Source organism: Oryza glaberrima, chromosome 1, assembly GCF_000147395.1.
Source record: "Oryza glaberrima chromosome 1, OglaRS2, whole genome shotgun sequence".
NCBI lineage: Eukaryota > Viridiplantae > Streptophyta > Magnoliopsida > Poales > Poaceae > Oryza > Oryza glaberrima.
Window position 1 is genome coordinate 16,815,865 of NC_068326.1, and position 144,179 is coordinate 16,960,043.

At 43.6% G+C, this 144,179-nt stretch overlaps 6 protein-coding genes and 2 pseudogenes across 6 annotated transcripts; 6 read left to right on the forward strand and 2 right to left on the reverse strand.

Annotated features, from left to right (window-relative positions):
• The first annotated feature begins 5,163 nt into the window (after positions 1-5,163).
• Positions 5,164-11,943, forward strand: LOC127753534 (kinesin-like protein KIN-7A). Its single transcript, XM_052279022.1, has 16 exons — positions 5,164-5,444; positions 6,487-6,801; positions 6,956-7,045; positions 7,131-7,231; positions 7,333-7,446; positions 7,540-7,621; positions 7,807-7,874; positions 7,962-8,021; positions 8,100-8,224; positions 8,878-9,076; positions 9,157-9,288; positions 9,367-9,459; positions 9,575-10,459; positions 10,554-10,879; positions 11,216-11,554; positions 11,642-11,943. Exons 2-16 carry the CDS (start codon positions 6,555-6,557, stop codon positions 11,643-11,645), a joined length of 2,865 nt encoding a protein of 954 aa, XP_052134982.1. The 5' UTR covers positions 5,164-5,444; positions 6,487-6,554; the 3' UTR covers positions 11,646-11,943.
• A 1,306-nt stretch (positions 11,944-13,249) lies between these two features.
• On the reverse strand, positions 13,250-17,875 carry LOC127760768 (probable ribosome biogenesis protein RLP24). Its single transcript, XM_052285066.1, has 5 exons — positions 17,809-17,875; positions 17,578-17,715; positions 13,847-13,960; positions 13,605-13,741; positions 13,250-13,523 (listed from the first exon to the last, which is right to left on the reverse strand). The coding sequence occupies exons 2-5, from the start codon at positions 17,656-17,658 to the stop codon at positions 13,361-13,363; spliced, it is 495 nt and encodes a 164-aa protein (XP_052141026.1). The 5' UTR covers positions 17,659-17,715; positions 17,809-17,875; the 3' UTR covers positions 13,250-13,360.
• Positions 17,876-18,069: 194 nt separating this feature from the next.
• Positions 18,070-27,937, forward strand: LOC127781026 (uncharacterized). Its single transcript, XM_052307958.1, has 20 exons — positions 18,070-18,476; positions 19,051-19,209; positions 20,291-20,454; positions 21,013-21,120; positions 21,930-22,100; positions 22,180-22,713; positions 22,809-22,883; positions 22,959-23,087; positions 23,210-23,284; positions 23,364-23,573; positions 23,764-23,916; positions 23,998-24,221; positions 24,536-24,653; positions 24,749-24,887; positions 24,976-25,177; positions 25,275-25,380; positions 25,499-25,639; positions 25,714-25,837; positions 25,934-26,050; positions 27,255-27,937. Exons 1-20 carry the CDS (start codon positions 18,251-18,253, stop codon positions 27,629-27,631), a joined length of 3,552 nt encoding a protein of 1,183 aa, XP_052163918.1. The 5' UTR covers positions 18,070-18,250; the 3' UTR covers positions 27,632-27,937.
• Positions 27,938-30,837: 2,900 nt separating this feature from the next.
• LOC127760263 (pentatricopeptide repeat-containing protein At5g66500, mitochondrial-like) lies at positions 30,838-33,322 on the forward strand (annotated as a pseudogene).
• Positions 33,323-41,492: 8,170 nt separating this feature from the next.
• On the forward strand, positions 41,493-47,835 carry LOC127759893 (fimbrin-2-like). Its single transcript, XM_052284111.1, has 13 exons — positions 41,493-41,681; positions 41,796-42,307; positions 42,419-42,590; positions 43,329-43,367; positions 43,462-43,530; positions 43,627-43,743; positions 44,188-44,402; positions 45,422-45,577; positions 45,665-45,864; positions 46,264-46,421; positions 46,658-46,754; positions 47,075-47,166; positions 47,355-47,835. Exons 1-13 carry the CDS (start codon positions 41,595-41,597, stop codon positions 47,526-47,528), a joined length of 2,088 nt encoding a protein of 695 aa, XP_052140071.1. The 5' UTR covers positions 41,493-41,594; the 3' UTR covers positions 47,529-47,835.
• An 11,328-nt stretch (positions 47,836-59,163) lies between these two features.
• Positions 59,164-62,163, forward strand: LOC127760598 (receptor protein kinase-like protein ZAR1). The gene is made up of 2 exons (XM_052284880.1): positions 59,164-60,785; positions 61,208-62,163. The coding sequence occupies exons 1-2, from the start codon at positions 59,318-59,320 to the stop codon at positions 61,855-61,857; spliced, it is 2,118 nt and encodes a 705-aa protein (XP_052140840.1). The 5' UTR covers positions 59,164-59,317; the 3' UTR covers positions 61,858-62,163.
• A 14,264-nt stretch (positions 62,164-76,427) lies between these two features.
• Positions 76,428-79,055, forward strand: LOC127774769 (receptor protein kinase-like protein At4g34220). The gene is made up of 2 exons (XM_052301096.1): positions 76,428-76,850; positions 78,958-79,055. Exons 1-2 carry the CDS (start codon positions 76,481-76,483, stop codon positions 79,053-79,055), a joined length of 468 nt encoding a protein of 155 aa, XP_052157056.1. The 5' UTR covers positions 76,428-76,480.
• Positions 79,056-94,525: 15,470 nt separating this feature from the next.
• LOC127774869 (uncharacterized) lies at positions 94,526-95,292 on the reverse strand (annotated as a pseudogene).
• Positions 95,293-144,179: the final 48,887 nt, after the last annotated feature.

Sequence of the window (144,179 nt, forward strand, 5' to 3'; positions counted from 1 at the left end):
AACGTACCGTTTAGCAATTTGAAAAGTGTGCCACGAATATCCAAAACTTTATCCACTCTTTCTAGTGGAAACAAATGGATGTCTCAAACAAAAATGTCACAAGAGTTTACATCTACTTGATGGGAAATCCATACAACAAACTGATAATGCACATAAAATTTCTAAATAGCAGAATAGTTTGAAAACAAATTTTGAAATAAAGAACTAACGACTCCAGAAAAGTATTTCATAGAAAATCTAGTGAATACAATTTCAGATAACTTCTTTGAAATAAAAAACTAAGGACTTCAAAAAAGTATTTCATAGAAAATCTAGCGAATACAATTTCATATTTTGTTTATGTAATCATTGTTTTCCTCTACAAAAAAAATAGCATAATCACTTGATAATTTTCATATTATAGGATAATACAATAGAAAGTCGAATTTATCTTCAACTTATGATTAGGTTTTTTGAAAAGTATGTTTAGCTTTCTTTTCAATTTGTTCATTACATGCTACTTGTGATTTTCGCACATCGTAGTATTTACGTGTATATCAGAATCTACAACCTTAGTTTCGGATCTTTTTCTATGTCAAACAAATCAGAGTAGAATGTTTTTTTAAATAATTACATAATATTTTATTCAATTCCAATAAACACATTAGAAAGATAAACTATATTCAGATTGAAAACACAAATGATTTAGATGTAAAACTAAACAATGCACAAAATTATTAATTTGTTCCAAATCTAGTGAAGAACAAGAGCGCTATTGACTAGCATAGAGCTACATAGAAACGGGAGAAAATATACAAACAAAAAGCATGATCATAATCGTAAATCACATATTGGTACACCATTCATAGATCTTCAAAATAGAGTTACACTATCAATTGATATATACTAGATCTTTTGTGTGGATACCACTTACTCTCTCACAAGCAAAATGATATAATATTAACTGAAGATCTATTGAAGATGGTGCAATAATAGATGAGCTAAGAAAATCATTTTTTGTGAATGATTCAATCCATGATATAGAATCTAGTCAAACGTCATTTCAAATAAAATAAGGGTGGCAACTCATAACAAAAATAACTACAAACAATTTTCAATATTTAGGAACATAAATACTCCAAGGGCCAGAATGGCACAGTGAGTCATGGATTTAACACTATCACTCATCTCATAAATTGAGAGTGCATCAATGAATGTATAAACAACAAGTTTATCAACAAGTAAATTATTTGGTTGCCACAACATAATTTTTGTGCCAGTTACTATAGGTATTCTCGTAAACTGACCATTTCTCACTATTAAACATGTACTAGTCTGTCCCAAAAAAAGGCAAACTCTAGCTACGAACCTGGATACATGCATGTCTAGGTTCGTAGTTAGGATTGGACTTATTTTTTGGGACGGAGGGGTACACAACAATCAACAAAATACTACACCAAGTATAGACAGATCCAAACCATAGAGCAAAACCACCCCAAAAGAGTACAGCAATAAATAGCTTGGTCCCCAAACTTAATAATAGTTTTGATTGAAATATATCATGGCTAAACATGTTGATCCAAAGCTAAATCTATAGTAGAATGACAAACCACTAGATCCATAATAGAACAACTACTTCATCTATCAAAATCAGTGTTGACGGTCATTAGCGATAAGTTTCGCCCGTTAATATTACCAAAATAGAGGATAACTAGTTATGCTTGCAATGCATATCCATGTTAGAATAATAATATTCCACTAGTGTCGACGTTTGATGTCGCAATTCTGGTATTTGCATAGTATGGGGATCGTCAGTGCTAGGATATATGCGAGACTGAGGTAAAAGAGATGGGGACAGGGATTTTTATACAGGTTCGGCCCCTGAATTGTCATGTAATAACCCTACATCATGTTGGCCGAAGCCGTTATTGCTCTTATTCATGATAATCACACCGGTACAATGTTTGGGGTAGCCTATCTAACTGTTGTCGACATGGCGGTCTGACGATCTGACTCGTAGTCGACAACAGGGTAGCCTTTCTCCTCGAATCCGTGCCCGGCGAGATCAGAGATAGCGCTTTCGTCTCTCCTGACAGTATCCGGAGACACCGTAGGGTACTAGCCGTGCTTATCCCTGAAGTCGATATCCGGCGGCGTGTCTTGGCGTATGTAGGCTTCTATGTTGATTGTGTTGGATGTTGATCCTCTGTGTATGTTGATTGAGGTGGTCATGTGTTGATTGTCCTCCCTCTCCTCCTAGGGGGCTTGTATTTATACCCATAGGTGTCCCCTTGTCCAAGTAGAACTAGGGAAACCAAAATGGATACAATCCAAGTAGTCCTTGTCGTTTCCATGTAGAACTCTGGTTGTCTTTTCTTATCCGGAACTCCTCCTATATCCGCAGGTTGTTTCCGTATAGGACATGGTATGTGGTGGATCCTGCTGAGATTTAGTCAACTGCTATTAGGTATGTGGTATCCATAACCCTGACAACTAGTATTTGGATCACTAACCTTTTGCGGAGAATAACCATAAAATGGAGAGGAATCAACATCAAACCAGACGATAAATCAATCGGACGATGTCGAGGATCGGACTTATGTATGAATGTGCCAAGAACTCAGAAATGGCATGACCAATTGGGCCAAAATTCACAAGTCTGCAGAGAGGAGAAGTCTAGGAGGCTGCCAGCCGAAAATTGGTTGGATTGGACCAGCCCATGGTTCGGCAGAACCAGGGGGTTTGGCCGAACCCCCATCTGCTCCGTTGGATGCAGGGTTTGGCGTGGACGTCCAGGATTGCTCCCCAATGATGGTTAGAAAGTATTTCCGACCATTCCAACTGCCATAACCGTCATTGGGAGTCTATAAAAAGACTTCACTTCCTCACTCTGTACATACACCTCAAGCAAGAGTTCTCTCATATTCTCTCAAGTTAGTTTAGTGTTCTCAAGCTAGTGGAATAGGAATAGAGTAGAAATCGGAGTCCAGAAGCCTTCGGAAGAGTTCGGGTATGGCTCTAGTAGCTCTTCTGTTCTCTTTTGTAAGCTTTGTACTTTTATTAGAATACTCTTCTTTATACATTTATGGTATTGGAATACTTTCCAAGTATATGAATGCCAAATTTACACTATGTTCATATTATACTAATTATGCTGCTAGCTTATCTAAGAGATGCTTTGGTATGTGTATAGTGTTTGCTTATGCAATTACTATATGTCATGACGATGATATTAGAGTAGTATCTGGTAGTTTAGGCGTGGTGTCTAGATTATGGGATATCATTATTTGGGGTTATATGCTACGGATGAGAGGTGGGCCATTGATGGTGACAGCTCAGTACGGTAATCCTCCGCGTATGTATATAGTCCTAAGTTAATTTCCTGGGGATGATACTCCTTCGTATTTAGCCCCAGTTGTATGGTCATGACGGGCTGTCGTAAGGAACTCGGAAGTCAGGGGTGGCTTCTCGAAGTCCCAGGAGGGCATCGTATATAGGGTATTAGCTAGTATGTCAGATAATTAGGATGTATGTAAACTATGTATATTAGAAGTATAGGAATAAATTCTCTTTCTATTTTCTTTCCACTTAGTTTAGATATTATAGTATGAGAATGAGTAGCTTCCTACTTATGTGTCACTCTACCCTTGGATTTATCTTAACCCCTGCTTAGACTATGATTATTACAAGTAACATATAAATTATTAGTCAGGTTCTCTCTACTATGATCTTTCCACGGGATTAAATAAATATGATACCCTTGGAATACTCTCGGGTGAAATGCTACAATGGTATATCCGTGCGCTTGCGGATGAACTCTGTAATCATAATATACCAGGAGTATTTCTGCGCCATTACTAGGAATTATATTTCTGCTAATGTCGTTAAGAAATACCAATAATTAATCAGCAAATGCCTCTTAACTATAGCACACAGGCTACATCAGAACACTGAATCATCAACCACACCAGAACACCGTATCAATTCACAAGTCGTCTCTTAGTTTAACTTAGGTACATAGAGATATACCTAGAATAATGGATCAAACCACTTTAGACTTGATGAGTAAAAGTTAATCCTGTCAAACTCGCAGCTAACAATTCAAATCGATAAGGGAAAAGCGCAATTCGCTAAATACCAATCGATTCAAACTCCGAGAATCATCAACACGAGCACAACAATGCGAGCTCTTCCCATTACCTTCAAATCACACACAAAATAACATAGAAACACTAACTGGAGAAGTGCCGTAGATTGCCCTCTCATGAACCAATCACATGCTTGCAAATAGGCATATCTAGGAAAAAAGAACTTATAAGAGCAATACAAGAGAAAAATGCTCAAAAGGACCTACTCAACACTAGAAAGACAAGAAGTATGTCCTTTTTTTTCTCAACATCAACGAAACAAAAATATAGGCACGGAAATAGTGAAACATGAGCCTCATGTTGACTACGAGTCTCAGCACGGACCCTAAAGCAAAATCGAATGGCCATCGATCAACATAAAACCATTGACATAGGCCCACACCTAGTCAACTCAATCGAAATACAACCCACGAGCCCACATTGGCTAGGGATCTAGCTAGAGCCCACGAAAGCTAAATAAACTCGCCTGAGCACATGTGGCCCGATGTGTCACAAGCACAAATCACTGAACAAAACGGTGACAAATTCAAAATCCGAGTAATTATAGCCGTTGGAAATGAAAAGAAACGATTGAACCATTTAAAATAAAAAGAAACCGTCAAATTATTCAAAATATATAAGAAATCAGTACATTGATAGTAGTAGATATACAATCCAAAAGACTACAAACTTTATATGTCCATTGCATCTGATAACACTAGCCATGTATGCCAAAAAAAAACAATGCTAGTGAATTTAAACCAAGTCTAGTCCACTCTACTGTGTAACCCTACCGATGCCAGCTAGCAGCAAAACCCCCCCACAAAAACACCTGAAATCAAAGCATACCATAATACACCAGTCACCGACTGGTGGGTCCGACGACCGAACTCCGCCCCATGGCCCACCTGCCAGCCGCACGTCCCCCCGGAGAAACTGGCGCTTCGGATGCCCCTTTCCAAAACTAGCCGTTGCGGCCTCACTCGGCCTCTCCCCCACACATCGCACGGGTCACCCCGCTCGCTCCGCTCCCCCTCGATTTCTTTTTCTTTTTTATTTTCTCTCTCTATCTCTCTCTCCCCTACAAACGAACGCTGAAACGCACACCGAGCCGGAGAGAATTCAAACTGTACTACGTAGTAGTACTAGCGCTAGCACTAGCGAGCGGTGGTTGAGCGGCGCATCGCACGCGCCGCCCTTGACCAGCGACGGCGAGAAGCTCCTCCGCCTCCGCCTCCTCGTCGTCGGGCGCGCGCCCACCGCCGGCGGCGGCTGGCAGCGGCAGTGGCCTCGATCGGCGGGTTGCGCGGTCGGATTCCCAATCCCCGGGCTGCGCTGGTGAGTGGTTTTCCTCAGCTGCTTCTGCTTCTCCCCGTGCGTCTCCCTCTCTTCCGAGCCCCCTGGTTCTGCTCTGCCTGCGGCCGGCGCCGTTTTCCCGCCGGGCCCGACGGAGTAGCCGAGAGGTGGTGAGTCCGTAAGGAGGGGGGGTGCAGATGCTGGCGGCGGCGGAACCGGCCGATCTGCCGCTGTGGCCTCCCGTGCGTTGGCGCGGCGCGGCGGATGGAGAACGGAAGTTGGTCGGGTTTGCCGCTCGGAGGTTACAGGGCGGGTTCGTCCATGAAAGGAATGCTGTTTATTTTGGCGCTAACTCGTGGAATTTTTTGTTTGTGAACTCAGTTTACCAGATTGCAATTTCCATACATGAATATACTTGCTAGATTTTTTTTAAGATCGGTATCTACTTGCTAGATTGAGCTTTCCAAATATTAATACACTTCGTCTCCCTCTCATTTTATTTCTTACCAATTTTGCTTTGCGTGTTTTTCTCGGCCCATGGCCCTAATCTGAAATTGTGGGGTTTTTTTTGGAGGTGGGGAGAGGGGATCCGAAGTTTTTGAATTCGGTACCATTTCGTAATTTAGATTGGGGTGTATCTGAATGTGACCCGAGCGATGCAGATAACACATTTCTTCTTATGAAGATTACATCTTATTGGCACAGCTTTATGTATGAAATTGAGTAATTTTCGCCCCACGCTATAATTTTAGGAAAAAACACCCGCACATGTGCAGATGTGCTTGCCTTGTTTAGTGCCGTCCATTCATTTGTTTTTCATTTTAAAATTTAACATTAATGGTGGTAATAGATCTCCTTGTAATACTACTCATAATGGTGAAGTAAAGCATGCAATTTACTCCGTTTGTAATAAATGAAATATTTGTGTGTTGACTATGTAATTTATTTCCTTTGTAATAGTGAAATAGTTGTGTTGGCTAGGTCAGCACATTGTTGCTGCAGAGCTATCTTCCCGGAATTGTTTGCCAATATTATGTGCAACTGTGTGATAAATTGAATCTGACCATTTTTTGCCTTGTGCCAGCTTCGTGAGAAGGCTGGGTTCTTGCTGTTTTCCCCAGACTTCAAGGAATCTGCAATTTACTAGCGAAAATGGGTGTATCAAGACCTCCAAGCACCCCTGCATCAAAGATTGAGCGCACACCGATGTCGACCCCAACCCCTGGTGGCAGCACTAGGGTCAAGGAGGAGAAGATTTTTGTCACAGTGAGGGTGCGACCATTGAGCAAGAAAGAACTGGCCTTGAAGGATCAGGTGGCATGGGAGTGCGATGATAACCAGACAATTTTGTACAAGGGCCCCCCACAGGATCGGGCTGCACCCACCTCTTACACTTTCGGTAGGCTTTTCAGTGATCTATTCATGACTGCATATCTCAAGCAATTATGTTTGTAGTGACACTCTTGATCAATGACTCCATATCTCAATCCTATAAGTTTGAAGTTACCTCAGTAGCTAAATTGACTAATTTAAATTCCATCTTACCCTTCCAGACAAGGTGTTTGGACCAGCTTCCCAGACAGATGTGGTGTATGAAGAGGGAGCTAAGGATGTTGCTATGTCTGCATTGACAGGCATTAATGGTAAATTAATTCTCACTCAGTAGTTTGAATAAAGTTGAATGATCCTTTATCTACTCTTTATTCTTTACCTTCCTTTGTTTTGCAGCCACCATTTTTGCCTATGGTCAAACCAGCAGTGGTAAGACATTCACCATGAGAGGCGTCACAGAGAGTGCTGTAAATGATATATACAGGCACATAGAAAATGTGAGTTTTTTTATACATGGAGCAACAAAATCATGCTATCTATATTGCTTTCTAAAATGCACATAACACATAATTGTTTCTTGCTTTTGTTGATTGCATAGACTCCTGAGAGGGACTTTATCATCAAGATATCTGCTATGGAAATTTACAATGAGATTGTGAAGGATCTTCTACGACCTGAGTCTACCAATCTTCGCTTGTTAGATGATCCTGAGGTTTGTTTCCAGTTCGACAGAGTCTATGCACTGCCCCCACATATTCTCTTGCATGCCATGATTATCCTTTAATAAATTGTTATGGTTTGACAGAAAGGAACAATTGTAGAAAAACTGGAAGAAGAAATTGCCAAGGATAGCCAACATCTTAGGCATCTAATCAGTATTTGTGAAGGTAACTACTATCTGTATATATTGTCTTAACTTATTTTTTCAAGAAGAACCAGAAGAAATGGGTTGCCTTATTTACTTTTTTTTTAACTTATTTTTTCAAGAAGAACCAGAAGAAATGGGTTGCCTTATTTACTTTTTTTTTGTTGACGCGGTAGCCTATTGCTTATGATGTCTTTATGACTGCAGAACAAAGACAGGTTGGGGAGACTGCACTAAATGACACCAGTTCACGTTCCCACCAGATCATTAGGCTGGTATATATAAAAATAACCCTCCATGTTTATGTTAGATCTTTTTCATGAAAGTGAGAAAAATAATTATTGTGCATTATCTCTATCCAGACAGTTGAGAGTAGGCTCCGTGAAGTGTCAGGATGTGTTAAATCTTTTGTGGCTAATCTGGTAAGCATAACGTCCTCATTTTGCAATGGTGTACATGCTGTTTTTTTAATCTCAATAATATGTGTTGCTTTTTCACAGAATTTTGTTGATCTTGCTGGAAGTGAACGAGCTGCACAAACACATGCAGTTGGCGCAAGACTGAAAGAAGGCTGCCATATAAATCGCAGCTTACTGACTCTTACTACTGTCATCAGAAAGCTAAGGTATGATTTTCTAAAGAAAGAAAGAAAAAACTCTGGGTCTATTATCTCTTATCTGCACCAATCTTGAAAGTAGTCGCTGAGTTACCTCGATGCACTCATGGGTTAGTCTCAGTTCTAATGTTATCTGTTGATTTGTAATGATATCAGTATGTTAATGATGTATCTTATCTCCTAATGAATTTCTAAAACATGCTAATGAGATTCATCAGATCAAAATATTCCCAGGCCACTTTGTTTAAGTGGGAGGCAATTGCTCTGTACTCTGTCCTATTGCCACTATACTGTTTAATCATTCTGCATATTTAGAACTAAAGTGAGTTTTATTAAAATCTCATAGCTGCAACACAGTTAATTGTAAGTTCTTTAATGTGTTGGCTAAGTGACATTGGTATGGCAGGACTAATAAGCAGCATTGTGTATTTGCAGTGTCATGAACATGTTAAACTAGACAATTTATTTGCAGTGTCATGAACACGTTAAACTAGATAATTTATTTGCAGTGTCATGCTAATACACAGTTTGAGACCTCTTTTCTACTTAGATAATTTACTGCATATTTGTATTTTTACTGTTTCTTGGTTTGAACAGGAAACTATAATGAAGTATATCTTTATTGGGAATATTAGCAGACTGACTCTAAATTTTCAATGCAGCTCGGATAAAAGAAGTGGACACATACCCTATCGAGACTCGAAGTTGACACGCATTCTCCAGCTTTCTTTGGGTGGAAATGCAAGAACAGCCATCATCTGTACCATGAGTCCAGCGCAAACACATGTAGAACAATCTAGAAATACTCTATTCTTTGCAACCTGTGCCAAGGAGGTTACGAATAATGCAAAAGTTAATATGGTAAGATCTGTGACTGTGATGCATCATTTATTTACTTATGAGAATGCAAATCTTCATCCCTTGGGCCTTGGTACGTACAGGTGGTATCAGATAAGCAATTGGTGAAGCACCTACAGATGGAAGTTGCTAGACTCGAAGCTGAGCTGAGAACCCCTGATCGTGCCTCCTCTTCTGAGATCATTATAATGGAAAGGGACAGGAAGATTAGACAGGTAATGTCTATGCTCAAGGATGAAGTTCACTGGAATCATTTCCATTTTGTAACTGACCTAATTAAGTGAACACTGCAGATGGAAAAAGAAATGGAGGAACTCAAGAAGCAAAGAGACAATGCACAGTTGAAACTTGAAGAATTACAGAAGAAGATGGGTGATAATCAGCCAGTAAGTATTTGCCCTTTCCTTGCAAATTTACTTTTCTTTCAAAGGATATCAGCCAGTCAGAACCACATTCATTTACTGTCAACCTAATCTTTCCGAAACCCATGTTTTCTTTTAGGGATGGAATCCTTTTGACTCACCACAAAGGACACGGAAATGCCTCACATATTCTGGATCACTACAGCCAAGTAACAAAATGAAGATACGGAGCTCGATTAGACAATCAGCCACTGCTCCATTTATGTTAAAGCATGAAATTCGCAAGCTTGAGCAGCTACAACAGCAGCTTGAGGTTGAGGCTAACCGAGCTATTGAAGTACTGCACAAAGAAGTCGAATGCCATAAACATGGCAATCAAGATGCAGCAGAAACTATTGCTAAACTACAGGCTGAAATCAGGGGGATGCAATCTGTCAGATCTGACAGAGATGTTGACATGATCACAGATGAAGGAAATGGATCTGATTTGAAAGAAGAAATTAGTAGACTTCATATGCAAGACAATGATATTGCAAAACTTGAGGCTAAACTAGAAAATGTACAGAGGTCTATTGATAGATTGGTGATGTCACTTCCAAATGTTGGCACACAATGTAACGAGACTACACCAAAGTCCAACAGAGCAAAGAAGAAGAAGAGGATGCTTCTTCCACTGGGAGTGAGCAACATAAACAGACCAAATCTGATAAGAGCACCATGCTCTCCCCTCTCTTCTAGTAGGCCTTTAGAGCCAGAAGTTGAGAATAGGGCTCCAGAGGGTGACACTGTGTCTCATGAAGGTTCAGAAAGGGCTACTCCTACTAAGAGTGAAGACACTGGAGATGTATCATCGCGTGATGAAACCCCACGCTATAGGCGATCCAGTTCAGTGAACATGAAAAAGATGCAGAAGATGTTCCAAAATGCTGCTGAGGAGAATGTTAGAAATATCCGGGCTTATGTCACTGAACTGAAGGAGAGAGTTGCAAAACTTCAATACCAAAAGCAGCTGCTTGTCTGTCAGGTTATGATCGTTTATCTTGCACACATAAGTTTTGTTCATGCAAAGGTTACTTTGTTTCACCACTAAAATATGTTTTCTTGTAATCTTACTACAGGTCTTGGAGTTGGAATCGAATGAAGGCAAGGCAAATGACATGGAAGAAGATTCAGAGGAAAATGCAGGATCTCTACAGGATGGTCCTGATTCATGGGACAGATTATTTAAGGAGCAGATGCAGCACATTATCCAACTGTGGGATCTCTGTCATGTATCAATCATACACAGGACCCAGTTCTACTTATTATTCAGGGGGGATAGGGCTGATCAGATATATATTGAAGTCGAAGTTAGAAGACTGACATGGTTGCAACAGCATTTTGCTGAGGTGGGCGATGCAAGTCCTGCAGCTGGTGATGACTCCACAATTTCTTTAGCCTCAAGGTAAATATTAGCCTTTACCTCTTTGAGTTTTACGGGCTATGTTAGTTAATTCCAGAAAAAGAAAATAGTGTTGGAAGGTCTAAAAAAGAGTCATGTCCCCTAGGCCTTTAAAATGGATGTTGCTGGAAGCAAAACCTTGTAATCTGTTCTCACAGTAGTTTTATCCTCTGTAAAAGAACACTTACTGAGAAACCTTATATGTTGATAGTGAAGATGGAGCTTAGTTATCTGATAGAAAAGCCTTAACATGAATGTTTTTCCGAGTCAAATGTTTCATTAGTCATAACTGATATCGAATCGTGATATATAAACCAATTATCTGATTTCATGTTGCAGTATCAAGGCATTGAGGAATGAGCGAGAATTCCTCGCGAGAAGGATGGGCTCAAGGCTGACAGAAGAAGAGCGAGAGCGCCTCTTCATCAAATGGCAGGTGCCCCTGGAGGCGAAGCAGCGGAAGCTCCAGCTTGTGAACAGGCTCTGGACAGACCCCAATGACCAAGCTCACATTGATGAGAGCGCCGATATAGTGGCCAGGCTGGTTGGTTTCTGTGAGGGTGGTAACATCAGCAAGGAGATGTTTGAGCTCAATTTTGCAGTCCCTGCAAGTAGGAAGCCATGGCTGATGGGTTGGCAGCCCATTTCAAACATGATCAGGGAGAAGACACAACTTTGGTAAGCAGAGATATGCCCATCTTCCTTGTTAAGATAAGGTAGAAGGATCATATAATCTCATAAAAATTTTGGTGCTCTGGACCAAAGGTGAAGTGGCTGAGCTTCTGGGTTGGTCAAGGCCAGGATTGACAGGGGGTGAATTGATGCAAGCATGGTGCCAACATGCTTCAGTCTGTGTAGAATCTTCTCTTGAACCTGTATTCTTCTTTCATCACCAGTGTAGAGAGACTTGGATGTTCTCATATTCTTTATTAAGTAGTGTTAAGAAATGATTCCGTTCCAAATTTTGCCCCCAAATTGATGATCAAAAGTTCGTCTTGCCATGTGGTTAAAGGCTGAATCATTTAAAGAATGCATAGAGATAGTTCCACTCTTTCTCACAGGAACACATGGAGTTCAGGAACCAGGATCTCGCGGAGTTAGAAAATATTGTGGTTCTCGCTGTACAACGAGGACCTCTCCTTTTGGCTTGTGCTATTTGTTCCGCTTTCTGGATTGTTCTAGCGTCTTTCTAGTTCCAGATTCTTCTTTCTTGGCGAGTAACTTCTCGTCAGACATCTTCCTTTTAGTTTTGTTAGTCAACCTCGTCTGCATGAGTTATCAGTGATTTTGAACAACTTCATTGCTGAAGTTTTCTTCCATGTTCTCTTGGATGGTATAACGATCTTGGACTCCATATTTGAGTGATGATAACTCTTCCGTGTTGATGAAGGCTTTGGTGATTTTGGGAATAGTGCTATGGCACTCATTAAAGCATTGTATGAAGTCCCTAAGAGCAGGTACAATAGTAGCTTATAAGCCAGCTATAACCACGTATCGAGAAGAAAAGAGAAAAGAGAGAAGAAAGCGGGCTACAGATTTGTAGCCGGCTGCAACACGGACTCTAATACGTTACGAGTGTATGAGAGATAGGACCGGATATTAATGATGTCGTATATTTTTATAGGTAACTATTGTATGAATGGGCTATTAGATTGGCTATAGATGATTTGGAGCCAGCAGTTGGCTATACTATTGAACTTGCTCTAAGGGGTTCACCGTATCTCTGTCTTGTTGCATGGTGGTCATCCTCGATTTGGATGCCTCTTGTATGTGCCCTGGAAATTGGTGAAATTGGCAAAATTGGCCACAAATTGATAGAGCTTTGCCCATGATCCAATCGAAGATTTGGGAAGATGCATGAGCCATGAGCGGGCAGGGCCTTTCAATGTAGTGGATAGGTAGTTTACCAAAACGTTGTCGTTGTGCCAGCTGCATAGAGGATGGTAGAATAGATGTGAAGGAATTCCTCTAGATCTGATAAAAAAAAGGTTGAGTTCTTAGATTATTGATGACAACGGGCTACCTGATCTTCCATTAGGTGGGGATAAAAATCGATTTGGCAAACACTTACACACACAATCCAGCGATTGCAGCACCATGGTACATGACACCTCAATTGCAAATAAATGATTAGGCACTTGAAGTTGGGGTTATACAAATCGAATTAGCTGCGAAATTGCATTTGGCATAATAATCTAAGCAAAATCCAAGTCTAAACAATAATGGCTACTAAATAAATATGATTAGAGATATCCTAGGGTTAGCCCTAGGGTGCACACCATCTTGGGCTTAGCGCACGTCCGCACGACACCATTACTAGGCCCAAGGCTCAAATATAGATGGAAGTCACAAAGCACACAGGCACACAGTACGTGCAAAACTTGCTGGTAATCAGTCAAATACAACTTGCAAAGTAACACTTAGAAACACAAGTGTTGCATAAAGATGACAAAATGAGAGCGCATGCAACATGATTCCATTTCATTACTCTTCCATAAGATTTTCTTCGGTCTGCTGCTGAGAAACTTTGACCACGACCTTTGTCTTTTGTGTTGACAGCATGGTATCCTTCTTCGGGAGCATTTGAATATCCTGTTCCAACTCCTTAGCATCTCTCTCCCTTTGCTTTGTCTTACCCTGTTTTTGCCTGTTAAAAGTTCAGTGCATATGTTAAGCAAAGAGATAATTTCAAGAATTAACAGACTGAGCCAAAAGAACAGATGCCAACCTCTCTGTAATATGTTTCTTATGGCGTTCATGTCTAATCTTTGTAATAAGAGGGATAGCCTTAAGAGTTTGTGCAGTGACATTCCGGTCATAGCGCTCTGGTCTGTTCCTCTTCCTCTCAAACTCAAAGGTGGAGTCCTGATTTCAAACGATTCAGATGTGGTTCACAGCATAGAAAGTGGTTCACAGCATAGAAAATGTGCTCTCTACTTAATACTGAACGAAAATAGAACAAGCAAATACCTGCGTCATGTCCTTCCCATGCAAGCATCTGTATGCTTTTGTCCATTTAACCTTACGAGGATTCCTCTTCATCTTAAAATTTTTATGGCATTTTGACCGGCAAAAGCGGAAGATCTGCAAGGGAAAAAAAATGTTGTTACAGCATACCGACAAAATCCAGCTTGTTATAGGAATGCAAGGGAAGATCTGCAAGGGAAAAAAAATGTTACATTCCTATAACCGACAAAAAAAATGTTGTTACAGCATACCGACAAAATGTTTGTTACTGACATAATTAATTTAATTGATTTTACTTATATATTGTGTAAAAGAATTCATATGTTCTTGTGGCTTATTTTGAAAGAGAACAGTGTTGATATTCAGAAAGGCCCAGCTTTAGGCATCCATCACTATTCCAACCATAAAATATAAGAGAAAAGGACTGAATGAGAAACATAGGCATCAAATTTAACAATGGTTGTTCATGTCCACTTAAATTCATTGCTACTGGTGGAGCCAGAAAATCTTCATGCGTTCAGCTAACAGGAGCTCAAATATTATCACAAATTACAGAGCATTTTCATAAGATTATAATGGGGATTATGGAGCAAGGCATAGGGCTCAAGCCCTAACTACCCCTCTGCCCCCCTACTATGAAACACGAGAAATAAGGCAGCAATATTCATTTCTCTAGATCAAAATGAATGAAATAAAAAAAGTTCAACTAAAGGGACCTAAAGTGAACTTATTTCATACGGAGCGTAAACGCGGTCCATGAGGCGGCCCAATAGTGTGGGCGGCCTAGGAATAGAATCGGGACAACTTAAGGGACCTAAAGTGAACTTATTCCGTGTGGCGGCCTGGGAGTGGCATTCGGCCCGACGCGGGAGCTGTAGCCATACGATCTGATGGACGGTCCTGATTGATCCCGACCTATATAAAAGTTCAACAGCCCAACCCTAACCCTAAAAACATTTCCCCTCCCCCTTCTCTCTCAACGGTGGCGGCGGCGCCTCTCCCCCTCCGCCTCTCCTCCTCTCCCAACCCCACCGGCGGCACCGCTCTATCTCCCCCTCTTCCCTTCCGGCGGGAGATGGAGGCGGCAGGTAGGGGCTGCGCCCTCCCTTCCAGTGGGAGGGAGACGGCAGGCAGGGGCAGCTCCCTCCCCTCCACCGGATCTAACGGGAGGGGAGGCGGCTCTCCTTCCGCGGGCAGCGGCCCTCACCTCCTCTCCCTCGCCATGGGGCCGCAGGAGCGCTCGACGGTGGCGGGCGGCGCTTTCCCCTCCGACGGATCCAGGAGGGGAGGTGGTGGCGGCCCAGCGTCCCGGCGGCCCCCTCCACCGGATCCAGTGGGAGGGGAGCAGCCGGCGGCCCGACATCCCTGCAATGGCGGTGGCGGTTCGGCGGCACCCTCCCCTTTCGGCGTCAGCGTTTTCTTAGTGTTTTCTTGTGTTCTTGAATTTGATGCGGACTCATTTTTTGCCATCAGAGAAGGATTGAAGCGGGATCGATCGCACGTGCGTTGGAAAATTTTAGATAGATTGAATCGGACTTTCCTTTTTTTTTAATGTTTTTTTCGCCCTTTTCTCGCTATTGCGGATGACGGAAACGTTTTCAATTTTTTAAGTAGTAGAGATAGAGATATATATAGATAAGGACCTAAATTTTTTAATTTGGTATATAGGTATATTTGGGGGAGAAGAAATTGCAAAAATTGGACTGCGCTCTAAAATTAAAAGATGAGTGGTGCTTTTGCAAAATTTATGGCCTCACCAGTTGGTTCACTTATTCGGTTTTCATGTTTTTCTTTAAAATAGACCGGTCGGTTTTTTCATAGTAAAAAACTAAGTCCAGATAAGGTCACCAGATCGGATCAGATCGAGGGATCCCTCATATCGATCCCCTTTGTCGTTCTTTCTCTCCTATTCTCGTTTTCTCCGTCGTTCTCTCTCTTTCTCGCATCTTCCTCCCCCTTCTCAATCCGGCTCTTCCCTCCCCCTCCCTGCTACGTCCATCCTCCTACTCTCCGTTCATGCGCACCTCCTCCTCTCGAGAGGCTCGCCAACGACGGCGGCCACCATGGCCGGGAGAGGCGAGGATGTGCTCCACCGCGACCAATCCTCCCCAGTCACTTTGCCGCCGGCGCTAGGGCCAATAACGGCCGGGAGGGCTTCCTCCTTAGCTTCTTCACCTGCCGGCTTTGAGGTGGGGCGAGAAGCGGCTGCGGCCACAACTAGAGGTAGTGGGGGAGAGGGGGCGGGAGGTGGCAGGGGGAGTTGCTCCCCCACCAGCATCTCACCGCTCCCTTTCCTTCTCATTAGGGTGCCGCCGCCCCGCTCCTCGCCAGATCCGGCGGGTTGATGGCTCCCAGCGGCATGGCAGGTCGACGGCTGCCTGGCCGCTTGGCGGGTCAGCTGCTCCCCGGCACAGCGGCTGCGCGGTGGATCCTCAGTGGCGCAGCATCTTCCCGGTGGAGCGGTGGCTCAGGATCTGGCCCCGAGCTCGGGACCTCCACGGCAGCGAGGCGACGAGGGGCAGTGGTGGCCTCCGACTCGCTCCTTCCTCTCCTCTCAATCATCTCTTGTGTTGATATTTTGTCTCTTGAGTTGATATTTTGTGATGATTCCGATTTGAGAAAAATGACAAAGCATTTCAGTCCATTTGGGAGTGCAATAATTAATATAATGGAATCAGCAGGAGAATCTAGCGGCCCACATCTCTTTGATGACTGACATAATTAATGTAATTACTTTTACTATAATATGGTCTAAAAGATTCATATGTTCTAGCAGCTTATTTTGGACGAAAGCAGCGTTGTTATCCAACAGATCTCAGCTTTTAGCATCCACCACTATTAAAACCATAAAGCAGGAGAAAAATACTGAATGAGAAACATATGTGTCAAAGTAATAAATTTAACAACGATTATTTTGTCCACTACTCCAGTTAATTCATTGGTACTATGAAAAACAAGAAAAAAGACAGGAACATGACACAGTACATTGTTAAATTGGATGGATAAACATAGGTGTGGAAGAAAGTGAAGAAGTATATACCACCATTGGACTACTCTATTCATTGGGTGGAAATGGGACAACTAGCTCTCTGAGACTCTGAACAAAGCAAAAGAGATGGAGAGAGAGAGCCAGTGACACATGCAGTACGGCCACCATGGGTTGGAGAACCATATATTTGTTTATAAATACTATGGCAATGAAAACTGAGGTGTTTAGGTAACAACAAATCTTGTAGTTTGATAATCATATTTTTTGGGTTACATAAATCTGCATTCTGCCCTAACTCTTGTTCTTCTGAAAATTGAGCCCACAGCTGTTACATTCATCCCAACGTTTTACAAATTCTAAATTCCTTCTGTCTTTCTAGCTTCTATTCTTCAACCCTTCCAGACCAATATATCTTTGTTGGTTTGTGTAGTTTAGGCGTTAGTTTCAACGCTAATGACATGGGCAGGCAATGCGAGGTGTGACTACACAATGAGGGTCACATACTGCAAACAAAAAATGCTGCAAAGTACTACAAAACACACACAGATTGGTCTAAGCAAGTACAACCGTGGTACCTAAATCCCTTCAGGGACTGCTGTATTCAAATTCTGTAGCATCCTAGAAAGGATAATTTCTTCCTCAAGAAAACCCGAGCACAGAAGGGCGCGCTTCTCCACCGTAAAACGTAACATACTGTACATGAAAATGAGAAAGAAAGAGCAAAAGGCAGGATGACCGCGCGAACCTTGGCGTCGTTGCGGACGAACTGGATGCCGTGGCCGGGGTAGATGGTGGAGGAGCAGAACCAGCACTTCTCCAACCTCATCGCGCCCCGCCTCCTTCCTTGCCGCCGGACTACCGGCCCTCCGAAATCGCAGCGGCACTACACAAGAAACCACCGGTAAGACACACTCCGATCGGAGCTCGCACAATCCGGCCGCGGACCACGAGAGAGTAGGATGGGATCAAATCAAACCCTAGGGGGAGAGCAGGGCGGCGCCGCGGCGGGGACGAGAGCGAGAGAGAGAGACCGACGGCGCAAGGGTTCGTGAGATTACTAGCAGGTGGAAGGAAGGGCCGGGCTTTATATGGGCCGGCACCTGATGGGCCTTCGTCATTTCGGCCCATTTGAAATTTGCAACGTGTCCACATCAGACACACCAGCTGTCTGTAGCCGAGCTGACGTCAGCGCGCGCCTCGATCCTCTCCGTCGATCTCCTCCTCTTTCTTCCTCCTCTCTTCCCTTCCAAAAATCACACGCCTTCGCCTCTCTCGTCTCGTCCGAGTTTCCGACCCGACCCACCGGCCTCTCTCGAGATCCACCGACCACCGCATGCGGCGGGAGCGCGCCTCGTCGCCGGCGGCTGATTGACCGGGTGGGGCGCCGGCGACCGCCACCACCACCAGATCCCGAGGTGATGGAGGCGACGGGGGCGGGGGCGGGGGAGGAGCGGTGGGCGTCGCTGTGCAACTGCGTGGTGAACTTCCTGCTGGAGGAGAGGTACCACCTCACGGCGCTCGAGCTGTTGCAGGAGCTGCAGGAGGACGGCCGCCACGCTCACGCGCTCCGCCTCCGCTCCTTCTTCTCCGACCCCGCGCTGTTCCCGCCCGACCTCGTCGCCCGCGCGTCCTCCGCGCCGCCCGGTGAGCCCCTGCGTCCCCCGCATTTGCCCCCCCCCCCTTCCCCCCCAACCCTTTTCCTCAGCTGGCTGGATCTCGCGGCGTAGTGGCGCTCCCTGCTTCCTGTGTTGCCATTATGTTCATAATATCCCTGCATTACGTCCGAATTGGCGCTATTGAATTCATCTTGTTGTTGGTATGTTAGGTGTATGTGCCTTGGTGCTCGACTTACATTCTACAGACGATTTGGTTGGTTAGTTACTTCGCAGTTGAAGGGGCATTATTAATTTGAACAGTACAATTAAATTTACTTAGACCACACAAGGCGTGGCAGTTTCATTGTTTATGTCACCGTTTGCAACTACTTAATAATATCATTAAAATTGAGTAGCATATGGATTATGGGCCAAGCAATGCTATCAGAACGAATAAATTACAGGTAAATGTTTGGGTCTGTTCTTGGTATAACTCAACAATCTACTCACTTTTTTGTGCAAGCTTATCCATGTACACTAGATGCGGTGTTTGTGTTCAATCTAATGTTCTAACATCTGTCATTGAGTCTGTGAGGTGATTATCTCTATGTTTTTATTGACAGGTGCTGATCCACAGAGCTTGCTGGAAGAGAAAATAGCGGCAGAAGAAAAGTTGGCCCTCACTGATTATGATCTCCGGCTAGCCAGAGAAGATCTTTCCAGGTTGAAGCTTGAGTTACAAAAGCAGAAAGAATCTTCTCCTGATGGCTCAAATGCTACCGGTATGTAACCTTGAAATGACAAATATAGCGTGATATTGTGTTTCATGTGATGGCATGGAGCAAAAACTATTGTGTTCTGTTTTTACATTCTTTGATTGAAGTGGAATCAATAGTTAAAGCATTTGGTACTCAGATAAGTGCCAAAAGTGAAAATTATCTCATTATTCTGTGGCTTACATATTGAACTTTGAAAATTCCATCTCATGTGAGGATGAAATATGGCTGTGATACGCGAGAGGGTGTTTATCTCAGTGATCTTTGGGAATTGGGATTGTATTGAACAATATTGCCCTTGTTGTCATGGCATTTGCTTGTCAGCTGGAGGCTATATGGTTTAAAGGAAATAAGAAGAAGTACCATGGACATAAAGGGTAACGGGAAATAAACAAAAGACAGGTCTGATTTGAAGGTTATAAGCATTAATGTGGCTTATGCTGGGGGTATCTGTAGGAACTTTTACACTCAACAATTCAATTAGGTTGAACAGAACTGATGCATTGGCTTTGATCAGTTTTCCACAAACAAGCTTGAGATATTCTAGTTACTTTTAAGTAAAACACTTGCCTCTTCAAGGGCCACTAGCTTGCGGTGAGCGCTCTGCTGCAGATTTATTGGTGACATCTAATTATCTAGCTTTTACTAGATAATTCAAAGTGAGTCATCATTCATCGTGTTCATTGCTAACTGATAGACATACATATATAAGAGGGGAGGTCCTACTGATAGCGCGCATCATAGCTTTTAACTGGTTTTTGAGACAATAAATTGTACTTTTTAGCATTTTTTGCACTGTACCTTAATTATGAGGTAATGATCAATATCAGGGCACACATACCAGCTGGAGAGTGCACAGTTTGAGTTATGCTAGTAACTATGTACTGCTAAATGTAAATCTACTGGCACTGGAACATAGATCCTTGTATGATTTTTTGACCTACAATATGCATGTATTTATTTATGTTAATTTGTTGATTATGTGAGCTTAAGAAGCTGAAAAAGTTTCCATGAAAAAAAATCCATGCTAGACCTATCTTGTGCTTGTAAGATGATTTATCCATTTGGCATGCTGGGCCTCTTTCAGATGCTTTGACAAATGAAGGATCTAGCCATCATGACAAAAGGGATGCCAAAATTTCAACATTAGGTCCTCTTAAGGATAATGAACGGAAAGATCTGAACTGTGCTGTCAAAGAATACTTGCTTTTGGCTGGGTATCGACTTGCAGCCATGACTTTCATTGAGGAGGTCTGTATCATATTTTCTCTTAGAATTTATTATTCTTTCATGGCTTCCTCTTGTTGTTAAGTTTATTAGGGTTTGTTTATCTGTTTCTCATGCAAAAAGTCAAAATTATGGAACTTCACGTCAAAGTCACGTCCTTTTCTCAACAAAATAAATTCATGCAAATTCTGTTCATGGTTGATAGGATGTGTATCTAGTAGCATCACAAAAAATTCATGGGAATGTATGTACAGAAAGTTATCTTTTAAAAGAACATATATGGATGATCCTTTCCCAGCCTTATTTCATGGTTGTAAATTTTCAAATGAAGTTTGCATATCGCCAAATGTAATTTCTACAGATCTGTTCACACATACCTATCCCTTGAAAATTTGATAGGCATAATTAGTAGAAGCTTCATTCTGTGGAATGAACACTAGGTGGGTCCCATAAGTGCTTCAAAGTTCCAACAGTAAAAAGTGCTGGCAAATCAATTATGAATCAAACAAAACAGTAGAATGAACAGTTCAGCTTGTGTGCCTGACGACCTTCGTAAAGCTTACTAGATCATTCTGATTGCAGGTTCCTGATCAGGACCTTGATGTTTGGATTAACAGTTCAGCTTGTGTGCCTGATGCCCTTCGTCGTTACTACTATCAGTATCTTTCATCTACCACAGAGGCTGCAGAGGTGATTCCATGGAGTTGCTTAATGTTCCTACAAAAGCTGCTAATTGTTTACTGACTACAGCTTGATGCATTACAGTGTTACATGCGACAATATTAGATCCTGGTACATGTTTGTTTTTAATTCCATCAATGTGTGCTAAGAATACACATTATATTTACTCCAAATCATATTGGAATGAATCTTTTCCTTACCAACATACTTCAATCAAAAGGGCAGGAAATTTGTGGTAACTAGATCATATGCTTCATGCAATCCTTTGACAGAATCCAAGTAACGTGCTAATAGGAAGGGCCTACATCATATTCAAGTTTAGTAATAATTACATTCTATGGAGTATGCATATAGTTGACACATTCATCTTATTCATGAACAATGTGCAATCCAGTTATAGTGACACAAAATGAAATAAAACCGCTGCATAAGCCATGAGTCAATGTTCATTTCATAAAGTGCAGTGCAAGAGTATTTTAAAATTGATTTTCGAGAATCAATAAGTAGCAGGATTTAGCATTCGATGCATTTGATATGTTTAACATTTTTCTGTGACCATTTTGAGGTATCACAATATTTGACTAGCCCTAGATGTTATTGCAGTAACAATCATAAACCTGGGGGTTTCTAGTGCATTTTAGATTCTTATCCAAGACTTGTATCATGGTCCAACGTGATTAGGATCACTTGGCCATTCTTCGTAATTGGGAAAACAGGCACCACAGAAGTACATGACTGAGCATTAAAGACTCTGTTTTTCCTTGCAAGCCCATAACTTCCATATATTCTTAAGTCATCACTTTTATTACATATCACAGGAAAAGATTTCTATTCTCCGCGAAAATGAGACGCTACTGAAGGACAATGAAAGTCTTGGTGCTGAAAAGGACGCTTTGATAAAGAGCAGGGAAGTGGCTAATAGTCAGATTGCTGCTTTAAGAAAGTCTTTGGAAGCTGCACACAAGGACATAAAAGAGAAGGAGAAAACGGTAATGATCTCTCAGAAATAACCCAGTTATCTTATACTTCAATTCTTCTGAACATTGCTACACTGACATTTTAAGAAAGGTTCAAGACTTGAAGCAATCATTGGATGTCCAGAGGAAGGAGTTGAATGATTGTAGAGCTGAAATTACGTCCCTTAAGATGCATATTGAAGGGACTAGGTCAAGTAAACGATTATCTTCTGGAGATACTGATGGTTTAATTCCTGCCAATTCTATGGAAGAAATAGTAGTGCTGAGCAGTGAACATGACAATCTAAAAGGATCCGAATCCATAACAAGTAAGCTAGCATCGGAGGTGAGTCTAGCTGAGGGTAAAAAGAAAGATCATGAAAATATGGAAAGTAGCCTTGAAGGTTCCCCAGGTCCAGAAGCAGAAGTTTCCTGCTCAACTGCTGAGAACAGTGGCTATGGCACTTCAGGAGAAGATAAATCTGGCACAAACACTTGCTTTGAAGATTTATCTGTCAATGGCAATCTGCATGGATCTGGTAATAGCCAGGGGGATTCAGATAGCATATCTGTTTATCTAACTGACGATAAAGTTCATACCGAGAAAGTAGAGAGTCCTTATAAACAAAAATCATCAGATAAGATGGTTAGTGACTTGATATATATTCGGTCTGTATGAAGTTTTCACATTTATTTCTTTGCAAATTTCATTAAGCAAGCTATTTTTATCCAACCATGCAGGCTTTGGAGACTATCAAAATAGTTTCGGATGCTCTTCCAAAGATTGTTCCTTATGTGCTTATAAACCATCGTGAGGTTTACCTGTAACCCTTGTAGTTTGTTTCAATCTTTATATAAGTATAACTTATGTTACTTGCTGCACTGTTGTAGGAGCTTCTTCCGTTGATCATCTGTGCCATAGAAAAACATCCAGATAGTGATGTACGTGATTCCTTAACTCATACGTTGTTCAATCTAATCAAACGTCCTGATGGACAACAGAGACGCATCATAATGGATGTAAGTTCCTACAATTGCAATAATTGGTGCATGGCACATGCACTTCTCATGATGCAGCTTGCAAACTTATAGTAGTAGGTTAAATTGTGGTTATTCACATAACTGTTTTCCTCTTCACGCAGGCTTGTGTGGAGCTTGCTAAGAGTGTAGGTGAGATGAGGACAGAAACTGAGTTACTTCCACAATGTTGGGAACAGGTATTTGACAATTTGTGGCAGATATTTTAACCTTTTTAGGTATATAATATTACATAATGCTAAATTGGTTGATGTTTAGATAAATCACCAATATGAGGAGCGTAGGTTGCTTGTTGCCCAGTCCTGTGGAGAATTAGCAGTATATGTTCGTCCTGAGATACGTGATTCCCTTATCTTATCCATTGTGCAACAACTTGTTGAAGATTCTGCAACAGTTGTAAGGGAAGCTGCAACACATAACCTCACATTGCTGCTTCCTCTGTTTCCAAATCTGGATAAATATTATAAGGTAAGTCCTGCAAATGCTTAGAGCCAATAACTGGGAAATTTGGTTTCTTATAATTAGTTAAATTTAACCTGTCAGAACTTCCTTTTTTTAGTGGAGAATATATGTTTTGATTGAAAGCTTGCTGCGCTACAAATCAATGAAACATAATACTTATTTTGGAAGTCCTCTTAATTTCCTGTTTGTTTGGTAGGTTGAGGAGCTAATGTTCCAGTTGGTCTGTGACCCTTCGGGGGCTGTTGTGAATGTTGCTCTCAAGGAACTTGTTCCTGCTGTTGTAAGATGGGGAGATAAACTGGATCAGATATTGAGAATCTTACTGGCACATATCCTGGCATCTGCTCAGGTATACATGTTTGTAAATTTTGGGAACCTTATAGTTTCTTTGAAGTGCCACATGTGTTCTGACACAATTGTTATGCTTCAGCGCTGTCCGCCCGTTTCAGGGGTTGAAGGTGCAATAGACTCTCATCTCCGTGTTTTAGGAGAGCAAGAGCGTTGGAACATTGATGTCCTCCTCCGCATGTTGACCGAGTTGCTACCATTTATTCACCAGAAAGCTATATCTACTTGCCCGTTTGCTGCTGATCCTTCTACAGGCACTATGCCAGAAAGCTACTTCTCAAAATCCTGCCTAAAACTGTATGCAGCGTAAGTTGTCTTCCTCTGTAATATTGTGTGAAAACTTTACTACTCCCTCCTTAAATGTATGACGTTTTTGAAATTGAACGGTCTCCAAAGTGTATATTTGATCATTATTTTCAGCAGTTATGCACATGAAGGAACTTGTAAAAACATGATATCTTCAAAGTATATGCGGTGGCATCATTTTCGAATGGCTAATCTAGATAGGTTTAGTTATATCAGTGGTCAAAATTAGGATGTTTATTGCACGATCAATTTAATCGAACCATCAGAGTTTATTTATCTTCTATCAACTAATTGTGTCCTGGGACACTTGACAGAGGTGACACAGAGTGGTCAGCATTTGAATGGATGCACACTGAGTGTCTACCGGATTTGATCAAGCTTGCTTGCCTGTTGCCTGCTAAAGAGGATAACTTAAGAACGGTGATCAGGAAGGTAAATTCTACAGATCACATCAACACCTATGCATATCCTTCCATCATGGTATCATGTATAAAATTCTGACCAATCATTTCCTGAAACTTTTTTAGTACCTATTGGATGTATCGGGACGTTATGGCATAGATTATCTGGAACACGTTATGCTACCTGTATTTCTTGTAGCAGCGGGGGATATTGACAGCAGTGATTTCACCTATTTTCCTCTGGCAACCCAGTCTAGAGTTCGGGGTAAGTATCCTGTATTAATATGGCAAGGCTGTTTGGTTTAAATTTTCCTTTGTTCAACATTTGTATGTATTGTGTTTAAATCTTGCAGGTTTGCGTCCAAAAACTTCTATTGCCGAAAAACTTGGAATTGTGTGTGTCCTTCCATTGTTGTTATCTGGTATTTTGGGTTATCCTTCAAAACGTCAACAATTAGAAGAATATTTGAGAAAATTACTTATCCAGAACACGAAGGATGGTTCATTTTCTATGCATCACACTGCTGAGATCATTGACGCAGTTCGGTTCCTTTGGTTCGTGCTTTAACTAACTGAATCCATAATGCAGCCAGTGTCACGATGTTGTTGATATGCTCTATGTTAATGTGTCTCACTTATTATCATTATGTAGCATGTTTGAGGAGCACCATGTTGCTGTATTTAATATTGTGTGGGAGATGGTTGTGATCTCTGATGCCAACCTAAAAACCAATGCTGCAGCTCTACTGAAAGCACTTGTAAGCGTATCATTAATTCATTACAAGAATGCATTGGTAGTTTCTTAGAGGGTTGACCACCTTTGCCTTCTTGGTTCCATATGTTCCTCATGGTATCCTTGATTGTTTTAACACACAGGTACCCTACATCAGTGTGAAAGTAGCATCAACTCATGTTTTGCCAGCACTTATAACCCTTGGTTCTGATCAAAACTTGACGGTAAAATATGCTAGTATAGAAGCATTTGGAGCTGTTGCTCAGCATTTTAAAAATGACATGGTATGTATACATCTTCATTTATTTTCTTTGATACTTTATGTACTTCGTGCATTGCCTTAAAGACTTGCTGTCAGGTTGTTGACAAGATACGAATTCAAATGGATGCTTTTCTTGAAGATGGATCACACGAAGCTACTGTTTCTGTTATTCGTGCACTTGCAGTGGCAGTGCCACATACAACAGATAGACTACGTGAATATATCCTATCAACCGTATTTAATTTCTAAAGTCTTTACCATTTTTTCATGATTCATTAGATTGCTTGTGTGTTCTGTTTTCTTTGACATTACATACATCTTTTAACTAAGATATTTAAGCTAACGAGCGCCCCACCTACTGGAAATGATATTGAGCGGCGTCGTGAGATAGCAAATGTATTCTGTGAAGCACTGCGTGCTGTGGATGCTACAGGTTAGCCTTATCCAAAACTAGCTAATCCTTCCCTTATACCACAACCCTGTAACTTTGGTCAAGTCGGCATCTGCATGTATTTTCAGTATATTTTGTTTATATTTCAAGATGCGTTTGAAAAGTATTTAGCAATGACATATTATATCAGGAATTCCATTTACATTAGTTTGTTCACTTGCATATCCAACTTTGATCCCATATTAGCTTGTTACTGTCATATTCTGTCTTAAACTATCAAGTCATTTTTCAGTTTTTACAATGTCCAATGTTAGGTATAACTATGGGTTCTTACCATAGCATACTAGTAAAAATAAAACTATGTAACGGAAGTATTTGTGTGACAAACCCAAATACATTGGTTTCATATAGTTAATCCATACAATTTGGCATGTCTATTAATGGTGAATGTTTTGAAAGGTTGACTGTATCCTTGATTACCTAATATAGAGATGGAGTACCATCTTGTACATGGTAAATTGATGAAGCCAACAGAAGCTTTTGAACAATAGACTATGTTTTCATTTGCAAATCCATTCTAAATAATTTCAGTTTTCAACATCACAGGGCAGAATTAAGGCATAAACTTATAAGTAAATACAGCTGTGCTGTTGCTTGAGAGTGAAGCAATCATGCCCTTTCTGTGTTGTAGTTAAATCTTTACAAGCATATATTGTACCTTCGGTTTACTTCCATAAGACAATTTAGTTTGACACTCTTCAAAATTAAAATTTAACCATTGATGTCTCATAATATGTAGTTATAAAAGATGTAAAACTAGCGTTGTGTGAAAGCATTTTGAATATGATCCTTGCGGTGTATTTTTCATACTGAAAGTACTTATAATCTGGCTAATTGTTTGTCAAAGTCTAAAAGGTTGACCTTTTGAAATCAAAATACTACTTATAAAAGTGAACAAAATGAATGGAATGATTAATTAATTATATTTTCTTTTTTTTGAACAAAACTTAATTATATTTTGTTTAGAGGGGTAGAACATGTTACCAGTGTTGACAGAATCAACAACTCCTTTGGCTTTTGATTCACACCAGTTTATTAGTTGTTAGTAGAGCACTGCCCAGTCATGGTTTAACTAGGGACTTTAATTGATGATATTTAGTAAAACCCATAGTCATAAGTCTGTTTTGGCTTGGCCATATAGTTTAATCTCCCATTTCTTACATGTGTTTTCTCTTATTTGTTGCAGATCTTCCTGCTACAAGCGTACGTGATCTGCTTTTGCCGTCAATACAGAACTTGTTAAAAGATCTGGATGCTCTAGACCCTGCACACAAGGAAGCACTAGAAGTTATAGCCCGCGAAAGGTCGGGAGGTAAACTTGAGAGCCTTGGCAAGGTAATGGGAGCACATCTTGGGATTGCATCATCGATGAGCAGCTTCTTTGGTGAGAGCAGCCTCCTTGTGAAGAAAGAGAGCGGGGAACAACATGATACTGCTGCCACGACCCCCTCTCAGCCTACCCCACAAACTCAGCAAGAGAACACAAGGTTTGGTCGTATAATGCTGGGTGGTTTTGGAGATATGTTACGAGGCAAAGCAAAAGGCAGCGATGAGCCCAGTTAAAATTTAACAAATACATGCCCAGTTGTTAATTCTTCATATTTTTTTTCCAGCTCCATTTTCTCTGGTAACATGTGCTTTTTCACAACCATCAAGGTGGAAATTCTTTTTATTCATTGTTGGTAAGGCGGGGAGGTCACGGTAGACAGAAAATACATTTTCCGTTGCTGAGAGTAAAGCATACATATTTTTGTTGTAATCCTAGGTCAAACTTTCTGTATAGAAAACAGGTAAATCATGTTGTACATTCTGATCAGAGTACAGTTTTAGTAATGCAAACTTTACACTGAGTTACTCGTTTATGGTTCATGACTTCAAATTAGCGTCCAAATATCTGATGTGATAGGAACTAAACTGGATCCAAATACCACCTTTGTCAGCGGTTGTCTTCTTTGAGAGTGCCGCTGTCATAGACTTGTTCAGATTTATCCGTGCCAAACAATGTTCTTTGTAACCTGTGAATCTGCATGTTAAGTTCATGGATTCATGAACCTTGAGTTCAGCACTTAGGGCATCTACAACCAAAGCTACTTTATTGGTACTCTCACTAACTGAAACCACTTCATCCCAATGGAGGATACTTGTGCTGGACTCTTCAAAATCTGAAGCAACTGGATGGAGATACTCTAAGGGCATCCACAATGTGAGCCACTCCTAAAGTGTCCTCACTAACTGAGGATACTCGTAGGGAAACTCCCCTCACAATGAAGGATACCCCTAGTAGCCCACGAGTGTCCCTAACCCAAAAAAACCCACGTAGGTATTTTACTATACTACCCCTCTCTTCTTCTCGCGTCGTCCACCTCCCTGATCTCCTCCACCTCGCACCGTCGCCGGTCGGGGGGCAGTAGATCCGGCGCCTGCGGATCTGCATCCCCCCTCCCGGCCAGATTGGGAAGGAGATGGTGGCGGCCGTCGCTCGTCGCCGTCGCTGTCGCCTCCGACTCCTCCCCACTGCCAGCGACGAGACCGAGGGTGGAAGGGGAAATTTGTGGAGCGGGAGCCATGTCCACGAGCCACGCCCTCCTCCAACGCGTAGCCCCGAGCGGTGGCTCCAGAAAAGCAGCCAAGGCACGCATTCCTCTGCCAGGCGTTGCGCCTTTTTCCCAGGGGACGACCCGGCGGCGGAAAGGAGGCACCGTTTGCTAGGGCATGCGTTGAGGGTACCGATTATAGATGGCCTAACCCATAACAGTGTGCACCAATCCAACCAATCCATGTAGCCACTGCTATATATTTCCTCTCTTACATTTTTTTCTTTTGAGCCCACCGACACTCTCACTGGAGTACTACTTCTCTTGCTCTTTGCTCCTTTTGTTTTTTATGTCGGTCTCCTTGCCCTCTGTGCAGTCATATTGAAGAGGAAGGGAGAGATGAGAAATGAGAGAGATAAATATTTTGGACTTGTTTAAGCATTTTGTTGGCTCGGAGTCCAAAGTGAGGAGACGTGTACAGAGAGAGAGAGAGGGAGAAGTGAAAGAAACTGCCCACTCCATCTCCATCTCCTCTTCACTCTCCGCTGCTCTCGTCCTGCTCCGATTTCTTGCTCTTTATGGCAGGGTGAGTGGAAAGAGCGAATCTTGGATCCAATCCTTGCGTTCTTGCTCGGCGAGGATGGAAGAGGAGAAGAGAAGGCGAGGCAGAGAAAGAGGAGGAGTGCGACGCAACTCAAGGCGACGGCGAGGGAGGGGGGCGAGGGTGAAAAGGGAAATACGGGGGTAGGGAGCGTTGTCCACGAGCTACTTCCCTAGCCACGGTGCGCCCAATGCGGAGCCCGGCTCTGTGGCTCCGCCAAAAGTGGCCGAGGGGCGCGTTCCCCTGCGAGCAAGCGCGCATCTCTGGCTCTCTCCTAGGGGACGGCGCGGGTTCGAAAGGCAATGGAAGCCGGATGGCGTGAGCTAGGAGTACGACCCAGAGCCACCCATTGCTCATGCTCTCAGAAGTGGACCTCATAATCTTGAGATTCTTAAAGGGAATCCATAAGTATGTTTTAAGATGAATGACCATTTGACTAGAAGCAGATGGTTGCTATTAACATTACCGAAAATTCAATACTACGCTATTGCACTAAACAAAGTTGCAGGTGCATAACTTCACGGAGTAAATCCAAATCTAAAGATTTGAATGTTAGCTAAGAGATTCTACATTTCTACTGGTATTGACCAGATGAAAGAGAGAGTATGTGTTTACTATATCTATAAACTAGATGAATACCCTGCCATGTTGCTGTGGAAAATTAAGTTGCATAATATGTACAAATAAGATGAAATATGAATATTAAAACTAAAACAAATTAATACTTATAAATTTTGAGGCCTAAAAATGATTGAGATTACTTGGTGTTATGAGAGAAGAAAGAAGAGACAATTTGAACTATAGATTTGTCATCCAATGGCTAAAAATAATTAAGGTGATGTGGCTTAATAAGAGAAGAGAAAAATAATATTAACTACACTTAGTGGGGATTCCTAGTATATAGGGTGACCAGAGCTATTGATTTATTTTCTTTTTTTTAAAAAAAAAGGGTTTGGTTTGCGTTTAAATCTACCTTCTTGTTTGGTTTGCCTCGTGGGGTTTGTGAGTTTGTGTCATCTGTCCATGTTGTCTTGAGATACTATGAAAATTAAGATACTATGTGAGATCGGAATTGTTTTGGCTTGATATAATCGTAAGATAATAGCATTCGTATCGCCAGTATCGGGATAACTCCAAAGTCCACCAAACCTTGCGGTGGCGGTCGCAGTGGCAGGAATCGAGAAGAAAGAGTACACAACAACATGTTTCAAGAAAGCCAGATAAGAGCAAGGATAATAGTAAGCTATAAGCCTATTATAAGCTTACGTAAAGAAGAGAGGTAGCAGAAAAAATTAAGGGTGTTGGCTCTCATACAAGAGCTAGCTTAACACAAGCTTCAAGACAAATACATTAAATGTATAAGTGAGATAGAGAGGAGAAGAAAATTGTAGCCAATTTTATAGCTAATATATTTTATATGTTGGCTTTAAAATAAACTAATTGTAGGAAGTGAGCTCTACTATTAGGCTGTGTTTGCTTTCTAGTTTCTCATGGAAAATGTACTGTTTAGCAGTTTGAAAAATGTACGCGGAACACGAGGATATGAGCAGGGAAAAGTTGGGAGAAAGAACTCACCATTAATCCATTATCCTTGCTCTAACCACGACTCGGAAGGCAGCGGCTGCCGGCTGGAACCGGAGCTAAATACAGCGTTTATCCCGTCATAGATATCCCATGCAATGCGCAATGCGGCGGCCGCCGCCGCTCGCCGCGCTGCTCCGCCGCCTCTCCTCCCACCCGTCCGACTCTCCCGTAGTCCATGCTACCCTCATCAAGTCTTCCTCCCTCTCCAGCCCTATCCCGGCCACCGCCCTCCAGCCCTCCTCACTGCCTACACCAACGCGGGCCTCCCAGCCGCCGCGTCCCGCCTATTCGACGAAATGCCCGCCCGGGATGCCGTCGCCTGGAACGCGCGCCCCGGCACCGCAGCGTACGCCTTCCGGGGAATGGCCACCGCGCGGTTCGCGCCCACGGCCGCGACCCTCTGCACCATGGCCCTCCGCCCTGGCTGTCAGCCTGTCAGGTCCACGCGCGCTGCGTTCTTGCATGCCAGGACGATGTCATCAGGGCGACGGCGCTTGTGGATCTCTATATGAGCTATGTCCTTGTTGAGGAAGCGATGAGGTTGTTCATGTGCACAGTGCACTGTGCACGGATTGTCAAAAGGATGTTGTTCTGTACAACGCTGTTTTTTCAGGCTGTGTGGAGAACAGCAGATCATTCATGGACGCTTTCTTGATTCTGGGGAGGATTGAGCTTAATGGAATTGCGCTGACATGTGCTCTCACTGCCTGCTCAGCGACAGCGAATTTGATGTACAGTATGCTGGTGCAGTGCAAGGCTGTCCGTCATGGGTCTACTTCACAGACGATCTTATGTAATGCACTCATTGATATGTATGCAAAATGTGGGCGGACAATGGCTGCTCGCATTGTGTTTGACCAAATGGCTTGCAGGAACGTGGTTTCCTGGTCCAGTATGATTGATGCTTACAGTTGCCATGGTCATGGAGAAGCAGCATTAGGTTTGTTTAAAAGGATGGAGAAAGTTGCACCAGTGGTCTTGCCAAATGAAGTTACATTTCTCGCTGTTCTTTCAGCTTGTGGACAATCTGGTCTTGTGGATGAAGGGGGAGCTATGTTGCATTTGATGAAAAGACAATATGGGATTAATCCGGGACCAGAGCACTATGCATGTTTTATTGATCTATTAGGCCGTGCAGGCCAGAATGATGAGGCATGGTATCTCTATTGTAGTTCCATTACAACCCGAAGTGAGCTTTCTGGTTCCATCTGTGTGGCTATGTTGAATGCATGTAAAGCTAACATGGATGTGTTGAGAGGCAACAAAGTAGCTCTGCACCTTCTGGAGGTTGACCCAGAAAATCCAGGAAGTCATGTGCTAATATCAAATTTTCATGCTGTTGCTAGACAATGGTCTGAATCGGATGAACCAAGGAGGATTATATTGGACAAGGGTAGTCTGGGAGTACAGCTGATCGACTTCAACTCATGGTATTAGGACTTGATGAGTGATATTGTCGTATGGACTTACAAGGGCAATAAGTGGGGAAGGGGAACAATTCGGTTCAGTTTTTTACTGTGGGTACGAGATTATATGGTAGGGCCAATTTTTTTTCGCACTAGTGTAAGTTTGTAAAGCAGTCATCTTGAGAAATATGAAATTAAGCATTGTACTTAGCTTATCTATGTTAGTAAATATGCTATGAACTACATTACTTTTGTTCATCCTTAAATATTTTTGGATTTTTTGTTGCAATGACAACAGTTGTGCCATTGGACATGATGAAAAAATATGTGCGATTTAACATCAACACATTGTTTTGTGTCAAAAACTAAAATATTCCAAGAGTGACATAAAATATGTCTCTATCCTCTAGCGGTACATGTGAATGTGTTTTAAGATTTTAAAAATGATTTTATTGTTTCAGATAACTATCCTCTGATATATAGATCAATTCCAGTTATGTCTTATCATTTCACATATTGTTATCTTTTTATACATTTGAGGCTTTTCTTGTTCTGAAATTTTGTTCAAACAACTGAGATCACTTGATGTGACATTGATAGCATAATTCATTTTTAACCTGGATATTAATTTTTTATGTGATTAAATTTTTGGAGTATTCTAGTCACCAACTTCAGCACAGATGTAGCAAACATAGGAAGGTGGCCAACTATTGAAGTTGCATGATCTGAATGATAAATAAAGACTAAACGATATGATCATGTAATGAAACTGCTTGGCATAGTCAAATATACTGTTAAAAGATGCTATACCGGTTTGATTACTTTGTTTTGGTAGTGTGGTAAATTCTTATTAGCTTCCTTAAGGGGCACATACAAGATTCCAAGCCTAGTAGTCTGCTATTTAGATTACTTGTTTTTTTTCTATTACTTAGAGAAGCACTTATGATGCTTGGTTCTCTGTAGTCAATTATCCCTGATAATTATGATTAGATCAGTGAACTGTTCTCTTTTGTAGGAAAGACTGGTCTCGAACTAGTTCTATGGTGACAGAGTCCGCCAGCACTGAACGAACTGTCTACTGGAAATAATATGCTGCTACTTCTGCCTGAGACACTGGAGGTGAACTTTAGCAGGTAGAGCCCCATTTTGGGACCCCTTTTCTGATTAAATTTGGTAAATGAACAAGGTTCTGCACATTCTCTTCCTTTTTGCAACAGATCTTAAATTGGTATGACTCGAAGAATGGTCTCTTCCTTTGAGCAATAGTATGACTGAAATATTGAAAAATGGTTCTACTACCAAATACTTATTCAATGTATATTGAAGAATGGTTCTACTATCAAATACTTCTTCAATGTGTTCCCAGTCCTGACATTGATCAGTTAGTTCCTGCTGAGGAATGTTTTCCTTATAACTAAATAATCTTTTGAGCTGCAATCATGTACAGAAACTATATTTGAATCTTTGGTAGGTTCATTGCTTGTTGCCCAAAGCTTTTTGAACAACCGATGCTTCAGATTTATATTCGTAAAATGTAAAATAAACATCATTTATCATATGATGTGTTGGATTGCAATTTCTAAAAATGCACAGACCGACTGAAATCCTAGTATTGCAGGTTTGCAGTACTAGGTCAAGAACTCAAGATGCTTTCCAGGCTTTCCTAAGGGATCATGGAGCTGCATGAAGTTGGTTTTGAAAGTTTTCAAGAAATAGTCAAGTAAGATATGTATGCTCAAGAAGTATTGTGTTGCATTGATGATAACAACCAAGTTCATATTCTCTATTCATCCATAAATAATCCCATAGTTCTCCCAAATGAAATCAGAAATACTCACCACACCCATGGTGCTATAAGGGTAAGACCTTTTCTTTGCCCTTTTATTGTAAATAAATTATGAACTTTATGTTTTAACTTGCATTCTAGCAATTTATTCTCATTTTTGTATTTTCAAGCTTTTAGCTAATCATACAATGAGTGCATCAATGTTGGAAATGTAAACGGTGGTTGTAATGGCTTAAATATTTCATCCAACCTACTGCTTTTTTATTCTGGGGTGTCTGCCTTTTGTATTTCTTGGCATAGTTTTGTCCATGCCCATTCTTGGTTTTTGACTTAGTACAATCTGTTAACACTCATCTTTTAAACCTCAATGGATTGATGAATCACGTAACACATAGAGGTATTTTTCAGTAGTAGTCCACAAAACTCGAGAGACGAGGAGTGTAAGACACAAGACTTAACTGCTTCAGCCCGATATTTGAAAATTGTTGCTTCAGATATTCCTTGTGCTTATTTTGGCTTGTGATATCAAAGCCATGATGCAAATTCGATGGGCGTATTTGTTTGAAGAATTTGCTGCCCTCACGGAGTTTCCCTTTCCCAAATTCCAATTCACTAGGTATCATCTATTTACCACTTTCAGAAAGTCCAAACCTTGTTAATATTACCTGTTAATAATCGTAAAAGTATCGGACTTCATTGTTGTCTGACTTAATATTTGTTATGTTCGATATTCGACTCCAGTTTTTCCATTGTTGTTCTTTTCCTTTAGGTTCAAATGATAGGAAGCCTAGTTGGTCACTAAATAGGTGTGGTCCATGGTGGCCCTAGATCTTTTCATATAAGAAGCTACGTAGTATCACAGTATGAAGATTTTCTGCTTTAACAATCTTGTCAAGCTGATTCTGGACATTTCATATTCTTTGCACCTAATTGGGGGGTTCCATCTCCATGTGCACCTGCTGCTCCACTTTTTGAAATTTCATTTTCAATATTTTTTTTCTCTCAGTGATTTACATACCATGAGTTGTGATATTTTTATTTACACTATCAATCTCAACGTTTATTGCTGAATATTTTGATAGGACTCACCTCATATTTGTGTTGTCACTTCTAACGCAAACCTCCATCCATCCTATTCCAGAAAATGATAGTGGTAAAGCTGAGGTTTCTGAATCTCAAGAAGAATTTTCATGTCTCTTTCTTGGTCCCACAAGTGACATGCTAAAATTGTGCCAGCTGGAAAGAAACCCTAATGCATACTGGTTGATTACTTTTTGATCATATTAGCTCATGAAAGCGACCTTTGATTGCTTGAAGCTTGCTGTTTCTCACCATTTATCAATGGTGGATCACGAGCCAAAGTCAGTCCAATGTAATATTCGCAGTTATCGTGTTTAGTTCTTCAACATTTCACTCTTTTGTTTGTAGCTGTAGGCCATTGGCGCAACTCAAGTGTGCAATTTCATCCTTCTCAACTCTATGTATTTTATCATGTTACTCCTACCACCCGAAGATTGGCATACTTCGAGATTACACCGTGCATCCATGTATGAGAGACCTACAGTACCATTTGGTCCCTGGCATTACATGACTGGCTCATTGTCAATGGGCATGGTCCTTTGCCCCCACATGTTGCTGCTGCTTTGCCTACTAAGTGATGGGCTGTTGAGACTTCCCTTTTGCAGGAACATACATTGGTCCCCCCATCTCTTGCTCCATACAGTTTCCACAATGTCTGTTTCATTTGTGTTGTGTCTGAAAGGTCTGAAAACCAGAAGCCACCTTTTTTTTTTTTTTGCAGTTTAAAACTTCAGGGATAAAGCCTGCATTCAATCATCTACGAAGGTAATTTCTTCAGATCCCCTTTTTTCAATTTTCCCACAAGAGAGGAAAAGAAGTTCCATTGGTATTTGGGGCACTTCCATGATGCTGTATGCCATTTCCTGTATCACTAGGATGAAGAAACAACTGTCTCTGATAGCATCCTTGCCATATCATTTGCACCACACCTCAAGGGCCCTCCATAAATATAATGTGTGCATGCACTTCAGCTTGTTTGGTACATATGCATTGCATATATGCTTATATATACATCATGATATCAGAAATATCACATCAAGAGAGTTCAAAAGCCTAGTCCTTGCTGGTTGCCGCCACACATCCATCTTGCTCATGTTCTTATCTAATAATTGCAACTACATTCTAAGTTGCAAATTGATGATGATCAAAGCCATATATTACAAATATGTCGGCATCTTTTCTTCCCTTTGCGGATTAAAACTGCACATAAACTTTCATCCTTCCATTTGCAAGGTACACTTCGAATCTTTTCTATGCAACATGTCTATTTCCTCCACCATCAAGAGGGACATGCTGCTTCTTGTTACAGGTAATCAACACCCTAAAGCTCCTTGAAACAAAAGAAGAGCATTTTACCCAAGGTGTGGATTGAATGAATATCCTGAATTGAAGATTTCACAAGAGCAATTTCTCAATCCAAACTTGGAGGCAAACCCTGCCTTTTGAAGTTTTTTCGGAGGTTCGTCCCTTTTAGCTTTCTCTGGTAGGTCATCAACGGCCTAATTCAGTACTTGATACCATAATGGACATCATCATTTATGTGTCACTCTCATAGTTGTTAGGTGTTCATTAGCTCCAGCACAAGCAATTATCTGTAACCAGCGTGTGAAGGTTGTACGGAACGATGAAAGTTAATGCAGTTCTCTCTTCTAATATAGATTTTATATTATGGTTATATGTTAGTAAATGCAGAATTAGAACAATAAACTCCAGACCAAAAGTAACAGTGCCAAAGAGGAAAGTGCATGAATATTTGTCACGAACTCTTGGAACACTCTTAAAAAAAACTATTGGAGGTTTGGAAATGGACTCACTAAGTGAGGTTGCTCAGCTTTTGCTAGAAAAGCAAGCACTATTAAGCAAAGAATAGGGTACATCCGTACAGTTCAGTATTTTCTGTTTCGACAAAGCTAGTATCAGTAATATTAAAAAAAACAATCAATGGGTAGCACATGACCTAAAGTCCCAAACACGTACAGTGCCTGGTGTTTAACATTCACGTGTTAGACGAAAAGGTTTTTGCAAGTACTGTATATTTTATCTTTGGTAATGATGGGATCAATGGAACTGATTCAAATCCTCTTTTTTTTTAGTTCCTACATATGGTGCTTCAATACCATGCCTATTTTCGTAGCCATGCATTTATGTTTTCTCATTAAAAAATCATGCTGGATTATTGTAGCTAAAGAAACAGGTTTTCCTTCTTGGAGGTTTAAGCAATTTGTCAATCATCGCCATCAATTGTGCTATGGTAATTTATAAGTAAATATTGATTACTTGAAGTTAATGCCATATGAATCCCTTGATAATGTTGTGCGCCCCCCCCCCCCCCCCCCCCCCCCAAAAAAAAAAGGCTTTTTAAGCGAAAATGACATTACTAGAATAATTTGTCAAGGAACATACTTTTACATCATTATATTCTTTACATCCATTAAGTTGTTAGAAAAAGGCAATGGTCTCAGAAGCATGTATCTTGGTGTAAAACATAGGTCTATGCTTGACATCGATGAGACCTTGTAGATTCTGATCACTTGGCAATGAAAAACAAGTTCTTCTTAAGTTGGCAACGCATCGTTAGCAAGGGCCAAGGAGGGAAAATAGTTTGCTTAATAGTAAATAAACAATATGTCTACTTCAAAAGGATAAACGATATATTTGGTTCAAAAGGTAAATAGTAGAGATTGCACTCACCTCTTAAATTTGTGTACCGCGGGTGCAATTTACTCATAGATTATTTTATTATATAATTGTATTACACAATGTGACATATTTTATCTCCCATAAATATATGTGTTTTATATACTTTGGCCGATCGCAATCAATTTAAGATTGCGTGCTTTGTCCGGCTGGTAATATCAGAGACGGCACCGCCACATTGTCACACGACTTTTTTTTTGACGCAAAATGGTGAAGAGACTCTCTACCTTATACCCTGTATTTAATGGTGGGTCAAAGATACAGAAATTGAAAGAAAAAAGGAATAGAGAAAAGGTAACATGGAGAGGAGGGATGAGAGAAAGAAAATAAAAATACAGCAAAAGAAGAGAGAATTCCAGTATAAGAAAGAAGAAGAGAAAAGGAGAAATAAAGAGATGTTACAACATTGATCAGCTGATTACAGTTGCAATATGGAGAATCAGAATCGTAAATCTTACTGAGGACTAGTCCAATATAGCAAGAAAATGATTCGTTTGGGTACGTACGGAAGAATAGTTGATATATCATCAAGTACCATCTAACGATTTGGAAGATCTGTGATGATTTCTCTTCAGTAAACATTAAGTGCGTTCTGTTTATATAGTATATGTAAATTATGCTTTTCTGCAGCAACATTGTGAAATTTCTACAGTAACATTATGCTTTTGATTTCAGGGCTACTTGGATCTTAGAGAGTTCCGTAGGAATTTTGGCAGATTGAAATACTAAGGAATTTTTTTTTCTAAGTAGGTTGTTTAGAACATAGGTTTTGGATGTTGCCAAATTCCTTTGGATTCAATTCCTATACCTCAATTCAATAGGAAATTAGGGCAACACCAATGTATTTGGCAAACTAGTCCATAGATGTGGGACCCACACCTGGGAGTCCATAGTTTTAGAAACCACCACAATCACAATATGTGCAATTAAGGTGGGTCCCACTAAAGGCAAAAAAAAAAATCAGCCGGAGCTGAAGCTGCAGGCTACAGCATGCATGCACCTAGCATAACTATGATTTTTTATTGTCTATGGACTACCCATAGTGCTATAGACAATTTTTGTTATTTCTTTGCTATAGACTAGTTGCACAATGTGTTAAGGTAGTTGAATGGAATTTTTTATTTCCTATGGACTGGTTTTCATGTACATTGTGGATGCCCTTAGCACATGAGCTCAACCTTCATTTTCTTTTTACTTTGAGAAATCCAATGCAACTCCTTTCTGTCTCTCCTCTCTAAATCCATCCAAAAAACCGAATTGTTTTTCTATGAGCCATCCAAATACATCATCTTTTAAATTCATGTGTGATTCACTCCGACATGATATTCCAATCCACAATGCTCGACCAGTACTTGCAACTTATTGTTTTCATCATACTGTTTTAGAGTCTGTTTGGCACAGCTCCAGCTCCATCTCTCTTAAAGTTGGAGCCTAGCCAAATAGTTTTAGCTTCTAAAATAGGAGCAGAGCTAGGTGAAGCGCTCTCACCTGTTTATAGCGCAACTCTAGTTCCAGCTCCACCTCTCCTAGAGCTGGTGTTCAGCCAAATAGTTTTAGCTCCACCTAAAATAGGAGCACAGCGCTCTCACAAAATGAGCTAGAGAGATGGAACTAAGTTTAGGCTGCTCCACAACTCCACTTCAAACCCAACTCCTGGAACTAAGGGCCTGTTTGATACAGCTCCAATTCCTAAATATAACTCCAGGAGTTGAGTCTGGAGTAGAGTTGTGGAGTTGCCTAAACCCAGCTCCACAACTCCAGTACATTTTGTGAGAGAGCTACACCCAACTCCACTCCCAGTTTTGGTGGAGCTGAACTGTTTGGCTAAACTCCAGCTCTAGGAGGGGTGGAGCTGGAGCTAGAGCTGTGCCAAACAGGCCCTAAATTTAGGAGTTGGAGCTCTACCAAACAACAAACTCTGATGATCTCTTAAGTAAGTGAATAGGATATGATTATGGCTTCTTTGTAATGCAAGATTTTGAAAAATACAGGGACAAAAAATATGTAGGAATATGATGTCATATCCAATAGAATCCTATCGGATTCGAAAACAACGAAATGTTAGAGGTAGTGTCTTTAATCAAGGTTTTTTTTTCAATGAAAAACCATGAAGTTTTGAGGTTTCGACGAGCAACAAAAGCCTGAGTGAAATTTTGAATGGTATTTGGGAATTCAAATTCAAACAATAAATTTTATCAAAATTTGATTGAATTTTGCAAAAAAAAATCATACTGTTGGAGGTTGAGATCCAACACTCAGTTAGAAAGTTGAACCCTACTTTGAATATTTCATAGGAAATAAAACACATAAATTTTTCAGGAATTAGAGAGAGTGTAGAGAGAGAGAGAGAGAGAGAGGAAGTGTTTGTTTTTCTATGGAATGAGGGACATAGGAAACCATTTCGTAGGATTTCAGAAGTTTCATTCCTATGTTCCAAAGGATCTCATTAGAAATAATTTCCAAGGATTCAAATCCTCTAAATTTCATGCGAAATTCCTTCAATTGATGCATCTACTTTGGTTTTTGCCTACGTGTATACACATCAACGGTGCAAAATACATTCGACATAAAAATTGCACTTGGCTACATATGTAGACTTCAACACTCCAGCCACGCTACAACTGGCTATTGTTTAAATGCTCCCAGATGTCTATTTCCTGGAGTTAATAAATAGGATTAAATTAGCTAGATATATGCATTTACTTTGATATATAATACCCATATTGATTGAAAACAACGATCCAAAACACATTTGACGTGAAAATTGTATTGGTTGGCATGAAAATGGTACAGATGATTTTCCTTCGAAATGAATGAGAAATTCTTTCGTCCCTCCAACGAAAGGGTACTCACTCAAAGATAAAATCCAGTGATCCCTTTTGTGTAAATGGTGGCTTCTCTGGGGTGAAAAAAAAAACAAATTCAACTATTAGCTGACAATCCCCACAACGACAGAGCTTCATTGTGGGCAAGGTGGAGCTTGGCCCCCCAATAATTATGCACTAACACTGTACTACAAAACCTATAAGATTTAGAGCAATATCGTACTGATTAAGTTTCAATTATCTGAACAAACCAACAAATTATTGTGAAGTAAGGCTGTGTTCGGGAGGATAGTTTGGAAACTCACCTTCCGCACACGTAAAACGGAACGATATATTTTCTTATGATTAATTAAGTATTTATTATTTTTTTAGAAAAATAAATTAATATTATTTTTTAAAGCAACTTACGTATAAAAAAATTGCCTCTAATATTGAGCACTGGGCTCCCTCTCATCTTTTGAGCTCAAACTCGAAGAGTCAAAGCAGTAATCACTTGCAGCCACGTCAGTGTTTGCAGCCAACGCCATTGATGATGATCAGTTGAAGCCAAGGCAGCGAATGAGCCGCTGAGAACTCGCCCCCCTCCTCTCCTCCCCCCGCTACCTTCCCAAACAGCAACGGTCGGGACCAGCTGTCACGCCCCCCGCGCGCCCCACCTGCCAGCCAGCCACTGCCCGCTACTGCTACTGCTACTGCTACCCCAGCGAGCGTGGAAATCCCAAAGCCCAGCACGGAATTTGAATTCCTCCTCCCCACTAGTGTGACTGTGTGAGTGGTTGTACTCTGTAGGCACGCAAAAGGCAAGGCTTTCCGTTACCCCCCGAATCCCAGAGACCCACACACCAGTTCATCATCTCCTTCCTCCTCTTGCTTTATTTTGAAACCAACTAACGCTCTTCCTCCCCCTCCTCCTCGGCCCATCCCCCCCCCCCCCCTCTCTCTCCTCTGAGCTGCCACCCCACCACTCCAGAGAGAGAGAGGCGGCCACCGATCCCATCCATCCGCTCCGCGCCATGGGGCTCGACGGGCTGGTCGTCGTCTCCGACCCTTACCTGCAGCGCCGCTTCTCGCAGGCCGACCTCCGCGCCCTCCAGGCCCAGGTACGACGACCCTGTCCATGGCCACGGCTCGATCCGCCGCCCGCCGCCGTGCCGCCGCCGCATTGATCGTGATTCGCGTTTCTGGTTGGTGTTTGTGTGGTGGTGGTGTTACAGTACGCGGCGCTGCGGGACGCGGCGCCGAGCGGGAGGCTGCGGCTGCGGGACCTGCCTGCGGCGCTATCATCCGCCGGCGTCGGGGCCGGGAAAGGAGGGGACGCCGAGAAGGAGAACAGCGCGCCTGCGGCGGCGCAGCTCACGGAGGAGGAGTGGGCGTCCGTGCTCAAGGCCGTCGCACGCGCCGACGAGAGGCCGCACCAGGGCGTCGGCTTCGAGCTCTTCCTCCGCGTCTACGCCGAGATGCAGCTGCGGCTCAAGGGCGCCGCCGCCGGGAAGAAGGCGGGCGGCGGCGGCGGGGGCATCGCGCGCTCCTCCTCCTCGTCGGCCGCGGCGTTCCTCACGGCCGCCACCACCACCCTGCTCCACACCATTAGCGAGTCCGAGAAGGCCTCCTACGTCGGCCACATCAACGCCTACCTCGCCGAGGATCCCTTCCTCAACACCGCGCTCCCCATCGATCCGGCCACCGATCACCTCTTCCACCTCACCAAGGACGGCGTGCTCCTATGGTCCATTTCCTCATCTCATCTCATCGATCGCCTTTTCGACTCCGATCCACTCACATGTGCTCCGATCTGACTTTCTTTCTTTCTCTTTTTCCCCCCTGCTTTTTGATTCAGCAAGCTCATCAACCTGGCCGTGCCGGGGACGATCGACGAGCGCGCCATCAACACCAAGAAGCTGCTCAACCTGTGGGAGAAGAACGAGAACCACACCCTCTGCCTCAATTCTGCCAAGGCCATCGGCTGCACTGTCGTGAACATCGGCACGCAGGACCTCGCCGAGGGAAGGGTAGGACTGCACTGGACTCTGCCTGTTTCTTTAATTCAATTCCTTGTCCTCTTTTGTGTGATCACCACATTAGTACATTAACGTATTTACGACAGTATGAGATTCAGAATAAAGCTGAATGTTTCAGTTTGTTCACTTTTTAGTTGCGGGTACGCACGTGTGTGTGTTCAAGTAGGGGATGTTGGGACACACTAGACTGAAAGTCCATGTGATGGCCAGAACTGTAAAGCATTATGAGTTGGTTCTCCTTGCTTTAATTAGTTTTATATCTGTACCTCTTGGTGGTTGTCACTGGAACACCATGGCACAATTATCTGTAAAAGCTTAAATGGTGGCATATGATTGGTATGGTTATCCATCTGCCCTTCTATTTTGTTTGTGATCAAATACTTGAAATTGTTTCGATAATACCATGAAAAATCCACTAAAGAAAGAATCAACTACATGAATAAATATATGTTGTGTGATAGGTTTCACTTTCTTGAATTTTGTTGTTTGTTCAGAATACTTGTAACCTATGCCATTTTTGTTCTCTTGAATAGATTTGCATATTACTAGTTACATGCTCTAGTAAATACAGATACTTTTGCATCTTCTGCTATACTTGCATTGTTTTTATGTCTGCTCTTGTTCTTGTGTGCATTTCATTGATTACACCTGTTTTCACTCCATTTATATACTCAAGCATTCATATAAGTTGTGCATGGATCTTATGAAAACTCTCTTATGTGCTTGCAGCCTCACCTTATCTTGGGTTTGATATCACAAATAATTAAGGTGTGTTCCTGTTGTTATTTTGTTGCGCACAAGAACTGAAGTTCTGTTATTTCTTCATGTATCTCACTGACTGTGCTAACATAATGACTACCAGATACAACTTTTGGCTGATGTAAACCTGAAGAGCACACCTCAATTGGTAGAATTAGTTGAAGACAGCAAGGTAGTTCATGATTCATATTTATTCTAATACACTGGTGACTGATTTTGTGTCAGATGGGAAAAATAACTCAAATTCATATGTCTGTGCTTTTTGCAGGAGATGGAGGAGCTTATGAGCTTATCTCCTGAAAAAATATTACTCAGATGGATGAACTTTCAATTGAAGAAAGGAGGTTTCCAAAGAACAGTAACAAATTTTTCATCAGATATAAAAGTATGCTCACTTGATTTCCAATATGAACCAGTCTTCTTTAGTTGTTGCTAGCTGTGACATCTTTTCTACATGTTAGCATTCACATGCCACGATAGTTTTCCTTGATCATTTAGGATTCTGATGTATAGAATGAATGCATCTAATTTGCCAGAAAATGTAGTTAGTGCAGTAAAAATGTTAATTTATCGAATTACATATTTATGTTATTAAATTTATTTTATAACACTATGGTCAATAATTAATTAATCATACATCATGATGCATTCATTCTCATAGTTCATGTAACATCATGAACACTTTTTTTTTGCCGGTTATCAAATTTCTGGTTGTTAAATTCCACTATAGTCAATTGATGGATAAACATTGGTTTATCTGTTCTTTAGTTCCATCTACATCCCAGTATGAAGAATGCATATCTTATATTTTTGTAACATAAAAATGCAGGATAGTGAGGCATATGCTTGTCTACTGAATGTCTTGGCACCTGAATGCAGTGCTAAACCATCCCCAATGTCAGTTAAAGATCTTCTTCATAGAGCAAGATTAGTTCTTGAGCATGCAGATAGGATGGGCTGCAAAAGATATCTGACCCCAAAAGACATTGTCGACGGTTTACCAAATCTAAATCTAGCTTTTGTGGCTCATATTTTCCAGAAAAGGTATAGATAGTTCTCATAATTTCTTTATTTAATTTAATATTTTTTCAAAGAAATTGAATTTCTGCTTGGTTTTTTTATTATTCCCTCCGTTTCATATTATAAGTCACTTTGACTTTTTCAAAGTAAACTTCTTGAAAGTTTGACCAAGTTTATAGAAAAATGTAGCAACATTTATAGCACCAAAATAATTTTATTAAATCTAGCATTGAATATATTTTGATAGTTTCTTTGTTTTATGTTAAAAATATTGCTATATTTTTCTATAAACTTGGTCAAAGCTAAAGAAAAAAAAAGGCAAAGCGACTTATAATATGAAATAAAGGCAGTACATAGGGATAGACATGATGATATCCATTGTTGTGTAAATACTACAGTTAACATATGATAATTATTTGGAAAAAGATTATCTTCGTGAAGCTACTAGTAATGTTATGTTAGCATCCCATGTTTCCTTCATCTTATCACTCACTAAAGGTGCGCTAGAGTGGTGTTTCCCTCGGAAAACTGTCAATTTGAAACACAAAAATCCCTTTTCAGTTTGCATGATTTGTTCAACCTTGTGTGCTTCCATAAAATATAGGTTTATGATTTTTCTTTTGTGTATTATTCATCAATATGTATTGTTCATAGCATAGCAAAGGAATGCAATCTATGCATGATCATCCTTGTCAGTGTGATGGCGTGAAACAGGTTGAGAAAGGGATTCAACTAGAAATTCTGGAATTGTTTTCTTGGCAACATATCTTCTTTGAACTGACCTACAATGGACTATCAGTATTACTTTTCTGGCAGATATGCTATAGCCAACAATAACATATGTAGTAATAAGTCATTTGGGTCACAAAATGAGATTGACTGTTCTAATGGGCTGTATGATTATCAAAAAATTGTTGTCTTGTACTGAGGTTGAAGCCTGCATGAAAATTGATGTTCTTAGTATCAGGGATTGAAATGTCAGGTTGCTAATTTCAGGGGAACAACTACATGAAAGTATTTGACTTTTGCTCCTTTTACTTCAGGAATGGGCTGTCAAAACAAATGAAACAAGTTTCCTTTGTCGACGGACTCTCTGATGATGCTCAAGTTTCGAGGGAAGAGAGGTCATTCCGGTTATGGATTAATAGCCTTGGAATTTCTACATACATCAACAATGTGTTTGAGGATCTTAGAAATGGGTAGGTCTTACATTAAAGTTATCTCCCCCCATCTTAATCGTCACCCAAGCCGATGCTCTATCTGATATTTTGTTCTGGGGATGACAGATGGGTGCTTCTTGAGGTGATTGACAAGATTGCTCCTGGCTCAGTTAATTGGAAAATGGCAAATAGGCCCCCAATAAAATTACCATTCAGGAAAGTGGAAAATTGCAATCAAGTTCTGAAGATTGGGAAAGAACTAAAATTTTCCTTGGTGAATATTGCTGGTAATGATATTGTGCAAGGAAACAAGAAACTGATATTAGGTAAGTGGTATTTTCATCAATTTAATACAATGTGTTTTTAGTCATATTGGCATTGCTGCATTGTCCTGGTAGTCTGCAAATGATAGCTTGACCAGATCTGCATAAACATGTAAGAAACAAATTGGACTATGCTTATAAATGTCTGTAAGTACCTGATAATAGCAATCAAGTTTGGTACATAGGACCTCATTATTGTCTGATAATTGTTATCACTTTGACGCCTGATAATTTTATATGACTTACTTGTTGATGCTTTGCTGAACTGTTCATTTTTTGGAGGGCATTTAGAATGCTCCATTAGTGATTCTTGTTAAACTGCTGGTTAACTCAACAATGAGTATGTTCTGTTGCATAGACACTTGTATAATTTGGTAATCATATGGTACTTTATTTCCCCAGCTTTTCTGTGGCAATTGATGAGGTACAATATCCTTCAATTGTTAAAGAATCTGAGATTCCATTCAAATGGTAAAGAGATCACAGATAACGACATACTGATTTGGGCAAACAAAAAAGTAAAGGATTCTGGAAAGCATTCTCGAATGGAGAGTTTCAAGGTTGGTTTACTTTGATATATTTCCTAATTGATAATGTCATATTACTGTTTCTTCCTTGGTTAGTTAGCCGCAAACTTTTCTTCAATGTCTGCCATTGTATAATTTGTTAATAATGAAATATGCAATCCTGATCTTATTATCAAACTAATATACAATGGTTTCAAGTTTCGACTACATTCTCTACTATTTTTTCTTGCATTTTAGTTCCAGATTTTAACTGAATGTAATACTTACAGGATAGAAGCCTTTCAAGTGGCATATTTTTCCTCAATTTACTTGGTGCCGTGGAACCTCGGGTTGTGAATTGGAGCCTTGTTACCAAAGGAGAAAAAGGTCATTTCCCTGATGCTATTGCAAATTTCCATCATTCCCTGTGATTCATATTTTCCTCAGTCTTTAATGTGGAAATATAAACTAGTGGGTCTCCTTTTGAATTATTGTTGTCGCCCAGTATACCTGTTTTAAATTACTCCTTTGGTGCATACCTGTTTAAATTTACCCCATTGTCATGCTCCATGCATTTTGTTCTTGTATGCGTATTCATTGTTTTACCACCACTGTTATGTACAAATTGCTAGATTGGCTATTATGATCTGCTTCTGGTGCATGCTGGTCAGATCTTGTTTCCTGAAAAATTTACACTTTCTGTACAGATGAAGAAAAGCAAATGAATGCTTCATACATCATTTCTGTGGCTAGGAAGCTTGGTTGCTCCATTTTCTTGCTACCAGAAGATATTCTGGAGGTAAGAAAATTGATTGAAAGCATAACATTTATTCTGTGTACTTTGTTACTATGAAATTTATGCATTTTTGTGAAGAATTGAAGTCCATAAAAGCAACTAGATTGATATGCTCAAGTAGCAGACCTTCTCTTGTGATGTCAATGAAGTAATTAACATGTGCAATACGATTTTGTTTTGATGTGTTTCAGGTGAACCAGAAAATGATGCTAACCTTGACAGCAAGCATAATGTACTGGCATTTGAAGAAGCCAACATCATTTTCATTGGACACCGAAAACGGCAGTTCATGCGAAACAAGCTCCATCTCAACATCAGATGATTCTGCATCCGAGTCATCGTTCGATGATAGTGGAGCTAGATAGATTCGTGAGACCATGAAAGGAAACGATCTGACTGCTTGTTGAAACGTGGGATGCTCGTCATCCCATGAAGGGTTGGCTATGTTCTTGATTCTTTGCTATAATTTGGAGAGCAAATGCATTCAAGATTGGGATGGGAATGGTAAAGAGTTTTGATTGTTTCGTTTTATGGGTTTTTTGTAGTGTGAAATCGATTTGATGAGAGATGTGTAACATCCTGTAAATATTGACACAGGTAGCCGATATCTGTAACATCATATAGTGGCAGTGGATTTTCTGAAATCCACATAGATTGATTTGTTCTTTGGCACTTCTCGCACCAGGCAGGTTGCAGGCAGAACTAGTTTTTCTTTCTTGTGTAGCAGGCTATCTTGTAGAACTAGGTAGGCTGATAATTTTAGGAACAAAGTGACTAACAGTTTTTATTTTGACAAAAATAAAAAGCAGAAATATTTTTTTTGCTACAATAATTGCATTTAATCGATAGTATAGATAGTTGATGTCTATTAATTAATGATTTGGGTAGGTCTAGATCCTCACTTGACCATGATGACATTGACGAAGTGCATGTTTGAGGAAATGGCTTTTTGTAACATTTGGTTTCTTTTACAGAACAGAAGTGTGCTCCAGGTGCAGGTATGTTTTAGAACTGGGAGGCATAAACTGCCAAGCAAGCAAGCCCACTATACAATGATCAGTAACCACTCCGGCAAAACTGTTTAGAGCAAATCTGAAACCTGTATAGAGCAAAGCTGTTGCCAGCTACTCCCTCCGGGCTGATAATACTTGTCGTTTTAGACAAGGGTGAGGTCAAACTTTAGAATCTTTGATTGTGAATCAAATTTGAAATATTTATCTTTCAAATATAGTGACTACACGTATAGATTAGTCTTAAAAAGTACTTTAATAAAAGCATTTATTTGTTAACATTTTTATACATATTATAATAAAAATAATGGTCAAAAGTTGTTTTTTTAGAGACCGTGTTCTTGTCTAAAACGATAAGTATTATCAACCCGGAGGGAGAACTGGTTAGGTTGACTCCTTGGGAAGCAGAGCAGTAGAAAACTTTTTTACTCTTATCACTTGGCTTGGAAGCAGCATCTCCATTTGCTTGGAGTTCGCTAATCACGTGCAATGATGGCAAAGCAAAGTCATCAAAACGGATGTGCCAGAGGAGATATACAGAGATATCTGTCATCTTCACGGACATAAAAGTTGCAAAACGGATCGAACATTACACATAAGGCCATCCTGTTGTTTCTGTGATTACTATCAGAACATATTTCAATCTGTGCAATATCACAGATTCACAAAGTTGCATTAGATTTGTTAGGCTGATGCTGTCGAAAACAACGATTGCCATTTTTGACTTTGACCACTAATTTTTACTCCATCCGTCCCAAAAACTTGACCATGCAATTGACAATGCCATTGCCCATTAACTTGACCACTAATTACTGAGGCTTGAGTAAATTTCAGATAATTAAATTATCGCTGTCGGTCACTCAAGTAAAATAAATTCTAGGACTTTTGACTCTGCCACTGATCCTGACAGCGATCGAAATGTTGCTTTCTGCAATGTTGTTGGAGCTTGAGGATCGCATAATTAAACAGCCCATCCATTTGGCAGGTGTGATTTGTAACATCACGGGGGAACAGGTTAGGACACGTTAATTAGCTACGTGGTGCGTGACAGCGTGAGTGAGTGAAGAACTTTGGAGGACCAGACGAGGTACGCATGGGCATGGCATATGGCACGTTCAGGGCGTGCAGTGATCATACTGTTTTTTTTTTTCCTGAAATTTCTACATACGAGATATGGAGCAATTAGCCCTGCTCCTCCTTAATTTTTCCCCTATGTGCTCCACTGCTCCGACTGCAACTCTTGACCTCTTGTGAACCCCGTCCGATGTTCCTATAATGCTGTCCATATGTGCTTGTGATGCTGTCCAACCACTTCTGTCAGAAAATGTTTTCTAACTAGGCAGATTAAGTATCCATTTCCAAGTTTGGAGGATTGTGACGTTGAACAGAACCACATCCTATTAGAAAAAAAATAGCATTATTTATGAAACCAAATTAGTTTAGTTAAATCTAATATTAAATATATTTTGATAATATGTTTGTTTTTTTTGCGGGGATAATGTGTTTGTTTTTTATTGAAAACTAGAAAGGTAGCCCGCACGACTGCGTGTGCATACATCTTAAGTTGAATTAGAAACTATTTGGGAAAAGTATCAATTGATTTATTCGTGTTGCGTTAAAAAATATGATTGTCGGTCCACTCTTCGAAGATGCTCATAGGGGTAGGGTTTGCGTTTGTGCGTTCATAGGGGTGAGTATGCGTGCTTTGTGATTGTCTGTGTTGTACTATATAATTTAAAAAAAATGATTTCCTGACAACATTCTTCACCGATATTGCTTAAATTTTCTTCCAAATTATTTGTTTTCTCTATATTATATAATATTTAATTTACCCCTATAAGCTTAATCAAATTTAAAAGAAGAATATATGCTTCACAAATTAAGTATAAATTAAAATCAAGGTGTTTTTATAATTGATTTATTAGGGGCTTTATTTTCTAACAAATCTTAAAACCATTATTGTTTAATAGACATGTTTTATTTGTACAATCAAGCTATTGCCCTCTATTTGGTTCGTGCATGCTTACAACATACTTAAGCACTAAAAAATTATGCAATGTTTATGGTAATGGGTATTCTAGTTTAAGTGAAAGCTAAGAACCTATTGTTCTCTAAGAATATTCTAAGTTTTTCTATAATTAGTTCACTTTTCTCCCTTTTGTATTTTTTATTTTATTTTATACAATCTTATTTTTAAGTTCATATTTTGTGAGATAACAAAATAGTGATAGAGCGTTACACCTTATTTGTCAACCATATTAAAAAAACGAATATATTTTTAATAAATATCTAAGACTAAAATAGGTTGATGGATTAGGATGATTCAAGACTGTTAAATACACATACTTGTAGAGTCCAATTTATATTGCACAGTGTAGGAGACAACCCATATATGATTATTTTTTGCACGTATGCTAAGCTCTACATAGCTTAGCAAGAACATGAATATAACTATGAAGGCATTATTATTTTTTCAATATGATTTTTTATGATTGTTTCCATGATTAAATTTTATATGAATTTATAATTAAATATTTGTATGAATTTATAATTAAATATTAGAAATTATGTACTTGAAGCCAACCTCTACAAATATTTTGTTTAGCTAGACTACAGTGGACATAAATTAAGTACAATGAGATTATATAATCATACATATGATGCTTATAATGCCTATCCACTTGTCACAATTATCACTGTTTTCATTCTACATTAGTTAGAAACCATAGTTTGTACATAGCTAATTTTTATTTGTTTAAGTCATTGGATTATTTATAGTTTATAGTTAAAGACCCATATTAACTATATTTTGACTTTAAAAGAAATATGTTATTTTGAATTTTATTGTGAATTTTTTATATCATTTAAAAATATTAAAAATATGAAAAAAAAATGATATAGATTTTACCGGCTGAAAAATTACATGTCAAATATCAACTGCCATATTGTATTATGCACTAAAATATAGCCAACATAAGTCATGAATGTAAAATCACAACAAAATAAACGATAATTACATATTTTCCTTTAGTCAAAGGAATGATAAAACATACTGTCAACAGGGGATACCCGTACACCGGATATAGAGGGTATTGGGGTACGCCGGTACGAGGATCTATGTAGTACGACATCAAGCAAACAAGAAACATGGATTATACTGGTTCAGGCCCCTTGGTGGGTAATAACTCTAATCCAGTTGATATGGGATTATATGATGGAAATCACAGATTACAAAGGGAATAGTGGAACTCGATGATACCGACGAGGTCGTAGTCGAGTTGATTCAACTAGATCACCTGACGATTTGGCTCCTGTAGACTCCGGCTTCGTAGGCTATGGTGGTTGTCTTGGCTATGAGATTCGATGCCTTAGGTCCTCCCGGGGGGTCCCTTTTATACCGCAGGTCAGTTGGTCTCCCAGTAGAACTCGGAGACATCGGACCCTATACGATACAGTGACGACCCAGTTCTGTCCGAGTAGGACTCCTTCCGTCTGTGGACTCCGTGATGGATTTCCTTAACGTATACAGAAAGCGTCCGTATATGCGCAGGTATACCATATCAATACATGACGTATATCCAAGGGTAGAGGGTATACCTTATCCGTAACCCTGACACATACTGGCAAAGATCAATAGTGTAAAGACAGGAGGTAATATCTCAATATCTTATGAGGGAAATAAAATAAAGAAGGTGAATGAGGAGAAAAAGGAGGAGTTGGGTACCTACGCACTACTACAGGATAGATTTTCCTGGACGCCCCTCCTTTTTGTTTCCATGCGGTTCGTAAGTGGAACTGCATGAAAAAATAGAGGACAGGCTCCAGGATGTCGCCCGTACGGGATAACGCATTATCCCGTGCGGGCGGGTTAAGCCAACCGCACACCCGCGTGGTCCACCGCATTTAACCTGGCTACCCACCTCCCTCCGCCTGCTCACCCTCGATCTCTCCCACTCCACTCCTCCCTCCCACTCTCCTCTCCTCTCCTCTCTCTTCCTCAGTGCACAGCGCGCCCCTCCCTCTCTCCCTTAGTGCGCGGCGGCGGGCGAAGAGGTCGGCGGATCCGGCGGAACCCGCCCCCTCCCCTCCTTCCCCTTGCAAATCCGGGGGAGGGGGCGGCGGGTCCGGCCGCGCGCGGCGGCGAGCGAAGGGGGCGGCGGCGGATCCGGCGGCGGTGGCGGGAGGAGAGCAGGCGGCGGCGGTGCACAGCGGCGGCGGTGGCGCGCGCCCCCTCCCCTCCCTCCCCGTGCAAATACGGTGGAGGGGAGGCTTGGGGGCGGCGGATCCGGCGGCGCCCGCCCCCTCCCCTCCTTCCTCTTGCAGATCCGGGGGAGGGGGCGGTGGATCCGGTCGCGCGTGGCGGTGGGCGAAGGGGGCGGCGGCGGGCGAGAGGCGCGGCGGTAGGCGAAGGGGACGGTGACGGATCCGGTGGCGCCCGTCCCCTCTCCTCCTTCCCCTTGCAGATCTGGGGGAGGGGGCGGCGGATCCGGCCAGCGGCGCGCGGCTCTCCTCCCCTCCCTTGCAGATCTGGCGGAAGGGAGGGGGAGGACAGGCGGAGCGGCGGCATACGTCGGCGACCGGCGACCGGATCTATCTCTCCCCCTCCTCTCTTTGTTATTTGTGGTTGTTTGTGTGATTTTTTCATGTGAGATGTGTTCTTGTTGATATGAGATGTGTTGATGTGTGTTCTTGTAAGATGTGTTCTTGTGAGATGATTCATTTGCGCCGGCGACGGGAGCGAGCGGCGGATCCGTAGCCGGCGACCGCGAGGGCGAAGGCGGCGGGCCTCGGCTAGGCGGCGGCAGACTAGGGTTAGGGTTAGGGTTTCTTTTTTTCCTTTTTTTTTCTTTTTTTGTTTCTTCGTTAAGCGCCCGCACGTAAAAATCGGTTTTCGCGTGCGGGTGCGCCACCGCACGTGAAAATCACGATTTTCCCAGACGACTGGGTGCGGGCGGGTGGCCCACCCGCACGCAAAAATTGGATAGCCCGCCTAGAAAAATCGGTGCTTTAGTAGTGACGGTACCTGTGTACGTACGTGAACTAGTACCTGTGTACGTACGTGGTTCACGTACACGTGACGGAGAGGAGAGGGAGAGATTAAATTCTGTTTTTAATCTAAATCAAATCTAATGGTCTAAATTAATGGACCCCACCAAATTAAATAAAAATTAATGGTTAGATATTTCTAATCTATTAGAACACTACGTGGTAATTTAGGAGCGTTTATAGGAATGCTACATAGCGTTATGAGAGAGTTTATAGGGTGTTTCATGGACTTTTAGTATATAATAGATATTAGCATACTCCCTCTGGTTCTATATTAATTTAATTGACGTTTTGGATAAGGTTGAGGATAAACTTTATAACTTTGACCATCAATAACTTTAAAAATATTTAGTTTAAAGAAACTAGAAAAACGTATATAGATTTGTCTTTCAAAACACTATAATAAAAGTAAACATGCATTTATTTATTGTATATATTATAATAGAAAAATAAGGTCAAAGGTATATCTTGTAGAGCGTGTCATTGTCCAAAGCGTCAATTAAAATAAAACCGAAGGGAGTATATTTCTACAAACTTGATCAAACTTAAAAAAAACTTTGATTAAGAAAAAAGTCAAACAATTTATAATATGAAATGAATAGAGTAGTAGTGAGATAAGCTTTTGAATAGTATAGTGAAATGTTAGATCCTTTTGTTGGGTTGTTCTAAGATAATATAAGGGGAAAAAAAAGAAAACAACGTGGCTTGCATTATCAACAATGTTGGTGGCGGCATGCTTACTAGGCGAACATACGATAATTCTAAATTTGCAATGGTTCCAATTAACCTCCACCCGAATTAAGAATGAATATGGTTCCGATGGGAAAATGTTACCCAGCAAACGTAGGGGTCGGCCAGCAAGCGAACGCTTATTGGAAGTTGGTTTGGAATTTCGGATATCCTTGGCCTGGAGGGTTGGAAGTAATGCCAATGCTATATGGTAGGAAAATGACATGGTATCGGCAGATTATCTGCACAAGATCATGAAGGGAAAAAATAAAAGGAATTTGCTGCTTGATTGGCGCGCGGAAGGTAAAGTGAGGCTTCTACTACTAGATGTGAATTAATGCATGGGAAAGGTAGCTACTACACACAAGTTGGAGTATATACGAGTATCATATTAAAAATGAAGTCCAAGGTTGCCTGCCTAATCTTCAGTATCTAGCGCTGGCTGAGTTCAGCCCCGAAAGTGACAGGATCCTACACTTGGACATACTCCTATCGCAGCATCTGTGAGCGAGCAGGACTAGTAGTACTCCTAGACGTTAGGCGAGATCTGTCGCAGGCGTGGAAGCTACGATCCACACAGCCAGGCAGATAGTCGCCCGTACGTGCGCGCGTCCTCCACAAGGTCGTTATATCGGCCGTGGAGCCCCCCGCGCGCGCGCCCACAAGGAGGAGAGACGACGCGGCACGGTAGTAGGGTCACCCACGCCACGATTGGTGCCAAGGGAGCAAAGGCTCACTAGTGCACATGCGGCGGGCGCGCGCAGAAACCATATACGACTACTCGCCTCGTCGCTTAGCTTTCGCTAACAACGGCTACCTTTCCGGTTCGGCTGGCGTCCACCTCGCGCGTGGAATTGGCGTAGTCACGTTCACGTGGCTGCATCTGCATCTGCATCTGCGTGCGCTCCAGATCAATCACACTACGGCCCAGTTTAGTTCCAAAATTTTTTTTTAAACTTTCAACTTTTCAATCACATTAAAATTTTTCTACACATACAAACTTTTAACTTTTATATTACATCGTTTCAATTTCAACCAAACTTCTAATTTTGATATGAAAGGACTAAAAGGAGCCCCGGTCCCCGGTCGCTCCTCGCTGCGCCCGTCGCGCAACAGGAAGAGGGCAAGGGGACGGGGAGGGTCCGGGCCCCGGGCCGCCCGCGGCTGCGGTCCTCGTACATGGAGTACTGTCCTCCTGTATAACAAAGAACTAGGCTAGCTACTTTATTCCTTTGTCTAACTCACTGTGGTTACTAATTGTTTGGCTGTTTGCCACTACCTTCGTCCTATTTTAAGTATAGTTATGTAATATTTTACTGTCCGTCTTATTTAGATAAATTATAATTTTTTTAAAAAAAGTCACACGTAATGTTTTATAATAACGAACAAAGTAATAATCATAATTTTGTTAAAAATAAAACAAACGATCAAATGTTGGAAAAAACAGAATTATTAGGGCATGTACAATGGTCTTTATTAGCGGTCTCTTTTTATTGTCATGCAAGCATATTTGGTGATGTGGAAGAGAAAGAAAGAAGAAAAGAGAAAGATGGTTGTTACGTATGACAACAGCATAGAGTCGACTCTTAGCATTTATTAGGAAATTTTTTATTGCATTGAGTTTAATAAAGTAAAGATGACTAGTAAGAAAATATTTTGGTACATTAATGATTAGAGACCGTATTGTCTTAACTATTGTAACGTGATAGCTTCTAATTAACGTAGGGACCATATCGGTCTCTACCTTTGTACTTGCCCTTACAACTACTTAGGGAATGTTTGGTTAATGGGTTATAGGATCTATCTTGATTTTCGGTGGTACAACACAGGGTTTACCTTTTCGATTCCAAAGTAAAAACCGCTCCTCACCAGTTTACCAAAATCCGACGGAAAACCGGCAAAAACCATCGAATTTTAGTCAATACCATACCGAAACCGGCTAATACTGATTGGTTTTTACAAACGAGACCTAGCGATTTTACGAAAACCGACCGGTTTTCGTGAAATTCCATCGGTTTTTTTAGAATGTTTACTCGAGTTTACTGTTTTAACTTTAAATTTCTTGAAAACGATTTGGATTTTCCTTTGAAATCTGATTAGGTCCCGCATCCTCAAACCTCGATGCCTCGTGGTTCTAACGGGTGCTTGACTGCTTGGAGCCTATACAGGTAAGTAGAGATCAGGCAAAAGTACTACTGCTGGTAGCTGATAGTACTACTACTGAGTACATTATTTCTGTTCCTTGAGCTTAATTGCCATACAATGCCGTTGCAAAAGTGCAAACCCGCCCATTAATTTATTTATTTTTAGATAATGCATGCCCATTAATTAGTATAGCACCGTACGTACTTGATCTAGCCGATATGTGGTGTCGATGATCATGATTACAGCCACGGCTACACGCTTTGCTTGCTAATTAATTTTAGGGTATTCGCTCGTTGGTACCAACTCGTCCAGTACTTTTGCGAGATAGAGATAAAGTGTACGTCGATCTGTTGCTAGAGTCGTCGCGGCCGCGCCCCTGCGCGCGGAGGCAGTGTAGAGTGTGGACACATGTAGATCGATCGCCCTTGGGCCTTGACATTTCTCACTGTACGAACCAGCGTGCAGCAGTGCAAGCTAGCTGCGGAGTGGTCTTGGGGTTGAGTCACATGCCAGTTAGGCCAATCTATCCCAACATGTAAGCAGCATTTTTTAACTTCTCTTGGCTACTAAAAGTATGACTGTCGCCGAGTTTAGTTCTAAAATTTGTCTTCCAACTTTTAACTTGTTTATCACATCATTCTAATTTCAACAAAATTTTCAATTTTAGCGTGAACTAAACACAGCCTATATAGGTCCTGTAACACTTATATGAAGTATTAAATATAGGCTAAAAAATAACTAATTATACAGATTGTGTGTAAATTGCAAGACGAATCTTTTAAGCCCAATTGTTCCATGATTTGACAATATGGTGCTACAGTAAACATTTGCTAATGATGGATTAATTAGGCTTAATAAATTTGTCTCGCAGTTTACATGCGGATTCTGTAATTTGTTTTGTTATTAGATTACGTTTAATACTTCAAATGTGTGTCCGTATATCCGATGTGACACGGTAAAAATTTTCATCCCTGGATGTAAACACAGCCATACATATTGTTAGGGCCCCTTTAAATTGCATGATTGAGAAAACGTAGGAATAGGAAAAACATAGGATTTTGATAAGAATGTAAGTGTAAAACAGAGGATTGCAAAACGCAGAAAAAACACAGGAATGGATGTTTGATTGAACTGCAGGAAAAACACAGGAATTGGATGAGAGAGGTAGACTCAACGGATCCGTTACCAAGAGGTTGAAACTCTTGCTAAATTTCCTCTAAAATCTCTATAGGATTGTCCATTCCACAGGAATTTCAAAGGATTAAATAGGATTCAATCTTTTGTATCAAAGGGCTTCATTGGAAATTTTTCTATAGGATTGAAATCCTCCAAAATTCCTATATTTTTCTTCTAAATCAAAGGGGCCCTTACTACAAAACAACTCTACAAACATTATGTTTCTCCTTTTTTCCCCCTTCTGCAGGGACTATAAAGGGTTTTCTTAAGAAGATCGCACATGCAAACTAACCAATTAAGTTAATCCTGACTAATATAATGGACTGTTTCCCATAAATCAGAAAAACCTTTTCGTAAATTAGACTACAATAATTTGTTTCATGATTGCTAGCAGGAATGAATTGGTTTTCTTTTAATTTGGTAGAGTTTCAAAGATTTCATTCCTGAATAAATAAATGTTTTTGTTAAACATAAAACAATTTAGTAAGTTACTAAAAGGGAGTGTCTAGATTTCTAAGCACGTGAAGTTTTCCAAAAAAAAAAAACCAATCACTTTTCTTATCCCTTTGACATTAATACAATGATTTTCGTCACTCCATTACTTATCACTCTCTACTAGTTGAATAAGAAATTATTCCAACACAAAAATTTACAAAATACACACAAATAATTTAAAAATATTAAAATTAAAGTAAACCATATATAACTATGAAACTGTAGTTAAAATGAACTAAAATTGCACAATGCAAAACACTGCAATTTTAGTCATAGCAATGCGTAAATTTAGATACCTAACGCCTCAAATCTCATAAATCCCTAATAATATAGATAAATAGGTATCTAGCTCCTACAAATTCTTCGAGCTAGAATCGATCTTGCCATATCTTTCTCACCATATCGTTCCTAGAGAAATATATACTCATCTAACTCTAAGAAATCTTTGAGCTTTAACTTCGCCGAATAACCTGAAATGCTTAAAAATAATCAGGCAACCTTCTTACATTGAACAAAAAGCCTTAAGCTCTCAATGCTGAGGCATACGGGCACATAAAAGAACTAAAATTAAGCAAAAATAGAAAAACAACTACTATGCATCTGTCTATTACTTTTATACTAGAAAAAAAAGCTCGTGCCTTACAATAGGTATTATTGTTATACGGTTTAGCTAAGGTGAAATTCACTATAGAAATTTGCTTGGATATTTTTTTTTTACAAAATCAGAAGCTGCAATTAGGAGTCCAATTATCTCATGTTAGCATACGAGTTTTTAAAAAGAGATTTCTTATACGACTCTAACTATATTTCTAAAAGCAAAAGAACTTAAAAACCGACCTAAATACGGATCTGTATTTTCAAAAGTGAACGAGCTTAAAAGCCGACTCAAATACGGATGACGTAACAAAGTATCGATAAAAATATCTTTAATTTTTACAATATTAGATATATGTTTGAAGCATAACAATATTATCTTCGGAGACAGAGCTTACAATAAAAACAGTTTACCAAACATTAACATATCCAAAGATATTATTACCCCAGCACCAAGCAAAAGCCTGAAACCTTTTCCTGGAGCACTGTGTAGCGGGCCCTCCAAGTACCTAACCCGTTTACCAGTCAGTCACCACCCGCTTGGACTTCGATCCCGGTGATGGTGGTGGAGTGCCGACACAAAAACTGCGCCGCTGCCCACTGCAGCATTGCTCCCTCTCGAGGCCCGGTCCACCCCACCACCACCATCCACCGTAGAATAACGTGAGACGTCTCGTTAGTTAGGACGATTCCGGCAAGAAACCACGTAAAAAACCCCGCAAAACCCCCCAAAACCCAAGCGCACACCAAACCAAACCAAAAACAACTCCCCCCCCCCCCCCCCCCCCCCCTTTCCTCCTGCCTTTCACGCTTCTACCCCCTCTTCCTTCCACGCTTCCACACCGAGCCCCGGATTGCGCCAAAACAAAACGGAAGCCTCCCGTTTTTCTCCTTTCTCCTCACTGTGACGCACTAGTCTTCTTCCCACTCGCGGTCGCGGCGAGTACGTACGCGACCGAATGGTGCTCCTCCTGCTGCTCCTGCTCGCGCTTCCGGCGGCGGCGGGCGGGCTGGCGGCGGACGGGCAGGCGCTGCTGGCCTTCAAGGCGGCCGTGCTGCGGGACCCCGAGGGCGCGCTCGCCGACTGGGACGCCTCCACCGCCGCCGACCCCTGCGCCTGGAACGGCGTCTCCTGCGGCGCCGGGTCCGGGGCCGGGGGCGCCGACCGCCGCGTCGTGGCGCTGTCCCTCCCGAGGAAGGGCCTCGTGGGCTCCCTCCCGGCGTCGCCGCTCCCGGCCTCGCTCCGCCACCTCAACCTCCGCAGCAACCGCCTCTTCGGCGAGCTCCCCGCGCCGCTCCTCTCCGCCGCGGCGGGGCTGCAGAGCGTCGTGCTGTACGGGAACGAGCTGTACGGGCCGATCCCGCCGGAGCTCGGCGACCTCCCCTACCTCCAAATCCTCGACCTCTCCTCCAACTCCCTCAACGGCACGCTCCCGCCCGCGATCCTGAGATGCCGCCGCCTCCGCTCCCTCGCGCTCGGCTGGAACAACCTCACCGGCGCGCTGCCGCAGGGGTTCGCCAGGGGCCTGTCGGCGCTGGAGCACCTCGATTTGTCCCACAACCGCTTCTCCGGCGCCGTCCCGGAGGACATCGGCAACCTGTCCAGGCTCGAGGGGACGGTCGACCTCTCGCACAACCAGTTCTCCGGCCAGATTCCGGCGAGCCTTGGAAGATTGCCGGAGAAGGTCTACATTGATCTCACGTACAACAATCTGTCCGGCCCGATTCCGCAGAATGGGGCGCTGGAGAACCGGGGGCCGACGGCGTTCGTCGGCAACCCGGGCCTCTGCGGGCCGCCGCTCAAGAACCCGTGCTCGCCGGACGCCATGCCGTCGTCCAATCCGTTTGTGCCCAAGGATGGGGGCTCCGGCGCCCCCGGTGCTGGGAAGAACAAGGGGTTGGGGAAGGTTGCCATTGTGGCCGTTGTGCTCAGTGATGTGGTGGGGATTCTGATCATTGCACTGGTGTTCTTCTACTGCTATTGGAGGGCTGTTTCCTCCAAGGAGAAGGGGAATGGTGGGGCTGCTGGTTCTAAGGGGTCCAGGTGTGGCAAGGATTGTGGGTGTTTTAGCCGGGACGAATCCGCCACGCCGTCGGAGCACACCGAGCAGTATGACCTCGTGCCGTTGGACCAGCAAGTGAGGTTCGATCTCGATGAGCTGCTCAAGGCATCAGCATTTGTGCTTGGGAAGAGCGGCATCGGGATCGTGTATAAGGTGGTTCTTGAGGACGGGCTTACGATGGCCGTCAGGCGGCTAGGAGAAGGGGGACTGCAGAGGTTTAAGGAGTTCCAGACTGAGGTTGAGGCCATTGGCAAGGTCCGCCATCCCAGCATTGTTACCTTGAGGGCTTATTACTGGTCTTATGATGAGAAGTTGTTGATATATGATTACATCCCTAATGGCAGCCTCTCTGCAGCAATCCATGGTATGCATTACTTATTTGCTGAGTTTCACATGACTGGTCAATTGGCATAAGAAAAGTGCCACAGTAGAATCACATCTTTGCATATATTATGATTTTGGTTTGTTAATTTATTACACTAGGACTCAAGGACACTAATTAGGTATGCTTTTGGCCAATAACTCTTCACTCTGCTCTAGAAATTAGTACTAGGAATTCAATTTGGATGAACTTCGTCATTTTGCTAGGCGTTTTTTATGCTACCAGCTTATGCAAATTCAGTTCATTCATTCTGAAATAGACTTTTGCTAGTTGGCTGATTCTTATTTTCTAGGATTAGTGCCATGAGCACTCTCTCTGTTCTAAAAAAGTGAGCATTAATTTCAAGCAAGTGATGCCATCACTAAATACTAATACGGTTCGGTAATTTTTTTTATCGGTTTCAGGTAAACCTGGGACAATGACATTCACACCATTGCCATGGGATGGACGTCTAAAAATCATGCAAGGGGTTGCAAAGGGGCTATCTTTCTTGCATGAATTTAGCCCTAAAAAGTATGTCCATGGGGACTTAAGGCCAAATAATGTCCTCCTTGGATCAAACATGGAGCCATACATATCAGATTTTGGACTCGGACGGCTTGCAAATATTGCTGGAGGATCACCTTTCACACAATCAGATCATGCTGGTATAGAGAAAGCTCAGAGCCAGCAGTCCGATGCCTCGGTGAGCCCTCTTGTGGGCAAAGGATCATGCTATCAAGCACCAGAAGCACTGAAAACACTGAAACCATCTCAGAAATGGGATGTATACTCCTATGGTGTGATCTTGCTGGAAATGATCACCGGCAGATCGCCGGTTGTTCTCTTGGAGACTATGCAGATGGACCTTGTGCAATGGGTGCAGTTCTGTATTGAAGAAAAGAAACCATCTGCCGATGTGCTCGATCCTTCTCTCGCCAGAGACTCTGAACGGGAAGATGAGATGATCGCAGCACTGAAAGTTGCTCTCGCTTGCGTTCAGGCCAATCCAGAGCGAAGGCCCTCTATGAGGCATGTCGCAGAAACCCTGGATCAACTCAATGGTTCAGGCTAGAAAAGTAGTATCATGGAAGGCGGTCATTTTATAGAGCATTTGATGGTTGTACAGCTCAAGGAAGGCAAGGAAGCTTAGGGGACTCAAGCTTCATCAGTTCGCTATGTAAAATTGTCATTTTCGCAGGACCCTCAGATTCTGCTCCGCTCTTAACATGTTAGATAGCCTTTTTCTGTTAGCTTGCTATCATGAGTTATGACTATTGTGCTTGCCTATAAGTCATGGGAATGGGTGAATTTAACTGTGTATGCTTGCAGCTTGCTCTCTGATAGTCTGAATGAACAAGAACTGATAGGATTATATGGAGCACTTTGTTTGGAGAACAGAGCCACGGATGATAGTTAAAACCCCCCTTATCAACCAGGAAGGTATATGTATTTAGTACTAAAAAAAATCAATGATGCCACATCGCTTTTGCTGAGAGGGCCCATGTAAGAATTTCTAAGGCCAAATAGAAGTACACCACATGTACAGCACAAAGCCACAAAGTAAAACCACTCTGGCACTTGGCCATAATCTATTCCATCTAACGGTGTGAATGTTACTGTAGGGATCTGGTTGTTGTTCCTTCAAGAACCTGTTCAGAATTCAGATACCTTGAATTTTCCTTGTGAAGTTGTTGCATTTTTCACTAGCAGCACATGATGTGGAATTCTGTTTCCATCTACATCAATTCTAGTGGAGTTAACATCCATCTCTCTCTCTCTGGTTGTTGCGAACAGTTTCACTGGAATTTATTGTTGTGGATCTGGGTAGGGGCATGGAGGAGCTGCAAGCATGCAAAGCATGGTCCCTTGGTGTACTTGAACCAGAACAGCCGTGGGGCTGTGTTCCCCTTCAGGACCAGGTCGCCCTAAAAAGGGTACTATCATGCTCATGCATGTGCACTGTCCTCCGTACTCCATAGCACGCATGAGGAGAAATCATGAGGCACACGCGTCGGTTCATTTACTACTACTATTCGTTAATACTAGGGTTTAGGGAAGCGATGGATCTATCTCTAAGCTTTGTTTGTTGCGGTTGCCACTTGCCAGTTAGTATCATCCTATCAGTGAGTGACTGGTTATGATCGTACGGGTTGTAGTAGGAGTAGCGGTGAGCTGCTGGTGCTTTCTTGAGTCTTGACTAGTGGTCATTGAGGATTGGGATCAGGTGCAGTCCCAACTACAACTGCACGTTAGGAACTGGACAAGATCTTAATCCATTCAATTTTTCAATGAAAGGTCTAGATTAAATGCTACAGTAGCCTTGATATAATATTTTTTGTTGGATTATTTGAATGAACAGTGTTCTATTAAATTTGGGCCTTTGGATTTGCATCCTACAGTCATGGTATAACTGCCTAAGTTGCAGTCATAGTAAGGATTGCATAGGAACCAAATCCGGTCATTGAATGTTGCCTGGAAGAGAAATTGAGCTGGCGATGATTACAACTATTCTCGATCATAAAAACGGAACCGCTAAATGGCTGTTAATAGAAATTGAGATCAAAATCTTTTGTAAGTTTCTAACCTTAGGATTCACGTTATGATTATATTCGTGCTTCGGCCACTTAGCTTTTTCTCTTTCAACTTCGGCGATCAGTTCTCCTCAAGCTCGATAGTGACTGGCGGTGGCTCGAGGGGTAGGGGTGGAAGGGGGGAGATCGTCAGGCTTAGAGGGATGGTTTGGGAGACAATCTCCTGGTGGTGGATTGTGGGCATAGGCGGGAGGCGACGTCGGAGCCACTGGGATGCAGGAGAGCGGTCGACCAACGTTGGCAGTGGGGGCGAATCGAAGCTTGTGGTTAGGAGGTAGATCCGCTGACGTGCAACCACCGAAGATGGAGAAGACGACGGGGCCTTGCCACCGGCTTGTGGAAGAGAAAAAGGGACGGGGAAGAAGCAGGCGAGGGGCCTCACCGGTGCCGTTGACTCCTTCCATCTAGCCAGCGAGACCGGGCGGTGAAAGCATCGCGTAGACACGTGCTAGCTCACGACTCGCAAATGGCGGGGTGCTAGGAATGACGAGAGGAGAGAGGACGGGTGAGGCCGTGAGGGTTAGAGGTATAATTGCACTAATCTTAAAACAATCCAACGTTTTAGAATTTACATGATTTATAATGTGTTTTCTGTCAAATAGGCTGAAATCTCTCACACTGTACACAACCTAAATCTTTGTAGCTAACTAAATTAGCCAACTCACGAGCAAACTTTATCACACCCTCTTCCAATTTGGCAATAATATTTGGTTTTCTGCTATAGCACCGCACTACCTGGATCGGTTTTCCTGTGTTGTAGCAAGCAAATGAAGCACTATCGAGCAGTTTGATGCAATAAACACACAGGCATTTCTCTAGTCCATTCGGACGCTGGCTGGCGCTGAGCCCTCCCAACATGCACGCGATGTGAGGGCCTCTGCTATTGCTCCACACTGGACTGCTCGTCAAGAAGAAAGCACAAATGACAGCTCCTCCAATACCAGCCTGCAGCTTCGCCCGTTTCATGACGGAACGTACGAGCCATCAACAACGTTCACCTTCGCCTAGCCAAGCTTCTTGGCGTCTCCCAACAATTGCACGAAAATTCCTCTAGATATACTCCCAAGAAACCACTAGTTGCAAGGAATTAAAAAGCGGCAGAAGCCAAATCTCTCCCTCAATAATATGCAAAGCTCTACGTCGGTCTCAGGGTCTCTTCAGATTAATACCAAAATAAATATTTTCAAAATTTGGCAATATCAAAATTTTAGCAAATTGACAACATTGTCAAATTGTGATAGAATAGGCTCAATATAATGTTAGCAAAATTACATAGATTTACCAATATTTGACAACAAACTAAATATAGTCACATGATTACCAATTTTAACAAATAATGATATGGTTTAAAATAATATAAATCTGAACATGCCGTCAGTCTCTATCGGACATGCCAGCTCAAAGGGTCAAGCATGCGACGCGGACTAGGTTAATTAGGAAAATGTACATCGAAGGTCCCTCAACTTTTCATCAAGTTACAAAATCGTCTCCCAACCGCAAAACCAGATATATGATATTCCTCAACTTACAAAAACCATTCATTTGAGGTCATTCGGTGGATTTTACCTCGGTTTTGACCGACGTGGCTGCTGTGTCAGCGTGAGACCCACGCGTCCAGGGCCAGACTTAGAGGGGGGCGAGCGGTGCAGCCGCTCTGGGCCCCCAAAATCGCATGGCCCCCACCCCCCACCCCCCTCCCACCTCCCCCATACCCAGGCACGAGGCCTGGCCCAAGAACAGAAGGCGAAGCATCGATGCGGAAGGCGAAGCGGCGAACGCGTGAATCGCGATCAGAAACAGAAGAGAAAGAAAGAAACGCGTGAATGCGTGATTGCCGCCGCACTCGTCGGAGTGTCGCACCTCTCAGGGCATGTTCATTGATAGAGACGAGTATGATCTCTTAAACAATAAAAGATTATTTAGAGACGTGTCTTTACAATAGTTGAGACGACAAAAGCTCTAATCATTAACTCAAAAAATATTCCTTTTGTTAATATTCTTTCCATTTCTTTATCCTCATGCAACCATATTTCCATATTATAGTGATTTTTTTTGCGGGGTCCATATTATAGTGATTAATAGTCGTTGTTAAGCATAACAACGATGTTTTGTCTCTACTCTTTCTCTTTCTACCATATCAACAAGTATTTCTAATTAGCAACGCTAAGAGACCATTATTGACAACCATTGTACATGCCCTCAGCCGTCACCCGTCGCACCAGGCCGCCAGTTGCCGCACCAGCAGCCCGCTCTGCTGCTGCTCCCGTCGCGCCGCCGCGGCGCCACCTGCTGTGCCCAACGCCCGTCGGCCGTCGCGGCGTCGCGGTCGCGCCAGTGGCCGGGCACGTACGGCGTAAGGCGATGTATTAACAGGCCAGAGAGAGTCGTCGGCTAGATTCGTGGTACGGCGCTTGACGTAATCCCCAGGGAGGCAGGGAGCCCTGCGAACAGAACAACTAACAAGCAGGTAGTCAACTAGTCACTCATCACTCATTCTGTGTATTATCAAGTTAGCTAACTTGTTGCCTTGTTTGATTGAATGATGGCTTCTGTTTGATCCATCGAAATATCGAATCGTCCTCATCTCTCCTTCGTCGAATGTATATGCAGCGTGAATTATTTCTGAAGTGTGAACACGCCGCAGCCCCTGCTTTTAAACGCTTGCGATCAACCAATTGGTAAGATTTTAAATTTAGATTTGTAATTTTATAGTGTAATTTTTATGAGTTAAGCCACTATAATAATATTTTTTTTCAATTATTAGGCCATGTCATCGAGAAATTATTGGATGAAATTGATATTGGTACCCTTATCAATGACTTCGTTAGAAGAAATTTTTTAGGTAACATAAACAATGTCTTATTGATTATTATTATATAGTAGTAATGTTAAAAACTCCTACGTTTAGTTTCACACCGGGGCCCTGAAAACTCAGGACCGGCCCTGCACGTGTCAGCCTCTTCTTCCCTTCTCCCTCTCCACCTCTCTTCCTCTCTCTCCTCCCCTCTCCATGGGCGGCGACCGGCGAGGAAGAAGCTGAGCATGGCAGGCCGCCGGATGGGGAGGAGGTCAGCGGGGCGAGGCGGCAGAGGAGGAGGTCTGGCGGTGGCGACGGGGGAGAAGGGGACTCCCCACGCCAGCTACAACTCCAGCCAGCAGAAGAACCGCAAGTCGCGCCGCTTCATGGCCCTCCCTATGCCAACGCCGCCACAGCAAGCCACCACCGCCAGACGCCCCGAGCTCCTGTGAGCTCACCGGCGACGGCGACTGCCAGCGGAGAGAGGTAGGAGCGGCAGGAGTGAAGGAGGCCCACGGGTGGTGAGGTGACGCTGCCCTCACCAACGACATGTATAGTGTGATTTCAGAGAGCGAGATGGGTGCGGGCGGATGATGGTGGCGAGAGAGAGATGGATGTGGCGGCGATGACGACGACGATGATGACAACATGCTGATGGATGCGACGCTCCGTGTCGGGCTCGTGGCACCTAGGTGGCGACTTGGATGGAAACGGCGCTCCACGTCGAACTCAAGGCAGAGAGGGAGGGGAGTGGAGGGGAAGAGCAGTGAGACGGCTGCATCCCTTCACACGGCGGCGATAGAGCAAAGGGTTTGGAAGCTGGGGGAACTCGACAACTCGACTTAGGCTGAGGCAGAGGTGGCAGAACGAAGAGGATATGGATGGGGCGGCGGCGAGTCTCTATGGCAGCCGTCGTGCTCCTCAGTCCTCCCATGGCTAGCATGGCTCCGACCCCTCTCTTTGCGACGCCGGTCAAGCTTTGTGCCGCCGACGTATAGCTCCTCCCCCGCCGGTCGAGCCCGTCGCACTGGCCTACTGCGCCTAGCCTGCCGGCCGCCACCCGTGGAGAGGAGAGGAGAGAGGAAGAGAGGTGGAGAGAGGAGGGGAAGAAGAGGCTGATGTGTAGGGCACACGTGGGTTCCACATTGAGTCAGCTGTCACATAGGATAAAACCGAAGTCAAAACCGCCGAGGGACCTAGTTTGCACTGGTTTTGTAAGTTGAGGAATACATTGTATCCGGTTTTACGGTTTAAGGACGATTTTGCAACTCGGTTGGACAAGTTGAGGGATCTTCGGTGTACTTTTTCCGGTTAATTAACCAGTGGCAAGTGGTGGGCCTAGGCAGGCCGGCCCAGATCACACACCGGGCCGAGAGCTCTCCTTGGTTCCAGCCCACTAGCCCAGGGGGTGTGCGCGCGGGCCTTGGATTTCCCTCTCGCGCGAGTTTGACTGCAAGAGAGCCGCTTGGGTGCGATCGTTTCAGCGGTGCCGGTGGAATGTTAGCTGCACGTAAAACGAAAAATACGATTAACATATAATTAATTAAGTATTAATATATAATTTTTTTAATAAATAAATTTGTTGGATTTTTTAACAACATTTTTATAGAAAGTTTTCGCACGAAATATACCGTTTAGTAGTTTAAAAAATGTGCTAACGGAAAATAAGGAGAATCTAATCATGAAAAGCTGAAACGATCGCACCCTAAAAGGATCCGGAAGCCCGGAGAAAGCCACCAATTGATTCGAGCTGTGACGATGGAGATCAGATTCATCTTTTTCTTCGGCAAGTTAAACATTCACCGATGAGCCCCGGTCCAATCGCTTACTAGATCTCACATGTTTACGCGACCTCAACCACACTCACGTAGTAGACATAATTGAGATATAGGCCTTCTTTGGCACAACTTCATATCCAAGATTTCATGGAGCTAGGTATTTTTAGCTCCACAAATCCATCGATCTGGATCTACGATTACATATATAACATTTGAATAAATCAATTATTTTTATTTTAGATGAAATTTAAAATTTTAAACCACTATAATTTAACATATAAACATCAAATATACCATGGATAGATCTAGAGCTCTGCCAAACATATTGTAATATTATGGTTTTCATTAAATTTTATGGTTGTACCATACATGCAGCCTTAAGAGTTCACATTTGTATCATCGAGGATATATCTTATAGGATTAGTATCACTCATATTTTATGGCGATATCTGAGAAATACAGGTTTAACAATAGCATTATAGAGATACCATCGAGAGTTTTACACAAGCCACGTACGTGGCCACAAGCAGTCTTGGGCTCTTGGCAGCTGGCAAATGTCTCAAACATGGGTTACATGGTCATATATGGTCCACTGGCCTTCATGGACCAACTACATTGGCCTATGCAGTCGATCATGCCCTTATATGTACTGGCATTACTATATCATTGATTTTCCTGGACGCCCCCTCATTTTGTTTCCGTGCGGTCCGTAAGTGAAACCACACAGAAAAATGGAGAAACCGGCACAGTCCATCGCCCGCACAGGAAAATCATTTTCGTGTGCGGGTCACCTAATAGACCCGCACACGAAAATAGCCAATCCGCTGATATCCTCGCGCGCGCGCCCCTCCACCCACTGCCTTCTCTCTCACCTCACTCTCTCCCTCTTTGGCTCTCTCCCACTCCACTCTCCTCTCACTCCTCTCCTCTCCCGGCCGGCCAGCGGCGGCCCCTCCCTCCCTCTCCCTCGCTCTCCCTCGGCTGTGGGCGGGGAGAAGGGCGGCGACAGCGGCGGCGGTGGGCGACCACGGCGGCGCGTGGATCCGGAGGCGCGCGGCATGGTGCGGCGGCAGCGACCCCTCCCTCTCCCTCGGCTGCGGGCGGGGAGACAGGCGGCGACAGTGGCGACGGCGCGCGGCATGTGAGCAGCGGATCCGGCGGCGGCGGCCCCTCCCTCCCTCTTCCTCGCTCTCCCTCGGCTGCGGGCGGGGAGAAGGACGGCGACAGCAGCGGCGGCAAGCGACCACGACGACACGCGGCCCCTCCCCTACCTCCCCTTGCAGATTCGGCGGCGGTGGGACGGAGGCGGATCTGGAGGTGCGGTGGCATCAGCGGCGGCCAGCCGGCGTCGGGTGAGTTTATTCTCCTCCCCTCCCTCTCCCTTGGCTCCCTTCCCGGCGTCTTCGGCCAGCGACTATGGATCTGGCGCCGGCGACGGGAGCGGGTGGCGGATCGATAGCGGCGGCGGCGGATTAGAGTTAGGGTTTTCTTTTCTTTTTTTTTTGTTTCAATTTTTTATTTTCTCGTGCGGGTGAGGCACCCGCACGCGAAAATTGCGATTTTCCCAGATCCGAAGCCGCGTGCGGGCCGCCCACCCGCACGCAAAAATCAAATTAGCTGCACGCAAAAATCGCTTGTGTAGTAGTGTGGAGAAGTGATCGGTACAACTAATATTAAGCAAGGAAGATCTCTTTGATATCCCGTTAGTATAAAGTTACTTCTAATATAAAGTTGCACTTGCTTATATACTACTGGAAAACTGATCTTTCGTGGGTCATGCAGAAACCACATTAATCCTGGTTCAAATAGGATCCTGGTTAAAAAAGACGTCAGGCTATAAGATGTAGTGTGTCAGGTCTCCATTATCTTTAGTCCTGGTTAGTTATACCAACCGGGACAAAACATAAAAAAAAAATCGCGCCAAGCCGCATGCCTCCTTGCCTCATCTTATCTCTTTGACTCCTTTGCACGCCTCCTCCTCTTCCTTATTCCTTCGTAGCTCCTCCTCCACTCCTCCTCCCGGCTTGCTTTGCTTGCTTCCCCTCCTCCCCTTCCCCTCTCCATCGGCAGAGATGATGGCGACGGCGGGCGGCGGGAGTGGGCGGTGGGTGGCTGGCGCCCGAGGCGGCGGCGCACGGCTCGCCGAGCCGCCGAACCCCCTCCTCCTCTCTCCCATTGCCGCCGGCGAGGAGGATGAGAAGCAAGAGCAAGGAGAGAAGAGAATAAAGAAAAAAATGTGGATGATTTTGTTGTAGATTTTTTAGATGTTTGTTGTAGATTTTGTGGATGATTTTGTTGTTGTATTTGATTTGTGATGTTAATTTTGATGTTGTTCTATTCGACCTGTGGTGTTGGAAAAATAATTTTGATGTTGTTGCATTCGATCTGTCACGTTGAAGAAAAACTATGAAAAAAAAACAATATGCAAGCAGCTTAAAAACAATGAAAAAAAGAAAAAAAAACTTTCCTGGTTGGTAACACCAATGGAGGGACTAAAGATGGATCTTTAGTCTCGGTTATTTTAACCGGGACTAAAGATACCCATCTTTAGTCCTGGATTTGGGATCCCGGTTTGTAACCCGGGACTAAAGGGGTTGCAAACTGGACTGAAAACCACTTCCCCAACAGTGATAGGAGCTTGTTTTTCTTTGGAAAAACCCTGACCAAGCTTAATAAACCATCTGGAATATTTGTATACATTTACAAGTTTGGAGAAACTACAATTCCGAGAAACAATTGGTTGGTAGCCAACTTTCGAGGATCCAGAAAGTGAGTTTCCTAGTTTCAAACTTCCAATTCATTTTCTGGCTTCTATATTTACAACTTCATAGAATCTAGGTGTGTATCTTAACTATTTAAGATGCAGCTACTAGAAGTTCCCCACGTAGAATCAAAATTGCTCCCCATATAGCCATACGATCCGCATAATGTATTTTTTCTACCTTGAGATTCTCACCATATTCACCAGCAACCCAGTTCGACGTTGCCACCATTAGAGCAAGTAAGTATAATAAGATGGTATAAACATGCTATAAGCGTTGCCACATTAGGTTTGTGTTGAGTTGGAGGGGAAGAGAGAAGAAGCGGGCTATCGATCTGTAGTATGGGCTCATAGAAGCTCTGTGAGATAATGAGGTGGGCCAGGGTATTAATGATTGAGTGAATGCTTGTTTGGGCCAACTTTTATCGCTAAAGCTTCATTTAATTTGGACTATCCTATGGATTACCTTCTCAATTTGGTGCCAACTTTACATTTGTTGCCATTTGATTTGTCCCCACTCTGTTTTTTTTAAGCCATGTCTAACTGCTCTTTCATCAAAAGTATTGTATGTTGTTGGTATTTCTTACGACCTTCACCTTCGGGTGACCCCAAAAGGATATCGAACTCAGGGATGTGTAATCTAGACTATATCCAAGAACAACAACTATTGGTAGGCTAGCTAGGTTAGAGAGGACTTTTATGTGTTTTATTTATCTAAGATAAGTTAAATGTAATTTCCTATATGTTGCTTCAGGCATTGACCCCTGCGGATCTGCCAGTGTGGTTCCGGCTATAGCTCTATGATGTATCCGAACGTGGAGGATTGCTAGGACGATATTCAGGGCTATCACCACTTGTTGTCTACCTCTGACAAATTCGTAGGATACACAACAAACAAAGGTAATCTCTAACCTAAACATCATGCCTAAGTTACTAATTACTACTCTAATACTTGCGCAGGAACTTCCTTGTTTATATATAAAGTCCTAGTTCTAGAACACTTAGTACGAATACTAAACAATGAACCCGCAAAGATGGAAATCTATCTCATTTGGACTAAATAATTAAATTACATAAGAAAGGATCCCAAATATTAACTTTATAGAAGAAGTTTCTCCGAACCCGGAGTAGAGTGTACCGACAGCTCCTGTACTTCTCCAGAAATTCCTCCTAGAAAGCTGCAAAGTCGGAGAGAGTGCCAAACTTTCGGGCACTCCTCTACTGTTTCCCCTCACTCTCTACCTATTTTCTAGTAAGAAGAAGTAACTAAGTCTAGATAGGAAGAAGAGTGTACTCCAAAGAGTTGTATGTGTGTGTGTTGAGAGTGACTTGTGCTCCTTTTATAGGGCCATATGATGGTTGTAATGGCAGTAACTATCGTGGAACCCGATGTAACCGTCATTGGGGCGCCATCAGGAGCGTACACGTGGAAGCAGATGGCGAGAGGCGCCGATGTCGGTTCGGCCGACCTTGGTGTTCGACCGAACTTCTGGACCGCCTCCTGACCACTCCTTTGGCAGGGGGCTGCCTGGTGGGCTCCCAACATGTTATACCTTGGTTCGGCGCAATTCTAGGTGGTTTTGTTTGACATGTGAGCCCTCCAATCTGCGCAATCGCGTTCTGATTGTCCAGAGGTGTATTTTATCGCATGACGGGTGTGTTTTCTTCAGAAAATACCGGCATACACATATTTCACCAACACTAGTGAAAATGATTAGTAATAATCCCTACTACTAAGTTGGATATCATATTTCATTTCATTATATGTAGGCATTGACGGTTCGATATTATGATTTAATAACCATCAACACATGTGCATGCATGGGAGCGTTCATCAGTGTGCTAGAGTCAACGTGTTCGAGGTCGTTATAGCGTTGAACAAAGTGGTTTGGTGTGGCTCAAATTACAACAATGGCATATTACCTAGTCTAAAGTAATACAGGGGTGGTCCAAATTAAAACTTTGACAATAAAGCATTAGGGGGTGAAAGCGAATCGGATAATATATATCCAATCCGGCCCGCTCGGAATCCATCCAAAATGAGGATATATATAGTATGGGTTTATAGAAATCTAGCGGATGTGGATAAAGTTTGATGCGGATGTAGTACCTCTAAAATCCGACGGGTGCGGATTATCCAACATTTTTTTATCGGATTATCCGTTAGGCCATTTGCCGGATAATCCGAAATAGTTAACTTGTGTAACCACTCTATCTATTACATACAACATAAGACATCCTATCAAATTGCCTACTTTATTAAATGGAAAGAGTCTAAATTACCCCTAAACTATTGCGTCAATCCAAATCACCCTCTAAACTACAAAACCAGACATTTGACACCCTCAAATCTTCAAACAAGACGAATAAACCCTCTCCGTCAGGTAGAAGGTTCACATACAAGTAAGGTAAATGACCAAAACTACATAAAGAAGAATATGTCATTAATGTATAAAGTCTTACAGGAGAGGGAAGAGCTACTAGAACCATACCCGAATTCTCCAAAAGACTTGAAGAACTAAAGAGACTATTCTAATTCTAACTCTACTAGCACTAGAACAAAGTATGTAAACTAAGAGAACTTTTTCACTTGAATCCTTCTTGGTGTGTGTTGAAATGGAGGAGGAGATGGCCTTTTATAGCTGCTCAACGACGGTTCGAGCGTTAATACCGGCCACAGCCGTCATTGGGAGGTCGGTTGTAACCGCCTTCAGCTTGGGCCTGGGCCAGCGGAGCCAGGACGGGGTTGGACGACCCCTAACAGGTCCTCCTAGCCCAATGCTTCCTCCTGGACTTTGTTTAATGGATCCTCCGCCTAGCGGCATGTGGTTGGGCCCATCCATCCATATGTCTGCCACAAGTCGGGCTTTGATTGGTTAAACGATGAATTTCCATCATTTCTCCTCAATTTATAAAGTAATCTCCTGTATACAAATAATTTGCCAAGTACAAGTGGAATTAGATTATTTCTAAATAAATATGCTTGCAAGAATTGCTAGTTCTCCATTATTTCTGGAAGTATTGATGGTTGAAATTGGTCTATAATGACCGTCAACATGTATTTAATAAAATCCGTTTCTCTTCCGTAGGTCTTATCTATTTAATATCTTGTAGTATCTTTTTTTTACTCTTGCATACTAGTCTTTTGCATGAAAAATCCCAAGTCTACAATCAGGGCATAGCAAAAACAAACAATGACAAACATGCATTGTAACCCGTATGATGCCCATGAAATTTTATTGTTGATGATTCCTTTATCGTAATGAAAATATGTGTGCAATTAATGTAGTTTGTGGTTTGTTTAAAGTAAAATAGATTTTATTTGTTAAGCACCAACTTAATTTGCATGATTTGAAAATTAACTTACAGCTCAGAGCCATTAGGCCATGATGTGTTGGCCATAATGTGTTTGTGTAACTTCTTCTACTACCAAAATAAAATATGGTAGAACATTTATTAGGTGCTAAAAGAAAGGAATTTAGAAGTTTTTATTATTTCAGAAAGAGAGATTTGTTTTTAGTTTACCTCATTTCTCGGGATAACTTGGCTAGCTAAACCTCATTTTGAGTTTTTATGAAAAAGGAAAACAAAATTTTAGAATGAAAATGTATTTTGACGCTTCATTGAAGTAAAATTTTGAAATTTGGGTATGTTACAAACAATGTAATAATCTGGCTAGGGGTGAAAACGATACGTAAATTACTGAATGGACAGATACCGTTTCCACAAAATTAATATAATAATAATAATATTTTTACCGACTATTATGATATATAAAATTTAGTTTTTTAAATTTCTGTCAGTGTCTCTTTAAATTTAACACTAGATAGTTTAAATTCATAAATATGAAAATGTTACGACCGTTTCCACAAAATAATAAAATAATGATATCGTGTCTGACCATTTCCAACTGTTTTACTAATGATCGTTGCTAGTTAAGCTAATCAAATCTTCACGCGCATTGCCCCATTGTACATGTGCGCTTCTTTTGCATCAAACCCCAGTAGCATACGTAATTGATTTGCTGCAGCCCACTTGGTTTACACAACTTTGGAAAGAATAAATCAGTAGCATACTTCATCTATCCTAAAATAAATTAATCTCATGCTAGGACGAGAATAGTTCTTATCCAATTCATCGTATTATGATATGTCACATCCAAATACAAGGTTGACTTACTTTGGGAAGCAGAAATTATGTAATTATAGATGTATTAGTCACATAAAAAAATATCTCTCCTTTAACGCGCAAAAAAGGGTGATGCCCGTGAAGGGTTTGATGTGGTGCCATAGAGGTCAGAAGAAAGCGACGAGAGACATATACTCCTCTGTTAAGAGAAAAAATAATGAGTAAATTGCACTTACGGTGCAACAACACTTGGCAGGTAGGTGTAATTTGGTGCAATAACTTGAAAAATGAATGTTCTAGTGTAACATCTTGGTAGGAAGGTGCAATTTAGTATAAGAACTTTATAAGTGATCGTATAAATACAACAACTTGTAAGGTAGGTAGGATTTTGATACAATAAATTAAGAAGTTATGTGACAACTTAATTATTTAGAGCATTTTTTATATAAATTCAAAATTTTAAGTACTTATTTTGACAATATACTAGCATGGATCTATATAAATATTTTTATATTTTTATCCTAATAACTAATAACTAAAAGTCAATTAAACTGGATTAAGAAATTATTATATTTCAGTTGATAATTGAGAAGATGAAGAAAACAAAAAATTCTTAAAGGTAATTGGATGTAAATTGTATGTGCAACATAATTCTTAAAGATTAAATTCATATATAAGGTAATATCCGTATGATCAGTGTGTATTGGCATACTGACATGGTGAAAAATCTCATCTAGCATATGCTTAGCTAAATTGATTCAATAAAATACTAATTATTAAGTTCTTGTACTAGAACATACCCACTTGTCAAGTTGTTTCACTCGGATGTTCAATTCTAAAGTTCTTGCACTATATTGCACCCACCTGCTAAGTTGTTGTATCGTAGGTGCAATTTACTCAGAAATAATTCTGAAGATGTATCACAACGTGCATCTTTAGATATGTCTTTTGGATTAGAAATTTTTTTAGAATGGATGAAGTATAAAGGATCTTTTACCGATGGAAAATGTGACGGAAAATGCTTAACCTGGTCTAGGGGGTGTTCTTTCGCGTTCACATAAGTATCGCGAGGTGCTTAAACCGGTTTTACAATTGGCAGACCAAGGGTACTCCAGGCAGCGTCCTCAATCGGAGTCAATTACAATCAAGAGTCAAACACGCCGGTCGTGTCACGTTTATAAACACGAGAATTCCAAACTTGAAATTAACTAGAGGCCGCAACTCCTGGAGGAGCATCGTTTCCGTTGCTATCCTTCTCCCATTTTCCACACGGCATGGACTTGGCCAGCTAGCTTCCGTGTGTTCCTGTCCCGCAAGTTTCCAAGTCTAATTGCGCCATAATTTGACAATGTGGTGCTACAGTAAACATTTGCTAATGACGGATTAATTAGGCTTAATAAATTTGCCTCGTAGTTTTCTTGCAGAATTTTTGTTATTGGACTACGTTTAATATTTTAAATGTCTGTCCGTATATCCTATGTAAGTATGTAACAACCAAACCCAAAAACTTTCCCCAACTAAATCAGGCCTAAAAACGAATCAGAAAAGGGCAAGGTGACATATCATCCCTCCTGATCAACTCCCAGGCCGGCGCTAGAAACCTCACTCTGCACATACTAGTGTCGAAGCACCTAAAGCTAATGCTTCTACTGCTCTTCTTCGCTCTCACGCTAGGCCATGGGGCCAGACCGGCGGCGCCACTGCCGCGGCGTGGCACATCGCTGCGAGCTGAAGTGGCGGCCCTTCTCCACTGGAAGTCCACCTTGAAGGGCTTCTCACAACACCAGCTGGGAACATGGAGGCACGATATCCACCCGTGCAACTGGACTGGCATCACCTGCGGCGACGTTCCATGGCGCCAGCGACGACATGGAAGAACCACGGCAAGAAATGCCATCACGGGGATCGCCCTCCCGGGTGCCCATCTTGTGGGAGGGCTGGACACCCTGAGCTTCAGGTCCTTCCCTTATCTGGCCAGCCTCGACCTCAGCGACAATGGCCATCTGTCGGGTACGATCCCTCCTGGCATAAGTTCTCTGTTAATGCTTTCCAGTCTCAACCTGTCCAGCAATCAGCTTACCGGAAATATACCTCCATCCATTGGTGACCTTGGGAGGATTTCCTCAATTGATCTGTCGTACAATAATCTGACTGGGGAAATCCCTCCTGCGTTGGGTAACCTTACAAAGCTTACTTATCTTTCTCTCCTTAGCAATAAGCTGTCCGGTAACATCCCATGGCAGCTTGGGAAGCTTCATGACATCTCGTTTATAGATTTGAGCCTCAATCTTCTTGCTGGGCCGATACCTTCTCTATTTGGAAACCTCACAAAACTCACCTCTTTGTTCCTCGTCGGTAATCATCTATCTGGACCTATACCTGACGAGCTAGGTGAAATACAAACGCTTCAATATCTAGATCTGCAGCAAAACAACTTGAACGGCTCAATTACATCCACCTTGGGAAATCTTACAATGCTCAAGATCTTGTACATATATCTGAACCAACATACTGGTACTATCCCTGTAGAGTTTGGGATGCTGTCAAGTTTGGTTGAGTTGGACTTGTCCGAGAACCATTTGACCGGCTCAATTCCCTCAAGTGTTGGAAATCTTACTTCGTCAGTCTACTTTTCTCTTTGGGGTAATCACATAACTGGGTCATTCCCTCAGGAGATTGGAAATCTTGTGAATCTCCAACAGCTCGACCTCTCAGTAAATTTCATAACTGGACCAGTGCCATCAACTATAGGGAACATGTCTTCCCTCAACTATATATTAATAAATAGCAATAATCTCTCTGCACCAATCCCAGAAGAGTTTGGGAATCTGGCAAGTTTGATATCATTTGCATCCTATGAAAACCAATTGTCTGGTCCAATCCCTCCGAGTTTGGGAAAATTGGAGAGCGTGAGCGAAATTCTACTGTTCAGCAACCAGCTATCAGGTCAATTGCCTCCAGCACTCTTCAACCTCACTAATTTAATTGACATCGAATTAGACAAGAACTACTTGGTTGGCCCGTTGCCTGATTTGTGTCGGGGTAAAAAGCTAGAGATTTTACATCTTTCTCATAACAATTTGAATGGTTCGATGCCAAAGACTTTGAGGGATTGCATTTCCCTGCGATCCCTCGGCATTAGCTACAACAAAATGGATGGAGACATAACTGATGCATTAGGAGTGTACCCCCATCTATGGCGGTTAAGTTTAGCGTCAAACAAATTGGTTGGCCGGCTTTCACCAAATTTGGGATCATGTCAGAATTTGACAGCACTTAGTTTTGCAGACAATATGATAAAAGGCGGTATACCTTCTGAGCTTGGGAATCTAAAAAATCTTGTAAAGCTCAGTCTGTCCACTAATAGGTTGACTGGGGAGATACCACCTGAAATTGGCAAGTTAGTCAATCTAAATTTGATAGATTTAAGAAACAATCAACTTTCTGGGAAGGTCCCAAATCAAATTGGCCAACTTAAAAGCCTTGAGATTCTTGATTTCTCAAGCAATCAGCTGAGTGGAGCTATACCAGATGACCTTGGTAATTGTTTTAAGCTGCAGTCTTTGAAAATGAGCAACAACAGCTTGAATGGGAGTATACCAAGTACATTGGGCCATTTACTTTCTCTACAAAGCATGCTTGATCTTAGCCAGAACAATCTTAGTGGACCAATACCATCCGAACTTGGCATGCTCGAGATGCTCATGTATGTAAACTTGTCACACAATCAATTTACTGGTGCTATCCCTGGCTCAATTGCAAGTATGCAAAGTCTATCAGTGTTTGATGTGTCATACAATGTCCTCGAAGGTCCTATTCCTAGACCGCTCCACAATGCATCGGCAAAATGGTTTGTCCACAACAAAGGTCTTTGTGGAGAACTTGCTGGCCTATCACATTGTTATTTGCCTCCTTACCACAGAAAAACCAGACTAAAGTTGATAGTTGAAGTCAGTGCTCCTGTATTCTTAGCTATTATTTCTATTGTGGCAACTGTTTTTCTTCTTTCAGTTTGCCGAAAAAAACTCTCCCAAGAAAATAATAATGTGGTGAAAAAAAATGATATTTTCTCTGTATGGAGTTTTGATGGTAAAATGGCATTTGATGATATAATTAGCGCAACCGACAATTTTGATGAGAAGCATTGCATTGGAGAGGGAGCATATGGTCGTGTATACAAAGCAGAACTTGAAGATAAGCAAGTGTTTGCGGTGAACAAACTCCATCCAGATGATGAAGATACTGTACACGATGAAGAGAGATTTCAGATTGAGATTGAAATGTTGGCAAAAATCCGACATCGTAGCATAGTGAAGTTGTATGGATTCTGTTGTCATCCAAGGTACAGGTTTCTCGTTTGTCAATACATAGAGAGAGGAAACCTAGCTTCTATCTTAAATAATGAAGAAGTAGCCATCGAGTTCTATTGGATGAGAAGGACAACCCTCATAAGAGATGTAGCTCAAGCAATTACTTATCTTCATGATTGTCAGCCTCCCATAATTCATCGTGACATTACGAGCGGAAACATCTTACTGGATGTTGATTATAGAGCATATGTCTCGGATTTTGGCATTGCAAGAATTCTAAAACCGGATTCATCAAATTGGAGTGCATTAGCTGGGACCTATGGCTATTGGCTATATAGCACCTGGTATGTGTATACAGTACAGTACAATATTCCATATATACTAAAACTTGTTAACAATATAATATTGCTTTGCACAAACATATATTCCTGACTTTTATATATGTTTCCATGTTGGTTGTAGAATTGTCCTACACCTCCTTAGTCACAGAGAAATGTGACGTATATAGCTTCGGTGTTGTGGTGCTTGAGGTGCTGATGGGCAAACATCCTGGAGATATCCAAAGTTCTATTGCTACTTCTAAATATGATGATTTTCTTGATGAAATCTTGGATAAACGTCTTCCAGTACCTGCAGACGATGAAGCAGACGACGTGAATAGGTGTCTCTCCGTTGCGTTTGACTGCCTACTTCCATCGCCGCAAGAGAGGCCAACCATGTGTCAAGTTTATCAACGACTTGCCATCTGAAGTTACCTTGCTTATCTTAAAATCTTTTTTATAATAATGAGAGGCTCCCTTAGGAGCCACCACTCTTAAGGATAACAAATATGTTCATGGACTCTCATGTAAAATAATACTATGTGCAATGCGCCAATGCTAGGTGGGTATTCAACCAGGGTGGTTTCATCCTGTGTGGTATTTGATGCGGCTATCTGGAAATTTTAGTAAACAATACTAAAACATAGAAGTGTGTGTCATACTGATCTGATCACTTCTACTCCGTTCAATATTGTAAGTTGTTTTGATTTTGTTCTGAATCTAACTTCTATAAATCTGACCAAATTTATGGAAATCTGAACCAAGTTAGTTTTATTTTTTTATGGTTAGAAGCAACTTAGTTTGATCCACAATTGAGTATTTGAATACATGGATAGTATATTTGTTTTGTGTTGAAAATATATTGCTATATTTTTCTATAAATTTCATCGAACTTAAAAAGAAGTTTGGCCAAGCATAAACATCTTACCATATATTAGAACACATGAAGCTATAGCTTCGTCCTTGTGTCTCATTCTCCATCTTTCATTTCTTCTTATCTCCTCAAAATACCTCTTAGAGAATAAACCGAAATTGCTAACGAGCGGACAATCGCCGTCTGTGTGCCCACGCGATCAGGTCCTCTTTTTTTTTTTCTTACCTTTTCTGTTAGAAATTGCTCCTAATTTTTTAAAGCTGTTTTTATCTTTTTTTTTATTACTATTACCGACTTTCATGGAGCCAAGTTAGCGCTTCTTTTTTTTTTTCTTTTTTCTAAGCCCCTTCCTTACATTGTTTCCTTTTTATGACACCGCATTACTTTTCTATTTTAGTAAATTTATGCACCTAAAGTTTATATACTTCAAGTTTACACATCTAAAGTTTATATATCTAAAGTTTATACACCTAAAATAAACTTTAGACCCAAAGTTTATAAGTCAAACGTTTATATATCTGATTCAAATTAGAATTTGAATTCAAATATTTTTATATATAGTATTTCTATGCATAAAGTTTATATGTGCCCAAAGTTTATAAGTCAAAAGTTTATATACCCGATTCAAATTTGAATTTAAATTCAAATATTTTTTATATATAGTATTTCTATGCATAAATTTTATACGTGCTAAGTTTACGGTATAAAGTCTATACATAAGTATAGAGTCTATGCACATAAATAAGAGTATTAGATTTTTTTTTCTAACTTGTTTTTTTTTTAAAAAAATTATGGTGTAGTAGGAAGAGAAGAAGGGAGGAGGAAGGAGAGAGGAGCGTGTTAGGGGAGGGGAAGGGGGGGGGGGGGGGTGATCGCCCACAGCGATCACCCGCACATTAGCGATCCCCAGAATAAACAATGACAATTAATAGCAGATTCTTGAAGTTATTAATAAGATAAGTTTACTGACCTGGAAAAGAGAAAGATTGTTGTTACACATAAAAACAAAATCCCAAGTGTCATGGCAAAAAGCTCAAGAATTTCCTTCATCTAAACCATCTCTCATATAACAATTACTTAGATGAATAAGGTTTCCTAAAATAAATGGCCGTTCACAAGTGACAAGCATAGTCAAGAATAAAATGTGACAAGGAAAATTTAATTAGTTGAGAGTTTATCATTTTCACTTTTAGCTTTGAGTTGATTTTTCAGTCAACATCTGCTCATATACTGATAAAAATGGGAAAGAATGAGGAAGTGGACGTGCAAACCTTCTCACTAAACAAAATTGGGGGGTATTTGGGGCCAGTTTGGGTTCGACCAAACCCCTCTGACGTCCAAATACTCTGCAATTTTCAGTGAAGTTCAGAAATCGTCAGACATTCAGAAATATGATGTGTTTTTAGAGTTTGCACGTCAGGAGTCCGAATTATCTCCCCCTGTCAGGCTCGGAATTTCTATCCAAAATTCCAAACGCTTACATGTGTGTGAACCCTCGTCCAGAAATCAGCCGAGGCACACAATAACAAATTGATAATAGAGTACAATTATTACTCCAATTAATAAGCGAATAAAATGTCATTACAGAGGTAGATAGTTCCTCTCAATCAATAAAGATCTAAGCAGCGGAAAAATAAGATAAACGGCGCAGACGACTCCACTCCACAGGCAGCTTGACCAGGGCTACACCTAATCCTCCACACCATCAGCATCACTGTAGAACTCCTCCTCTGATGAATGATTGCAAGGTGAGTATATGACATACTCAGCAGGCCACGCAGCAAATATGCAAATGCACAGGATAACAAAGGATGTCATAGTAGGGTTTCATTTGCATAAACAACATTTAATAACCATTTCAGAATTTAATAAAACAGTTAATTAATAATTAAACAATATTAATCCAACGCTATACAACATACCCTGTTGCATAGGCCCAACCATTCTGAACAACCATCCCGGCTGTATAGTTCTATCTCCAAACCAGGAATATACCATTCCAAACTAGGAGCTAATCAAATTATTACCAGTTATAGCATCTTTTATTATGGTGAGAAGTGTGAAACTAATCACGAAAGACATTGTTAGACCCGCCCATAACCGCGGGCACGGCTATTCGAATAGTTTTACTCTGGCCAGAGGTGTACCACTGTACCCACAAGACACAGCCCCACGACATGTCACCATGCGCCTCGATACCACCACGGTACCTCGGAAAGGAGCTGTGACAGTACCCCTCGCACAACACAATCCACCATAGCGCACCATTCCTGGATCATAATCACCCACTTATAAACAAGGCATGGACTCCCCAGCGACCCCCGTGGGCTTATCTCCGCCACTTCTCAGTCTGGTGCTCCGCAATGAACCATGCTATACAAAAGGTAAAGCCGTTGCCCACGCTGGCTTGTGGTTGGCACGGTTAATGTTTCACAACCGAAACTCGTGAACCGGTCCTTAATTGTCATGAGCACGACCATCAAAACCATGTGCTCACAACCCACCTTTATCAAGTTTTAGTTGGCAATTTAATTAATTAACTAATCATGATTGACCATCGTGAGCTATCATTAAGCCATCATTAAATAATAGTGAATCACAAATTATCCCAATAATGTGCTTATGTTTCTAAGCATGGCTAAGCAATCATATCTAATATCTAGCTGAACCAATATATAAAGCTCAACTAGTCAAGTTATAATAACCCAAGGTATCAAGGAATAAAGTAATCAAGAACAAAAGGGCTATAACAAACAATAGGTTAATTCCACCCAATGACATTCGAAAATAAATGCAATAGTTGAATAGAAACAATAGCTTTAAACAGGATCAACATGCTCAAAGGGTTGTTTGGGATCGACCGGTCCACGGCCAGACCACGAGAGACGACGACGATGACGTCAGCGGTGACGTCACCACCGGCGGTGACTCGGGCGTGCAAGCTCGCCGGCGAACGACAGCGTGACGACGCAAATGGAGGACACCAACTCGTAGAGGGCGACGCGGTGAACTCACCGGTGACCAAAACAACGGCGGAAGATCAACGGACGGCGACGGCGTCGAGGAAGAAGTGGCGGCGACCTTCGGCTTGACGACGACGGCGATGCTCCGGCGACCTACGGCGATGACGGAGGGGTGGACGAGATCGGCGACGGCTTGGTGACCACGACAGTGACCTCCTCGAGTAGCGATGACGACCGGAGCGACGGCGGCGTACGGCTGGAGCTGCGGCGGCGACGGCGGCGCTAGGCTACACGGTGCTAGGGCTCTACCGGCGATGAGAGGCGAAGGCGAGGGTGGCGGCGGGTAGTGGCGGGCTTGAGGGTCCTTTTATAGGGGCAAGGAGGCGGCGGCGAAGGCCCACGGCAACCGGCGACGCGAAGGAAAGTCTAGGGTTCGGAGGAGAGAGATCGATCCGAATCGAACTCGAATCCACGGATTTCCAAACGATTTTAGCCGACGATTCCAAAAGAGAAAAGGTAGAGGAAATCCCGAAGATAATTTCCCCTCTATTGATTTCACCGGAGAAGGAAAGGCGCGAGCGAATTTGGAAGGAGACGGCGGCGCGGCTCGGCTAGGGTTCCTGCCGGGCGACGGCGCGAGGAGGACGACGAGTCCGATAGGTGGGACCCACCTGTCAGCGGCCGTGCGCGCGCGCGCGGGCGGCTGTGGGCTGACTGGGCCGAAGAGGAGAGAGAGGGAAGGTTTTGGGCCGACTTTCGGCCCAAAGCCAAAAGAGGACTTTTAGAACCTTTTCCAATTTAAATTATTCATGAAATGCAATTTCATTTATTAAAAATACCTCCTTGGCTCAAATAAATCCCAGAAAACTTTAGGGACTAAAGAATCAAGCAAAGTATTTAATGAAATTTTATCCGGCCCCATTTTATATTGGGATTTATTATTTAAAATTAGATCTTCTTTTCAATGCTTTTAAAATCATTTCTAATAATTCCAATTAAACAACAATTTATATATTTGAGATTTTTAGGGTGTGACAAACTTACCCCCCTTAAATAGAATCTCGTCCTCGAGATTCGGAAGAACTGGCGAACAGATGCGGATGAGCTGACTTTAATTCATCTTCTCGTTCCCAAGTTGATTCTTCTTCCGAGTGATTACTCCATTGAACTTTACAAAAACGGATAACTCGATTTCTGGTTTTTCTCTCATCTGTTTCCATGATACGGATTGGTTTCTCAACATAGGTCAGATCCTCTTGGACTTCTATCTGTTCAAGATTAGCTTCTTCGGTAGGTACCCTTAAACACTTTTTCAATTGCGACACATGGAACACATTATGGACTCCTGTCAAAGATTGAGGTAACTCCAACTGATAAGCGACCTCTCCTCTGCTACTGACAATCTTGTAAGGTCCCACGAAACACGGTGCCAATTTTCCTTTAGTGTGGAAGCGATGAACTCCTCGAAGAGGCGTGACACGAAGGTACACATAATCTCCTTCGTCAAAACTTAGATCTCTACGACGATTGTCGGCATAATTCTTATGACGAGACTGGGCCACACGCAATCTTTCTTGAATGATTTTCACCTTTTCTTCTGCTTCCCTCAGGATATCAGTCCCAAAAACCTGACGTTCTCCCGTTTGATCCCACAAAAGCGGAGTGCGGCACTTCCGACCATACAGTGCTTCGTAAGGAGCCATTTGGAGACTAGCTTGATAACTGTTGTTCTACGAGAATTCCGCATAAGGTATATTCTTATCCCAACTTCCACTGAAATCTAAAGCACAAGCTCTCAACATGTCCTCCAAAATCTGATTTATCCTTTCGGTTTGTCCGTCTGTCTGCGGATGATAAGCAGTACTAAAGTTTAGCTTAGAACCCATCTCTTCTTGAAGTTTCTTCCAAAATTTTGAAGTAAACTGACTACCTCGATCAGACACTATTTTCTTAGGGACGCCATGCAAACACACAATCCTTGCCATATACAATTCCGCCAACCGACTTCCGGAATATGTTGTCTTTACTGGGATGAAATGAGCCACTTTGGTAAGTCTGTCGACTATCACCCAAATAGAGTCGTGTCCTGATGACGTTCTGGGTAGACTAGTAATGAAATCCATACCGATTTCCTCCCACTTCCATTCAGGAATCTTCAAAGGCTGCAGCAAACCTGCGGGTTTCTGATGTTCTGCCTTGACTCGCTGACAAACATCACATACTGCTACGTATTCTGCGATTTCACGCTTCATACTTGCCCACCAAAATCTTTCCTTGAGATCCTGGTACATCTTGGTACTACTAGGGTGAATGGAGTATAAAGTATCATGAGCTTCTTTCAGAATTGCATCTATTAAATCTTTGTTGTCGGGGACACAGATTCTCTCGCCCAACCATACAGTTCCTTGCTCATCTTCCAAGAAACCGATAGCTTTTCCTCTTCTCATATTCTTCTTAATTTCTTGAATATCGGGGTTGTTAATTTGAGCTTCTCTAACTTGATCAATTAGAGTGGGCTTCGCTTCTAAGGCTGCAATAAAACCTCTACTGACAATTCCCAAATTTAATCTTTCAAATTCCTTGCATAACTCCAACGGCAACTGTCGTCCTTCCGTAGCATTGCAATAGCCTTTCCTGCTAAGAGCATCTGCTACAACATTAGCCTTTCCCGAGTGATAATGAATTCCCATGTCATAATCCTTAATTAATTCCAATCATCTCTGTTGTCTCATGTTCAGATCTGGCTGAGTAAAGATATACTTTAAACTCTTGCGATCGGTGTACACCTCTGTACGAGTACCGAAAAGATAATGACGCCAAATCTTCAACGCATGAACCACTGCAGCTAACTCAAGATCATGAGTAGGATAGTTCTTCTCATGCGGACGTAACTGACGAGATGCATAGGCAACCACCTTCCCATCTTGCATCAGAACACAACCTAAGCCAAGCTTAGATGCATCGCAATACACTTGGAAACCCTTCTTTGGATCAGGCAAAATCAAAATGGGTGCTGATATTAAGCGACTTTTCAACTCTTGAAAACTCTGCTCACATTCTTCTGACCACTTGTACTTCTCATCTTTCTGAAGCAGCCGTGTCATGGGCTTAGCAATCTTGGAGAAATTCTCTATAAACCTTCAGTAATAACCTGCAAGACCCAGGAAACTGCGAATCTCTGAAACTGTCTTTGGTTGTTTCTAGGATCAACGGCAACTCCTCCGGCTGAGATGACGTGACCAAGGAACTTCACTTCAGACAACCAAAATTCACATTTGCTAAACTTGGCATACAACTGATGTTCTCGCAGCTTCTCTAGTGCAAGACGAAGATGTTCTTCATGCTCTTCTTTTGTTCGAGAGTAGATAAGAATGTCATCAATAAAGACCACCACGAACTTGTCTAGGTATTCCATAAACACCTTATTCATCAAGTTCATGAAGAAAGCGGGGGCATTGGTAAGTCCAAAAGACATAACAGTACATTCGAACAATCCATACCTAGTGGTAAAAGCCGTCTTAGGTATATCTTCTTCTTTAATCCTCAACTGGTGATACCCTGATCGAAGATCTATTTTGGAGAAAACGGTGGCACCTTTAAGCTGATCAAACAAATCATCAATTCTGGGCAGCGGGTACTTATTCTTGATAGTCACATCATTTAGTGCACGATAGTCCACACACATCCTCTAGGTATGGTCTTTCTTTTCCACAAAAATAACTGGAGCTCCCCATGGAGATGAACTCGGTCTGATGTATCCCTTTTGAAGCAAATCGTCGACTTGCCTTTTGACTTCTGCCAACTCATTGGCCGCCATTCTATATGGTCGCTTATGGATCGGAGTGGTTCCTGGTACCAAATCTATTCTGAACTCTATATCCCTTTTAGGCGGCATACCAGGTAAATCGTCTGGGAACACATCGGGGTACTCCCGGATTATAGGAATCTCTTCCAAAGTCATTTGGTTCAGACTTGACCTTAAAGACTCAGAGGACAATGCATGAACAGTTACAACTCGACCATCATTGCTGGTGAGAGTTACTTTTCTGTTGGCACAGTCTATCACACCTTTATATCTGGCTAACCAGTCCATCCCTAGGATGACATCAAGGTCTTTGGATTCTAACAGGATAAGATTGGCCAGAAATGGTACTCCTTGAATTTCTATTCTGACAGAGGGGTTACGTTGCAAAGAGAGTGCTTGATTACTCGGGGTACTAACCATCAAAGGACGTCTAAGATCTACTTCCATCCCATGATTTCCCGCAAAACTCATAGATAAAAATGAATGTGTAGCACCAGAATCGAAAAGCACTGTTGCAGGAACTGAGTTAACAAGGAACGTACCCAAAATCACATCTGGAGCACCTTGAGCTTCTGCAGCAGCAACATGATTGACACAAGCCTTTGATGCTGGTGCGGTAGAGTTGCTCTGGGCAGGGACAACCTTCACGCGTCGGGGCTTCGGACACTTGTCAGAGTAATGGCCTGGTTCACCACAGTTGAAGCATACTCCGGGCTTGCTGCCTTGCTCCTTCTTGGCAGGCTGTTGCTGTGTTGAAGCTGCAACAGGGCGTGAAGCTTGATTGCGGATGCTGTTGCCCGCGTTGTTGTTGAAGAACTGACGCTGCGGACGAACAATAGACAAAGAACCTCCCTGTGGCATGGACTGGGGTCCCAAAGTAAGACGCGGCCTCTGACTATTCCCCTGTTGTGCCTTGAAGTGAGCAATCCGACGTTTCTTCTGCTCCATGCGGTTGTACTTGTCCTCCTGACGAATAGCCTTATCCACTAACTTCTGGAAATCATGATAATCCCCAGTCATGAGTGGGTCAGAAAGCTCATCATTAAGTCCTTCCAAGAACCTCTCCTGGCGCTCTTCATCAGTGCGCACATCTTCTGGAGTATAACGAGCCAGACGATTGAACTCGTGCAGATACTCGGTGACCGTGCGAGATCCCTGGGTGAGCGACCTGAATTCCTTCTTCTTGAGAGACACCACTCCCGATGGTATATGCGTCTTCCAGAAAGCAGCGGTGAATTCAAGCCAAGTGATAAGTTTAAGTTCAGTAGTAGTCCTGTTAAGGCGGAAGTGATCCCACCACTCAGAGGTAGGGCCATACAGTTTGTGTGATGCAAATGAGACCTTCTCCTGATCAGTGCACTAAAGCAAATCCAACTTCTTCTCTATGGTGTGCAGCCAATCACCAGGTTCAACAGGATTAGTGGTGCTAGAGAAGGTGGGCGGCCTCACACGAAGAAATTCTGCTAACTTGTTCTGGGGAGGTGCATGGTTATTTCCCTGGTTCTGCTGGTTCTTGAGTTGCTGCATCATCATGTTCATAAGCTGTGCCTGTTGAGCCAGGACTTGGGCAAGTGTGGGATTCTCTCCATTGTTGTTGTTGTTATTGTTGATGTTGGGGCCATTCCCGTTGCTGCGAGTGAGCACCATCTGGCATGGGCAGGAGCACAAGAAGAGAAACCGGGGAAAACTACTTAGGACAGAGAATTAATTTTTCCACTAACTTAACTTTTATTGATCTTAACTGAGTTTCATTATTACAAAACTGAAGACTCTCACACCACTAAACTCACCAACTACCTAACACTCGAAAGCAAACAAACGCATGCACTTACATCCCACCACTGATGTAAACCACATGCAGGACCCACACACACAACCAAACTTAAAACAAGCAAACTAACACAACGATCTAGGACAACGGCTTGACAAGGCATTCTTGGTCTTCCGGGCATTGGAGTTGATTGAAGGCTCGTTCGGCTCATCTCCATCATCTTGAGTAGCTCCCCATTCGACCTTTGAGTGGGTGCGCTTCGATTCTTCTCCTTCATCACCACTTACGTTGACGATCGGAGGATTCGCTAGGGCTGGGGTAACTTCTTTCTCCACCACACGGACCTTTGGCGCCAATTGGTAGCGAGGGACGAATAGAGCTCTCTTCCTTGCGGTAAGACGAACCCTGGCCTTCTGCGGCGGTGCTTCTCCCTTCAATGCGGCTAGTTCCTTCTCCAAATGATCCACCTTGTCTTCTAGCTTGCAAATCTTTCCACGATTCCGGTCTTCACGATCTTGAGCTGCTAGCACAACCTCCGCGCGGGTCTCATCCATAGCCCACAGCATCTCAACCAAATGCCTTGTGGTAGCATCATTCTCAATCCCCTTAGTCTCAAGGTAGCTGCCACGGTCACTTCCCTGGGGTTGGCGAGGATGGTAGCGATACTCAGTGTCGGCCAACTGATCACTGTAGCGATCGCGGAGCTCTCCTATGGCGATCCTTGCCACCTCCTGACATGCATGAATGTAGTTTCCTCCTCCAGCTTCGAACATCACTGATGGGATATCTTCACTATTACTGTTCAAGGTGACTTTGACTCGGCACTTCTCTTCATCACGATCATGAGGAATCTGGGCATACAAAGGGGCAGTCCCAAATCCTATGGCAAAGGACATCGTACGCAACTCCTGGACAAATCCCTCAACACCAAACAAGTACTCAGGCTTGTAGCGCGGCATCTAAAGACAATTGAAAGGAGGGAGTTAAGACATTTATCCAATTAATAGCACAAGTTTTTGGATTAATTTGAATAAAGTTAGAAAATCAAAGTAAAAGGTAAGTAAATAAAGTAAACCAAGCTTGCAAGATAGGTTGAAACAGTTGGAAACAAGGTCACAAATGTTGCACTTTTGAACAACAGGTTCCAAAAGAAATAAAAGAAAGAAAGTTATAAAATCAACATGCTAACTTTATTTCATTGCAACAAGATTAAATAAAACAATGTTGTAAAACTTTTGCTGGTAAATGAGCCATTAGTACAGTAATAGATGTACAGTACTAATGACACTGGAATAAATTTTGAATGAGAACCACTAAAAGAGATTATGAAGTGCATGTGCTATTAGTTTGGTTTAATTAAAAGAGAAAGGCAGGAGAACAGTTCTACTTTTCCAATATTTTTAGAGGGCTTCTATGGGTAACCATTTGGCATAACCTAGGGTCAAGGAGGCTCTGATACCAACTTGTCACGCCCGGAATTTCTATCCAAAATTCCAAACGCTTACATGTGTGTGAACCCTCGTCCAGGAATCAGCCGAGGCACACAATAACAAATTGATAATAGAGTACAATTATTACTCCAATTAATAAGCGAATAAAATGTCATTACAGAGGTAGATAGTTCCTTTCAATCAATAAAGATCTAAGCAGCGGAAAAATAAGATAAACGGCGCAGACGACTCCACTCCACAGGCAGCTTGACCAGGGCTACACCTAATCCTCCACACCATCAGCATCACTGTAGAACTCCTCCTCTGATGAATGATTGCAAGGTGAGTATATGACATACTCAGCAAGCCACGCAGCAAATATGCAAATGCACAGGATAACAAAGGATGTCATAGTAGGGTTTCATTTGCATAAACAACATTTAATAACCATTTCAGAATTTAATAAAACAGTTAAGTAATAATTAAACAATATTAATCCAACGCTATACAACATACCCTGTTGCATAGGCCCAACCATTCTGAACAACCATCCCGGCTGCACAGTTCTATCTCCAAACCAGGAATATACCATTCCAAACCAGGAGCTAATCAAATTATTACCAGTTATAGCATCTTTTATTATGGTGAGAAGTGTGAAACTAATCACGAAAGACATTGTTAGACCCGCCCATAACCGCGGGCACGGCTATTCGAATAGTTTTACTCTGGCCAGAGGTGTACCACTGTACCCATAAGACACAGCCCCACGACATGTCACCATGCGCCTCGATACCACCACGGTACCTCGGAAAGGAGCTGTGACAGTACCCCTCGCACAACACAATCCACCATAGCGCACCTTTCCTGGATCATAATCACCCCCTTATAAACAAGGCATGGACTCCCCAGCGACCCCCGTGGGCTTATCTCCGCCACTTCTCAGTCTGGTGCTCCGCAATGAACCATGCTATACAAAAGGTAAAGCCGTTGCCCACGCTGGCTTGTGGTTGGCACGGTTAATGTTTCACAACCGAAACTCGTGAACCGGTCCTTAATTGTCATGAGCACGACCATCAAAACCATGTGCTCACAACCCACCTTTATCAAGTTTTAGTTGGCAATTTAATTAATTAACTAATCACGATTGACCATCGTGAGCTATCATTAAGCCATCATTAAATAATAGTGAATCACAAATTATCCCAATAGTGTGCTTATGTTTCTAAGCATGGCTAAGCAATCATATCTAATATCTAGCTGAACCAATATATAAAGCTCAACTAGTCAAGTTATAATAACCCAAGGTATCAAGGAATAAAGTAATCAAGAACAAAAGGGCTATAACAAACAATAGGTTAATTCCACCCAATGACATTCGAAAATAAATGCAATAGTTGAATAGAAACAATAGCTTTAAACAGGATCAACATGCTCAAAGGGTTGTTTGGGATCGACCGGTCCACGGCCAGACCACGAGAGACGACGACGATGATGTCAGCGGTGACGTCACCACCGGCGGTGACTCGGGCGCGCAAGCTCGCCGGCGAACGACAGCGCGACGACGCAAACGGAGGACACCAACTCGTAGAGGGCGACGCGGTGAACTCACCGGTGACCAAAACAACGGCGGAAGATCAACGGACGGCGACGGCGTCGAGGAAGAAGTGGCGGCGACCTTCGGCTTGACGACGACGGCGATGCTCCGGCGACCTACGGCGACGACGGAGGGGTGGACGAGATCGGCGACGGCTTGGTGACCACGACAGTGACCTCCCTGAGCAGCGACGACGACCGGAGCGATGGCGGCGTACGGCTGGAGCTGCGGCGGCGACGGCGGCGCTAGGCTACACGGTGCTAGGGCTCTACCGGCGACGAGAGGCGAAGGCGAGGGTGGCGGCGGGTAGCGGCGGGCTTGAGGGTCCTTTTATAGGGGCAAGGAGGCGGCGGCGAAGGCCCACGGCGACCGGCGACGCGAAGGAAAGTCTAGGGTTCGGAGGAGAGAGATCGATCCGAATCGAACTCGAATCCACGGATTTCCAAACGATTTTAGCCGACGATTCCAAAAGAGAAAAGGTAGAGGAAATCCCGAAGATCATTTCCCCTCTATTGATTTCACCGGAGAAGGAGAGGCACGAGCGAATTTGGAAGGAGACGGCGGCGCGGCTCGGCTAGGGTTCCGGCCGGGCGACGGCGCGAGGAGGACGACGAGTCCGACAGGTGGGACCCACCTGTCAGCGGCCGAGCGCGCGCGCGCGGGCGGCTGCGGGCTGACTGGGCCGAAGAGGAGAGAGAGGGAAGGTTTTGGGCCGACTTTCGGCCCAAAGCCAAAAGAGGACTTTGAGAACCTTTTCCAATTTAAATTATTCATGAAATGCAATTCCATTTATTAAAAATACCTCCTTGGCTCAAATAAATCCCAGAAAACTCTAGGGACAATAGAATCAAGCAAAGTATTTAATGAAATTTTATCCGGCCCCATTTTATATTGGGATTTATTATTTAAAATTAGATCTTCTTTTCAAGGCTTTTAAAATCATTTCTAATAATTCCAATTAAACAACAATTTATATATTTGAGATTTTTAGGGTGTGACACCCCCACACTTATTTTGAACCTAGACTTTATTAAACACAATATGGAAATAAAAAAGCTTCCGTTGGATTAACTACCAACGAACCGCTTTATTCAATCAAAATGATATAGGTGCTGATTACATTGGAATGAAATAAAACTAAAGCACCTAACTTATTAAAATGAGAGGGGAAGGCCTCTAATTGGCATAATAACAGTCTTCTTTCCCCATCTCCTTGAATGCACGCTTAATCTTAGCACATAATCCACGACTAAGGCTCTGTTCGGCCCCGACACGCAAAATGAAGCAGCGTTTTAGCACGTGATTAATTAAGTTTTAGCTAATTTTTTTCTAAAATGAATTAATATGATTTTTTTAAGCAACTTTCGTATAGAAACTTTTTGCAAAAAATGCACCGTTTAGCAGTTTGAAAAGCGTGCGCGCGAAAAACGAGGAGGAGTTGGGAACTTGTACTACCGAACGGAGCCTAAGCACATCAAATTCGTGCCTAAGATTAGCAATTTCTTCCCTACTTTCCGCATTGTGGGTTCGAAGCTCCTTGTTCTCTTTGCGGAGTTTCTTGATCTTCTTTGCAAGTTTCGATACGGAGGGTTGGGGAGAGTCAATCCCCTCAAATTTCCCGGCCTCCCTCTTAATGGGAGGTGGAGACAATTGACGCCTAACCTTGTAAGGTGAGGAATCAACCGACTCTACCACCTCTTCCTTCTCATGAGTTGTTAAGGACCGGTGTAGCCCCTTCCCATAGCCACCACCGGGGGTTCGCACGCCAAAAACGCAGAACCTCTTTTGCGTTGTCACCGGAGTGGGATGGGAGCTTGGTACTGGTGGAATACCACATCCCTCGCCTTGGTCTCAAGATTACCAACATAGCGTTCACCGGCGGTAGATGCGGCCTTCTCCTACTCTTGAAAAAGCCATCGCCCCGTCTTTAATGGCCCCAATTCGCCTGATGTAGGCCTATGTGCAGGGGACACACCCTGTACTTCGGTCAACGCGTTGCGGCGAGGCGAGAGGGGACAAGCGGCTGAACAGGGGGGGCTGATCGAGGCCGGGTTCGGCCGAACCGGCGGCAACGCCGATCGGCCTCTTGCTTGCTGAGTCAGTTGGGATAGTCTCCAAGGGGTCGATGAAGATCGCGTTTGCCTCCTCCAGCACCATATCGTTCACTGGCACCAATTGGTTTGCCGAACAGGGCTCACCATTAAGATCAAACTTGTTTGAACGAGTGGCACCGTAGGGGATCAAGGATTTCCTAGCCATTGGGTGATTTTGGTCGTGGATTGGAGTATGGAATGAGTGGAGTTAAGTTGAGGGAAGAAATGGATTAAATGTGGGGGAGGAGCTGGAGAGGAAGGAGAGGATTTTAAGTAGCTCAGATTGATCTAACGCCCGAATCGCATGAACGACCAAGTTTCTAACGGGCAATTAAGCGGGGAGATATAACTTTCAAATATGGGGGCGATCGGGTGCCGCCGTGGTTCGGCCGAACCACTGGTGGGCTCGGTCGGCCTCCAAATTTTTCACATGTCTAACTTAAGCTAATTCAAATAGGAAAAATCACAATTTTATAGAATTAAGCAACTTTTAGATGAGATCATTATGGTTCAAAATCAATTAGTTCAATCACATCCACTTTCTTCATCTAAATTTCCATTCGGCTCAAGGAAAATCTTTAAAAGTTGGCCGTTTACCTTGAAGATGTTACCTGAGTCGTTACGAAGTGTGATTGCTCCGTGTGACGAGGTGTTGATAATGTCGAATGGCCCTTCCCATTTGCTTCGTAACTTCCCATGCCCGAATAGCTTAACTCTGGAATTAAACATCAGTACCTTATCTCCTGTCTTGAATTTCTTGATCTTGATCCGCTTATCGTGCCAGTGTTTTGTTCTCTCCTTGTAAATCTTGGAGTTGTGATACGCTTTATCCCTCCATTCTTCCAACTCTAATATCTGTATCTTTCTCCACTCTTCGGCTCCCTCAAAATCCATATTCCAGTTCTGGATTGCCCAGTATGTCTGGTGTTCAAGTTCTATAGGGAGTCAGCATGACTTCCCGTAGACTATCTAATACAGGGACATTCCAATTGGTGTCTTATGGGCTGTTCGGTATGCCCATAGAGCGTCGAGTAACTTGTCCTTCCATCATGTTCCCATTTTGTGGATCGTGTTTTACAAAATGTTCTTGATCTGTTTGTTCAATGTTTCTGCTTGTCCACTTGTTTCAGGATGGTAGGGTGTGGCAACGTTCTGTTTGGCTCTTGGAAGGTTTTATCGATGAAGTGTGATCCCCCATCACTTATGACCATTCTTGGGGTACCAAAGCGGGGGAAGATGATTTCCGAGAACATCTTCTTAGCATGTTTGGCATCTGCAGCCCTACACGGCATTGCTTCTATCCATTTGGACACGCAGTCGACTACCACTAGGATATCCTCTAGTTGTTGTTGACGGTCATTATAGACCAATTTTGATGGTCAATGTAACTAAAATAAAGAAGAACTAGCTATACTTGCAATGCATATTTGTTTTAGAATAATCTATTTCCACTTGTACTTGGATTCTATTTGATTTCAGAGATTGCTACATAAAGAATCAATCGGAGTCCGTCAAGTGGTAGACTTATGGGTGAATGGGCCTACAAATCCAAAGAAATGAACTCAAAGGTCCCAAAACACCTTACCACTGGACTGAGGAACCATCGGAGAGGACGCCTGCCAAAATTGGGCTGTTTGGGCTAGGCGAGGGTTTGGCCGAACCCCCATTATGGCTGTTCATCCTGTGGTTTGGCGTGGACGTCCAGGATTCACTCCCAATGACAGTTGGAGGGTGTTTTCGACCTTTCCAACTATCATAACCATCATTACAAGGCTATATAAAGGGGTCACCTTCTCCACTCTTTCCCACACTCAAGAAAGAAGCACTTGATCTCTCTCTCAAGTTTAGTTTAGTACTCTAGTGCTAGTGGAGTAGAATAGAATAGTTTTCTTAGTCCTCGAATCTTCAGGATATTTCGGGTATCTAGCAGCTTTTCTCCCTTCTTTTGTAAGACTTATCGAATTAATAGAATATTCTTCTTTATATATCTTCGGTACTTTACTTCATCAGAGTACCGGCTTTATTTTATATTTGTCTCGATATAGTTGTGTGACTAGCTTACCAGAGAGGTGCAATGTTGTGGGTTTAATGTTCATGTGAATAATTGCTCTATGTTATTCTAGAGGATATACAGTAATATTTAATAATGTAAGTGTGGTGATTAGATTTTTAAGTACCATTATTTGGGCATATATGCTGCGGGACAGTAGAGGTAGGCAGCTGATAGTGACAGCTCGGATGCCCTAAAGAAGGCGAACGCGGAGAATAAATCCCTGGTGGGAGAAAATAAATCTCTCCGCGCCAACTTGGAGAAGGCGAATCAGAGGGATGCTGAATAGGAAGGGCAGCTTGCGGCGACCGAAGAAAAGATCAAATCCCTTGAAGCCCGGCTTGGCTCGGTGGAAGCCGCTGCTGAAGCTTTGGCGCCAGCGACGGAGTCCGCCAGACATGCTTGCTACACCCTTCGGCTGGCCCTCACTGACCTTGCAGCGCGTGCGGAGGGCGCTCCGGGCGATGACAGGTCCGCTTTTGACTTTACTGAGTGGACGCAAGATGCGGCCGGCTCAGTCGTCGAAGTGGCTGGCGCGTACGGCGACTGTTGTGCGCGAGTTGCCGTGGGGTTCGTGCTCAGCTTGCTGCACGAACATGGTTGTGACCATGTCGAGGATTTTCCTCGAACCGTGAAGAAGGACTGACCCGAAAGCTCCCAGTCTGCTTCGGCGGCTCCAAAGGCCTTCCTAAAGGGCTTCTAGGAGAGTGGTGGGAGGTCTGGCGTGAAGACCCGGCTTCGTGAGCAACTGGAGAAGATGGAGAAAGCCGAAGGCGTTGCTGCCACCAACACTTCTGAAGAGCTAGGGCCGTCGGAGATAGCGGCTGAGCAGGAGGGCAAAGGCAACGAAAGCCAAGACCACCCTGAGGTGTGAGGCCCTTCGCCCTCGCGTTTTTCGCTTTCTGGACTTAGAGTCGTAGCTTGTTTATATGTAAATATTTGCATGTTCAGCTAATGGCCGTCACCATCATGTAGCCGTTCTGGCCTTATATTTATTAATGAAAAGTTACTATTTCGCCAATTATGCGCTTTCACTGTGATGGGTAATCGATTTCGTTAGCGTCTTCATTTTTTTGCTATACTTTATGCCTTGTTGGCAGGGTTTTAGCCGAAAGTCGTGCGTTCAGCCCCTCTTTGGGAATTGGCGAAATAAAAACGAGAAGTTCGTGGCGGTGAAGGACCCGCCGAAGATTAAGTGTCCGTTTCGGCCCATTTACCGCAAGATGCTACAAGGTTATAAAGGTAGCAGGGTAGATGCGTGCACATCCGGGTCGAACCTTGGAAGATTATGACCGCTACCATGTCGCACGTCGCAAAGATAGCACTAACTTTTGGCAAAATTTTAAAAGGTCGAGTCGCCAAGAGGCGATCGCCCATCACCGTTATAGTTAAGTTTGTGCTTGGCCTCCATCCCCTTTAAGGGTTGTGTACAATATTAGTAGTGACGACGAATCTTGTTCGCTGGCTTGTAGCATAGACGGACACGAGTGCGCAGGCGAAGATGTAATTTTTTTGTGAATGTTGTGTTTATTAATATGAGAATATGTGTTTTCGCCCATTGAGGTTTATGTATGTTTTAACATTTCTTTGTGCTAATGTTCGCATAGTCACTTTCGTGCTTCCGTTAGGTGGAAACGTGTCGGCCCCTCTGCGTGGTTTAGCAGAAAAGAACGTTTATTTCTCAGCTCTCCTCTTCCGTTTTTGGCTCGTGGCAAACACAACTAGAAGCGTTTAAGTCTGTGCGTAAGCTGAATTCAACGGAGCTTGGTTATTTTTTGTCAAAATCGAGCTGTCACGGTTTCAACGTTCGGTGAGCTATGCTTTGACCGATTCGTTTCGTCCCCCTGGCATTTTCACTGATCAAGCGTTTGCCTTGGGGTTTTTCCACGAGAACATCATCCACAGAAATAATAAATAAGGCGAAAGGAAACAGGCATTTTTATACAGGTTCGGGCCTCCGAGGTGGATAATAGCCCTACGTCCAGTATTTTTTTTTCTTTTTCAATTTCCCCCTTTTTTTGTTGTTTTTGTCCCGAACGGCTTACATAATATGTACATTTTTACAATTGGCGAATCAAGCGCCACCCATTTTACACATAGAAACGCTTAAGAGAGGCAGCGTTCCAGGAGTGGTCGAACTCTTCACCGTCCAAGGTCGCCAGCCGAAAAGAGCCCGCTCGAGAACTATGCTTGATCAGATTTGGTCCTTCCCATTTGGATTCTAGTTTTCTGACCGCCATAGGTTTCGCCTTCTTCCTTAGCACAAGGTGACCAGGCAAAAGCTCTGTCGGTCAAACCTTTCTGTTGTAGGTTGCCAAAGTGATTGCTGCATATTTGCGCATATGTTCTAGCGCTTCGACTCTTACCCCTTCCAGGAGTTCGAGCGACACTTCGCGCCCATCTTTGCCTCCAGAGAACATCACCCTTGGCGAATTAGCCCCTAGTTCGGCTGGCATCATTGCTTCGTCACCATAGAGAAGCATGAAAGGGCTGAACTTGGCTGGCCTTGTGGGGGTGGTCCGAAGGGCCCAGAGAACAGACAACATTTCGTCTGGCCATTTCCCCTTCACCACCCCCTCAAGTCTCTTTTTAAGAGCCTCGAGAATTTTACCATTTGCGCGTTCGGCCGCCCCGTTTGATTGTGGGTGCGCCACCGATGCGAACCTGATCTCCAGGTTTAACCGTTCGCACATTTCTCTAAATTTCTCGGAATCGAACTACTTGCCATTGTCAGTGATGAACTCTTTTGGCACCCTGAACCAGCAAATGATGTTCTTCCGTACGAACTATGAACCGCAGCTACGGTTATTGCCGAGGGGTTTGGCCTCGATCCAGCGAGAGAAGTATTCGATGGCTACGATGGCGAACCTGTAACCATTTCGCGCCACCGGGAATGGGCCGATGATGTCTAAACCCCATCTTGCGAATGGCCAGATTGGTGCGATTGGTTGTAGCTCATACTGTGGTGCTGTTTGGTTTCGGCCGTGCCGCTGACAGCTTTCGCACTTCTTAATCTGCTCAACGCATACTTTAAGTATGGTTGGCCAGTATATGCCTTGGCAAAAAACTTTTGATGCGATGGTCCTTGCCGCCTGGTGTGCTCCATACATCTCCTGGTGTATTTCCTTTACCATTTCCTTACCTTCGGAGAAAGAGACACAACGAAGCATGGGCTGCAGTACCTCCATTCGGTACAATTGTCCGGAGACTAACTTGTACCTTGCAGCTCTGAGCTGTAATTGTTTCGCCTTTGCTTCGTTGTCTGGCAGCCATCCCCCCTTAAGATGCTTGACGAATGGCGTTCGCTAGTCGTCCGGGTCTTCGCCCAATTTGACTTGGTCGATTGCCATGATCTCTAGGCTATCTATTGACACACTTGGTGTATACAGGACTTCAAAGAAGACCCCTGGCGAATGCGGCCCCCCACAAGCGGCTGACTTTGCCAACGCATCGGCTTCTTTGTTCTGGCCTCGGGGTAGGTGTTCGACCGTTATGCCGGCGAAGCTTTTCTCCATAGACCGAACAACTTCTAGATATTTCCTTATCCCCTCTTCCTTCGCCTCGAAGGATTTGTCAACCTGGCTGGCGACAAGCTTTGAGTCCGTTCAGATTATCAGACGCCGAACGCCTAGTGCTTTCGCCTTTCTCAGGCCCATTAATACTGCTTTGTATTTGGCCGTGTTGTTGGTTGTACTAAACTGCAATCTTGCAGCGTAATGTATTGGCACTCCTCCTGGCGAGGTTAGGATCATGGCAACACCCGCCCCCTTGTGAGACCACGACCCGTCGGAATGCATGACCCATGGTTGTTCGACTGGTTCGGGCTCTGGGGCGGACGCTGGTGTCCATTCGGCCACGCAATCAGCGAGGATTTGGGACTTGATTGCGGTGCGAACGACAAAGTGTAGGTCGAAAGGTTATAGTTCGGCAGCCCATTTGCTTAGCCGCCTTGTGATTTCTTTTCCTCGAAGCATTTCGCCCAAAGGGTACTACGAGGGTACTACGCTTTTGTGGGCTTGGAAGTAGTGTTTGAGCTTCTTGAAGCTATTACTAGAGTGTAAGCAAGCTTTTCGATCGCAATGTATCTGACTTTCGCCCCTTGGAGAGCTTTGGACACGAAGTACACTGTTTTCTGGCCAGCTTCGGTCTCTTGCACTAGAGCAGCGCCAACTGCGACGGGCGAAGCTGCTAGATAAAGCCACAGTTTGCTTCCCCTTGTTGGGCTGACCAAGGCTAGTGGGCTTTGCAGATATCGCTTAAGCTTGTCGAAAGCTGATTGGCACTCAGGCGTCCAGCTGAACTTTCCTGCCCCTTGAAGGGTCTTGAAGAATGGCAAACCCCTTTCATCTACCTTTGATAAGAATCGATTGAGTGCCGCAATTTGCCCCGTGAGCTTTTCTACTTGTCGTACGTTCGATGGTGGCTTCATTTGCTGAATGTCATCGATTTTTTCGGGGTTCGCTTCGATCCCCGTTTCGGACACAAGGAATCCCAATAACTTACCTGCGCGAACACCGAACACACACTTCTCTGCGTTTAACTTCATGCTGGCCGCGCGGAGGTTGTCGAGAGTCTCTTGCAAGTCTGACACATGGTCGAATGCCTTGCGAATTTTCACGACAGTGTCATCAACATAGTGTTGGCAACTTTTTGTGACAAGTTGACAACCACGATCGCAGCACCTAACGCCTTGCGGTGATCCTAGATTTGCCAACGACCTCAATCTAGAAGAAACTAGACCAAGATGGGTTTTGATAACTAAACCGGCTAGCGAAGCCGATTTCTAGATAAGTACCCGTCTCGTGGGCAAAACGGAAGGTTTTCAGGACAAACCTACAAAGAGGTGTTGCACTCTCGCAGCGGCGGTGGACGATTTATGGTGCAAATCGACAAAGATGGACAAACTAAGAGAAAACTAAAAGCAATATGAAAAACGATTCGATTAATTAATTGTAGATTGATTTTTTACAGTGGAACCGGCCATGTCCCTTATATAGGGGTTGGTCTTGCCTTCTACAGGCTCTCTTCCACGTCCAACTCGGGATAGAAACCAAAGGAAACCCGAAACATGCCTTCCCAGGCAAGGAAACCTCGAAACCCGACGAAACGCAATCGGACTCAGACCCTACCGGTCAGACCAGCCACGCACCGTTGGTCAGACCGGCCACACACCGTCGGTCTGACCGGCCCTCAACCGGCGGTTTGACCGCCCAACACACGGTGGTCAGACCGGCCCACTCGGAGGAAACCGGTAGACATCCAAATCTTGGCAGTCTTTTCCTATTTTAATCCTAGGTGCCAAATTTGGGTGTAAACACATGCCCCCTTGCCTTTTTGGTGAACAACGTGAATCTAAAAGCACAGAACATGTTTTTTGGTCTTAGGGCGATAATCCAATTACCGGCCATAGTACCTCCTAAGTGTCTTGCCAAATGCTCGGGAAGTATTTCTTCAAGTATTTCCAATTGATTGCTCGCTGAAAACGCTCCCCTTGAAGTGTCTCCAAAAAATATGCGTTCCCTCGAACAATGCCGCATACTCGATAAGGACCTTCCCAACTAGGAGACCACTTACCGAACTCCCTGGATCGAGTACCCAAAGGCAAAATCGTCTTCCAAACCAAGTCTCCAACTTGAAACAACTTTGCTTTCACCCTTTTCTTGTACGCCTTGGCCACCCTCTTCTTCTCTTTCTCTATCTCTTCCAAAGCCTTCAAAAGTTTGTCGATGACTTCATCAAGGTGACAAACTGCACCTCCGTGCACATCCGTCAAGCGACAAACTGCACCTCCATGCATGCAGGACACATTTACACGGATTGGAGGTCCCATAAGTCAATTAAACAACTCCAAATGGGCCCAACTATCATGCCAATGGGTTGAGGGCCTCAAAATTAGTGTCCACGACGAAAAACGGGCCGAACGGAGCCGTCCCGGGTTCGGCCGAACCACTCTGGTGGCCGTTCATTGCCATCTTTCACATGGACGGTCCTGATTTCATCCCAATAACGGTTGCGGGGTAGTTTGGTCATTTCCCATACCTGTAACCGTCATATGGAGGCTATAAATAGAGCTCCTCTCATTCATTCACAACACACAACTATGAGCTGAATTACAAGAGGCTCTATTGTATGTTTTGTACATTAGAATAAGGTATAGAGTGAGGGAAAGCTCTGGAGGAGTGCCCAGAAGTTTGGCGCTTATTCGACTTCTACCTCGACGAGTGTAGCTTCCTAGGAGGAATTTTGGAGGAGTACCAGAGCTGTCGGTACACTCTGCTCCGGGTTCGGAGAACTTCTTCTATAAAGTAAGCATTCGTGTTCCTTTCTTATGTTATTTAATTACTTTGTCTAAGTAAGATAGATTTCCATCTTTGCGGGTTCATTGTTTAGTATTTATACTAAGTGCTCTAGTACTAGGACTCCGGATAGAGAAGGAAGTTCCTGCGCAAGTATTAGACTAGTAATTAATAACTTAGGCGTGGTGTCTAGGTTAGAGATTACCTTTGTTTGTTGTGTATCCCACGGATTTGTCAGAGGTAGGCGGCAGGTGGTGACAACCCTGAATTCCGTCGCAGTAATCCTCCACGTTCGGATACATCATAGAGCTATAGCGGGAACCACGCTAGCAGACCAGTAGGGGTCGGTGCCCGAAGCAACAGATAGGGAATTACCTTATTTAGCGAAGATAATTAAAACACATAGAAAGTCCTCTCTAGCCTGCCTACCTATAGTTGTTGTCCTTGGATCGTCTTAGCCTTAGATAGATTGCACACATTCCCTGAGTTAGATATCCTTTTGGGGTCACCCGAAGGTGAAGTGCTACAGTGGTATTCCATGCGCTTGCGGATTTCCTTTCCTTGATGGAGCAACCCACGATTCAAAACCTTTCTGCTCCTCGGGTTGATCTTTGTGAGCCGTCCTGTTCTTCAAAACCAATCCTTTCAGATGGCTACGAAATCAGTCCTGGCTTTATAGCCATGGTTCGAGAGAAAACCTTCTCTGGTTGTACCGGTGAAAACCCATACCTCCATCTTCGGGACATTGAGCTAGTGTGTTCGTGCCTATCCATTGTAGGCATGACACATGAAACTCTAAAGTGGAAGTTGTTTCCTTTTTCTCTTAGAGAAGAAGCGAAGTAATGGTACACTTTTTCTGTCAAGAAATTCCACGGTGAATGGGAGGAGCTTAAGTACAATTTTTGCCTTTCTTTCTTTCCATTAACCCGTGTATTCAATCTTCGATTAGACATCCTCTCTTTCCGACAGAACGAGAAGGAATCTCTCGGTGCAGCCTGGGCCAGGTTCTCACTGTTAACTTAGTCTAGCCTAGACTTGCCTTTACCCAACCATGTGTTGTTACAACATTTTCGGTATGGGTTAGGCAAGGAGTCTGCCGAAAATCTCGATATTTCCACCGGAGGATCGTTCGCACACAAGACAACTGCCGAAGGAAGAGAACTCTTAGATCTGATCTTAGAGAACGATTCTTTCGGCCGAAGCGAAGCCGTCTCGGAGGTCGAGATTATCCATGAGGAATCTCTACATGTGGAGTCGGAACCCGACTCAACTACCGAATCCTCATCCCAGTCGCAGGAGCCGGAGGAAAAAGAAATTTATCCTCTGGAAATTCCATTCCAATTCGAGGAGGATCTTTTTGAAGATTATGCGAACACCTCGAATTATTCCTGCGACAAGAGACCACCGACCAAGGTCAATTCTAACGATCCTCTCGATAAAGCTATGCTTAAAGAGACGGTGAAGAAGTTGACCACCATCATGAGTAACGAATGGTTGAAGGAAGGAGAGCTCTCATCTGAAGCAATTCAGATCTGATGCCCCTCCTCAACCGTTATATGTTTCATTGGAGGAAAATTGGTCCGTGCTCTCTATAATCCCTCTGTTGGTGCCAATATTATGTCCATACCTTTGCATTCGATTGCTTAGGGGACAGACCGTTGGAACCAACCGTCAAAACCTTCCGAATTTCCACAAACTCTACTACTGAAGGTTTAGGGATTATCTCTGGAGTGCCCATACGGCACAACAGCATTGAGGTCATCCTAGATTTTCATGTGTTCGACATCTCTGATTTCGACATACTCATAGGCCATCCCTGTCACGCCGAGAAAAATTGCCTTTTCCCGAACGCTAGTATATTAATCTCCGTCCCAAGAAAAGCTGGGGTACACCACACAAACATGATACAAAAGACACATCTTTATTATATCGATAATATTTACATTATTACAAAGGCACTTAAGGCCTAACAATAAAAAATAAACAGCAGCGGACTAGCGGGCCTACGGCTCCATCTTCACAGGCGCTCAACTGGGGTATAAGCCAGGACTCCACCTAGGACTTCTTCTCCAAAGCTTCTCTTACTGAAGGGGGGAAAGATAGAGCAAGAATGAGTACAACCACAGTACTCAGCAAGTCACACCAGGAGATGCATGCTTAATGCAAGGGGGTACAAGGAGTAATAATAATAGGGTTAGGTTTTGCAGTAAAGAGCATTTAAAAGACACTTAGTTGCTCAAAGCTATTTTGTAAACACGATCCTAGAGCTATACAATATTATTAATCAAGGCCTTGAACCCTCACGAACATGCCTTAACCCAAGGCCTACGATGATTCGGACCGAACTGGAAACCCGATCTGGGTCCCAGCTCGTCCCAAGCCAACCCAGGCCTACCATTCCATATTTTAGTTGTTAAGCAAATTTTAAGAATTAAACCACTAACTTGGGTACATTGCTAGGCTTGCCCATATCCGAGGGCACGGCTATTCGAATAGATTATACTCTAATCAGAGTTGTACATCTTTACCCATAAGACACGCCTTTACTCTGCATTCCATTGCAATTGGAACCCATCATAAAAAACGTGACATAACCCTTTACCCATCCTAGCCGTGAACAAAAGTACCGACCCAACCCTGCCTACGGCCGGTATCCCGGACAGGCAGGCCAGGATTGAGCCCTTAGCAACAGGATCTAGACCGGGTGCCCCACACACATAGGGGTGAGACCACCCGCGTACTAGTCTAGTGCCATGGCATCTCGACTAATGGACACCGGCCCGTGTAGCCTTCATTTGCCTAGACATATCGATTACCGAGCCGCAGCTCGCGTAGCCTTCATTTGCCTCATAGATATCCATCGTCGCAACGACTTCATCCATCTCTATACGTGTCCTTTTGTTCAGGACTAGACTGAGCACCGAGTTAAGCCTTACCCATTAGACATGTGGTTAGTACGGTAGTGCTTTGCAACAGAGGCCCGAGCTTAATCCTTATATTGGCCGGGGTGCTACCTCCCACAACTGGCATGCACCCAAACCCCATCGGAAAACAGGTTTTAGGGGTTTTGAAAGAGGAAGAGAGGTGTATGTCCAATTCCACCATAAGCCAACCATTCCATAGTGTCCAAGTGATATGAGAATTCCCAAAGTCTAAAGTTATAAAACCACCTAATGTTGCCTAATTAATCAGTGAAGCATCTACCTAAATTCATACTAGTGGAACCATGAATAGAGTACCCACTAGTTGGGGTTTTATTTGCCTAGGGTAAGCAAGGTGATAAGGCTATAACAAGGATTAATAGGTAATGCTAAATAAACAGTGATAACGCGGGAATTTAAATAAAGCAGTAATGCAATAATTCAAATTAGAATAATTTTATAAACTGGGATCCAATATTCTCAAGGATGATGCGACTTGCCTTGCTCAGAGAGAACGGCCTTCCGAACCTTCGGCGACGACTGCGAACCACGCTTTAGGAACCTCCAGAACAACAGAAGCTATGCGAAGCACACAAGCAAAGCTACAAGCCTATAAGGAAGCAATAACAATACATAAAAAGAAAAGCACAAGGTTCTTTAGGTTATAATAAATATTAGGAGACTTGAACGGGTCGATTCGGGGTTCGTATGATCAAGATATGATCATCCGAAGTTTAATGCTGTTACATGGAGATTTTCGAATTATTATAATTAGGTTTTGCAACTATAAAACATGTGTAAGCGCTAGCCTGGAAAAGACAGGAAGGCTGCGCTGTTGACATGCGGACCCCACATGTCAACCTAAGGGACCACGGTAGACCGAGCGCACAGAGACGGTCCATGGGTCAACGGAAGTAGACCCCGTGTGTCAACCGAGACGAGTGGCTGACAAACGGACTCCACTAAACGCCACGGGGGCTGCACACGTGGAAGCCACGCGGCTACCGGGCGGGCACACTAACAAGGTCACCACACGCACACACGAACGACTACCGACACCGGTACACGGGTACAGGGGTCGACAACTGCACAACGAGCACGGGCAACACCGAAAGGACGAGGATGGGGGCAGCGAGAGGACGGATCCTTACCACCATGCAACGAGGCACGAAACGACGACGACGAGCGGGCGCGGTGGAGATGGCTCGGGGACGGCGGAGACGAACGGCGAGGGGACTACTTCGGCGGCGATCCTTGGACGAAGACGAGACGAGGCCGGCACAAGGCTTGACGACGCGGAGCCGAGGACGAAGACGACGACGGGGCTGCAGCGGCTCACTTGACGGACGCGGACGACGAACGAGCACGGCTTGACGAAGGGAGGGCCGACGACGAGCGCAACCGGGAACGACGAGAGGACGACGACAAAGACCGGCGGGGTTCGGATGGAGGGGAGGCGAGGCCAAGGATGACCTTGCCGCTGTGATGCCGAAGGTGGTGGAGGTGCGTCCGACCGTCACATGGGCGAGGAGGAAGGGGCGGCCGAAGGGACTACGGCGACGAGGGTGGAGGGGTTGGCGGCGACTTGCAGCAGTTTTCCGGGCGAAACAGAGGAGCAGCCGGAGGAGAGGACGATGCTGCGACGTCGACGGAGGAGACGGCGACGTCGGTCGGTGCTCGGGCACAGCGGAAGGGGCTGCCGGAGGTGGTGCAGTGGTGGCAACGCCACTGTTTACCGGCGAGGACGCGTCTCCCATGGTTTCCCTGCGAAACGGAGGCAACGCTGGGGAAGAGGATGCACCTGCGAGGCCGAGGATGGCGACGGCGCAACCGGACGGCGCACGGTCGTGGCGGGAGGTGCGGCTGGAGGTCGGCCGGCACCGGAGAGAGAGAAGGAGAAGGCGGGGAGAGGCGGGGCGGCCACGGGAGAGCGCGGGAGGGGGCTAAAACTGAAGAACGGACCGAGAGGGTTCCATTTTATAGGTGAGGGGAGGGAGACGGCCACGGGGGAGGTCGGAACGGAGGCGGGAATGGCGGCCGACAGCCATGGAAAGCGGCCAGGGTTGGCGCGTCCGTTCCCGGCGATTGGGGGCACAAATCAAGGGGGAAAACGGGGGAAATCAAAGAGGAACCAATGGGGATTAAAACCCCCCAATTAATTTGGAAAGAGCCGGCTTGAATGGGGTGGACTTGGAGGAGGAATCGGCGCTAGGGTTCACGGGTGAGAGAGGAGGCCGTGCGAGAGGAAGGAGACGACCGGGTGGGTGGGACCCACCGGTCAGGCGCGCGGTTAGCGCGCATGCGGCGCGCGTGAGGGGCACTGGAGGGAGGTAGCTGCTAAGCTTGGGCCAGGGCAGGCCCAGGCGGGAGGAGGAGAGGATGGAGTGGGCCGGCCGGGAAGGAGGGAAGGAAGGAAAAGAGAGGGACGGAGGAGAGACTTTGTGTCAGACTTGGCCGAAAGGAGGAAGGAGGATTATTTTTAGTTTTTCTTTTTAATAAACTTTGTTAATTGTTGTTGTTGCTTAATAATTATTTCCGGTGTTCTGAAAATTCAATTAAAATTTGAGAGCTCTTTTTAGACCAAGGAGAATTTAACAAAAATTCTCCGGGCCACATTCGAATTTTTCTTGTACGTATTTTAGTGTTTGCCAATTTCTTTTCGCATTTTAATTAATTCTATTATTCCTTTTAGAGAATGGTTTTTATTTCGGGATGAATTTATTAGGACGTGACAAATCCACCCCCCTTATAGGAATCTCGTCCCCGAGATTCGAGGAGGCTAGCAAGAAGATAGGTTGGGCGGTCTTCTCTTCTTGCCTGACTTCTTCCGTTGCGTCTTGTATAACAAACTTGTCCAGCAAAACTTCCCCACTCGGAACTATTTGGCTTGATCTCCTGTTGCAGATGGAATCTTCTCTTCACTTGACTTGTCCCTGGTTACACCTCTAGCTGACTTCGACTGGGTTGCGACACTTGAAGATGGGGCTTCAGTTCCAGAACTTCTCATAGTTCATACCCTAGGTGTCAATCTCATGCAAGTTACCCACTTCATGTTATGCGTCGATATCAGCTTGTCATTATTAGAATACCATGCTTGTCATCATGAGAATACCATGCTTGTCATTTACTTCTAACTTGCCACCAACAGCCTCATATTAGCTTTCCTGGACTCTGGGTGCTAGCTACTTCTGCTATTCGATGCAAGGGTCGATAACTTTGCCTTTGAATTATGTTTCTCAACAGAACCAACTTATCCCACTTGACATGCTTTGACGTCTTCCCAAATGGCTTTACTGCTGGACTTGTTATTGTCTGATCGTTATCCTGCCAAATCTGAAGCTTCGTTGTTAGATGTGATTTTAATCTGACCTCTGTAGACTATCTTTGAACATATCACTTGGTTCATAACTGGGAATAGCTCCCACGATCAGACAATTCGGATTCACTTTCTTTACATTCAGTTTACTTCCCACTATTCTCTTCATGTTGTCATCATTTAGCATTCAACGTATTCCTTTACACCTTCGACCTTGATGAGTTCCTTCCCATTGGATCATCTCTCAAGACATGGTATTACGTGGTAACCGGTGCCTGCACTTTTCACTCCGTGTAGCATTTGATACCGAGTTGAAGATTTCACTCCTTGCCTTCATAGAAACACTTTTACCTAGGTCATCTTGCTTACTCACATTTTTTTCTCAATGACAAGGTGACTGTTGCAGGGCGATTACTGTCAGGAGTCTTCCTTGTGTGATGTAGAGCATGTTTTTGGTTATCCTTTATCAATCACCATTCAGCCTACTTTTGTTCCTGCTAGAAAACATCTTTGCTGATCTCTTTTATCGATCACCTTTTGACCTTTCTGTTGACAGAAAACACGTGGCCTGGGAGATCTGCTTAACTCCAGTGCAGGTCCAAAGCTCGCCTTCGGATGTATTAGCGTGCCAGTTGATTTGATCATGTAATCAACAAGAAATAGAAGCAAAGAAACCGTGGTTAAATCTATAAATGATAGCCGATCGGCTAGATGCCGATGACAAATCATTTATCTTTGGGCCGATGTCATCCGTGTATCGATCGGCAGTCATGAATAAGTAAAGAAGAACTAAATCTACTCGATCGGCTGTAGATATTAACGATATATACTCCTTATATCGATATATACTTAAATTAAGTGATTGGGATAGATCGGTCACCATGCCGAGACAGTATAAATCACTTAGATCGAAATATATATCAATAACAAGATTATATATGTTTATAGCGTAGCCGATCAGATAGATCTAGCGTGTATCAGCTAATACTCCGATACTACTTTATATCAGGATATTAAAGCAAGTATAATATATCAAACAAAAGCCTAACATACTTAGATACAACAATATCTTGATATAAATGGCAGATTTAACATATCAGTAAAGCATATAAAATAAATATAGTTAAATCAGATACGATCGGCTGAAACTCCAATGCTATTCTAATCAGCAACTTGAAGGCAGGCTAGAGATCAATATTCTAAGCACGACTTAATAGATTAAACTCAACTGATGCAGTATTAAATATGAAAAGAAGAGCGATATCTAGACAATCAAGGCGCTAGAAGTTTCATAGAATGGTAGATATCTTATATAATCTAGATCAACGTCGAGATCTAACCTAATCGGCTGCTTTCTGCATACAGATATTGGCCGATAGTAGATTAGGTGGCAATATTGCTAGAAATTATGTAAGATATATGATAACTCGACGAATTATATAAACAAGATTAGAGTGTCATGAAGATGGAAGCACTAATCCTAAGAACGTAATCCATCATAACAAATTTTACCTCTTGTTGAAGATCGAAATCGATGCAGCTCAACCCGAAAGCAAGAATTCGTCGAAATAAAACTAAAGCAAAAAGGGTGGCGATGCGCCGAGATTGTATTGAACGTGTGTGTTCTAAAATTACATAGGGCTCGGGGTCTATTTATACCCGAGAATTACAAGATATGCCCATACGGGACACGACCATTATCTCTAACAAACTCTAAGATACTATAAGTCTTTGCGGCAGACTTTTGCCCACATTTATCTATAAGGAATTTACATAAGATATCCTAATTAATAGATACAATTGCCTTCCCAGGACTCTATCCGTGCGTGGAAATCATCTTGAAATACATTAACTTGAACCCGATGTCGCGTACAAGTTGTATTGTCGGAATCGGCTATATCGGCTTATTTAGCCCGACTCAGATCCAGCCGATCCTAACCGTAGCCGATCTGGATTCCAGCCGATTCCTACTCTGCTTCCGAACTCGATCTCCGCCTCCGACTCCGCTTTGATCAAATCCTCTTTCCTGACACAGATGTTACCAAATTTGGTTGTTAACACATGCCCCCCAAGTCCGGGATATTCGATAATGTTCCGGATTTGCCGTATGCTGACTCCGAGCGAGTTTCGCACTCCGCCGCTTTTGACCGTTATTCCAGCGCTTTAAATACTAACCGTTACCCCCGAGAAATCTCACGCCGTGACTTCCGTTTTCACCGCTCAAGCGAAACCTTTTCTCTCTCTTCTCCAGCGATTCCTCCGGCGCAAAGGTGATTCCTAGGCGGCTTCCTCCCTGTCACACCCTAAAAATTTCAAATATATAGATTGTTGTTTAATTGGAATTATTAGAATTGATTTTAAAAGCCTAGAAGAGAAGATTTTTTTTTAAATAATAAATTCCAATATAAAATGGGGCTAGATAAAATTTTATTAAATACTTTGCTTAATTCTATAATTCCTAGATTTTTCTAGGATTTATTTGAGCTAAGGAAGTATTTTTAATAAATGGAATTGCATTTCATGAATAATTTAAATGGAAAAAGGTTTTTAAAAGTCTCTTTTGGCTTTGGGCCGAAAGTCGGCCCAAAACCTTCTCTCTCTCCTCCTCGGCCCAAGTCGGCCCAGTCCGCAGCCGCCGTTCGCGCGCGTCCACCCGCTGACAGGTGGGGCCCGCCTGTCAGGGTCGTCGTCTTCCTCGCGCCGCCGCCGCCCGAAACCCTAGCGCCGCGCCGCCGCCGTCTCTTTCCAAATCCGGCCGATCCTTTCCGTTTCCGGTGAAATCAATAGAGGGGAAATGATCTTCTCGATCTCCTCTACCTTTTCCCTTTTGGAACTTCGGCTAAAATCGTTTGGAAAGCGGAGGATTCGATCTCGAATCGGATCGGTCTCTCTCCTCCGAACCCTAGACTTTCCTTCGCGTCGCCGGTCGCCGTGGGCCTTCGCCGCCGTGTTCTTGCCCCTTTAAAAGGATCCCCGGTGTCTCCGCTACCCGTCGCCACCCTCGCCTTCGCCTCTCGTCGTCCGTAGAGCCCTAGCGCCGTGAGTCCTCGCGCCGCCGTCGTCGCCGCCGCTCCAGCCGTGCGCCGCCGTCGCTCCAGTCGTCGCCGTCGCTCGGGAAGGCCGCCGTCGTGGTCGCCGTCGCGTCGCCGTCCTCGTCCGCCCCTTCGTCGTCGCTGTCGACCGCCGGAACTCCGTCGCCGTCGTCAAGCCGAAGGTTTCCGCCGCTTCTTCCTCGTCGCCGACGTCGTCCGGTCATCGTCCGCCGTCGCTTTGGTCGCCGGTGAGTTCGCCGTGCCGACCGCTACCCGTAGGTGCTCTCCGTTCGCGCCGCCACGCCGTCGTTCGCCGGCGAGCTCGCGCGGTTCGGTCGCCGCCGGTGGTGACGTCATCGCCGACGTCATCGATGCCGTCCGCCGTGGTCCGGCCGTGGACCGGTCGATCTCGGCCGTTCGTTTTGGATGAATCGATCTCGGCCGTCCGTTCTCGTGAACCGTCGCCGTGCACCCGGTCCACCGCTAACCCTAGCCGCTGACGCAATAAATCCTCTTTTCCTTTTCAAAAATAATTCATTATTGCGTCATAATTCAATTAAAATCCATATAAGTGTTTTAATCCGATTTAATCTTTAAAAATTCATAACTAATTCATCTTAGCTCGGATTTAGTTGGTTCAAGTCTCTAAATTTTTCTAAAATTGAGATCTACATGTTAAAAATATCCACATGTACTGTTCATGCTTGTTTATGTGCTGTTTTAGTGTTTTGCTCTTTTCTGTTTAGATTCCGACGTTTCCGGAGAGTCCGTTTTCGCAGGAGAAGAATTTGAAGAGTTCCAAGGCCAGCAAGGCAAGTCACACAGATCCCAAACAACCCCTTTGAGCATGTTGATCCCGTTTAAAGCTATTGTTTCTATTCAACTATTGCATTTATTTTCGAATGTCATTGGGTGGAATTAACCTATTGTTTGTTATAGCCCTTTTGTTCTTGATTACTTTATTCCTTGATACCTTGGGTTCTTATAAATTGACTAGTTGAGCTTTATATATTGGTTCAGCTAGATATTAGATGTGATTGCTTAGCCATGCTTAGAAACATTAGCACACTTTTGGGATAACTTATGACTCACTATTATTCAATGATGGCTTAATGATAACTCATGATGGTTAATCATGATTGGTTAATTAATTAATTTGCCAACTAAAACCTGTTAATGGTGGGTTGTGAGCACATGGTTTTGATGGTCGTGCTCATGACAATTAAGGATCGGTTCACGAGTTTCGGTTGTGAAACATTAACCGTGCCAACCACAAGCCAGCGTGGGCAACGGCTTTACCTTTTGTATAGCATAGTTCATTGCGGGGCACCAGACTGAGAAGTGGCGGAGATAAGCCCACGGGGGTCGCTGGGGAGTCCATGCCTTGTTTATAAGGGGGTGATTATGATCCAGGAACGGTGCGCTGTGGTGGATTGTGTTGTGCGAGGGGTACTGTCACAGCTCCTTTCTGAGGTAACGTGGTGGTATCAAGGCGCATGGTGACATGTCGTGGGGCTGTGTCTTGTGGGTACAGTGGTACACCTCTGGCCAGAGTAAAGCTATTCGAATAGCCGTGCCCGCGGTTATGGGCGGGTTTAACAATGTCTTTCGTGATTAGTCTCATACCTCTCATCATAATAAAAGATACTATGACTGGTAATAATTTGATTAGCTCCTGGTTTGGAATGGAATATTCCTGGTTTGGAGATAGAACTGTGCAGCCGGGATTGGTTGTTCAGAATGGTTGGGCCTATGCAACAGGGTATGTTGTATAGCGTTGGAATAATATTGTTTAATTATTACTCAACTGTTTTACTAAATTCTGAAATGTTTATTAAATGCTGTTTATGCAAATGAAACCCTATTATGCCATCCTTTGTTATCCTGTGCACTTGCATATTTGCTGCGTGGCTTGCTGAGTATGTCGTATACTCACCTTGCAATCATTCATCAGAGGAGGAGTTCTACAGTGATGCTGATGGTGTGGAGGATTAGGTGTAGCCCTGGTCAAGCTGCCTGTGGAGTGGAATCGTCTGCGCCGTTTATCTTATTTTCCGCTGCTTAGATCTTTATTGATTGAGAGGAACTATCTACCTCTGTAATGACATTTTATTCGCTTATTAATTAGAGTAATAATTGTACTCTATTATCAATTTGTTATTGTGTGCCTCGGCTGATTCCTGGACGAGGGTTTGCGCACATGTAAGCGTTTGGAATTTTGGATAGAAATTCCGGGCGTGACAAGTTGGTATCAGAGCCTCCTTGACCCTAGGTTATGCCAAATGGTTACCCATAGAAGCCCTCTAAAAATATTGGAAAAATAGAACTATTCTCCTCTCTTTCTCTTTTAATTAAACCAAACAAATGGCACATGCAGTTTATAATTCCTTTAATTGTTCTCATTTAAAAATTTATTTATTATTAATCCTGTGCTATTAGTACCGTACATCTATTACCGTACTAATGGCTCATTTACGAGCAAAAGTTTTACAACATTATTTTATCTTGTTACAATGAAATAAATTTAGCAGGTTGATTTTATAACTTTTCTTTTATGATGAAACCTGTTGTTCAAAAGTGCAAAATTTGTGATCCTGTTTCCAACTGTTTCAACTTATCTTGCAAGCTTGGTTTACCTTATTTACTTATCTTTTACTTTGATTTTCTAAATTTATTCAAATTAATCCAAAAACTTGTGCTATTAATTGGACAAACGTCTTAACTCCCTCCTTTCACTTGTCTTTAGATGCCGCACTACAAGCCTGAGTACTTGTTTGGTGTTGAGGGATTTGTCCAGGAGTTGCGTACGATGTCCTTTGCCATAGGATTTGGGACTGCCCCTATGTATGCCCAGATTCCACATGATCGGGATGAAGAGAAGTGTCGAGTCAAAGCCACCTTAAACAGTAATAGTGAAGATATCCCATCAGTGATGTTCGAAGCTGGAGGGGGAAATTATATTCATACATGTCAGGAGGTGGCAAGGATCGCCATAGGAGAGCTCCGTGATCGCTACAGTGATCAGTTGGCCGACACTGAGTATCGCTACCATCCTCGCCAACCCCAGGGAAGTGACCGTGGCAGCTACCTTGAGACTGAGGGGATTGAGAATGATGCTACCACAAGGCATTTGGTTGAAATGCTGTGGGCTATGGATGAGACCCGCGCGGAGGTTGTGCTAGCAGCTCAAGATCGTGAAGACCGGAATCGTGGAAAGATTTGCAAGCTAGAAGACAAGGTGGATCGTTTGGAGAAAGAACTAGCCGCATTGAAGGGGGAAGCACCGCCGCAGAAGGCCAGGGTTCGTCTTACCGCAAGGAAGAGAGCTCTATTCGTCCCTCGCTACCAATTGGCGCCAAAGGTCCGTGTGGTGGAGAAAGAAGTTACCCCAGCCCTAGCAGATCCTCCGGTCGTCAATATAAGTGATGATGAAGGAGAAGAATCGAAGCGCACCCATTCAAAGGTCGAGTGGGGAGCCACTCAAGATGATGAAGACGAGCCGAACGAGCCTTCAATCAACTCCAATGCCCGGAAGACCTAGAGTTCCTTGTCAAGCCGTTGTCCTAGATCGTTGTGTTAGTTTGCTTGTTTAAGTTTGGTTGTGTGTGTGGGTCCTGCATGTGGTTTACATCAGTGGTGGGATGTAAGTGCATGCGTTTGTTTGCTTTCGAGTGTTAGGTAGTTGGTGAGTTTAGTGGTGTGAGAGAGTCTTCAGTTTTGTAATAATGAAACTCAGTTAAGATCAATAAAAGTTAAGTTAGTGGGAAAATTAATTCTCTGTCCTAAGTAGTTTTTTCCCCGGTTTCTCTTCCTGTGCTCTTGCCTGTGCCAGATGGTGCTCACTCGCAGCAACGGGAATGGCCCCAACAACAACAACAACAACAACAACAATGGAGAGAATCCCACACTTGCTCAAGTCCTGGCTCAACAGGCACAGCTTATGAACATGATGATGCAGCAACTCCAGAACCAGCAGAATCAGGGAAATAACCACGCACCTCCCCAGAACAAGTTAGCAGAATTTCTTCGTGTGAGGCCGCCCACTTTCTCTAGCACCACTAATCCTGTGGAAGCTGGTGATTGGCTCCACGCCATAGAAAAGAAGTTGGATTTGCTTCAGTGCACCGATCAGGAGAAGGTCTCATTTGCATCACACCAACTGCATGGCCCTGCCTCTGAGTGGTGGGATCACTTCCGCCTTAACAGGACTACTGCTGAACCTATCACTTGGCTTGAATTCACCGCTGCTTTTCGGAAGACGCATATACCATCGGGAGTAGTGTCTCTCAAGAAGAAAGAATTTAGGTCGCTCACCCAAGGATCTCGCACGGTCACCGAGTATCTGCACGAGTTCAATCGTCTGGCTCGTTATGCTCCAGAAGATGTGCGCACTGATGAAGAGCGCCAGGAGAGGTTCTTGGAAGGACTTAATGATGAGCTTTCTTACCCACTCATGACTGGGGATTACCATGATTTCCAGAAGTTAGTGGATAAGGCTATTCGTCAGGAGGACAAGTACAACCGCATGGAGCAGAAGAAACGTCGGATTGCTCACTTCAAGGCACAACAAGGGAATAGTCAGAGGCCGCGTCTTACTTTAGGACCCCAGTCCATGCCACAAGGAGGTTCTTCGTCTGTTGTTCGTCCGCAGCGTCAGTTCTTCAGCAACAATGCTGGCAACAACATCCGAAATCAAGCTCCACGTCCTGTGGCAGCTCCAACCCAACAACAGCCTGCCAAGAAGGAGCAAGGCAGCAAGCCCGGAGTATGCTTCAACTGTGGTGAACCAGGACATTACTCTGACAAGTGTCCGAAGCCCCGACGCGTGAAGGTTGTCCCTACCCAGAGTAACTTTACCGCACCTACGCCAAAGGCTCGTGTCAATCATGTTGCTGCTGCAGAAGCTCAAGGTGCTCCAGATGTGATTTTAGGTACGTTTCTTGTTAACTCAGTGCCTGCAATAGTGCTTTTTGATTCTAGTGCTACACATTCATTTTTATCTATGAGTTTTGCGGGAAATCATGGGATGGAAGTAGAAGACCTTAGACGTCCTTTGATGGTTAGTACCCCGAGTAATCAAGTACTCTCTTTGCAACGTAGCCCCTCTGTCAGAATAGAAATTCAAGAAGTGCCATTTCTGGCCAACCTTATCTTGTTAGAATCCAAAGATCTTGATGTCATCCTAGGGATGGACTGGTTAGTCAGGTATAAAGGTGTGATAGACTGTGCCAACAGAAAAGTAACTCTCACCAGCAATGATGGTCGAGTTGTAACAGTTCATGCACTGTCCTCTGAGTCTTTAAGGTCAAGTCTGAACCAAATAGCTTTGGAAGAGATTCCCGTAGTACAGGAATACCCGGACGTGTTCCCGGACGATTTACCTGGTATGCCGCCTAAGAGAGATATTGAATTCAGAATAGATCTGATACCCGGAACAACTCCGATCCATAAGAGACCTTATAGAATGGCAGCCAATGAGTTGGCAGAAGTCAAAAGGCAAGTCGACGATTTGCTTCAAAAGGGATACATCAGACCGAGTTCATCTCCATGGGGAGCTCCAGTTATTTTTGTGGAAAAGAAAGATCATACCCAGAGGATGTGTGTGGACTATCGTGCATTAAATGATGTGACTATCAAGAATAAGTACCCGCTGCCCAGAATTGATGACTTGTTCGATCAGCTTAAAGGTGCCACCGTTTTCTCCAAGATAGATCTTCGATCAGGGTATCACCAGTTGAGGATTAAAGAAGAGGATATACCTAAGACGGCTTTTACCACTAGGTATGGATTGTTCGAATGTACTGTTATGTCTTTTGGACTTACCAATGCCCCCGCTTTCTTCATGAACTTAATGAATAAGGTGTTTATGGAATACCTAGACAAGTTCGTGGTGGTCTTTATTGATGACATTCTTATCTACTCCCAAACAAAAGAAGAGCATGAAGAACATCTTCGTCTTGCACTAGAGAAGCTGCGAGAACATCAGTTGTATGCCAAGTTTAGCAAATGTGAATTTTGGTTGTCTGAAGTAAAGTTCCTTGGTCACGTCATATCAGCCGGAGGAGTTGCCGTTGATCCTAGTAATGTGGAATCCGTAACCAACTGGAAACAACCGAAGACAGTTTCAGAGATTCGCAGTTTCCTGGGTCTTGCAGGTTATTACCGGAGGTTTATAGAGAATTTCTCCAAGATTGCTAAGCCCATGACACGACTGCTTCAGAAGGATGTAAAGTACAAGTGGTCAGAAGAATGTGAGCAGAGTTTTCAAGAGCTGAAGAATCGCTTAACATCAGCTCCTATTTTAATTTTACCTGATCCAAAGAAGGGTTTCCAAGTGTATTGCGATGCATCTAAGCTTGGCTTAGGTTGTGTTCTGATGCAAGATGGGAAGGTGGTTGCCTATGCATCTCGTCAGTTACGCCCGCATGAGAAGAACTACCCTACTCATGATCTTGAGTTGGCTGCAGTGGTTCATGCATTGAAAATTTGGCGTCATTATCTTTTCGGTACTCGTACAGAGGTGTACACCGATCACAAGAGTTTAAAGTATATCTTCACTCAGCCAGATCTGAATATGAGACAACGGAGGTGGTTGGAATTAATTAAGGATTATGACATGGGAATTCATTATCACCCGGGAAAGGCTAATGTTGTAGCAGATGCTCTTAGCAGGAAAGGTTATTGCAATGCTACGGAAGGACGACAGTTGCCATTGGAGTTATGCAAGGAATTTGAAAGATTAAATTTGGGAATTGTTAATAGAGGTTTTGTTGCAGCCTTAAAAGCAAAGCCTACTCTAATTGATCAAGTTAGAGAAGCTCAAATTAATGACCCCGATATTCAAGAAATTAAGAAGAATATGAGAAGAGGAAAAGCTATCGGTTTCTTGGAAGATGAGCAAGGAACTGTATGGTTGGGCGAGAGAATCTGCGTCCCAGACAACAAAGGTTTAAAAGATGCAATCCTGAAGGAAGCTCATGATACTTTGTACTCCATTCACCCTGGTAGTACCAAGATGTACCAGGATCTCAAGGAAAGATTTTGGTGGGCAAGTATGAAGCGTGAAATCGCAGAATACGTAGCAGTATGTGATGTTTGTCAGCGAGTCAAGGCAGAACATCAGAAGCCCGCAGGTTTGCTGCAGCCTTTGAAGATTCCTGAATGGAAGTGGGAGGAAATCGGTATGGATTTCATCACTGGTCTACCCAGAACATCATCAGGCCACGACTCTATTTGGGTGATAGTCGACAGACTTACCAAAGTGGCTCATTTCATCCCAGTAAAGACAACATATTCCGGAAGTCGGTTGGCGGAATTGTATATGGCAAGGATTGTGTGCTTGCATGGTGTCCCTAAGAAAATAGTGTCTGATCGAGGTAGTCAGTTTACTTCACAGTTTTGGAAGAAGCTTCAAGAAGAGATGGGTTCTAAGCTGAACTTTAGTACTGCTTATCATCCGCAGACAGACGGACAAACCGAAAGGGTAAATCAGATTTTGGAGGACATGTTGAGAGCTTGTGCTTTAGACTTCGGTGGAAGTTGGGATAAGAATTTACCTTATGCGGAATTCTCGTACAACAACAGTTATCAAGCTAGTCTTCAGATGGCTCCTTACGAAGCGCTGTATGGTCGGAAGTGCCGCACTCCGCTTTTGTGGGATCAAACGGGAGAACGTCAGGTTTTTGGGACTGATATTCTAAGGGAAGCAGAAGAAAAGGTAAAAATCATTCAAGAAAGATTGCGTGTGGCCCAGTCCCGTCATAAGAGTTATGCCGACAGTCGTCGTAGAGATCTAAGTTTTGATGAAGGAGATTATGTGTACCTTCGTGTCACGCCTCTTCGAGGAGTTCATCGCTTCCACACTAAAGGAAAATTGGCACCGCGTTTCGTGGGACCTCACAAGATTGTCAGTAGAAGAGGAGAGGTCGCTTATCAGTTGGAGTTACCACAATCTCTAACAGGAGTCCATAATGTGTTCCATGTGTCGCAATTGAAAAAGTGTTTAAGGGTACCAACCGAAGAAGCTAATCTTGAACAGATAGAAGTCCAAGAGGATCTGACCTATATTGAGAAACCGATCCGTATCTTGGAAACAGATGAGAGAAGAACCAGGAATCGAGTTATCCGTTTTTGTAAAGTTCAGTGGAGTAATCACTCGGAAGAAGAATCAACTTGGGAACGAGAAGATGAATTGAAGTCAGCTCATCCGCATCTGTTCGCCAGTTCTTCCGAATCTCGAGGACGAGATTCTGTTTAAGGGGGGTAGGTTTGTCACACCCTAAAAATTTCAAATATATAGATTGTTGTTTAATTGGAATTATTAGAATTGATTTTAAAAGCCTAGAAGAGAAGATTTTTTTTTAAATAATAAATTCCAATATAAAATGGGGCTAGATAAAATTTTATTAAATACTTTGCTTAATTCTATAATTCCTAGATTTTTCTGGGATTTATTTGAGCTAAGGAAGTATTTTTAATAAATGGAATTGCATTTCATGAATAATTTAAATGGAAAAAGGTTTTTAAAAGTCTTTTTTGGCTTTGGGCCGAAAGTCGGCCCAAAACCTTCTCTCTCTCCTCCTCGGCCCAAGTCAGCCCAGTCCGCAGCCGCCGTTCGCGCGCGTCCGCCCGCTGACAGGTGGGGCCCGCCTGTCAGGGTCGTCGTCTTCCTCGCGCCGCCGCCGCCCGAAACCCTAGCGCCGCGCCGCCGCCGTCTCTTTCCAAATCCGGCCGATCCTTTCCGTTTCCGGTGAAATCAATAGAGGGGAAATGATCTTCTCGATCTCCTCTACCTTTTCCCTTTTGGAACTTCGGCTAAAATCGTTTGGAAAGCGGGGGATTCGATCTCGAATCGGATCGGTCTCTCTCCTCCGAACCCTAGACTTTCCTTCGCGTCGCCGGTCGCCGTGGGCCTTCGCCGCCGTGTTCTTGCCCCTTTAAAAGGATCCCCGGTGTCTCCGCTACCCGTCGCCACCCTCGCCTTCGCCTCTCGTCGTCCGTAGAGCCCTAGCGCCGTGAGTCCTCGCGCCGCCGTCGTCGCCGCCGCTCCAGCCGTGCGCCGCCGTCGCTCCAGTCGTCGCCGTCGCTCGGGAAGGCCGCCGTCGTGGTCGCCGTCGCGTCGCCGTCCTCGTCCGCCCCTTCGTCGTCGCTGTCGACCGCCGGAACTCCGTCGCCGTCGTCAAGCCGAAGGTTTCCGCCGCTTCTTCCTCGTCGCCGACGTCGTCCGGTCATCGTCCGCCGTCGCTTTGGTCGCCGGTGAGTTCGCCGTGCCGACCGCTACCCGTAGGTGCTCTCCGTTCGCGCCGCCACGCCGTCGTTCGCCGGCGAGCTCGCGCGGTTCGGTCGCCACCGGTGGTGACGTCATCGCCGACGTCATCGATGCCGTCCGCCGTGGTCCGGCCGTGGACCGGTCGATCTCGGCCGTTCGTTTTGGATGAATCGATCTCGGCCGTCCGTTCTCGTGAACCGTCGCCGTGCACCCGGTCCACCGCTAACCCTAGCCGCTGACGCAATAAATCCTCTTTTCCTTTTCAAAAATAATTCATTATTGCGTCATAATTCAATTAAAATCCATATAAGTGTTTTAATCCGATTTAATCTTTAAAAATTCATAACTAATTCATCTTAGCTCGGATTTAGTTGGTTCAAGTCTCTAAATTTTTCTAAAATTGAGATCTACATGTTAAAAATATCCACATGTACTGTTCATGCTTGTTTATGTGCTGTTTTGGTGTTTTGCTCTTTTCTGTTTAGATTCCGACGTTTCCGGAGAGTCCGTTTTCGCAGGAGAAGAATTTGAAGAGTTCCAAGGCCAGCAAGGCAAGTCACACAGATCCCAAACAACCCCTTTGAGCATGTTGATCCCGTTTAAAGCTATTGTTTCTATTCAACTATTGCATTTATTTTCGAATGTCATTGGGTGGAATTAACCTATTGTTTGTTATAGCCCTTTTGTTCTTGATTACTTTATTCCTTGATACCTTGGGTTCTTATAAATTGACTAGTTGAGCTTTATATATTGGTTCAGCTAGATATTAGATGTGATTGCTTAGCCATGCTTAGAAACATTAGCACACTTTTGGGATAACTTATGACTCACTATTATTCAATGATGGCTTAATGATAACTCATGATGGTTAATCATGATTGGTTAATTAATTAATTTGCCAACTAAAACCTGTTAATGGTGGGTTGTGAGCACATGGTTTTGATGGTCGTGCTCATGACAATTAAGGATCGGTTCACGAGTTTCGGTTGTGAAACATTAACCGTGCCAACCACAAGCCAGCGTGGGCAACGGCTTTACCTTTTGTATAGCATAGTTCATTGCGGGGCACCAGACTGAGAAGTGGCGGAGATAAGCCCACGGGGGTCGCTGGGGAGTCCATGCCTTGTTTATAAGGGGGTGATTATGATCCAGGAACGGTGCGCTGTGGTGGATTGTGTTGTGCGAGGGGTACTGTCACAGCTCCTTTCTGAGGTAACGTGGTGGTATCAAGGCGCATGGTGACATGTCGTGGGGCTGTGTCTTGTGGGTACAGTGGTACACCTCTGGCCAGAGTAAAGCTATTCGAATAGCCGTGCCCGCGGTTATGGGCGGGTTTAACAATGTCTTTCGTGATTAGTCTCATACCTCTCATCATAATAAAAGATACTATGACTGGTAATAATTTGATTAGCTCCTGGTTTGGAATGGAATATTCCTGGTTTGGAGATAGAACTGTGCAGCCGGGATTGGTTGTTCAGAATGGTTGGGCCTATGCAACAGGGTATGTTGTATAGCGTTGGAATAATATTGTTTAATTATTACTCAACTGTTTTACTAAATTCTGAAATGTTTATTAAATGCTGTTTATGCAAATGAAACCCTATTATGCCATCCTTTGTTATCCTGTGCACTTGCATATTTGCTGCGTGGCTTGCTGAGTATGTCGTATACTCACCTTGCAATCATTCATCAGAGGAGGAGTTCTACAGTGATGCTGATGGTGTGGAGGATTAGGTGTAGCCCTGGTCAAGCTGCCTGTGGAGTGGAATCGTCTGCGCCGTTTATCTTATTTTCCGCTGCTTAGATCTTTATTGATTGAGAGGAACTATCTACCTCTGTAATGACATTTTATTCGCTTATTAATTAGAGTAATAATTGTACTCTATTATCAATTTGTTATTGTGTGCCTCGGCTGATTCCTGGACGAGGGTTTGCGCACATGTAAGCGTTTGGAATTTTGGATAGAAATTCCGGGCGTGACACTCCCCGACGAGATCTCCGCCCGCACCAATGTCGTCTTCCGCCAGCCCATCTGGTGCACCATCAGCCGTATACGCTGAGGTAAGTTCTCATCGGCTAAATCCCCTTCTTTAGCAGCAGATCGATCTTTTCTTATCTCATATTGCTTTCCCTCTTTTGGTCACTTCGAATTTGTAGCATCTTTCTCACCAAGTCGCAATTCCCAGTCTGACGCATGAAAACCACTACTTTCTCGGCCCAATTGGCAATCCTGACCCCAGCGAGTTCATTGTTGGTGAAACCAATAGAATCCCCTTTAGATTAACCAACCCAGATCTAGGTCACTTGAAGAATACTTTCAAGTCTTGGCCATCTCTAGAGAAAGTTCCACCAGAAAAGAGCTGGACCACATGGTTCAAACGTGTATCAGCCAGCAAGAGGGTTCACTGGGATGAAATTGGAATCGGCCAAGCACTTGACCTTACTATAGCAAACTCAGCCAAAGATAAACCCCTAATGGCAGCCGCTTCTTACTTCTGGTCAAACACTACTAATGCCTTTCTGTTCAATCAAGGGTCGATGACTCCAACCCTCATAGATATCAGTATGATCACCGGTCTGGATGTCACCTCATCGGCCAATCCTATGGGTTTGAACACAAAGAACCAATATGACTTCAAAACCAAAAGCATAGGGGGTTGGTCAGTCTATGTGGAAGCATACATGGGCCAGGGTTCGGTCACCCCTTGAGAACACGTGGCCTTTCTATTAATGTGGCTAGAAAAATTTCTTTTCTGTGGATCAAGTTGCGGCCCCACAACCAACTGGCAATTTCTGGCTGAAGCTCTAGAAACAAAGAAACAATTCCCCTTGGGTAAAATTCTCCTCGGCTATCTATACCAGATGTTGAGCAATGCATCGGCTAAGATAGCAGTCGGCTCAGTAGTTGGAGCAGGTGGACAGTGGTGGCTGCTACAAACCTGGTTAAACCTGATAGTCATGAAGGTTGTCAATCGGCCATCCGTATAAGAAGCTGAGTTCCCAAGACTAGAGCCGATTGTAGGGGATGATGGAGAAGAGCGTACTCATCGGAGATGCATGTCATACGGAGAATACGCTTCTACACCAATTGATGCCGGAGCAAAACTATCGGCTGAACTGCTCAAGGATTGGTTTTGTAGCTTCTATGAAGGCTTTCAAAAAGATGCTAGAGTCTGGTTCCTTTATGAAGACTCTGCACAACTTGAGCACCTAGTGGACTTCAGATTCGAAGACATCAACCATGAAGTATACCAATCATCCAGGGAAATCTTCTCGGCTGCAATCAGCCCATGCATCCTTCCTGTTGACATTCATCAAGGAAGAAACATCCAGGCTTCTTATGAATTCTATCATCCAATCGGCTTATTCTTTGCTCAACCTTGATGATGGATCGGCTGCTTAGCCTTCAAGGACCCCCTTTGGGCAGTATTGACAACATAGAACTGGCAACATTCAGAAGCAAAAGCTTTGACAGGTGGTGGGGTGAATGGAAACTGCATTTATTCCACCAACCAGCTTCAATGTATATGACAGACCTCTTTCCAGATGTTGTCCCTCAAGTAAGTCTTCAACTTTGCTCAGTTTTAGTTAAATAACTGTTTGGCCAATTAATCTCAACTAATCGTCCTTTTGATTTACAGACAACAGAATCTTCCCCTCCTCATCAAAGCAACAGTGGCAAAGACATCCAATATGCCCCAGGTTTAATTCCTAACGGAGGTGGGCTATCTCCTCCAGTCATCGGCTATGATGCCCCCAAGACCTCAGCTCTTCTTCAAGGGCTCGTCAGAGAACCAGCCGATGCCGGCAAAAAGAGGAAAACCAGATCGTCGGCTGTAAGCATCGTAGCCCCAATTAAGAAGAAGAAGACAAAGAAAACCAAGCCAGCTGATGATCTGCCTACCCTAGATCCATCCATCGAACAAGCCCTGGATGAAGAGGTAATTGAAGACGAGGTTGATCAGGCCGCAACCGAGGTAAGTGATACTGAAAGAACACCATCGGCTTCGCCTAAGCAAACCTCTCCAACTCCTTCTGCTCCTGTTCACTTCTCAAGGGTAAGTGTTTCTTGTTAATCCCTTTCGTGATTATTTTGTCTTATAGCCGATCATTCCCAAGTCTTATAATTGTAGAAAAAGAAGGCTGCGGTGAAGAAGAAATCGGCTGCAACAACATCTAAACCAGCTCCACCAGTAAGATAGTTTTAACTTTCCTTAGTTGATTTTTAACCGATTCTATCTGACACTTGTTTCCTTTCAGCCTTCACCTCCTCCTTCTCCTCCTGTTCAACAATCATCAAGTGATCATACCCCTTCAGCCACAGGAAGTCATCACGTCGAGGAAGAAGAACAACCAGCTGCTCCTTGATGAAGGAGAAGAAGATACCACAAGCAAAGCCTTGGCTCCTTTATCTGATGATGTGAAGAAAACTCTAGGAAGCATTTTAGATCGGCTAGAAGCATCATCGCTAGACAGCTTGGTAGTTGACTGTGGCTCAATTAGGGCTCGGCTACACGAGATTCAGACTTTAATCCCAGATGAGTTAGCCGATATCCATACTCCAGCCGTTTACCTTGAGCAACACCAATTCAAACTGGAGAAAGCCAAGTTAAGACTGGCCGAACGGCGAGAATGCAAGGATATTGAGGCCACTATCCAAGCTAACCGACAACTTGTGCATGAAGAGAAGTCCAAGCTTGACCAATTATTTGAAGGCCCAATCAAGTCTAACATTGATCGGCTTGAGGCTCGCAAGATTGAACTCTTAGCACAACTTGAAGAATGTAACGCTGAGCTAGATATGGAGCACAAAAAGCTAGCGGATCTCCCAAAGTCTATTGAAGAACAGAAAGCAAGACTCAAATCGACTATCAAGCATGTTGCTGATCTAACCAAGTCTCTGAAAGTTATCCATGGAACCGATGCTCAGGATGCCCAAGTCATAGAGGAAGTAGAGCAGATTAGGCAGAAGGCTATATCGGCCATCCATCGATACTTATCTCAATAATCCTTATGTAATCCTGATGTAATAGGACTTAGTATTTTGTAATCGACTGAAACATTCTAATACTTTACTATCCCGATTAATATGACTTTGAAATTTGCTCAAAAATTTTGCACTGCATTTTGATATATATATGTGCCCCCCTAGTTTTACAATGTCAAGAGCATTGATAAAATTATAAAACAACTAAGGGTGATATAACAATATCGGCCATTGTACATCGGCAAAGCACAACCGGTTACACCATGAAAACAACGAAGGGCGATATAACAATATCGGCCATCTTAAGGCGATGTAAACCCATCGGCTGTGATGCATCGGCAATAGTAGCCGATCATGCGTTAACCCAAACACTTGGGTAATATTTCTTCAAATATTTGCCATTGAGCGCTCGCCCATAAACTTCACCATCAAGCCCTTGCAACATATATGCTCCCTTAGACACAACCTTACGAATTTGGAACAGTCCTTCCCAATTCGGCGACCACTTGCCAAATTTACTATCACGAGTACCAATCGGTAAAATCAGCTTCCATACAAGTTCCCCTTCCGAAAAATCTTTAGATACAACTTTCTTATTATAATGCCGAGCAACACGTTTCTTATCCTTAGTAACCTTCGCAAGGGCTCGCAATCGTGACTAAACCAAATCCTCCCTCTCATCAGCCATAAGATTGTAATACTCATCGGCTGTTAAATCGTTTTGCAGCTCCATTCGTCCAGAGCCTATTCTAACCTCCCATGGCAAAACAGCCTCATGTCCATAAACAAGTTTGTAAGGAGGAACTTGAATCGATCCATGACAAGCCATCCGATAAGACCACAATGCTTCGGCCAACCGAGTATGCCATTGCCGAGGATAATCAAAAATTTTCCGCTTGATCAACTTAATCAAACTCTTATTAGACGCCTCGGCTTGCCCATTAGCTTGTGCATAATAAGGTGAAGAATTTAACAACTTGATACCCACGCTATCGGCAAACTGAACAAACTCATCGGACACGAAGATTGAACCTTGATCCTTAGTAATAGTTTGAGGAAGACCAAATCGGTAGATTATGTGTTCCTGAACAAATTGAATAGTATCCCTAGAATCAACTTTCTTCAAAGGAATCGCCTCTACCCACTTGGTGAAATAATCAGTTGCCACCAATATAAATTTATGCCCTTTACTCGATGGTGGGTTTATCATTCCGATCATATCAATTCCCCAACCTCTGAACGGCCACGGTTTAATAATAGGGTTCATAGCCGACGCCGGTGCTCGCTGAATTGCTCCGAAATTTTGACAATCTTGACATCCCTTATAATATTTGAAACAATCCTCCAGCATTGTCGGCCAAAAGTACCCTGCACGCCGAAGCAATCACTTCATCTTGTGAGCCGATTGATGAGTACCACAGATCCCTTCGTGAACTTCGCCGATTGCAACCTTAGCCTGATCGGCACTTAAGCACTTAAGCAATACCCCATCAATCGTCCGATAATAAAGCTCATCATCCAACAGTGTATACTTTAATGTCTTATATCTTAATTTCCTAGAAGCCGATTGAGATGGATTACTCAAATACTGATGCACATCATACCTCCAATCATCGGCTGACACTGCTGCAATTTCAGCTTTAACATCTTTGATCATCGGCTTATACCCCGATGCCCCTTGGGCCAAATCATTAGCTTCAAGATTTTGTTCTCGAGATACATGCTTCAAAGTAACCAGCCGAAACCCTTTCATTAGTTCCAGGCACTTCTCATTATAAACCATCAACGTATCGTTCTTCCATTCATATTCCCTTGCCAATTGGCTGATTACTAGTAAAGAATCCCCCATGATTTCAATGGTATCGGCTTCAACTTCCTTGAGTAATTGCAACCCCTGGAGCACTGCTTCATACTCAGCCTGATTATTGGTCGCATACGGTTTAATAGTATAAGCAAACTCGAAACATGCCCCCCTAGGGGAAATTATAACTAAGCCGATGCCACAAGCATGAGTGCATACCGATCCATCAAAGAATAAAGTCCATGGCACTATCTCAAACGAGCCGATTGAATCATCACGATGTTCAACAATAAAATCGGCTATAGCTTGTCCCTTAATCGCTTTTGGTGATTCATACCGAAGATCAAACTCAGTCAAGGAAAATATCCACTTTCCAACTCTTCCCTTTAATATTGGAGCCGATAGCATGTATCTAACTACATCGGCTTTGCATATAACAGTGCACTCGTTAGATAGTAGATAATGCCTCAATCTTGCTCATGAAAAATACAGACACAAGCATAACTTCTCCATAGGAGAATACCGAGTCTCAGCATCCAAGAGCCGTCGACTGAGATAAAACACAACTCGCTCCTTCCCTTCCAATTCTTGAATCAGAACCGAGCCGATTGACTTCTCACCACCCGATAAATATAACCTAAACGGTATTCCTTTCTGTGGAGGAATCAAAACAGGAGGAGAGCTGAGATACTCCTTAATATTATCCAAAGCCTTTTGCTGCTCTGCCCCCCAAGTAAATTGCTGATCGGCTTTCGATCTCAATAAGGGTGTAAAAGGTTCCAACCTTCCAGACAAATTAGAAATGAACCTTCTAACAAAATTTATCTTGCCGATCATCTCTTGTAGCTCTGTCTTATTTTCCGGGGGCTGGATCTTCTTGATCGCATTAACACTCCTTTGGGTTACCTTGATCCCCCTTTCATGAATAAGAAATCCCAAAAACTGGCCAGCCGACACACCAAAAGCACATTTTGTCGGATTCATCTTCAAGCCATATTTTCTGGTTCTCTCGAAAACTTTCCTTAAATCGGCTACATGGTCCGCCACTTCTTTAGATTGGACAACCACATCGTCAACATAAACCTCAACCAACCAGCCGATTAAATCATGATTGATATAATTCATGGCCCTTTGATACGTCGCCCCGGCACTCTTCAGACCGAAAGTCATGACGACCCATTCAAATAAGCCGATTGCACCAGGGCATCTAAAAGCTGTCTTATGGATATCCTCTTCGGCCATAAAGATCTGATTATATCCTGCGTTCCCATCCATAAAACTCAAAATTTTGTTCCCTGATGCAGCGTCAACCAGTTGATCGGCTACTGGCATTGGATATTCGTCCGTTGGTGTAGCTTTATTCAGATCCCGAAAATCAATGCACACCTTGACCTTGCCATTCTTTTTAATAACTGGAACTATGCTAGAAACCCATAAAGCATATCGGCAGGGACGAATAAAACCAGCATCATACAATCGTTTGATCTCAGCTTTAACAGGTTCGAGCATATCGGCTTTACATCTCCTCGGAGGTTGTTGGCGTGGTCTAACCCCTGGCTTAATAGGTAGCCGATGTTTAACAATCGATCGGCTGAGTCCGAGCATCTCATAATACTCCCAAGCAAAGCAATCTCTAAACTCTTTTAGGAGCTCTATCAGCTTGGTTCTAAATTCCGGAGACAATTTTTTGCTAATAAATGTTGGCCTTGGCCGATCGCCTGGACCTATGTCTATTTCTTCCAAATCACCGACCGACATAAAACCTTGACCTTGCTTATCATCGAGATCATCTACTGTATCCTTAGCGTAGACATTTGAACCCTCCAGACGCCCTCAAAGTAATAGCTTGGGTTCTCCATCTTCGATTAGCTGTATATCAGAATCGGACACTTTTAGAAAATCCCCATCCTAGACTTTTCCAGATAAACAATCAAGGCCATCCATCTCTATCTTGTCGGCACTGGCAACATTAACTGACCTGTCGGCTGGCACAATCTCTATCTTGTCGCCTTGCCATTGAATCAAGCATTGATGCATAGTCGAAGGGATGCAACAATTGGCATGAATCCAATCCCTTCCAAGCAACAAGCTGTACGAACCCTTCCCATCGATGACAAAAAAGTGGTAGGAATAGTCTTGCTGCCGACTATCAGCTCCACATTTAGAACACCTTTGGTCTCCGATGGATTACAACCAAAGTCTTTGAGCACCATATTTGTTTTGATGAGATCCTCGGCGTTCCTACCCAGCTTCCTGAACGTAGCATAAGGCATCAAATTTACCGCGGCCCCACCATCGACCGTCATCTTAGACATCGGCTTCCCATTGACGTAGCCATTTATATACAATGGCTTAAGATGCCGATTCTCTGTCCCCTTGGGTTTCTCGAACACTGCCTGTTCTGGTGACAGAACCAACCTAGCTGATTCCTCTTCTACTTCATCAACATCGGCCTGATCGATCCCGAATTTAGCTAGCAATGTAAAGACCATGTTAATTGGTGCCGCTATAACACTCTTTCCTTTTGCCAACCTCTTCACCTCGTCGGCTTCAACATCATCGGCTACGGGAACCTAATTCTTGACACGCCACTCCTGTCTTGGCTTTGGTTTCCTCAGCCGATGGTTGATTTCCTCTTCAACCTCCTGAAAACGCTCCCTACTCCTCAATCTCTGGACCCTCCTTTTCTGATTCTTCGTGAAAATACCAGAAGGACACCATTGATTCTTCCTGATCACCTCATCCTCTTGGCCACGATCTTGATTCATCGGACCCAATCTTTGATGAACAGGGAGTCTTGCCTGTCTTAGCCAATTATCCCTATTATGTGATCGGCTTGAGCTCTCAATGATATCACTGCATCCAGGGCAGTTTTCAATAGATGGCAACCTCATCCCTTCATTCCAGCAGAATCTGAAGAACTCGCAACCCCAATGAGGATCAAAACCGTCGTCGTACTCTTCATAATGTCTCTCCTGCTGCTTATCATACTTCCTTTGATACTTGTTGATAATCTTAGCCGAATTTACTTGAAAACCCTTTGCACGGGCCCTATCGGCTGCTTGACCAGCTGTATGCACCATATTAACAGGAAAATGATTCCCATCGACCTTCATCGGCTTCTTGGAATCATCAAACCTAATCTTTCCCCCTTCAATGGCAACCTGGATTTGTTGTCTAAAGACCTTACCATCGTTAGTAGAATGAGACCCAGAATTATGCCATTTGCAATATCTCTTCTTGCCTAATTCCTCAGCCGATGGGATCGTATGACCAGCAGGAAGCTGAATCTGCTTTTTTCGGAGTAGCAAATCAAAAATCTTGTCAGCTTTGGTGATATCAAAGTCATACTTTTCCTCTTTTCCAGGACTTTTTATCCATTGGCATGGTATAACCTTTTTGCTCCTTACCCATTTGGCTGCAGCTATCTCAGAATCATCTTATTCTTCATCCGACCCATACATATATGGACAAACGTGATTAACTTTCTTAGAGCTTTTCCTGACTTCCGCCGACCTATGCTCATGCAAGGTCACCTTCTGTATCAGATGCGATAAGCTATCGAAGTCTTCGGACGAGAATTTCTCCTTGATTGGAGGAATCATACCCTGGAAGGCCAAATCGGCTAACTGAGCATCGGTCAAACTCAAGCTAAAGCACTTGTTCCTCATCTCCCTGAACCTCTGAATATACTTGTGCGGGTTCATCATGCCGCTGCTTGATCGCTGTCAAGTCGGACAACTCCATCTCATGGACCCCACTGTAGAAATATCTGTGAAAATGCTTCTCCAGATCGGCCCAACTATTGATTGACCCATATGGCAAAGAGGAAAACCAAGTAAAAGCTGATCCAGATAGAGATAACCGAAATGACCTAACTCTCAGAGCATCTACAGCCGACGCTTCACCACACTAAGCAAGGAATCGGCTGATGTGCTCATAAGTCGACACGCCCTCTTGTCCCGAAAACTTGGAGAAATCTAGAACTTTAAACCGATTGGGAAGAGGAACTCTTTCAAACCACTCCAGGTAAGGCTGCCGATACAAACTTCCAGTTTCTTTTGGTTTAAGTCCAAATTGTTCCCTCATTACATCGGCAATCACATCGGCCCATGGTCGTTGCTGAGCTGCTCCTTGTGGTTGTTGCTGCATGGGCTCGAATTGACCAAACTGAGATGCGAACTGGGGCTGAGCCAATCCCCCTGGCTGATATTGGGCTTGCGCGGAAGGAGGCTGATATTGATATTCGGCTGGATGTTGCGCACCAAGTGCTCAGGAACCATCTGAGGCATCACTGTGCCGTCTGGCTGTGCATGGTGAACCAAATGCTCTGGGACGACTTGATTTACAAATTGCTGCGCAGGTTGCCCACCAGGTGCTGCGAACCCGGCCGATGCATTTACCGACCCCGGGTGCTGAATCGGCTGAACGATCTACTGTCTCACCGGAGTCTGTTGGATTGGCTGAAGCCGCTGCCTTGGTGGCGTTTGCTGAATTGGCTGCTGCTACACTGGATCAACAATAGGTGGAGGTGGCAGAAACATGGCAGCAACTTGATCTTGGGTCGGCTGATTCGCGATCTGCCCAGTAGGATGTGGATGCTCCCTCATTAACAACCGAGGGTTCATCGGCTGGCCTGGCGCCATAGCTAATGTACCAAGCAGGGGAGTTGATGCTGGTGCCGTCGGCTGAGTTGTGAGTGCAACAGAGGGTACCGCCTGAGAAGATGGCTGAACATCGGTGATCAAAGATCGATAATTCGGGAAGACACCTCCTTGCAAATAAACCGGGCCTGCAGCTTGATGCTCAGCTATTGAGCCATCGGCTATCGTCTTCATCATGTTTGACAATGTATTGACTAGTACTCCTGACTGATTGATCAAAGCATGATGCATTGCGTAATCGACCCGATCTTGGAAATTATTGAAAAAATCCTGTGCTAGATCATTGTTCTGATTAAGATTTCCTCCTTGTGGTCCTTGGGCACCATCATCTTGAGCCCCATGCGCTCCATCACCTTGTATTCCATGGACTCCTTACAGATTGTCGCCTTGATCGCTTGGGGAGCCGTCAGTAGCGCCTTTAGCACTCGGCTGAGCCGAGCCGCCTGGAGCTTGTTTCACCTCTCCATCTTTAGAAGACCCGGTCCCAGGATTATCAGCAACCACTTTTATTTTATACTTCTGAACAAGTGTCCCCTTGCGGGTTTGCATGAACGAGTTCAGGAACTGATCTCGTGCTTGCTGCAGCGTTGCTTCAAACTCCTGCTTCTGCTCAGGCGTGAATCTCTGGATCGATTAACATGACGTTGTCATCAATGATGTCAGTCAATCCCGGCTTCGATGTCTTGCCTTTAATGGAACCTGGGCTTGATGGTGGTGGTGGCTGTTTCTCGGCCATGAGGAAGAACTGACGTCTGACTTCTAATCATGTCCCACTGGGCGTGCCAAAAGCGTGTTGACAGAAAACACGTGGCCTAGAAGATCTGCTTAACTCCAGTGCAGGTCCAAAGCTCACCTTCGGATGTATTAGCGTGTCAGTTGATTTGATCCTGTAATCAACAAGAAATAGAAGCAAAGAAACCGTGGTTAAATCTATAAATGATAGCCGATCGGCTAGATGCCGATGACATATCATTTATCTTTGGGCCGATGTCATCCGTGTATCGATCGGCAATCATGAATAAGTAAAGAAGAACTAAATCTACTCGATCGGCTGTAGATATTAACGATATATACTCCTTATATCGATATATACTTAAATCAAGTGATTGGGATAGATCGGTCACCATGCTGAGACAGTATAAATCACTTAGATCGAAATATATATCAATAACAAGACTATATATGTTTATAGCGTAGCCGATCAGATAGATCTAGCGTGTATCGGCTAATACTCCGATACTACTTTATATCAGGATATTAAAGCAAGTATAATATATCAAACAAAAGCCTAACATACTTAGATATAGCAATATCTTGATATAAAGGGCAGATTTAACATATCAGTAAAGCATATAAAACAAATATAGTTAAATCAGATACGATCGGCTGAAACTCCAATGCTATTCTAATCGGCAACTAGAAGGCAGGCTGGAGATCGATATTCTAAGCACGACTTAATAGATCAAACTCAACTGATGTAGTATTAAGTATGAAAAGAAGAGCGATATCTAGACAATCAAGGCGCTAGAAGTTTCATAGAATGGTAGATATCTTATATAATCTAGATCAAAGTCGAGATCTAACCTAATCGGCTGCTTTCTGCATATAGATATTGGCCGATAGTAGATTAGGTGGTGATATTGCTAGAGATTATGTAAGATATATGATAACTCGACGAATTATATAAACAAGATTAGAGTGTCATGAAGATGGAAGCACTAATCCTAAGAACGTAATCCGTCATAACAAATTTTACCTCTTGTTGAAGATCGAAATCGATACAGCTCAAACCGAAAGCAAGAATTCGTCGAAACAAAACTAAAGCAAAAAAGGGTGGCGATGCGCCGAGATTGTATTGAATGTGTGTGTTCTAAAATAACATAGGGCTCGGGGTCTATTTATACCCGAGAATTACAAGATATGCCCATACCGGACACGACCATTATCTCTAACAAACTCTAAGATACTATAAGTCTTTGCGGCAGACTTTTGCCCACATTTATCTATAAGGAATTTACATAAGACATCCTAATTAATAGATACAATTGCCTTCCCAGGACTCTATCCGTGCGTGGTGTCACGACCGGAATTAACCCAACGGGCATTCCTTACGTGCGTGCATTATTCCTTGTCCCAGGAGGCAAGGTACACCAAGAGTTGATACAATTCAGAGTTCAACAAGCGGAAGCATAAATAGTTAATTTATTACATGGGCGGCGAAGGACCAGCACACATGAAGACAAATGAAAAACAGCGGAAGACTAGGGCGACGACCACAGGCGCTTGACGGCAGGCACGAGCTAGACACCAAAGCCTTCATCTTCCAGGAACTCCTCTTCTGGGTTTGGGAAAAATTGAGTAAGACTGAGTACAACCACCGTACTCAACAAGACACACCCACAAGTGCAGAATAAATGCAAGGGAGTACAAGGGAGTCATAATATAGGGGGTTAGGATTTGCAGTAAACAGCATTAAAAGACACTTAGTTGCTCAAAGCTACTTTTAAAAACACGATCCTAGAGCTATACAATATTATTAAACAAGGCCATGAACCCACACGAACTTGCCTTAACCCAAGGCCTACGATGATTCAGACCGAACTGGCAACCCGACCCTGGGTCCCAGCTCGTCCCAAGCCAACCCAGGCCAACCATTCCACATTTTAGTTGTTAATCAGGTTTTAAGAATTTAAAACACTAACTTGGGTACATTGCTCGGCTTGCCCATAACCGAGGGCGCGGCTATTCGAATAGATTATACTCTGATCAGAGGTGTACATCTTTACCCACAAGACACATCTTCCTCACGTGTAACCACGTGCCACATACCACCACGGTATACGGACGAAAGACGTGACATAGTTCCCAACCCATCCTAGCCATAGACAAGAGTACCGACCCAACCCCACCTACGGCCGGAACCTCCAGGACAGGCAGGCAGGATTGAGCCCCTAGCAGCAGGACACCAGCCCTGTGCCATGACATCTCGACTACCGGGCCGCAGCTCGTGTAGCCTTCATTTGTCCTAGAGATGTCCATCGACCCCCGACTTCGTCCATCTCCATCCGTGTACTTTTGTTTATAACCAGACTGAGCCACAAACTAAGCCTTACCCACTAGACATGTGGAAGTACGGTAGTGCTTTGCAATAGAGGCCCGAGCTTAATCCTTATATTTGCCGGGGTGCTACTTCCCACAACTGGCATGCACCCAAACCCCACCGGAAAACAGGTTTTAGGGGTTTTGAAAGAGGAAGAGAGGTGTATGTCCAATTCCACCATAAGCCAACCATTCCATAGTGTCCAAGTGATATAAATATTCCCAAAGTCTAGAGTTATAAAACCACCTAATGTTGCCTAATTAAATAGCGAAGCATCTACCAAAATTCATACCAGTGGTACCATGAATAGAGTACCCACTAATTGGGGTTTTGTTTATTCTAGGGTGAACAAGGTAATAATAACAATAACAATAATAATAAGGTCATAACAAAGGTAAATAGGCATGGCTAAATAAAATAGTGATAACGCGGGAATTTAAATAAAGCGATAATGCAATAATTTAAATGAAAATAATTTTATAAACTGGGATTCAATATGCTCAAGGATGATGTGACTTGCCTTGCTCGCTTTCCCAAACGTCGGCTTCAACCTCCACGTAGAGCGGATCTTCCGAAGCTGCAGCGTCTACACGACCAACGGAAAGGAAAAAGGCTTTTACTCTAGTAAACTCCATATAACAAGCAGGAACAAAGCACAAAAATGGGTTCTTGACTTCTTAAGGAAAAATTAGAGACTTGAACGGTCCAATTCCGAGTTCAAATGGCCAAGTTATGGCCATTTGAAGTTTATATGCTCTTTAAGTGAATATTTGCGAATTTCTTCATTTAAATTTTAATTTAAAAAGGGGTTTATTGCGTCAGCCGAGGGGAGAGGGCGCGTGGACCGGGTCCACGGGGGGTGGGGCCCACGCGGCAGCCTCACGGTCCACGGTGGACCGGGCGCACCCGGGCTCACACCGGCCGGCGCCGTGGGCCCCACGCGTCAGCCGCACCCGAGGGCACGGCCGGCTGACGGCCGGGCCCCACGCGGCGGCCACACGGCGCGCCCGGAGGCGGCCACGCCGGTGCGGCCGGCGGGAGGCGGCGCCCGCGCCCCTATGGTCGCCGGCGGCGGCCATAGGTACGGCGGAGCAGCGGCCGAGAGAGGGGAAGGGAAGGGGGAAAAGAGGCGGCGGTCCACGGCTCACCCTAGGTTGACGGCGACGACGAAAAAGGCGGCCGGAGCGGAGGAAGACGGCGGCGCGGCTCGGGTCGACGGGGTCGGCGGCGTTCCGGCAGTCGGCGAGCTCGGCGAGGGGGTGGACGGGGTCGACGGCGGTGCGGCGAAGCCGGAGGAGGCGACGTCGGGGCGAGAGACGGTCCCGGCGAGCGGAGAAGGCCGGCCGGAGGTCATCGGCGACGGAGGAGAGAGAGGGCGACGGCGCGAGCTCGATTCCGGCGAGGAGAAGGCGCGGAAAAGGGTGGAAACGGGCGAAGGAGGTGCGGGGAGGGTTTAAATAGGGTTAGAAGGGGGAGAGGGCGGCCGGGAGAGGAAGGAAACCGGCCGGGAGGTCCGGCCGCAATCAATGGCACCGGCGAGATTTGCGGGAGCAAATCCGGCCAATTGAATGCGAGAGAGAGGGAAAAATGGGGGAAAAGGGGGAGGGGATCACGGGGAATATTTCCCCCCACTTAATTGCACGCGGAGACGGCAGGATACGGCGGATTCGGCGGCGGCGGCGGCGCTTGGCGCGGGCGGGGCGGCGGGAGTGGCAGGAGGACGGGGATGATAGGTGGGCCCTACCCGTCAGTGAGGGTGGCGGGCGGGTCCGCCCGTCAGCGGTGCGCGCGCGGGGAGGGAGGCCGAATGGGCCGCGGGGGAGAGGAGAGAGAGGGGGAGGGAGATGGGCCGAGCCGGCCCATTAGAGGGGAGAGGGGTCTTTAGGGTTTTTCTTTTTATAAAACCTTTTTAACTTTGTTTATTATTATTTGTGCTCTGAAAATTCCACTAAAATTTATTTACACATTTTAGGCATTTAGGAATTATACAAAAATCCTCCAAGCCTTATTTGACTTTTACTTTGCACATTTTATATTTTTTGAGGCTTTCACGAGGATTTTAATTATTCTAGGCATAATTTTAAAGGATATATTTTAGGGTCGTTTTGGGACGTGACACGTGGCAATCATCTTGAAATACATTAACTTGAACCCGATGTCGCGTACAAGTTGTATTGTCAGAATTGGCTATATTGGCTTATTTAGCCCGACTCAGATCCAGCCGATCCTAACCGTAGCCGATCTGGATTCCAGCCGATTCCTGCTCTGCTTTTGAACTCAATCTCCGCCTCCGACTCCGCTTTGATCAAATCCTCTTTCCTGACACAGATGTTACCAAATTTGGTTGTTAACACTTTCTCAACCAAGTACTCTTCACTCTGAGAGTTGTGGATGCTTCTGGTGGCAATGTGGTCCTTGGGCCTGCTGCCTTTCAGAGAAACCTTGAAGTAGTTCGTCAAAAGCTGTACTGACTGTCGTTGCCTTTGATCAGAAAAAGACACATCTAAAACTCTTAGTCCAAACAAATGTCTCTTTGGTTGATCACTTAATTTTCTTTTCTACAACTAGGTTATTTGATTCAGAATAGAGTAGGAGCTCATGGAAATGAGACCCTAGGTCTCCTTTGTCAGTAAACAATTATATACATAGTCCCATATCCACATCTTCCAAAAGAATCCTCATAGAACTTGTCTGTATTACACATTTCTCCCTTATTACATGAATACAAGGCACTGCCTAAAAAAAAGGAAAGGTGCTTAGCATCGGTACATTGTTTCTGCTATGGGTTATGATTAACACGAGGACTCACAAGTATGGCGTTTGCTCCAGTGACCACAAGGCGAGTGACTTGTCTTCTTCTTGCATAATGGCCACAGTGATGGCACGGGTTATGCTTCGGCTGTGGACAATCTCTGGAGAAATGACCTGGTTCTTTGCAGTTGTAACAAATCAACCTCTTCTTTACTGAGCTGTCTGTCTGGGGACAATCATTCTGACTTGGAGTTGGAATTGGTGGTTGGAAATCCTTGCTAACATTGGCATCAGTGGTACCATAGTTGCTATCACCATTGGAGTCTTTCTCAGAGTCACAATTGCTAGGATGAAACTGGAGAAACGATGGATCTGCCAAAAACGGATCTGCCGTCACGAGCCCCAATTGAGCTAAAGCCCTTACCTTCAGGCCTACGCTATGCATTTCTAAATGGCGATGCAGAGTCTCCTGTCATTATAAGTGACAAACTCTCTAAGTGGGAGACGACCCGACTTATCGCTGTTTTAGAAAAGCATCGTGCTACTTTTGGCTATTCCCTCCAAGACTTAAAAGGTATCAGTCCAGCCCTTTGCACTCATCGCATTCCCTTAGAACCGTCTTGCACACCATCTAGGGAACCCCGGAGTAGGTTAAATAATGCAATGAGGGAAGTCGTCAAAAAGGAAGTCCTGAAACCCCTACATGCCGGGATTATCTATCCCGTGCCATATAGCGAGTGGGTTAGCCCTGTCCAAGTAGTGCCTAAGAAGGGAGGCATGGCGGTCGTTGAAAACTCGAACAACGAGTTAATCCCACAACGAACCGTCACGGGATGGAGAATGTGCATTGACTATAGGAAACTCAACAAGGCTACGAAGAAGGATCACTTTCTGCTGCCTTTCATTGATGAAATGCTTGAGCGGTTGGCAAACCATTCCTTCTTTTGTTTCCTTGATAGGTATTCTGGTTATCACCAAATCCCCATCCATCCCGATGATCAAAGTAAGACCACGTTCACGTGCCCATACGGAACGTATGCATATCGAAGAATGTCATTTGGGCTGTGCAATGCACCCGCGTCATTTCAAAGATGCATGATGTCTATTTTCTCTGACATGATCGAGGATATCATGGAAGTCTTCATGGATGATTTTTCACTCTATGGTAAACCTTTCGATCAGTGTCTGGAGAATTTAGATAGGGTCTTACAAAGATGTCAAGAAAAGGACTTGGTACTTAATTGGGAAAAGTGTCACTTCATGGTTCGTGAAGGAATAGTCCTAGGACATCAAATCTACGAAAGGGGAGTTGAGGTGGATAGAGCAAAAATCAAAGCAATTCGCACCTCCAGTCAATGTCAAGGGAGTCCGTAGCTTCTTGGGTCATGCGGGGTTCTACAGGCGCTTCATAAAGGATTTCTCCAAAATCGCTTGACCCCTAACTGCCTTGCTAGCTAAGGATGTTCCGTTTGACTTTGATGATGAGTATATGAAATCCTTTAAAATCCTTAAGGAATCACTCATCTCAGCACCAATCATCCAACCCCCTAATTGGTCGATGCCGTTTGAAATCATGTGCGATGCTAGTGATTTTGCTGTGGGAGCTGTTCTTGGGCAAACTAAGGATAGAAAACACCATGCTATCGCATATGCTAGTAAAACGTTGACTGGAGCTCAGCTTAATTATGCCACAACTGAAAAGGAGCTCCTAGCCATAGTGTTTGCCATTGATAAGTTAATGTCATATTTGGTGGGAGCTAAGGTAATTGTTTACACTGATCATGCTGCACTAAAATACCTGCTAAGTAAAAAAGATGCAAAACCTCGGCTAATTAGGTGGATTCTTCTACTCCAAGAATTTGACATTGAAATTAAGGATAAAAAGGGAGTAGAGAATTATGTTGCAGATCATTTGTCGCGTATGCAAATCACTAACATGCAGGAGCTACGGATAAATGACTATCTGCGAGACGACATGCTGTTGAAAGTCACAGACTCTGACCCGTGGTATGCAACCATCGTCAACTTCGTGGTCACGGGGAATGTACCACTGGGAGAAAATAAGAAGAGGTTGATCTACGAGAGCTACAGGCACTTGTGGGATGCACCTTACCTGTATAGAGTCTGTTCAGACGGTCTACTACGAAGATGCGTTCCGGTAGATGAAGGCATGAAGATCATTGAGAAGTGTCATGCTGCCCCATATGGAGGTCACTATGGAGCATTCAGGACACACACAAAGATCTGGAAGAGTGGATTCTTTTGGCCAACAATGTATGATGACACAAAAGGAATTCGTTCGGAGATGCACAAGTTGCCAGAAGCATGGAGGTATCACTGCTCGAGACGCGATGCCACTGACATACAATCTTCAAGTTGAGTTATTTGATGTGTGGGGCATCGACTTCATGGGACCTTTCCCAAAGTCCTATGACTGCGAGTATAACCTAGTGGCCGTTGACTATGTGTCGAAGTGGGTAAAGGCAATGCCATGCAGGGCCGCTGATGCCAAGCATGCCCGCCGGATGTTCCACAAGATTATCTTCCCTCGTTTTGGAACTCCGCGAATGGTGATAAGTGACGGAAGGTCTCATTTCATCGATAAGACCTTCCGAAACTTTTTACGAGAACTTCGGGCACAGCACAACATTGCCACTCCGTATCATCCCTAGACAAGTGGACAAGCAGAAACAAGCAACAAACAAATCAAGAATATTCTGCAGAAAACTGTCAACGAGATGGGGAAGGCATGGAAGAACAAGCTACCTGATGCACTTTGGGCATATAGGACTGCTTATAAGACGCCCATCGGCATGTCACCATACCAACTTGTCTATGGGAAGTCTTATCACCTTCCAGTAGAGTTGGAACACAGGGTGCACTGGGCTATCCGGACTTGGAACATGGACTTACAAGGAGCCGGACAGCATAGGAAGATGCAGCTCTCTGAGCTGGAAGAATGGAGGAACAAGGCCTACCACAATGCCAGGATTTATAAGGACAGAACCAAAAGATGGCATGATAAGCGGATCAAGCACAAAGAATTCAAAGCAGGGGACAAGGTGCTGCTGTTCAACTCACGGGTGAAGCTTTTCGGACATGGAAAACTTCGACGTAAATGGATGGTTCCATATACCGTCGTCGACGCTACATCACATGGAGCCGTCACGCTGCGCGACAATGAAGGTAACATCTTTAAGGTAAATGGCCATCGTTTAAAAGTTTTTCTTGATCCATTAGAAGTTGATCATGACTTAGATGTTGTGAATCTAGTCTCTTTTAGCTTCTACCCAGAGTCTTTAGGTCCCCTTGATTCGTTAGTTTTCAATGCCACGAGTCCTTAGGCCTCCCTCTAGTTATCTTAGGTCTTGCTTTCATGGATAAAATAAAATAAAATAAAATAAAGTTGGCTCCTTGGTCTTCTAACCAAGTGAGCCCTTTTTGCTTCACTCTTGTCTTTCTTTTTCTTTTTGTGTCCAATAAAGCCTCCCAGATACAAAGACAAGTGTGGGGGTGATCTTGCACATCAACGACGTAACCAAAGCAAGATCACCCTAGAAGTGATGAGCCATGACGAACCACACAGGGAAAATTGATGCAGTCATAACCAATGAGGGGCCAGCCAAACCTCCAGTTCGGCTGAACCACCTCTACCATGAATCGTCCTCTGTTTAATATAGAGCGCAGGTTTGCACAATTTTTTCTTTGGACATCCATTCTATCCTGAGTTTAATTTGATTATCAATTCTTAAATATCGAAGATGATTAAACTCAAGCTAGGGATGGTACAATTAGAGTTCATGATCTCCCTAAAAATAACATGCATGCCTATTATTCCTTGCTCAATACTTGTTGCTTGTGGTGACGTATCCAATAGGGACCCCATGCTATCTAGGTAATTGATGAATGAGATATAGTCTGATGACAGAAATCCTGCTCTTCATGTTGCATACTTGGGAATTTTATAAAAAGAAAAAAATATATAACGATGCTAAACTCCTCATTGATATTTTTTATTCCCACTAGAGCCATAGGTTGATCAGTCATGATTAGCTTGCTACATACGCTGTTTGTCATTACATTGAGCGTTGTCAAGTTTTGTGACCCTAGTGAAATGCGTTTCATACTTTCATGGTCAAGATCACATACATTCCACATACACGCACATATGCTTGACTTCTACACTGGAAGTTAGCATTTCTCAATTACCGTTCATTTCATCCATAGTTCACAAAATAAATACTCCATGTCATTTATGCCTCTTCTTCCAAAGTTCTTTAAAAAAACAGAGAGAGAGAGGCATGGCTATGCAAAAAAAAGAAATAAAAAAAATGCTCATATAAGTATGGAGCATGATGGTGAAAAAAAAAGAAAAAAAAGATAGGCATGCACTCTCCCAAATTTCAAAAGAGAAAATAAATGGAGGAGGAGGTATACAAAAGGAGTTATCTTTATTTTTCCTTTTTCCACCCACAAATTCACCATACACATACACATGCACATTCTTGACCAGAAAGTATGTCTTGTATTTCCGTGGATCCATTATTTGGCTTTGCAATATATGTGATGCAAGTAATGCTCTACTCTTTATCATACCCTGAGCTCCACATAAGCCTTATTAGATGGTAGGAAAAGAAAAGGTGCAATCATATGCCTTTGTGAGGAATCATACACCATGAGTGATCGAGAGAATTAATTGAGGAGCAAAGCAAAGTTATAGTTTTGTGTTACTTGAAAAAAAAACCCCAAGTTGTTCTTCATGAAAAGTTAGGGTGACTTGAGTCAAGATTGTTCCATTTCTCAATTGCTCAGGATCGCATGGTAGACACTACAAAGACCCACAAGTACAGGTATGGCTTTGAATAATTTGTTTGCAAGATTATTAGTAAGGAAGTCATAACTTTGTTGTAGAGTCCAAAGCCTTCACTCGGGACGAGCAAAGGTTAAGTATGGAGGTGTTGTTGACGGTCCTTAAATCATAATATCTTATGCATATATGAAATAAAACATGGTATCCAACTTAGTGGTAGGTATTATTATTAATCATTTCCACTAGTGTTGGTGAAATATGTGTATGCAGGTATTTTGAGAAGAAAACACATCCGTCAAGCAACAAACTGCACCTCCGTGCATTCAGGACACATTTACACAGATTGGAGGCCCCATAAGTCAATTAAACAACTCCAAATGGGCCCAACTATCATGCCAATGGGCTGAGGGCCTCAAAATTAGTGTCCACAACGAAAAACGGGCCGAACGGAACCGTCCCGGGTTCAGCCGAACCACTCTGGTGGCCGTTCATCGCCATGTTTCACATGGACGGTCCTGATTTCATCCCAATGACGGTTGCGGGGTAGTTTGGTCGTTTCCCATACCTGTAACCATCATATGGAGGCTATAAATAGAGCTCCTCTCATTCATTCACAACACACAACTTTGAGCTGAATTACAAGAGGCTCTATTGTATCTTTTGTACATTAGAATAAGGTATAGAGTGAGGGAAAGCTCTGGAGGAGTGCCTAGAAGTTTGGCGCTCATCCGACTTCTACCTCAACGAGTGTAGCTTCCTAGGAGGAATTCTGGAGGAGTACCAGAGCTGTCGGTACACTCTGCTCCGGGTTCGGAGAACTTCTTCTATAAAGTAAGCATTCGTGTTTCTTTCTTATGTTATTTAATTACTTTGTCTAAGTAAGATAGATTTCCATCTTTGCGGGTTCATTGTTTATTATTTATACTAAGTGCTCTAGTACTAGGACTCCGGATAGAGAAGGAAGTTCCTGCGCAAGTATTAGAGTAGTAATTAATAACTTAGGCGTGGTGTCTAGGTTAGAGATTACCTTTGTTTGTTGTGTATCCCACGGATTTGTCAGAGGTAGGCGGCAGGTGGTGACAACCCTGAATTCCGTCCCAGTAATCCTCCACGTTCGGATACATCATAGAGCTATAGCCGGAACCACGTTAGTAGACCAGCAGGGGTCGGTGCCCGAAGCAAC

Excerpts from the sequence above, each read along its gene's own strand:
- LOC127760598 (XM_052284880.1), top strand. The coding sequence starts at position 59,318 with ATGGTGCTCCTCCTGCTGCTCCTGCTCGCGCTTCCGGCGGCGGCGGGC. Across the intron at positions 60,786-61,207 it reads CCTCTCTGCAGCAATCCATG|GTAAACCTGGGACAATGACA; the intron begins GTATGCATTACT and ends TATCGGTTTCAG.
- LOC127753534 (XM_052279022.1), top strand. The coding sequence starts at position 6,555 with ATGGGTGTATCAAGACCTCCAAGCACCCCTGCATCAAAGATTGAGCGC. Across the intron at positions 8,225-8,877 it reads ACTGTCATCAGAAAGCTAAG|CTCGGATAAAAGAAGTGGAC; the intron begins GTATGATTTTCT and ends TTTTCAATGCAG. Across the intron at positions 10,460-10,553 it reads AGCAGCTGCTTGTCTGTCAG|GTCTTGGAGTTGGAATCGAA; the intron begins GTTATGATCGTT and ends ATCTTACTACAG.
- LOC127759893 (XM_052284111.1), top strand. The coding sequence starts at position 41,595 with ATGGGGCTCGACGGGCTGGTCGTCGTCTCCGACCCTTACCTGCAGCGC. Across the intron at positions 42,591-43,328 it reads AGGACCTCGCCGAGGGAAGG|CCTCACCTTATCTTGGGTTT; the intron begins GTAGGACTGCAC and ends ATGTGCTTGCAG. Across the intron at positions 46,755-47,074 it reads TGTTACCAAAGGAGAAAAAG|ATGAAGAAAAGCAAATGAAT; the intron begins GTCATTTCCCTG and ends CTTTCTGTACAG.
- LOC127774769 (XM_052301096.1), top strand. The coding sequence starts at position 76,481 with ATGCTTCTACTGCTCTTCTTCGCTCTCACGCTAGGCCATGGGGCCAGA. Across the intron at positions 76,851-78,957 it reads CGACAATGGCCATCTGTCGG|CGCAACCGACAATTTTGATG; the intron begins GTACGATCCCTC and ends TGATATAATTAG.
- LOC127781026 (XM_052307958.1), top strand. The coding sequence starts at position 18,251 with ATGGAGGCGACGGGGGCGGGGGCGGGGGAGGAGCGGTGGGCGTCGCTG. Across the intron at positions 22,714-22,808 it reads AAAAATCATCAGATAAGATG|GCTTTGGAGACTATCAAAAT; the intron begins GTTAGTGACTTG and ends CCAACCATGCAG. Across the intron at positions 25,640-25,713 it reads AGCATTTTAAAAATGACATG|GTTGTTGACAAGATACGAAT; the intron begins GTATGTATACAT and ends ACTTGCTGTCAG.
- LOC127760768 (XM_052285066.1), bottom strand. The coding sequence starts at position 17,658 with ATGAGGTTGGAGAAGTGCTGGTTCTGCTCCTCCACCATCTACCCCGGC. Across the intron at positions 13,961-17,577 it reads TCGTCCGCAACGACGCCAAG|ATCTTCCGCTTTTGCCGGTC; the intron begins GTTCGCGCGGTC and ends TTTCCCTTGCAG. Across the intron at positions 13,742-13,846 it reads ATGGGAAGGACATGACGCAG|GACTCCACCTTTGAGTTTGA; the intron begins GTATTTGCTTGT and ends GTTTGAAATCAG.